The sequence below is a fragment of the Agelaius tricolor genome, unplaced genomic scaffold (assembly GCF_023055355.1).
Source record: "Agelaius tricolor isolate 1412-34295 unplaced genomic scaffold, bAgeTri1.0.p SCAF_10, whole genome shotgun sequence".
NCBI lineage: Eukaryota > Metazoa > Chordata > Aves > Passeriformes > Icteridae > Agelaius > Agelaius tricolor.
The window spans coordinates 592,432-731,880 of NW_027269270.1; the positions used below are offsets into that span (position 1 = coordinate 592,432).

At 45.3% G+C, this 139,449-nt stretch overlaps 2 protein-coding genes across 7 annotated transcripts; one reads left to right on the top strand and one right to left on the bottom strand.

Moving 5' to 3' along the window:
• Nucleotides 1-39,445: 39,445 nt before the first annotated feature.
• Nucleotides 39,446-92,004, top strand: FN1 (fibronectin 1). Of its 6 annotated transcripts, XM_071434321.1 has the most exons (47): nucleotides 39,447-39,656; nucleotides 39,880-40,008; nucleotides 41,477-41,614; nucleotides 43,473-43,604; nucleotides 43,723-43,860; nucleotides 46,221-46,379; nucleotides 47,797-47,997; nucleotides 48,626-48,805; nucleotides 50,265-50,441; nucleotides 51,265-51,417; nucleotides 53,223-53,351; nucleotides 54,875-55,018; nucleotides 56,799-56,920; nucleotides 58,131-58,308; nucleotides 58,434-58,610; nucleotides 60,147-60,275; nucleotides 60,392-60,481; nucleotides 61,007-61,201; nucleotides 62,523-62,795; nucleotides 65,651-65,917; nucleotides 67,483-67,577; nucleotides 67,899-68,067; nucleotides 68,331-68,417; nucleotides 69,216-69,407; nucleotides 71,694-71,966; nucleotides 73,014-73,196; nucleotides 74,457-74,546; nucleotides 74,679-74,948; nucleotides 75,320-75,436; nucleotides 75,795-75,959; nucleotides 76,542-76,697; nucleotides 77,437-77,550; nucleotides 79,208-79,477; nucleotides 81,234-81,421; nucleotides 82,482-82,569; nucleotides 82,736-82,912; nucleotides 83,139-83,228; nucleotides 83,424-83,603; nucleotides 84,155-84,244; nucleotides 84,977-85,076; nucleotides 85,212-85,425; nucleotides 86,554-86,692; nucleotides 87,403-87,567; nucleotides 88,623-88,748; nucleotides 89,332-89,438; nucleotides 89,939-90,049; nucleotides 90,376-91,256. In XM_071434321.1, exons 1-47 carry the CDS (start codon nucleotides 39,500-39,502, stop codon nucleotides 90,448-90,450), a joined length of 7,299 nt encoding a protein of 2,432 aa, XP_071290422.1. In that variant the 5' UTR covers nucleotides 39,447-39,499; the 3' UTR covers nucleotides 90,451-91,256. The 6 variants fall into 6 exon arrangements, with proteins under 6 accessions (XP_071290421.1, XP_071290422.1, XP_071290420.1 ...); XM_071434320.1 differs by lacking the exon at nucleotides 90,376-91,256 and adding an exon at nucleotides 91,294-92,004 and having other exon boundaries at nucleotides 39,446-39,656; nucleotides 84,977-85,425; XM_071434319.1 differs by having other exon boundaries at nucleotides 84,977-85,425.
• Nucleotides 92,005-94,820: 2,816 nt separating this feature from the next.
• Nucleotides 94,821-115,415, bottom strand: ATIC (5-aminoimidazole-4-carboxamide ribonucleotide formyltransferase/IMP cyclohydrolase). The gene is made up of 16 exons (XM_071434325.1): nucleotides 115,267-115,415; nucleotides 114,682-114,808; nucleotides 113,467-113,543; nucleotides 112,411-112,477; nucleotides 110,022-110,110; nucleotides 108,620-108,771; nucleotides 108,341-108,497; nucleotides 107,044-107,169; nucleotides 106,842-106,949; nucleotides 105,584-105,669; nucleotides 104,382-104,471; nucleotides 103,230-103,358; nucleotides 101,872-101,964; nucleotides 97,136-97,318; nucleotides 95,637-95,792; nucleotides 94,821-95,110 (listed from the first exon to the last, which is right to left on the bottom strand). Exons 1-16 carry the CDS (start codon nucleotides 115,286-115,288, stop codon nucleotides 94,991-94,993), a joined length of 1,782 nt encoding a protein of 593 aa, XP_071290426.1. The 5' UTR covers nucleotides 115,289-115,415; the 3' UTR covers nucleotides 94,821-94,990.
• Nucleotides 115,416-139,449: the final 24,034 nt, after the last annotated feature.

Sequence of the window (139,449 nt, forward strand, 5' to 3'; positions counted from 1 at the left end):
GGGCTCCAGACACACATGCAACTGGAAACAGAATGTCATCACAGGGAAGAGATGTAGGCTGAGAATATCCAGCCAAAAGATTTGAGCTCATTTCACCCTAAGTTCTGAATCCTTTGGTGCCTTTCAAAGCTTTTACAATACCAATGTTTTTGGTACTGATTTGGGTTCTGGTTTTACTTTGTTTTTTCAGCACCTGAATTCAGTTCCAGTTCGAGTATTACAGCTCTAAAAATTCCCCTTCAAGATACCACTAAACGTTGTCTCAAAAAAAAAGCTGACCTCTCAAAAAAATACAATAATAATAATAAAAATAGAGGTTTCATTAGCTATGTGGGTACCTTAGCACTGCAACAGAGAGGGGCATTTGCCTTTCTATAGTTCCAAGCAACACTTCCTTCCCCCTCTGTACTTGGTGGGACAGATCTCCCTTTCCTCCCTTTCAAGCACAGATTTGCTGCCATAGGAATTAATCACCAGAGTCTCATAGTGGTTATCAAGTTTATATATAAGTGATGATGGAACATGGACAGTTTCTAACACCTGCTATTCATTGTGTATTATTCTCCACCTTCTGATTTAATGAGCGTTTGTGACAGCTCAGTCAGCTCCTGCTGAGACACTTGCACTGCCCCTCACTTTATCTATCAGCTCCTGTGAGGCAGCAAAGCAGCTGGACACAGAAAAATATCCACTTGTCAGTCCTTGCATTTCTCAAGTGTTATGTGAGGCTTCATTATAAACCTTGGAGGTAATTAGAGATTTGATTAATCTGTCAAATATGAGCTACATAAGCAGTTCATACTCTCTCTCTTGAAAATTAACCATAAGTTCTTATTTTTCTATCAAGAAATATTTGGGAAGGAAAAGTAGGGCAATCTATTCTGCTGGAATGATGAGATTAAAAAAGTTTTATTTGTCCCTAAGATAGAAGAAAGAGCTATTAAAATAAACCAAATATTATTAAGGGCTAAGATTTTTACTGCTAAGTACGTTTGTTCTTATCCCAGTTGTGGAAAACAACAACTTGCCTCTTCTAGCAAGCAGTGAAATTCCAGCAATAGAAGCCAAAAGAAGTGAATGAATTCAGCTAAACCTGGCTCCCCAAAGCTGGTTTTGTTCCACATCTGTCTGGATTTCTCAAGGAAGCCTCTGACCCCACAGTACATCCAATACCATGCAATAGCTTCCTTCCCATTTGAAATTGGGAGCACTCATATTTGGACATAGGGTAACCAAGGTGAGATTGAATTCCTCAATTCAGAGTTAAGCTACCCGATGGCACCATTATGTATTTTTTTTTTTTCAGTTTCAAAATACTGCCTGCATCATCTACCACATAAGAAAATCACTTTCTCCTGCTACAGCAGTTTTTACCCCTGAGAAGCAGCCTTCTATTTACAATACAGATAGAACTGAGCACTAAATAAATTTATTTTTGTACTGTTCTCTTGGATAACTGGGCTTTTTTTTAGAATTTTGTTGGTTTGTTTTGTTGTTACATGAAGTACACCTGCTCTGGAGAGATGTGTCAGGAAGTTTCACCCTGCTGAAGTCCTTTATTCTGACATTTGAACTGGAGATATCAAGATCTCCCAAGTAAGTTTTATTTCAAATCCATCTTACCTAGCAATCAAAGTTTGGAGGTTTTCACTGTTTGTCTGCTTTTTCTGAAAGAGTAGAATTCAGCCCAAAACCAGAAAAATAAGAAGAGCTAAAATCCCAAGCTCATCTTTAGGCTGGCACTGCAGTCTGAGACATCTGACATTACTAAGAACAGCCAAGCTGAACTCCAACCTCTCAGCCACATCTTACCAAAACTGAAATCAAAAGTATTGAGAGGTGATGCCTCTCTGGAAACTTCTCCCAAAAAAAATGATCTGGTTTCAGAGACTCTAGCTCTGTCTTTAAAGTATTTTATTAATTTTTTCCTATTAATGCTTTGACATATATGATCCCAATTCACATCTTGGGCACTCTGCAGTTGAGTTTTTTTGGGGTTTTTTGGATAATTCTCAACCTAAGGGCTTTGCAAGCAGATGGGTAGAAAGAAACATGTTCCTGACAGCCAGATGAGATCATCCTGTGTCATGTGTGATCTCTCACCCTCCCAGATTCAGACAATACCCTATAGACTTTGAATGTATCCATGTGGTGCAAGTGTGTATCACAACAGTTCTCAGAAATGGGGGAATCTGGAACATCTCCTCTTTTCTTGCACTCAAACTGTTCATATCTTGTTGAAAAAGGACATTGTGAGGAGAGACATGCTGCTCTGCAAGACAAGGGGGTAGGCAACAGCTGCATGGTATCCCTGCAAATCCAAACATTTAGGAACAGCTTAACCCAAAGTAAGTCATGGCTGTCAGTGCATTTTGAGATGCCAGACTGGAGCAAAGTCTCTGCCATCCTTCCTCAGCCTGTTTTATCAACACCTGGTACAATTTGCTGTCAAAGATGAAGCTGCCAGTGCCAGGATGGTGTGGGAGGGGTACAACCCAGCACTGCTCCTTTTCCATGCCCCAGGGCTATCCAGCCCACCCTGGCACTGCCACAGCTTTCTCTGCATGAAGCACAGCTCAGCAGCCACTCTGCCAGCATCCACTGAAAAGGAATGCTAATTTCCTCCTTAATTCAGAGCTAAGCATCACCCAGGGATTTATTGGTACAGAAGTGCTGTAAATAAAGACTACATGCTCCAAATATGGCAATAATTTTTCTACCATGAGTGCTGCAGAAAAAGGAGTCTTGCCTGTAATATATTGGTTAAATACATATAAACACCACAAATATTAATACAAGAAGTGTAGTGCAGAAGAGGACTTAGAGCCAGCTCAGAAGCACAGGGAGAGAACCCAGGGGTGTAGAGCCACCAAGCCACCCTCTTGAAGTTTGATTATTTAGTTATTAGTTAGGTGGATGCTGCTTTGGACATGACCCCAGGATGGAACTGACCTTCATATTTAAGAGAAGTCAAGTGTTTTTAAGAGCATTCAAAAAATAATAAAAGCAGATGAGCATCCAGCATGAAACATTTCAACTGTCCCCAGGTATGCACAGAAGCATCTTCATGTCTGATTAGCCTGGAAATCTAAAAATCTGATCTTCAGCTTCAACTGCAGCTTTTCCTCAGCTTGGACCATTTACAAAAACTCTCCCTAGTGGGGAATTCCCAGGTATCCTTTAAGCAGGAGATTACAGTTCACAGCTAAGTTGCTCCACATATGTTGAGTAATATTCAAAACTCACATTTAAAGAGTGATCAGGTATCAGCAATTTGATTATTTGATAATTATACAGAGTTCTAGAACAGAGCTTGCTTTTGGGATTTAAGCACCTGATAAAAGAGACAGTCTATCATATCTAAAGAGAAACATTTGGAGATTGGGGAAGAAAAACAACAAGTTTAGGAATGGGACAAGGATGGCTTTCTGCAGAAAATCCAAGTGTTCAAGAGAAACACTGGCAGGCAGAAAGCAAGCAGAAATGTGTGGAACAGATGAAACTACGTGTGGATTTACCAGTCTCCTAAGATCATCCCTACTGGAAATTCACTGCTCATCTGCAAGAACAAGGGATTATTTGACCATAGCTGGATAGAAATCAAAACCCTCAGGAACATGGTCTAAAAAGCAGGACAACATCACTCTTGATATTTTTCTATTTTGCTCCTTACATAACAACAGTAGGAAGACTGGACCCACTGTGTCTTTGGACTTCTTATGGAATACACAGATTATTGTGCAAGTGTTTGGAGCTGGAGAAAAGCCTGTAACAGCTGGAATCCTATTGAATGACAATGGAAGGAACAGCCTGATCTATGAAATAAAGATGAGAAACAGCACAAGGTCTCAGAGAAGGGCACTGAAAGCTTGTGAGACACCACAAAAGCGATCTCAGGAGAGGTGCCCAGGTGAAGGTGCAGCCCTGGAAGCAGCAGGGTGGCAGGAGCTGGCTGGGTTTGAACAGGCAGCTCTAGGAGAGGCTGCCAGTGGTGTGGGGTTTGCCTTCCACCAGCAACTTTCTCACAGCTGTACGGGAAAATAAGAAAAACCCCAAATTTCACTTAAAATGTCTCTAGCTCTTTATGAGAATCGTGCTTTTTTCCTAACAAAGACAAGCAGAATTTATGTACTTTTCTTCATAGCAAAGCAATAGTACAAGGCTTTACATAAGTGTTTAGATAAATGTTTGTTAGTCTTACAGTCATAAGTGATGACTAAACCCAGATGAGAAGTCTTGGCAGAGAGCAGCAGCCAGGATTGAAGGACTGTTTTACCAAAAAGACAATAATAAGCATTTTTGTTTGCTTTAGTTCAGTGGATAAGGCATTCAGGGACATTTGAAATCTTAGTTCAGATCCCTGCTCTACTTTGCTGTGCCCAACACATTAGGCTCATCTGGAGGATTGTCAATTCTGATATTGATCTTGTTATAAGCTTCTAAAGGAGGACCTTAACTGAGGTGGTTTGGGATAAGCTTTTCATCAAAATATAGATGTTTGTGGTGAAGTTTTGTGCTGGGGAGGCTTTGCTCCAAAAATATCGTTTATCCCTCAGAAAAGAAAAAGAGTTGCCACATTGATCACCCAGGGGCTAGAAAACAAATCTGTGTAAAGGGTAAATTATCCAAGAAATCAAATTATCTTCTAGATCATACAAATAGATACCCCCTTTTCTATTTAAATCATTGGTTAAAGGTAGAAAATTATGGATATTTGACACACAGAGAAGTAACAAGAATAGCTGAGACCTGCATGGTTATGGATGCTGTGCCATAGTGCAGCAAGTCACAACAGTTATTTTGATTTCTACTTTTCCAAAGTGTTCTTTTCAGGCAGGAAATCAATGGTTTTCATAAGTGAAAAGCTGAAAAAAAGTTCTTCAAATGCTTCATTTTAGTTACAAAACTGCATCCTACCTGATCTGAACAAAAACCAGGTGAATCCAGATTCCTGATTTGGAATGAATATTGTCATAAATCCATAGTGTCCATCACAGCATGTTTGGGAGAAAATTTACTGCTCTTACACATAGTTTTGACAATGATCTTACAGCATTTTCTTGAAGATGCCCTCTCAGACCAAGTTTTTGGGGTTTTGTGTTTTTAAGGCTTTTGTTTTTTAAAATTCCAGGAATTTCAAAGCAGCAGGTATTTCCACATGAAAAATCCTCACTGTTGACTGCCAAAATCAAACACTGAATCCCACAAACGCCAGATAAAACCATGGATGCCACAACATTCCCTCCAAGCCTTTCCCACTGTCTAGCTGAAAAACCACAGCTTGCAGAGAAACTAAACTCAGTGAGGTGGGTGTCTTATTTTAAGCCTCAAATGCACAGTAAAAAAACCCCTTTTACTTATGTTTATTTATAATGACATTGATCAGACCAGCATTGGGGATATGTATAAATTCCACACTATCATAGGTAAAATAGCATCCAAGATCAAATAATAAAACCTGGGATATGGTTTTGAACATAGAGAGTTGATTTAAAGCTGCACAACCCCACAGCCACACCATTTTCTGAGGCACATATTAAATTCTACAAACCCAATTTGTCTTTGTCTTAAAGTGCATGCTCTTAATTATGCTCCCGTTCAAAAAATCTCATTAGTGCTTTGTGAAATGTGTGCATTGCAAATGGAAAAATTAGGGGAAAGAGACATTAAATGTAAGACCAAAGAAAAGGTTTTCTCATGAATAGTTAAACTGACTGCATTTAGTTTGCTTTTCTGTTTGTGTGTTTTTCACTTAGCAACAAGGGGAAAAACAGCCTTTTAACCATAAGAAACCATAACTGTAAGAGCATAAAAATTGACATAGAAAATAGGTTACCTGAAACTACCTACAACAAATCACTTACACTGTTTAGGCTATAATTGAAGATATTCCTCTAACTTTGAAAGAACTCAGATTTGTGTAATGACAAACAAACATTTAGAATTGTATTTTAAAGACATTCTTCCCAGAAAGCTTTACATGTGGAACCCATTCAAATCCTAGGAAAACCCTGAGGACTTTTATTCAGTCTATTTCCAACTCAGTGAGATTATTCATTTATTTAAAATTAGTCACCAGTTTATGTATTTGCAGAAGTGAGTGTGCATGAAAGATTTCTTACATCCCACTGAAATGCAGACATCTCTGCAGCAAGACAAAGCTGTTCACAAGCTCTACACCACAGAAGAAATAAAGCCATCAGCTTCAAGGAAGGCAGAACACAACAGCCTAAATTAAAACTTCACCAGGACTAGACTTTACATCATTTCTCCAGGCAAAAAGCACAACACAAGCTATTCAGCAATATGTTCACAAGTCAAAACTTTGCCTCTGCATCTCAGATGTGGTTTATCTTAATTTAGCAAACCCCAGAGGAGAGTGCCACTGATTCGACTGCTATTAGCATCACCTGTATGGGATGAGATAGTGCACTGCAAACCTGGGAGGGGAAGGTGCTCAAACATTTCCCAACCCAGGGGCTGCAGAATTTCTGAGCAGCTGGAGGAGATAAGTTTTACTAAAGTACTAGCATACAGGGGACAGAAAAAAATACCCCTCTGAACCTGCTATCATGCTGTAAATCTCAGGCTGGGAATGATTGCCATGGCCTGTTAGGCAGGTCTCACACAGCCCTAAAGTCTCCCAACACCTCATCACAGACTGGTGTGATGAAAAGCTCCAAGGCAGTCCTGGGCTCTGCTTTCCACAAACATATTCCAAACAAATATTTGTTGGCAGTAAACCACCATGGAAAACATGCACACCTTTGCACCTTCCAGCATGGCCTGGAAATTAATGACCCATGAGTTGGCAGCACACCTTCTTCCTTGAGGTTGGAAGAACTCAAGTAAACCACGATAGCAAAGTGCAAAACAGGGTTTTAACAAGAGACTTCCCAGAGCATGGAGATCTCCAGCAAATCCCTTTTTCTTAATCTCCTTTACTGTGTAACCAGCTGCTGTTTGGGAGCTTTCTGAGGAAGCTCTTATCAGGTGTGGGAAATCAAGGGTCAGAAAAAGAGCTGGGCCCTGCTTGAGCCTCTCCCAGGTTTTCTTTCCTCCATCACCGTGCTAATCTCAGCCTGAACATTGCCCACAGGTAAGAGCCAAGCCCCCCTGCAGTTAGGAGAACAAAAAGGCAAAGAGGATTATGATCTTGAAGCAAGGTGGAATTTGCTGCAGTGGCTTGAAGAGTCAGTATGGCTTTACAGGACCAGCCATATGATTTAGCTGACATAGGGATGGGGTTGTCCCTGCCCTTTTTGCTGTACAAACTTCAGCAGCTCTGGGAACCTTGCAGCATCACCAGGACTTTGGCTGCTCTTAAAAACCTTGACTGAGCAACACTTCAGGCTGCAAGCAAGTTGTGTACACCCAGCATTAAGCAGGTTCTCCAGCATTTAAGACATACCTGCAGGAGCTGTTTGTAGAGTCAGAAGAGACTAGCAGGTGCAGCTGTACTGTCCCTGCTCCTGGGCAGCATCTTATCAACAAAGCACCTTTTTTGCAGGATTTGTGGAACAATAATTTCCTCCCACAGCCTATGGCAGCTTTGTGTAAGCAGTTCTGCACACTGAGCTACACTATCAGTCTTGGAGGAGATGCATTACCACAGAAATATGTTTCCTTTTAGCAAACTCAGTGTCTCTTGTCCAATTTCAGAGTGGAAATAGCTGCTTTCATTCTGTATTTTCAGTTTGACTCCAGCCCACAATTAAACTGCGTGTAGATTTGAGCTGTACATGTTTATTGGAAGTGGCAGGCTCTGAAGGACTGGTGTGCCTCCAAATTTGGGAAATAACCACACCCACTGCATCCTGCCACATCCCGGGGCACCTTGGAACCAAGTGTCACCAGCCCCTCTAACCTAGAGCAGCCTCACACTGTTTGGGCAAGCCTACAACCATCAGTGGTACCTGTGAGGATCAAGGGGACATCAGCAGACAGGATCAGCTGATCCAGAATGCTGGAGTTCACATTTCCTGGAGGGTTCTTGCTCAAAAAGCTGACTGCATCTTTGGCTTAGGTCAAACAACAGCCTGATCCCTACTGATGTCCTGCTGCCTGTGGTACACACACAGAGCACTGCTTTCAGTCCTTTTGGAAGCTACATCCATCTCATTCCCTCTACTGCACACTGGAAACAATCCCATCAAGGAGGAATTCAGGACAGGGAGGTAAAGAGGTAACAGCATGAGCACAGGGTCTGCAGGCTTCAGCCACAGTCTCTTTGGGGTTAATTTGTGACCTAGAGAACAGAAGGAATGGGATGAGTTGCAGACATCTTTTATGAAAAATCCTTTCTTTAGGATTTTTCCTCTTGAGAAGCTGAGAGACCTCAAGAACAAAATATAAACATTGATTATTTGCTGCTGTGGAATGCAACAGGTGGATCTGTGATTGGCCCATCTTGGATGTTTGTAATTAATAGCCAATCACAGTCCAGCTGGCTCAGACAGAGAGCCAAGCCACAAACCTTTGTTATCATTCTATTTTTAGCTAGCTTTCTGATGAAACCTTTTCTTCTATTCTTTTAGTATAGTTTTAATGTAATACATATCATAAAATAATAAATCAAGCCTTCTGAAACATGGAGTCAGATCTTCATCTCTTCCCTCATCCTAAGACCCCTGTGAACACCATCACAGGGATGTAAATCCTGGATGTCCTATGAAGGCATCAGCACTCGATGCAATGGAAAATGATACAAGGCTGCTTCATGAGTGCTTGGGCTTCCAGCAGTCAGAGGTAGAGGCAAGCCTCAGATGCATTTAAATAAAGCCTTTTATGTTCTAAGTTTTAGAACAGATAAGTGTAGAACATTTACTTCTTAAATGTTCTAAATCCTGTGTTTAATTCTAAGCTTTGGTTTACAGGCCCAAAGGTCTGAGAATTCCTTGCATTTTGAATTCCAACATCTCCCCCTTCTTTTTGCACCAAGAACACTCCTTTGGTGGCTTTGTCAATCATCTTTTTATGCATTGGAGCAGGCAAGGCACAGCCATAAGTACAACTATGATGACAAAGCTTCGCCTGCAGTAGGACTGAACAATTTATTTCAATGGGAATATAACTAAATTCATCCGTAAATTAGCTATAGTCTGAGGTTCTCACATAGCCACAAAGCCACAAGCAGTTTAAGAACAAGGCCTGAGCAGAAAGTATCTTGTTTGGACAGACAGACAGAGCACCAATATGACCCTACTGCTGCTGACTAAACCTTTTCATTACAAAACACAGGCTCAAGTACATGCAGGAGCAGGTTTTTAGCATGAAACATGGAACTCAAAAATCAACTGTGCACATGTATAGGAGATATTGGAGAGAGAACTGGCAGGATGACTCAGAGGTGGTTTGAAAAACACTTCCAGGACTTGCTTTTAACAAGGCTGACAACCTTCTGGTTTCTTAAATGATTGCATAGAGAGCTTTGAAGAAACAAAGAACACTGTAAAAACACATCACAGAGCTAAGTAAACACTCCACCCTAATAGGAAGTCTCTCCCCCCGCTCTGATCAGACATTTTTGTGTGTTTTCAAGGCTGAATTTCAGATCCAACCTCAGAAGTTCCATTCTAATGGCTATTGGACAAATCCCCAGTACCATGCAGTGAGGAACCTTATTCCAAGCAGTGTCGTCACAACAAAAATAAATTCAGTTCTCTGGCTTTATGTTGGGTTTCCTGAGTGACATATCTTGGTTGTAAGGTACACAGGAAAATTCAACTCAAGCTAGTTACAAACAACAACTTAAAAGCCATTAAAAACTCCAAACTGAAAACAAAGCTTCAAAAGTCAGCATCAGACTTACACTGATTTTAATCCTCAGGGGTTTGTGACAAACTCAGACCAACACCATACATGAGCAGCTGCTTCTAAAGTCTGGTGCAAAATACATCAGTCTTAGAACAACTAAAGCATTCAACCCCCTCTTTATTTTGTATTAAAAGAAACATAGGCATGATGTGCCATGCTTTTCTTCACTGAGATCCTCCTGGAATGCCAGTGAAGATTTTGGCCTTCATACCGTTGAACATTTCTTAGTGCTGCTCAAGCCCTTCTGCACATTTCTGCCTGGGATTGTGCCTACCACTCAATTCCACTGCCAGGCTTGCACCAGGTCTCAGGGCTCAATTCATGTCCAAACCCAGAGTTAACTGCTCTAAAGTGAGAGGGGAGGATCCACTTATAACTAAAATAGCCAGAGATATTTTTCCCCCAAAAAAGTGGCTAAGAGAAGATACTTTAGTACAATTAAGAGAAGATATTTTGGTACAATTACTACAGGGATAAGGAGCCATAGTCCCATAGCAGTCCTCAGATAACTTCCTCACCTCAAATATTTAGCCATGTCCAGAGCAGAATGTGAACCAAAACATTTGGACATCAAAAGAGTGCTGGATTGGAATGTTTTCTCCATTTGTGCATTTGGAATAGGCAAGATTACTTTTGGCTTGTTGAGTATGAGAAAGTTCCTTTTCAACACTTTTCCAAGAGAAAATAGGAGCAAAACACACCTTCATGCAAGAAATATTTGCTTCCAGAACATTATGGCAGTTGTTGGTAGAGGCTGTGAAAAACTGGATGACCATTAGTTCTCCTAAAAGCAAGATCAAACTTCAAATTTTCTGAAAAGGTCCATCCTCAATAATTGGTGCAATTGTTTTTTGTTCAATTGTTTTTCAGTTATTGTATGATCTCAGTACACATGCTTGAAAGTACAACCCTGAAGGCTTCAAAGACTGAAAAATTAGGAAGTGACTTTCCACTGGTTTAGCCAGTGGACCAGTATGAGCTGTCTGAACATTACCATAACAAACCACCATTACACCACTTAAAAATAATATTTGTCTACTGAAGTTGTCTGTTACAAAGTCATCAACTTTGAGCAGTTTAAAAAAAGGCACTAAATTATAGGGTGGAAGTGCCTAAACACAGTTTTATTTGCAGGGAATTTGCAGGACAGCTTTGCTCTTTTATCAGGAGCTGGCAGACAAGGATTTCACATGTTTTTAAGATCCTGGCCTGATCCAAACACTACCAAACTTTGCCATTTACTGACATTCAGTGCACTCAGACATTTACCTCTAATCTTGCAGGAGTAGTCCCATCAGCCCTGGTCCCAGTGGGACTGGTTTGTTTTGGTGACCCAAACACTCAGAGCCAGCCAAGTGCCATTAGTCTGGATGTGGGGAAACATCTTATTGCAGGACTGGCATCAGCACCTACTCCACCCTCCTGACAGCACCCAGAGCCAGGGCAAAATGAGGTAGGAAATGCTGTTTCTAGGCAAGTATCACTAGGAATGCATCCAATCTTATTTTCTCAGCCCAAACCCAAAGTTTTAGGGATGATTGGATAGGCACTGACTTACAAAGCAAGAATTCTCAAGCGTGTTCCGGGGCCACCACATACCTTGTGATCTAGGACAAATTATCTTTGCTCCCTCTGCCTCAGAAGATTTCTTATCTACTTTGAGCTCCTTTGGAGAAGCCAAGGACAGGGAAGGAAGGATACAGCTCCTGGTTTATTCATAATGACCCAGAGGTACAGGATTCTTCTCACATTGTGACTAACACCAGTAAGATGTATCAGTATTCCCCCCCCCCCCCCCCCCCCCATTAAATCTGCAAAGCCCAACATCATCAAGAAAGCTTTAAGTGAAAAATGTAAAGTAAATTTCACTCCTCTCAGCATGTGCCAATCCCTGTGCATCACAGAACTCTCACATTAACTTGCCCAAAGAGGAAGAAGCCTTTCAGTGAAGAGAAGCAGAGAGCAGAGCTGGCCAAGGAGACAGACACATAGTACAGAATATTTTAAGTCAGGGAATTAACTCCTCAGTGCTGACTGCAGTATTTTGAGGGCAGCAGGAGGCTGGTTTGCAAGGCCAGGCTCTCACCTCTCCTGCCATGCTCCAGTGATGTGTCAGCAGGCTGATTTTTAGTCAACACAGCTGAAATGTTTCTTTTTTGCTGTCCACACTCATGATGCTCTGGAGCAGAGTCACAGTCAGCTGCTCTGGGATGAGGCAACAGCCTCCAGCTCATCCTACAGCTGGAGAAGGGAGCAGTCACAGCTTCCCCTGGGGCATTCCCAACAGGTTGGAGAGCACAGCTCCTGGGACACAAATGGCACATGTGGATGTGCTCAGCAATCATGGACAGCAACGCCTGCTCAGCCTGGAGGTTTCTCTTCAAGTGCCTTCCCTTTCTGCTCACCTTTGTGGCTTCCCTCACAGGCAGACTTGACTAAAAAAGCCCCCATGGGACCTCCTCCCTCCATAACCCCACTGGAGCAGCAACTTAAATCAATTCCTTCTATAGATGTGTTCTTCACCCAACTCTTAAACACACCCTCCCAACTTCAGACACACAGGAGCTCAGCTGATTCCTGACCCTAGCATTGACACTTGGAATTGGCACACAGTCATTGATCCAGGAATTAATTCCTGGAAGTCACATTCTTGGAAGCAGATGTTTAACACAGGCTCGGCATTTCCCCTACCCTGCCATTCAAAGTTTCCTTCTGTGTGTTGAGCATGGTCAAAACTCCCAACTGGAGATTTCAATTTTACTGGAAACCTCCAAGTTAATTTTCGTCCCAAATTAGAGTAGTTTTCTGTTTCAACAATTAAATGACCAACTCAGGAAAATGTCTGCTGGAGAAAAAAAAAAAATCATTCTATTTCAATAAAATTGAGGAGGTTTGTTCAAACAATGGTGTTTTGAAGCTTGATAATACAGTAACTCAACATATTCCCAGTGAAAGCATTATTGTGAAAGGAAATCCTTCATCTTTGTTTGCTTACATGACAGAGCTACACCGATGCCAGCATTTTACCATCAAAGTTTTGGATTTGTTAAAATAAATTTGTTTTGTGTGGAAGCTTTCTGTCAGAAGGCGTCCTACCACGTGTGCTCTCCTGAGCTGTCAGCACAAGGCTCTGTGGGGCAGTGGGCTCTGGGAAGGGGAGTCAGGAGGTTTGCAGACAGGACTCCCAAAAATCAGCACCTCCCCACTGCTGAGAGACCATTGTTTGTGTGTCAATAAATGTTCAGCAGCACAAGCTTTGTATTCCTCACACTGACCCCAGCTCCCCACTTAGTACTTCAGCTCTGTTTTTGCATGGTTTCCTCACCTCGGTGATTTCTGATCAATAACCAAGCAGAAAAAAATAACTCAAAGTTTATAAATACATCATTTATAAAGCTTCTCATCTCAAGTTTCTCCTAGCCATGCCTCAGGGTGGTAATTATCCAGGCAACATCTCTACTGAAGACACCAACTTGCTGCCCTGCAGGCTTCAGCCAGGTAAGAAGAATGCTCTACGTATCCATAAATCATATTTCTATCCAGGCTTTTGAGAGAGATACATAACATTTAATAAATGGTTGCCTTTTGGTAACTTAGGACTAGAACCTTAAAATATTTATGTTCAAAGTGATGGCAGATACTGCTCTTCTATACTTGTATTTATCATTAAATACTTCAAAGAGGTAGATCTCAGATGTATGCAAAGGAATTAACTGCACTGATAACTTTCCAATGAGTGGAAATTGTGTTTGTTCAAAAGTAGCCTTCATATTCCAGCTGCAGAATCAGCAAGTAAGCCAGAAAAAAAAAAAAAATCAAAGCAAAAAACTAAAGAGATAGCCAAGAAAGGAGAAATAGATATAGGAGCAGTAATGTTGAGATTGGGAGGATTCAGCTAGTGGAGGAAAATGAGGAGTATTGGGTCACAGTCTGCAGCTTTTCTGCCTCTGCCATGGGTGTGGTGCAAGGACAATGCATTTCAGCCACAGTTTGGAAAATGAGAAATATTCTGCCTGGCTGTAAAGCCAGAGGCAGCTGTAGGGAGCAGGGATAATGTGTGGATGACCATGGCCCAATCTCCCAATGATCTCCTGATAGGGAGATTTTAGTTTGCCATCACTGCAGAAATAGCACAAGCTCCAATTCTGTTGTTCCAGCTACTGCCTGCACTCACAGCACTCCAAAACTGACTCTCAACACAGACTGGGCTCCCAGCTAGTTAAAAAAAGGAATAATACTGAATTCTACCAAGCTTGTAACCTCCCCAAGGTTCTAAACACCCCAAGGTGAGCTGAACACTGCTTTCAAAAGCTTGAAGCTGATAACCCACCCCACCACCTGGCAGCAGGTCAAAGAATGCATTTCACCATGGGTGAAGCCCAAAGACACTGATGGCTGCAGCTGAGTGCTGCACAAGCATCCAGAATTGCCTGGGCTGGAATAAAAGTACCAATATGGCATTTCAGCTTAAATGGGTGAAACTCAGCATGACAATGTCTCACACTTCACTTCCTGTTGAGCCCTTAAGATCCAGCCTTGCCAGAGCTGTAGAAGTCAGGATCAAGGCAGGGTGAGGCCATAAATCTCCATGAGGGATCCTAGAACTTCACAATACATAGAAGGTATTAGAATTGGTGATTTGGTTTATTTCTTGCCCAAAATCTATCAGTCCTGGGATAAATTTCCCACCAGCTTGTATGACAACAACCACAGAAAAACACAACATCATAAACAGTCAGGAACTTGGACAAGACTGCAGCACAGCTCCTTGTTCACAGATAACCCAGATGGGAATTACCCAGCTCATCTCTAAGAAATTATTTACAAATACTGCCCATCATTTATTTAATTTTACCAGATATAGCTCCCCAAAATGCAATGAACAACAAGAATGAGAAGAAAGAGTGGTTTGCACTGGGACTTCACTCTGTCTGTTCCTCAGGCACCAAAAGCATACAAGATAGGTGGGCCTGTGAGTGGAAGACAGAAGAAATAGAGGATTCCTCAAAGCCTTAACTGCTCCTGCTGCTCTCTGTGCCACCCTCCACAAACAAGCCAGTCTTTGTCCCAGCCTGGACTTCTGTGCTTTGCTCAAAAAGGGAAGTATCACTCTGTCTAGACCTCATAACAAAAGCACTTTCAGTGGTTTCTGCTGAAATATTAACACTTCTCCATATAAGAAAACCAGACTTTCACCATTTGCTTACGAGAACAAAGGACGGAGCTTAATTTTTTTTTAACCACTAGAATTGGGATAGTTGACAAAATATGGTAAACTCCTATTTATACTCCACACTTGTGTTTCAAATAAACTTATTTCATTGTCATGAAGGCCACAAACCGAAAAATTTTTTTCATGACAAAGAAATAAACTTCATTTTTCTTATTTAATAACAGCAAGTTTTCAAGCACCATGAGAAATAACTCCATTACCTTGGGAAAAGGCAAGGAAAAACCCCCCAATATTTATAAAGCTCTTTCTCAGGAACATCATGGGCAATGCTTCTGGTGAATCAGTATCTCCATGGTCAATCATTGATCATCCATTTGCTCATTTCCCACACACAAGGACATGCTGTCTTCAGGCTTCTGTACCATGAATGGGCTCAGCTTCTCCACATGAAAACATAGAGAGATGATTCTGAATTCCTGTATTTATACAGCTTTTTTGGCTCTTTTGCACATGAGCACCAAGAATAGCTGTCTTACCTCCAGAACTCATGGAACTACACTGCAAAATCCCATAAAGACTACCCAAAACTTGATGAAAGGCATTACCTGCTAAAAGCTTTGAGGCTGCTCTCTCTGCTCAGTCACAGAGCTGTAGCTGAGCACTTGCTGGTATCAAATCTAAGTTCATGCACAGGAAGGCACTAAAAGAGAGCACAGGAAAAAAAACCCACCATTAAAGCACTTTCATAATTAGCCTTCACAGGGGTTTTTAGCCAGTCTCACACTTCAGAGGTACTTAAAGCAAGCAGGGCAAAAGGAGTCCAAGGGTTTATCCCAGTCCCCCCTGTTAGTACCGGCAGAAAACACAGGCAGCACTAAAGGCACCAAGAGATTCAATATTCTCTATTTAAAACATCCTCCTGGGCATAAAGGAGATTTAAACAGTCAGCTCAGCTCTCTTCAATACTTCTGAGTTTTTAAAGAGAGTGGTGCATAGCCAGAACAAAGCAAAATAGACAGCATCTAAAAACCCCCTTTCACACACAGACACAGCAGATTCTACAACACAAGTTGTTCTCCAGAAAAAGCTCACTGTAGGAAATTTTTACACTTTTGAGCCTGGAGGAAGCTTCCTGAGAGTTTGATGAAGCAATAGAGAGCCCGGGAAAAGGGACACCATAGCCTATTTCAGGAATACCTTTTCCAAACCAGGACCTACAAAGAATTTTGCACCAACAAGGAGAGCACCTAGAGGAGATTCTCCCTTATAAAACAGCAGCTATATGGCTTCTCCTCCATTTAAAGGTTGTGAACAACAGCTACGTGGTGCTTACCGTGGAATCCACCTGGCGTCCTCCCCTCATCCCGTCCGGTTCCCACCCCAGTAATGAGCTTGCTAATGAGCTCGCTAATGAGCTAACTAGCGTCAGCTTTCTGCTGCAGCTGGGCACGAGCGCCGGGCTCCAGGCTGACAGGAGCTGAGGTTAATTCATTTCTCCCTTCCTTTTCAAACAACGGAAATGGCCCAGTAAATTCAAAGCTTAATTTGGTTCAAATTTTGTTCAGTACACGCTAAAATTTTGTATTTCAGAGGCAAAGATTTAGGGCCTCTTGCACTGCTCTCCCTTTGGCTCTGCTGTCTAAGCTTCCTATTATGCACAGGGGTTTGTCCACCTAAGCCATGCCATGACAAAGATCAACATTTTCCATCAAAACTCTGCTTTGACCACATATTTCCAACCAGTTTTCCTTTACCCCAAACATATTAGAGGCAGCAGGAAGGGACTCACTGTTTCAAATCACACTCCTCACCCGATTTATTTCTAATTACACCCTTTAGAACCAGCAGTGTTCCTCTTATTAATATTACATTGGATTTTAATTATCCCTTATTTACAGGAAGGGCGTGGCCAAATAGAATTGTAATTTGTGAACTGACAACTCTCATTTGCAAAAGAAAACAGCTGTACAGCCAGATTTTTCACCATCCCCCTCACTAAGAAAAGCTGGAAAAGAGAAATCCAGCAAGGAAAATGTATGACAAGGAGCTTTATAAATTCTCCTGGACACTGCTATCACCCTTTGAGCAGCATATCCAGCTCCCAGAGGGATGAGCAGCAAAACTCTCCCTGTTTCAGTGGCACCAAGGTTGATTGGAAGGGAGCCACAGATGATATTTCCAGGTCAGTGCTCCAGGAGCATCCCACATCATCTGCTACACAGATGTGTCCAGATGTGGGGGTGGCAGCCTCCTGGAATGAGGCAGGCACATGTCAGAGGAAGGCATCTCCCAGGCAGGGCAGGGTATGGCAGCAGACCCTCTGAGCTTGGGAATGCCAAGGAGCACCCTCACCTCCATCAGCAGCTTTATCATGAACCTTTTACATGTAGAGCATATGTAAATTTTCTAGAATGTAAATTTATTAGGGTCAATAGATCATGGGAGATATAGAAAGGGATTTTTGTTAATCTGCAGACAAAAAAACCAAAATGTGCCAAAGGAAGGCTGCACAGGGGCCCATCCCATGGCTGCACAGACAAAAGGGCTTTGAGAGGAAAATATATCCACAGAGCTGCAGGAATGATTGCTTCCAGAAGAACGTAGGAAATCCTCACCCGAGGGAGGTCTGAGGCCACTGACTCATCTGGTGCAGGGCAAAATTACTACTTCACAGTCATAAACCATTTAGGTTGGAAAAGACCTTGAAGATCATCAAGTCCAACCACTAACCCAGCAGCACTTCACATCAGTGAAATTATGCTGATTTGCAGAAGCAGATAGTCTGTGTCTACTGAAGTTGCACAGACAACAGCATTTTCCCCCACAGTCTCCAAGAACTTGTGTGTCCCCCTCAGATTGGTTGGTGGGTTTATTATTTTAGTAACACTCCCCACCACTCCATGGAGGAGAGTTGAAAGTTATCTTGGAAATATGCATTTACTCTCAGTTAGAATCAAAACATCAGAGGCTCTGCATCAGACAAACAGACACTCTGGAACCAAATTTGTCACATTTCTCACAGACAGTCCTTGCCAGTAATGCTATCAAAAAATGTTACCATTTCTTGCTATTTTAATGGTTCTTTCAACATCTGGTTATTTTCCTAAACACCCCAACTTCTGCACAGCATGGTAAAAGACTGGTCCTGTTGTCAAATTCCTCTTTCTTTTTTAAAGATACATAATAAAGCTGGAATCTAATCTAACATCTTTAAAGATATCAGTTGGTAGGGAGGAAGAACAGGATTTTCTGAGCCAGCAATGTCCCAAGAGCAGGAGCATCAGGCTCAGAGGAGCATCAAGCTCAGGCTGATGTGAATCAGAGGGGATTTCTGGAAGTCAACCTGCCTCCCCTTCCATGGAGGGACAGCTTTGCTCAGGTTCTTAGAAGCCTCTTCTAGGCAGGGTTTAACATCTCTAAAGCCACTTCAGCTGTTGGAGGAAGCACAGAGACACCTCAGAGTAAATGCAGGGAGGCAGGAGAATAAGTCCATTGATGGGAAGGTATAGGGAAATGGATGGAATTATATCTAAAAAGCATTATTTTTTTCTATCAAAATCCTACCTAGAATAATGGCCATGAAATTGTTTTCTGAGAGTTCATAGATTCATGGAGCTCCTGTGGCACGTCACCTCTGGATCTCCATACCATTATAACCCAGGATTCTCCAAAGACCTCTTCTGTGCCGTCAACACCTTTAATTTTACCATTCATCTCAATTTGTTTGGCATTTTTCTTAACAGCTCAGCTTCTAAAGACACAGAGTGCTAGAACAATGTCGACTTTCATGGTGAAAAACCCCTGCTAGATTGTGGAGGAAAGCAGAACAGAGAACTTTACAGATTCCAAGGCCACAAGTCAAAAGCAGCCCCAATTAATTTTATTAGTTCAACACGCAGTGAAAGCTGGTTTGCTACCGAGCCACGTCGGATATGGGGATTCTCAATCATTTCCACATTAGTGCAGCTTTCATAACTTCTCTCTTGGGCACATTCAGGCTTACTCACACCTGAGCTCACACTTCAATCTTTCCTTTCAGTCACAAGATCTCTCTCCTACTCAACAATTTATTGCTGACTCTTACAGTGACAGAATTATCCTTGACATTTCTGCCCTTCTGGTGCAATGGGTTGGCTTTAGTCAGCGGGTTCAGAAGTTGAGGGAGAGGAGGATGATGATCACCTAAGGAAACAAAGTGTGGGTGACAGCTAAAAAGATCTCACAATCTGTAATCCAACCTCATCTTTTCTAGGGATGTGACTCCCTCTTGAAATGACTGCTTGCAAATAGCAAGACTCAAAGCAAGGCTGAGGCTGAGAGCAGAATTTATCACAAGGAGGCTCAAATGGGAAATTTGAGAGTTATTTTTTAGCATTATTGTATGGGTGCATAGACAGATAATTTAATGTTTCATCTTAGGAAGTGGGAGGCATGGGAAACATCTGCTGAGAGCATGACCACTTCTTTAATGTGTTAAATACAGGCATGCTATAAAGGCAGATCATCCCATGTACTATTGAATTAAAAAATAAATATTGCAAAGCTTTATATCCTGGTTTCCTGTTGCTCAAGAGACATTTGTGATGAGGTTTCCAAGGAAGAAGTGTTTCACAAGCAGCTATCTAATTCTAGCTGCTGTGTCATGTTATAGAACAAGACTTTCTTCAGAGTGTTGGACTCACCACCCATTTGTCTCAACGAAATTTCCTACAAATCTTCCTCCTTTTTTTTTCCTCTCTGCTACCAATTCTGCACTTCATGTCTGGGTGAAGTTCCTCTACAAAGAATGAGGAGCCCTGTCTTTTTTATGATCACTCTTTTTCTAATAAACACCTACTGCTATTAATCACTAGCTACCTAATTAAGCACTCTGCCTAATGTCCTATGGTTGGAAAGCAAAATGTTATTGCCTGGGTTTCTTTCCCTTCCACTGTGGAAAGTGTTTTGCTCTTTGCAATTATTTTTGCCATATGAAAGGCAAATTCCCAAATCCTTGTTCTCAGAAACTTCTAAGGGTCCAAAGCAATGAACAGAACACCTTGCTGTAGGAATTGGGGTAAATCTCCCCCATTTTCAGACATATTGACTGGTTTTATACTTCTATCAATTCATCCATCATTTAATCCAATAAAGAGTCACTCCCTGGAGTTTTAAGATCTCCACTGTACTCATCTCCTCCTACCTCTCTGATCTTATGTTATCTTGATCCACCAGAGACTCAGTGTATTGCTTTCACTTGTAATTCTGCTCTGCATAATTCACCCCAGTGGAGGATTGTTATTTCATTTGTGTGGGTCCATCTCTTCAGGATCCTTCCTCCTCAATCACTTCCTCTACAACAAATTCTTTTTTTTAAATCAGGCTATGTAAGAGCTGATGGTAAAGCATTTTCCAACATGCTCTTAGAAAGACTCAAACAGCTGGGGGGAAAACAATTGTATGACAGTATTTCTGAGTGCAAGTTGCTTGTCAACAAGGACTCCACTTAAAAATCATGTTAATGGACCCACCCAACTTCATAAAGCCAGCTTTGGAGGCATTAAGGAGACCTTTGGTGGTCAAGACCAGCTGAATGTATTCCAGCCCCAGAACACTGAGTAGGCTGTGTAAATGGCCTCTGAACTGCTAAATTACATGGCATTGTTTTTACTGAATGATTAAAACACTCCAACACCCACAAAGAACTTCCAAAACAGCTGAGCAAATGCTTTCAGAGGGTGTCACACTTTTTCCTTTCCATTTTTCAGACATGCTCTTTTCCACTTTTGTAACTGTTGTAGATAAAAAGTGGTCGGACAGATGTTTGGAGAAAGCAAAGAAAAGGGGTCACAGGCTGATTTTGCTTTAATTTTGCCAATTAAAGCAAAATCAGCCTGTTTGGAGCTGAAGATATGCTCCCAGTTTCTCTTCAAAAATAAATACAGATTCATGTGTCTTTATTTCAGTGAGCACAACCCAAGCTCATTTTATAATGTCTTCTGAGCAGAATGAAGAGCAACGAGGCATCACCCAGAGAAGGAAAAGCAGAGAGGAAAGAATAATAGTGGAGTAGAAAGGCCAGAAATCCTTCTAAAAACAAAGCACATCATTAAAGGAGAAAAAAGCTCCATTAAACATAATATCTGAGACAGTAGTGGTTTTTTACATCTTACGCTAGCGCCACGAGGCGTAAAATGATGATCGAGAATTCTAAAGCATGATGTTTTGTAAAACAAACTACAAGGCAGTCCTTGCCTTGAAGTATTTACTGCTTCAGCATGGAAGGCAGGAGGCAGAGGAAAAGAAAATCCAGGCCTCAAAGAGTTGTAGGAGAGGGAATGGGAACAGCACACTTATTCCCCTGACACCAGTTAAATGTTCAGTGCAACAACTCCCTAGTCTGTTATTTTCCTTCAGGAAGAATAGATCTCAGCCACTTAAGAAGTGTTTTTAATTTTAAACTATTTTTACTTCAAAGCCCGAAGTGGTATTTTGTAAACCCATTAGGCTGGTCTCTCACCAGTGACATTTTCCTATCAATAAGGAAAATAAGAAAGGCAGCAGGAAGGAATTCACAAGAGGCTACCCCAGGACACAGGGGCGGCCCAAGAAAGCTGCACTCCTGTGGTCACAGAGAGCAAGGTTTTCCAAAACCAGGAGGTGCACAGACAGGATTGCCAGCTGGGCTATCCTGAGGTGGGAATCAGTGTCATGGTGACACGACCTTGGTCATGCCACAACACAGTCACAGTTCTCAGCTGTCTTTCATCACCATTTACAAGCAGCCATCAGGGCAGGGTTTTCCATACTGGCATGTTCCTGGAAACCCTTGGCATTCCCACAGCACTGAAAACAGGGCTATGGAGGACACAGAGGACATTTTGGGAAAAAACTTTCTGGTCTTCATCAACTCCAACTGGTGCCCACCAGGACAGAGCTGAAAGTGAACTGGCACCAGCTGAACCTCTTGACACTGAATAGCAGACTTTGAAGAAATAGAAGTGAAGAGAATTTTGGTATCCACATGGCAAGCATGAAAATAACCCCTCTTTGTACCTAAAAGCAGCAACAATGCCCCGCTCTAACAACTGGGACCAACACTGAGTTGTGTCAACATATGACTCAGAAGAGGAGGAGGAGGAGGAGAAGATGGAAAAACAGGCCAAAGGAAGGCAAGGCTGCTGGAAGAAAAGCAAACAAAAAGCAGCAGAGAAAGCAGCTGTGTTCTGAAGGGAGCGTGTCTGACTGGGAAATCAGTTAAATTATGGGGAAATTCACCTTCCATACTTCCTAATGCTCCCAACAAGCCTGCCTCACATTCTCAGAGGGGGCAGGGGAATGAAAAACATACTTGGGGTAATTAAGCAAACATGGGATGATTAAGAAGGTAAAGCCGCTCTCCCTTCGATCCAAGCCACCATTCCCAGCACCCCAGCTCAGAGCACATTCCATCCTTATTTTTCAAATCAGCCCACTCCTGAACTGCCAGCTGCTTCCCTAAGCAGGGAATACAGCAGGTTGTGCAAGCAAGAAGAACAGAAGCCCAACCATGCAGGAAATCAATCAGGAGCTGATAAACCCCATACAGGTATGGGATTTCAAGGGAAGCAGGCCCATTCCTACATGTTACAACTCCTGTTTAATAGAGCAGGGCAACAAATGCCAGAGATCTCACGTTTCCACCATTTGAAAGACCCTGAAAAAATAGAGACAGTTGCTTTTTTATGGTGGCCTTCCCAGAAGCAGCATTTAACAGATCCAGGGACATACCTGTGCAGAAAGTTAGCCCCAAGACATTGGAATTTCTTACGTGTCACCGAGGCTCAGTACAGACCTGTGTTTGAGGTAATAAACCAGCAATCTGACTTTCCAATCAGACAGACTCACATCCAAGGCATTTCAAAAGCCCTGTAATTTCAGCATTTATTTTCATTCCAAATCAAATGGGAATATTGCTTTTCAAGATCAAAACAAAAGCGATCTGATTTTCATACCAGGTTTTAAAAGAAAATTTTCTTTAAAATTTTTTAATTAGTATAAATTTTTAAATCAGATTTTCTGCCTTTTTTGGGGTATTTGATATTATTAAAATGCTGGATCTGATTGTCTGGGAATTTTGTGGACATTTTGCTTACATTTCCAAAGTTCTGACTTTGAGGATACAGTACCTTCCAACAGCAAAATATTTCATAATGGCATTTGAGTCCCACAGATTCTCACCCAGGAGTGCACTCAACACCTTGGGTCATGAAAGAATTAGAAGTAGTAGCTATTAAGTTAAGCAAAAAGAATACAGATTCCTAAGAGACACACAGGGCATTGCCCAGCAGTTTTGATGTCACCTAATGACAAAGGCATAGGATAAAATCCACTAAGGAGGCAGGAAAAGTCAATTTAAGGGGATCTTCCTGCTTCTCCCAGGAGGCACCACTCTACATCAACAGTATCTCATCATTAAAAACCCCATCCCATTTGCCACAATCGTAGGAGTGAAAGCCCACAGCCCTGGCTTAGTTTCAAATGGGATTTCTCCTGCTTCTAATTTCACTTGTGGTTTCAACCAGAAAAAGTTGCTGTTCCCCTCTTGTTCCTGTAAATGTTGCTCCACAGAGATGGATATGGTGGATATGCTGCTTCATTCCTCCTGATCCTACTTTCTCCTGAGTGATTATTTCCTTTGAATAAATGTTTCCACTTAATAATTATTCTAGTGAATAATCAACCTCATGAATACATAAAGCACTTCAGGACCTTACAGGGAGGGACTGTGGAGCACTTTTCCCATCCCAACTGTGGAACAGCTGGAAGAGATGTACCCTTGGCCTCTCTGCTGACCCCTTCATTTCCAGCCTCTTTCAGAGTTGCTTATGATAAGAACAAAGCTCTGTAAGAGACATCTCATGAACAGTGAGGTCCTTGGTGCAAGCCTTTCTGAAGATTTCCACCCACTCTGTTTCAGGGAGAGTGGCTCCTCTGGAATCAATTAAATGACTCCCAACTGCACCAGCTAAAGACCTGCTCAGGTTATTCTCATTCCTGCCTCTTGCCCCAGCTCTGCGGCAGAGGAGCTCATGCCTCCACAAACACCCTTGATCATTGTCTCTGTGAAATCTGTCTCTGGCTGGTTTGCCCTGCTTTGTCTACACAACACGCTGGCTGCTGAAACATCAAGGTATTTGCATTACCAGGAAAGTCTTGGGTGTGAAAGGAAATTTTAATTTCCTCCTTAGCTGAGCACTTTACAATATGTGTTTTAATAAAACAGAGAGAGTCAAATTATTGCTTGTAAATGCCAATGTGCAGGAGAATTAATTAGGGCAGCAGCAGTCTGGCTGTGGAGCCTCTCTTGAGGGGTTCAGGACAGCCAGAGCATGGATTCCCTGAATAAATATCTCCAAAAATAAAATTGCAAGCTATGCATTTAATCTTGATGCAAAAAATCACTGCTTTTGAAATCACACTCATGATACACCAAGGGCCAAGTTTATCTCTGTTCCTGCAGTATCATCCATCAGCCCTGAAGGAAATGGTGATCCTGATATGAGGGAGGTGTGTCTGCCAATGTGTCTGTAACCTGGAGGAGATTACAAAATATTTTTTATAGCTTCCAGTGAGAATAAATCTTGAGAGGTATTAGGCAAGATGGCATAATAGTCCTGCTAATCTTCTCCTCCAGAGATTGGGTTTCGGCCAGTACATAATAGTTTAGTCAAAATAACCCCCAAAAATGTAGAGGACAATCATCTTCTATGAGCTTAGATCCAATAAATACCCAGGGTGTTTAATTGTGCATCGTTTTACATGCTGTAATCCCTCCACCAACACCTCAGTGCAGCTCAAAATGCTGTCAGTCATCTTAAGCTTTTGCAAATCCTTCAGCTGACTGTAGGAGTGAGACACACTTTTTCTGTCTCTCAGAGGTCTGTAGAAATTCTGGCCCACCTGCCATAATTAAAAGTCGGGATACAAAATTAGGTGGAAGTGCAGGACGGTGTGACAGGCAGGATGAGTGCGGCTCCAGAGAAGGGAGTAGGAGTGAGCAGGATCTCATGCCCAAAGGTGGCTGGGGTGGGTCAGAGGATGGAGGATGCACCCCTGGAGGCATTTTGGGTGCATGAGAAGAGGCTGAGAGTGCCCAACAGGAGAAGAATCACCATATGGGACTCTAAAGTGAAGGGAAAACAACCCCCTCCTGATTCCTGCAAGTGAGTAAACAATTGCTGTCCCTACCTGCCTGCAGGCAAGGGGTTTTGGTGTGAGTCTGCTGTTCCAGGGACACAGCCTGTGAAGCTGTTCCAATGTGATTCAGCCCAGTTTGTTTTGAAAAGCCCCACAAATACACAGACACATGTACGGGAGGCACGTAAACTGCAGCTTGTGTTGGGAGCACAGTCGCTGGGTTCATACACTTCAGCCAGGAAGAAAGGAATTCTTGTTGAAACTTGTTCTGTCTGTTGCTCTGGATGTAAACTTCACATATTTTGTGGGATGCTACATCCACAGAGAGTAATCAGAATGCATGGGGGGAAAAAAGGAAACATTTGCACATGTCCAATTTCCATTTCTGCTTTGCTGCTGCACATTATTAGCACGTGTAACAGAACTGCTAGTGCTCACTTACTGTGAATTATTCACTCCTTTGATCTCTTTCAAAAATCAGGAGAAAGAAGAGATAGGGTAGGATAAGGATTGCATTAAGTATGAGAGTGTTCAGAATTTCTTCACTCTTGAACGGTCTTTTTTCAGGGACAGACATATTAAAAAATTTAAATTATTCCCATTAAAACATGGTTCCCTGGTACAGCTGTCAAGAATAAATAGAACATAACTAGGACATTTGTGTCTGGCCCAGAGTCACCAAAATTTCCAAGAATTCTCAAGGAGAACTCTCAAGGAGAGTGTCAGAATCCCAAATGACCTTGACATCACCTCTGAATCAATAACTTGACATCTGATAGAGACAAGTGCAGAGTGCTCAGTGATAGAGGGAGCTTATGTGCTTCAGCAGCAGAACTCAGGCAAAGAATTAAGGGATAAGGAAAACTTCAGACTATAGAAATCATTGAGATGCTGCTGCCAAAAATTAGAATTCTCACTGTAGGAAGGGAGAAAAATGATAGAACAGTGTAGGCAAGACTCAGAGGCTGATTCCCATTCTCTGCCTGGGACGCCACTCCTGTTATTCTGAAGCCTTTCAACAAGATGTCTAGGGACAAATTGTAGAGTCTACAAGGGAGCAGTAGGAAAGGAATAAAAGATGATCAGATCTGAACATGAGTTTTATCTGGGGAAAGAAGGAAGGAAAGAAGGAAATAAAGGGAAGGGAAGATAATAAAAGAGAAAACAGGAAGAGAAAGAGAAAGAGAGAAAAAGAGAGAGACAGAAAGAGAGAACGAAAGAAAGAGGAAGGAAGGAAGGAAGGAAGGAAGGAAGGAAGGAAGGAAGGAAGGAAGGAAGGAAGGAAGGAAGGAAGGAAGGAAGGAAGGAAGGAAGGAAGGAAGGAAGGAAGGAAGGAAGGAAGGAAGGAAGGAAGGAAGGAAGGAAGGAAATCAAGATCTGTCACTCTGAGGCTGTGGGGGAACATCCACAGGGAGGATAATTTAGCACAATTTTTATCTTTAGTGGTTTAGGAAGAATTTTCTGCAGTTCCAAAGTGCAGCCCTGGTTACAGAAGCAATCTCCTCCACAGGAGGTGCTCAAATCCAGGTTAGACCAACATCTTCTGGAAAACTTTACACCTCTGGTGTGTTCAAACCCCAGACTGGAGCATGGGAGTTTTTGGATGCTCTAACCTTACTTTCCAAGGAGTACAAGTACCTGCAGTAACCAGGTCTATGTGCAATTCCTCTCTGCAGTCCAGATTAATAGCTGAAGTCTTGAACTTTTAAGAAGAGAAGGAGTTCTGCACCAGGCATGAAAGTAGTCCAGATCTCAAACTTTGAGTCCCAACATGTTTGCTGTGAAAGTGAAGGTCAAAACCCAGTGAAATTCGTGGGTTCAAGTTTTGTCTGTTGCAAAGGACTCACATCCATCCTTTCACCAGTGAAGCTGAACATATATAAAACTGGAGACAGAAATTATTGTTCTTGGAAAATAGTATGTTGTTTTTTGAAATGCAGAGCGCTTATTTTGGAGACTCATTTTTTCTTCTGTATTTGTTCCCAAGGGTGAGTTTTTATAAATCTAAATATACCTGAGACACTGAATGTTCTTTCTACCTTGAAAACAAACCAGTGTGAATTTTCATATACACAGATCCATTAGCAGAGATCTGCATCTTTTCTTTCATTTGTTGTACATTATGTTACTTCCACTTCCAACATCCAAAATAGGTGTATTTGTAGCCCTTTGCAGAAAACAATCCTTGCATTGACATCTTTCCTCCCTGAGTCCCCTCAGTATTGTTTTCCAAGTGAGTATCAGGATACCTAGAAATTGTGATAGATATCAAACTGTTATAATATTTTTCATTTATTGCTAAAATTAGCTATCACTGAAGTTGAAGCATTTCTCTATTTTCTTCACATAAATGATACATTTAGTTTGTTCAACAGTAAGACTTTTTTCTCTACAAAGATGGACCTGAAAACTGGTTTTCTCCCTGTTAACTTTCAGTTTTTCAAAGCAGAGAGCTGCCAAATTTTGCTGACTTGAAAAGGACTTAAAATTGAATTTGAAAAGAATTTCAAAACTTGAAAAGAACATAGTTAGCATCATGTTATTCCATGTAGCACCTGACCCTAGAGGAAAGTGACCTGTGATTTTCAGAGATGCATTTACTTCAGAAAGGGCAGAGGCTTCCAGAAGTATCTGGCCACAAGTGAATTCCTGTGGAACACAGGGGGAACAGTTCTTGCAATCCAAGTACTTCAGTTCTTTAAAAAAAGGAACCATATTTCTTAATGCTGCAAGCTGGATAAGGGAATATCTGCACAATAATGGAGGTGTGCTCAATGGAGGATTCCTGCAAGAATGGGACAGGGATGGCTGAAAATACAAAACACACAAGGAGTCAAGGTATTTCACCGTGGTGGTAGGAGAGATAATTAAGACAGAGGTGTGTAAGCCAAGGTTTGCCCATAAAAGCATTTGGTCTTTTAAACAAAATGAAAACAGGCTGTCACACCAGCATAAAAGATGGTTATTACTGTAGACATAATAGACCCTCTATAAATTCACTTTTTGTCTGGCTTGGCCCTCTGCCACAAATGTGTTGCAAACCACTAGAAGGATGCCTCATAGCCTTCCTTGACACAGCATCCTAAATTTCTTCCTTAGAAAGTGTGCCTCCAAATTTCCATGTGCATACTGCTGCTTTAATTCCTCTGGCCATTGAGACAGAAAACAATATTTTTCAGATGTTGTGTAGGTGCAGAGAGGTAAGTATACACTAGATTAGGAGAAATCCCACTTGTTCTCAGCAAAGTTTCTCCAAGATCTTGGATATTAGATCCAGGCCATATTAGAACCTGTCCACCAAAGCACCACAGAGCAATAACACCACAGTTAGCTGATAAAATTAACACCTTCTGCCTGTGTTACTGCCTCCTGCTCTGAGCCCACTGCAGCAAAAGGGAACATTTACTAAAAACGTCACAACCTTAATTTTAAAAGAAGTTTTGTGGTCCAATGTAGCAACAGTTTTATTTCAAGAAGCATCTGGACTTTATTAGATGCAAACACAGTTGGTAGACGTTGAGGAGGGGGAGAGATAAAAAATGTTCTCCCTGGAATATTTGAAACCAGAAGCATTCATCATGCACAGCATACCCTTATAATCTAACACAGGGCTTTAGGGTGATGGTGCAGTTCACTGCAAAGCTCTTGCTACTGCAGTGAGTTATTGTATTTATACTTCCATTGCCTCTGGCAACTTGCAAATGGTGACAGGTGAAAAGTTTCCTTTCTTCTTTGCAGGATTCAGCAGTTGCATGCAGCCTCATTCAGATTCCTTTGCAGCAGGAAAGACTGAAGAATGATTTCTGGTCCTTTCCAGACAGTTATGGACATTTGCTAAGCCTTTTCCCTACAAAAAACCCCTTTATATTTGGAAAGGTATCACTCACAGATAATGTTCGTGATGCTGTCCCTGGTGGTGGCTCCTCTGGCACCAGTTTAACAAGGCCATGTCTTCTAGTTCCCACTCAATAAACATTATGTAATTTGTTCATTTAGACTGGATTTATATTTAGTAGACACATCAATACAAAATTAAGTATGAATCTAAATTTAAAATTCCCAGGTCACAACACCCCGAAGTTATGCTTGGACTTAAAATCAATATCAAAAATCAATTTTGTAAAGGAAGTTTCTTCTTTCAATAAGGCAAAACAAATCAGTGACTGATACCTAGTGTGGCATATGAACACCAGAAAGTGTTACCTTCCATGGAGGTGAATCTGGTTCAGTTTATTTATATTCTACCATTTAGGAGAGAATTTCACCTGAAAGGAGTTAAAGATATAAGCAGTCACCCTTAGCTGAGGCATGTCTGCAGTGTTCCTGTGCACTCATAGAAACAAATGGTGTGCACAGCACTGAACACACTGTGGGGCATAGTTTTAAAATGAATTTTATCTCTGTATGACCCCTGATTTAAAGTGCTGTGACTTGCAAAATTTTTCCAAGTGTGCACCCCACCAGCAAGGCATTAAATGTGCCTGGGATGCTGTGGCATATTCTGCCATCCCTAAAAAAAGGCAGTAATGTATGCAGCACCAATAAATAAACAGATCTCTGGAACAACTCAGTAGCACTAAAACCTGCTGTGTGGCACTCAGGACAGCCACAAATTAATCACTTTAAGATTGTCCTGAGGATGGATTAAGCTCAGGCCATTTCCTCTTTCCTCCTGCAGCTTGGCTGGAACCAGCAGTGTTGGAAGGCACATTTTGTGTATCTGAGAACCGGATCTAAAAAGCCATTTAGCACCACTCATGAAAGCTAACTAAGAGCATAAGCACACAAATATTAACTCATGAGGTCTCACTGATTCATGGGATCAACCTACACAGCTCTCCAGGGAGGGGCTTTGGCCAATATGCTTAAATCATGGGAGGGATTTCTAGATGCCAAAAGGATTAGGATGCTCCATTTTCATTAATAACTAGGCACTGTGCAAGGACCCACAATGTCTTTGAAAATTCTTCTCTATGTGTTTCTTCAGTATGAAATCATCTGGTGGGCTGCATCCTCCAGTGGGTGCATATCTGTTTGTTTCTTTTAAAAAGCTTGACTGCTTCCAAGAGCAGGAATAAACTCTTAGAAATACCTAATCAGTGTATTCAGATCATAACCCATACAGCATTATGGGGTTTTATTTCCTGTTCTGTGTTGATTTTTAATTAACGTTGACATTTATATATAAAATACTTGGTTTTCAAAAGGCCAACTGGAAACCCTCTTGTGGATTACCTCATCCAAGCACAGATTTTTTTGGTGTGCATATTTGTAATTGTTTGAAGGTTTTCCAAGCATATCTTAAAGTCACACCACAGTTTTCCAACACACTTATGAGAACATTATAAGTGTATGAAACTTCAAAGAAAAAAAATTAATTTTATCCAGTAATGGTGCTTAGAGTTTGTGATGGACACTGGATGTGGCAGGAATATTTAGGCCCACATCCTATGAAGGCTGACACACAAATTTAGGGATATAGCTGCAGTCCATGGATTTGGTGATGGGCATGGACTGTATGTATTGAGAGCAGTTTTGTGAGATTACTCTGACCTGCTTCAAAATCAGTGCCACTTTATGGTTTTGAGTTTGGCTTTTCTATAAAGAAGGAAGAATTTCTAATGGTCTTAAAACATCAATCCTTCCCTGAGAGTTGAAACAAAAAGAAAAACATTAAACAGAAATTAGGAGACTGAGCCTGCTCCCAAAGAAACCAAGTTCAGAAAAGGTCTCATTTCAGTGGAACAAAGTCTAGTAGTAAAATTTCTGCCTTCCTCTTAAATATTAGTCTTCCTTTGCTTCTCTCCTCATGTGTCTGCCACAGCTCTCATCTCTCCAGTAGCTGTGATCTGCTGCCAAGATTTGCTCTACTCTCCCTGTAATTTATGACCCTGTCATGCAGTTTATTCATGCACACTTTCCCAGTGGCAAGGCTGAGGATACCAATGTACCTAAATGCTGCTCACAGAGTGCAGGGAGCAGACAGACAAAGCACATGCCTGCCTTTATTCAGGTGAGGTAAATCAAATAGTGGAATAACTGCAGCAGGTAAAGCTCCACACTTTAATAGGTCTTTGCATGGTCAGAATGTGAGCCTTTCAGCTGCAAACCCTCGCAGATCTCCAAGCTGAGAGCCAACAACAGCAAGGAATTCAGTGCCTTGAGCTGCCCCTGGCCTGACAGTGCTCCCCCCAGCTGATCTGCCTCCTACTGGCAAAGTTTCCACCAGACACTGTTTCTGCAGAGCCAGGGGCATAAAGGACATGGCTGTATGGACTCAGGCACTGGGCCACCAAAATTTACTGTCTTTCAGTGAGACTCAGGCTCACAAGTCTCTGGGAGCTGGCCTGTCAGACAATCTTAGGTCATAAACACACGGGAGGTAGATGTCCTTAGGCTGGCCTGAGCCCCCTGCATTTCAGAGGGGCTTAAACAGCAGCATCCAGAGCCCAAAGCTCTGCCACAGAGCCGTCTTACAGCAATGTTGGTAAAACACTACTGCTTTTTCTGTGATCCTTAGGATTCTGTTGTCTTAAAGATCTCTTTCCCATGCACAGATGCTCCATCTTGCATAAAAAATCCTATCAAAGGTATGTGTTTCTCTTCCCCACTTTGACTTCCCTAAAAGAAATGTCTCAGTCTGTTTTATTTGATAGAGGAAAAAGAGTAATTTTTCAAATTTATATTTCAAGAGAATTTTTTTTAAAGAAATGAGACTTATACAAGCCCTTTGCAGCCGTCCGTTTCTATGTCCCTGTGCACCACTGAAACAAATTTTTTAAAAAAGGGAGAAGGAAGAGTTCATCAGGAGATAAATTCTTTGTGTAGCACTAATTTTCAATACTACACATGACATTTTTAACTGTAAATTAATTGAAGAGACCTTCTGTCAAAACTTTCCCTTCATTTTCTGAGCACCTAATCTTCACTTTATACTAATGCACTCTGTGGAAAATGTGAATGTTGTTCCTGGAAAGTGAGCTACAACCTCTTTCCACATTGTATATAAATCTGGAGACTATAATCAGCTGCAGAAGCAATGTATATCTCCAGACTCTAAAGCTTCCACCTTCTCTTATAAATCTTTCAGACGTGGAATGGACAGCAAGTGGGTTTACACTAATCCTGCCAGATTAATACCCCAATCTGATGATATGTATTTAGGTAATGTTTACTTCAATTTCTGCATGACCTGGCTAAGCAAAAATGTGCCTCCAATAAATATAGCTGGCCTGGGACATATTCAATCAGTACAAACACCAGATGCATCCATCATCAAGAGCTTTGGGATATTTGTTTTTAGCATATGACCAAGATATGATGCATCTTTGAAACACTTCCTACTTCACTTAATAATAATCAGCTTTTTTGGTCTTGTCAGAAGCTATCCTGGACAACATAAAGAGAAAATTTCCTCTTCAGACAGTGTCAAACTTTTCAGGCTTTTTTTTTCCCTTTTAAAACAGCATTTTTGCCCCCTCTGTTTCCATACCTATGGAAATGATAATGATTATTTTAGATCATCCTACTAACAGGCTGAAATTCTGCACCTTTTGAGAAAAATGTGAATTTTTTTGCTCAGTTCAAGGGGCTGGACTGGCAACTACCTTATTATAAGATAAGAGCTTTAGCTTTTCCATTCATTACATGCCTAACTACCTGCCTGGCCACTGTTCCCATGCCATTACAGGAAAAGCATAGCCAAGAAAGTGTAGGCCAAACTATGAAGCCATCCCTCTGCCCAGCACTCAGAGGTGCTGGCTGGGCTTGAGAGGAGAATTCTGCAAGAGAAGAGATGTGTCTGAATCACCAGCTTTCCTGCAAAACACTTTGAAGCTTTAAATCAGTGTGTAAGTGTTTGGAAGTAGTAAAACAGATTCCTGGAATATGGGCATGGCTCCTTGTTCCAGGCAAACTGACTTGTTTTCACTTGTGATGTCCCAGTGGAAAACCTCTTGCAGCATCTCTAGCTGAGCCAATCCCTCACAAGGCAAGGCTGAATCCTATCAGTGATAAAGGTTCAATTTCCACACAAACTCCTTTAGTGGGGCTGTATCAGGGTAGATGGCAAAAAGAATCATGTAAAATGGCCCATGAAAACCATGTATATTTATTGTTACTACAGTCATTCATCATCTCAAGAGTGAGGACACTGCAAGCTCTATGAATGCTGTCAGAAAGGCAAATGAAGTGAGTGACAGCTGTTGAAAAGCTCCAAATCTGCATGATTTCATGAATAGGGGGCTCACTACAAACTGAAAATACGAGCTCCAAGCCAGTCCAAGATGCAAAGAAGCCCCAAAACCAGAACCAAAAATCCAGGCCAGAATCAAAAAACATATGCAGACTATTGAGTGCCAGAAAAAAAATGTCTAACTCACTATAATCAGCAGTTGAAAGTAAAGAAGGAAGTCAAGGGATTAATGACAGAGCAGAAATTTTCTGAATCAGTATAGGAAGTCCTTTGCCATGAGGCCCAGCTTTCAACCAAAATAAATCCAAGCACAGCTGGAAGGTGACAGGAAGCCACCCCAGAAGCAGTTAGGCAACGAGACATTAGGACTAAGGTAGCTCCTTTTCCCAGCTTGAGTCCCATTTAGAGGTTTCCAATGGGAAAAAAATCATTTCAATACTGATGTCTATAAAGAACCAAAACTGTCCCTTGGCAAAGCTCCCCAGAGAAGAATCATACCTGTAAGAAGCCCTGGCTTCAGACTAATTGTGAGTTAACAGATTGACACAGAATGAAACTCTAGCCTGCTTTATTACAATTTCTTGCTAGAAGCTCAGCCTCCACAGAGGGTTTGAATAAGTCAGAAGCAGCCATTCTGCCTTACTCTGGGCCTCTCTGGGCTGGATTCCCATCCACAGAAGAGAAAGAGTTGTGAAAGTCCCACAGGAGAAGTGACACTATTGCTGGGCCATAGAAACAGCCAAGTTAAAATAAATACATCAGAAACCAAGGAACATCTTGCTGGCCTGGACTACCGGAAGGCAGAGGGTGGAAAAGCAAGAAGAAGAAAGTGAGAATGAAGACAGGGAGAAGACTCAAGTTCTACCCCAGAAGCTGGAAAGTATCGAGTAGGAGGCCAATGAGAACTTCTGGGCAGGGCTGAAAAACAAGTGAAAGTGAGAGCTTCTCTCATCTCTGAGAATGCAGCCAAAAATTAGATTATTTACAGTAAAAGAAGAAGAAGGAAACAAAAAAATTAAAGAAAAACCCCTCAAAACTGGCACCAAAGAACTATCCACACTCTTGGCTCCATATAATGCTGGGTGGAAGGGGTAAGAAAGAAACAGGGGACAAACTGCAGCTTGGTGCCAAAACATTTCCCTTCTGCATGCTCCTGGCTTGGTTCAGCCCTTTGTGACTCTCAATTTCAACCCCTTATGCACTCCCCTATCATCATCATAATATGTGGCTGTTTGCTTGCTCAGTGTATTCAACTTCCTCACAGCAAGCCAAGCTCAACCCAGCACTAGCATTTATTTCTGGATTTTAACCAGGCCTGCCTAAAACCAAACAAGACTCAGTGTGGTTTGCCATATTCACTGGGAGAGAATAAAAGGAATTGCACTCAAACACCAGGGTTTGTGGCCAAGTTCACCTCATGCTGCTGGTGGTGATATCACCGTTATTTCACTTTGCTTTAGTATTTTTAAAAGTGCTGTGGAAAAAGGGAGGGTTTCAGCTCTGTTTCAGCTTTGAGGGAGATGCAAGTGATCCTAACAAAATGGACATAACTGACTGTTGCCCTTTCATTAAAAGAAAAAACCTTTTATTAGTCAAAAGTCAAATTATTGTTAGAAACCCGTAATGACTAAATAAAAACAGCCAACAGAATGTGAGCAGGGCAGACATCAACTGGGAGATGGAACAGCCCTTGAGACAAAATAGTTCCAACTCTGCCTAAAATAACATTTTTCAAGAGCTGGCTCCACTGTGCTTGGTGTGGAACATCAAGCCAGGTCCCACAGTCCCAATCAGCGATGCTCGTGACGCATCCTGAAACAGCAACTCAGAGTTCCAGAGCTGTCCTGAGAGTTCCCAGAGCTGCTGCAGAGCTCCTGAAACAGCAACTCAGAGTTCCAGAGCTGTCCTGAGAGTTCCCAGAGGTGCTGCAGAGCTCCTGAAACAGCAACTCAGAGTTCCAGAGCTGTCCTGAGAGTTCCCAGAGCTGCTGCAGAGCTCCCTGTAGGGGCATCAGGATGGGGTATCCAAAGTATTTAGGGCAGCACAGGTAGGATTCAGGCATCTGAGAAAGTCTCTGCCAAACATTTCAAATGTGATGAAGAACAGGTTTTCAGCTTTTTGAAGCTGGTGCTACCCATCTGGAAACTTCACCAGGGAATGAGGGACTGTCCCATGCCACTTGCCTGCAAATTCCCATTGTCGTGAGTCTAATGAGAGTTCTGATTTTTGTTGATGTTTTGGCAACAGGAAGCATGTCAGGATCTCAGGTTCTGTTCTTAAATCTCTAGTATGTGATGTAAACACCTCATTGAAAGTGGGGAAAACAAACAAACAACCTGAAAGCCCCAGGAGAACTCCTCCACCAGGGAAAGAATGGAAATCTCTTCCCCCTTGCCCTCCAAAGCTACTCCCCTGATTTTGCAGGGAGTGGTTTACAAGGGTTAAAAGTCTGGGGCTGACAGTGCTGCAGACTCTAATGCAAAACAAGAGCTGTGGCTGCAAACTTCTCATCACTGGCAAACTACAACAATTTGGGTAGACCAAGCTAAATCTCCTAATCCACGGACAGCTAGAGAAAGGAAATGCATTTTTCTGTGTTGATGACACCAAACAATTCATTGGGAAGGACTAGGGAGGAGGGAGAAGAGAAGGAATTTCCATTGATAGTGCCAGAGATGCAGTTAATGTCCTGTCAGAGAGCATTTATACGCGATGAAATTCATTCCTGTGCTGAGTCCCTGAAGCTGCAGCTAACGGGCAGAAGGAATGGATTTCATTTCAAGAGCCCTGTTCCGGATTCCTGGACGAGACACTCAGCAGTGAATGAAGCACTGTGCAGCACAGCCTCAGCAGCCTTGAAGTGAATTTTGCTGTGACCTAACAAAAACCACAGACTTGAAATTGTGATGATTCAGAAATTTTCAGCTCGCAACAGGGGTTCTTGCAAAATATTTGGGAACTGCAGGAAGCGTTTAATGGTCTCCCTGTGTCAAGGAGAGGAATCCTGACCTTTTCTCTTCATGGTTCCTGTTCCTTATAAGCAATAATTTTAGAAGGATATAATTAAGCCCAAGTGGCCTTTTTTTCTAAGGTTGCTTATACAATAACAAATGACTTGGATTGGTCCTTTATGTACTGATTCATCCTCTCTTTGCTGTTGGAATGTGCTGAAGAATGGCTACAGGGACAGACCATGCTCCCAGTCACATGTGTGGCTCCCCACACACAAGTGTGTGCAGTAAAGGAAATCAAGTGGAGAGGTTTATCTGCAGAGCAATACAATGGAGCAACAAAAGTCAGGAGAACCTTATAAGGGTATGTGCCTTTCCTAGCCAAGAGTCAAAAAGGTAGGATTTCAGTAGGGAAAAAAAATTTGCATAGACCAAGAACATGAATCAGAATACCAATGGCTAAAGCAGAGGTTTGGGACATTCCTAATCCTTATTTGGATGCAGAACCCATGAACGGTTGGTTTATAAATTCAAACTGATGTCATCTGAAGGAAGACTTCAGGTGAATTTTCCTTTCATTTCCTGTTAGCTTGAGGGACAAACTGACAGAGGGACGGACAAAGGAGCTACATTCCTTTCCTGAAATAAATAAGAGACATCTCACAAAGTTTAACAGCATGCAGTATAATAATTACTACATGCTTGTATTGTAATTACTGTCAGAGATTCCTTTAAAAAAGAAACCAGGCTGTTCCAAGTAATTTTGAAATACTGCTTGTAAGACTATTTCTGCTGGCTTGTAAATGATGGCTATGCAAGAAACTAATTTGAGCATCACTAGAAATTATAATTTTGTTTTATGTGCTTCCAGTAATGTTTTCTCAAACAAGGATCTTATATTTGTCCCTGTATTTGTGTAACTAATTCTGTGGAAAGCATTAGCACAGTCACACGCTTGCTGACACTGTCTTTTCTCATTCAAATTTCAGACAAACAATTTTCAGTTTGTGTAAGTACTTATACTGCCCTTGAAGACCTAAGTGCAGTGCAAATTTACATGAACTGGACTTAAAGTAGACAGAAATGAGATCAATGTCAATAATTCAACCTTCATGGGAACTATACCTGATACATGAACCTTTTATTGCCACTTGCAAATTGCTAAAAGCAGATATTTCTTCCTCATGTTTGCTTATTGCACTACATCCTGTTCCTTAGGTACTTAGTTCTTACATTTAGCAGATTTCCCTGAGCAAATTTTATATATCATAACCCTGCTGTCCTTGAAGGCTTCTCATAACCCTTTCCTTTTCCATGCCAATTGAACTCAATTAGCAGCTTGTATAGCAGCAGGGTCTGTTCACACATTCATTGGCTCTATACTCAGTAACTGGAAAAATGATCTCAAATTGCCTCCTTATTGCATGTATGGATGGAAACTCCTCTTTTCCACTGATTTCCACTCAGTAATTCTTCCTTTGGAGCAAGCTAGGTAAAGTACATCCAACGCTCAAACAGCAGCAATTTCTGACTATGTGCTTTTCACCTGGCTTTGATCAGAGAATTCCAGATATAAGGTGGAATGTGAGATGGAATTTGAGGATGACACATCATATCTTAGGTCTCGGAAAAGCAGGAACACTTTCTGAGAGCAGGTTCTCATTTCAAGAAACTGGATATTTGCTGGTTTATCATGCTGTGTCCTGCTTCAAAGCTAATACTCTCCCTTGCTGTAGCCACCTTAGTTCTGTGAATATTATGTGGGATAATGTGTGTCTGGTGACTCAAAAAAATAGATAAATTTTAAAAAGGCAGTGCAGTGGATCTAAAAATAAAAATTAGGAAAGGTGGGAATTAGCTCACCACAGCTCACCTCAATTGCCAGGTCAGATTTCAATTTCCAGTAAGTTTTCAGCAGAGTAGCTTGTGTAAAGGTATCTGTGGGCAATCCTCACACAGGGGAAAGGAAATTTCCTTGAAAACAGATACCTGACATCACAAGTACGTGTTTTCCTGGAAGGGGGCATGCACTGGATCAGTACTCTGCCTGCTGCCATAGCCTTCATCCCAGCAGTGATGTTACTGCTGGCACGTCAAGTAAAGAGAACACAGTGGGCTTGCAGGAAGTGGAACCAGAGCGTGGGGCTCAACATGCTGAAGAACTCTTATGGAAAACTGTGGATGTGCACCTTAAAGATGTCTGGAAACACTGTAGGCTTCTTCACACTCAGCTTTGTCTGAAGAGTTGCTTTTATACATTGGGAACTGCAGCAGACTTTTTAGATTAACAATCCCTTTGCCAAGACAAAATAAGTGTGAGAAGCATGAAACACAACCTTCCTGTATGGTCTGAGCTTGGGTGCTGGTCCAGGCACTGTACCAGAATGGGGCATGCACTGTGCTTTGTTCACTGGCAGCCTGAGAGCCACACTTACTGTACACACTCTCTGCTTTGCAGTGTTCCTTCAAACCAGGGAAAAGAACCCCTCCCCAGAGCAGCAGAGATGCCCATGGGAAGAAGACAGATGGAAGAGGTTGACAAAATTCATGTACATCAAGGTTACATTAGGACATCACATTGAAGAACTCTTCTATTTAATAAAGGCTCAACACCTAGTATTTCTTTCTTTTTTTCTTTTTTTTTTTTCTCAGAGTTGATTTTCGACAGCAAGAAATAAAGTCAGACAAAGAGGGTGTTAAATTTATTTTGAATGGCATGCAATGACACCGATTTTTCCAAGCGAGGTGTGAAAGCTTTTAACCTTGAGTTCCCAGCAGTAGATAAAACATCACTGAGTTGCTATTTCCAACCCGTATGTTACACCTCACCTTCTCCCCTGTGCAGAACATTACTCCTCCTGAACGGAGCAGTATCCGCTTACAGGCAGCGCTGCTCCACGGGAAAAAAAAAAGAAAAGTTTGCCTCTCCCTTCAAAAAAAGCCATTTTGTTCAGCCAGATGTTCTACAAAATGGCACGGCCGCTGTGCTTGAGGGGGGCCGGGCCTCCCACCCCGGCGGGGCTCGGCGGGGCGGTGGCGGCCCCCGCCCGGCCCCCGGCGGCGCCGAGGCCAATGGGCGCTGGGGCGGCGGCGGCCGCCTCCTCCCGCCCAGCCCGCCCTATATAGCGCCCGGCAGCGGCGCCGTGCCGTCCGTCGGGCTGTCCGTGCCGAGCCGTGCCGAGCCCAGCCCAGCCCAGCCGTGCCAGGATGCCGGGCCGCACCGTGTGGCGGCTGGCGCTGCTCGCCCTCTGCCTAGGGGCCGCGGCGGCGGGGGGACATCGCCGCGGGGCCGGCGGCAAGAGCCGGCGGCAGGCGCAGACCCAAACCACCTCGCTGCCGCAGGGCACCGCCGCGCAGGGAAAGCGTGAGTACCGCCCGCGGGCAGGGCAGGGGCAGGGCACGGCAGCGCCGGTGGCCCCGGGGCGCTTTGTCTGATTCCCCGAGCTCGCCCGTAGCCGCCCCTCGGCTCGGCGGACCCGCACACGTGTGCGCCCCGCGCCCTTTCCCTCCCGGCTGCTGCCCTCGGTAACGCCGAACTTTGCTTTCTCTACCCCCTCTGCGCCCCGTTCCTCCTCCTCTCCCCCCAGAGACCTGCTATGACAATGGACGGTACTATCAGATAAACCAGCAGTGGGAGCGCACTTACCTGGGGAACACTCTGGTCTGTACCTGCTACGGTGGGAGCCGAGGGTTCAACTGCGAGAGCAAGCCCGAACGTAAGTTTGGTGGCCCCTTTTGTCTGCGTCGAGACCCCAGCGCGGCTTTTGGTGCCGAGTAAGCCAAGCCTTGTACGAGTTAGGGCTGGCAGCCCAGGCTTTCCACTGAAGTTTGGTACTTAGGGTCAGTAATGGGATCTACACTCAATTACACTGAAGATCTGGCTTGGGATTTTTAAGAAATGCTTTTCATTAGCGATGGGCCTGCCACCAGAACCCTGAGCCAAACATCACTCATCTCTCTGGAGGATTGGATCTAAACATTAATTTTGGAGCCAACCTCTTCTTTATAATGAACTGAACTGACTCCTGGACTCGCATTGGGAAGTTCAAATCTGGAGTCACTTTGCAGCTCTGGCTCTGCTCTGTTTGATTGCTTCACCCCAACTTTTCATAGCTGTGCAGTGTCGTCAGCTTGTTTAAAAATATTTCAACTTAGAACTTTCCACAGCCTCCCGGCCGTGCTGTGAGCTTTCTATAATTGAGTGTAAAATGAGATTGTTTAGTCTGTGCAGAAAAAGTTTAGGGAACAGAAAGAAGTTTAAATGTGAGGTCTGCTGGAGGATGAGTCTCTCCAGGATTCGGTGTAGTTCAGTTTATCAGATGCAATCTATCTGTATTTATTGGTCTGAAGCCACTGGTTAGCCATAATTCCTTTATGTTGCTCTGGAGATAGGAGAGATGAAAAGCTGGTTCCTGGCTGATAGTGTTCATGTAAGACAGATGTGAGCATCTCAGCCATCTGTTCTGCATGGTTTGTGTGCTGTCTGCCTCACGACTGGAGTATTTTAAGGGGTACTCTGTCCCCTTACTCCATAAAAGAGGCTTCAATCTACTTTTTCTTCCCCTGCAGAGATTCCCAAGTTTTAAGTTTTGAAGTCCAGTAGGAAGTTTTCCTTATGCCACAATGAACTTTATCTGCCCAGCAGTGTAGAAAGTTGTTCTGCTTCACATCTTGAGTCTGGTGGCAGCACTGATGTTCTGTAATCACTCACCTGTGCATCAGTGTGAACAATACAAAATGAGTGAACTTTGCTGTTGACTTTGGTGGGACTGCTGCAGAATTTGGGATTAATCTACTCAGTTTTTGCTAAGTCAGAGCGAGGAGGATTAACATGACAAAGCACACAGTTTCCAGGGGTTGTTTGCTCCCTCCTGTTGGCTTCAAACAGCTGGGATTGATGCTTTCAGGCATGCCTGCCATGTGCAACTTTTGGTTCCCTGAGGGAGGGAAAAAGAGGTTATTGAGGTTGTTGAGCATCATGGGGGCCTTGAGGGGGCAAATTTCACCCAACTTCCTCTCTGCTCTTTCATCCCATGAGGAAAGAGGAGACTGATAGGCATTCTTCCCCAGGATAAAAGGAGTATCCGTGTGAGGAGGCAAGGAATGTGTTTCTGTTGACTGTGCATGTTACTGGTGTGGTTACATGAAGCTGAATATTTTATTATATTTTTTTCTCCCTCATAGCTGAAGAGACCTGCTTTGACAAATACACTGGATCCACTTACCGGGTTGGGGAGACCTATGAGCGCCCCAAGGACTCCATGATCTGGGACTGTACTTGCATTGGAGCTGGACGTGGGAGAATCAGCTGCACCATTGCCAGTATGTAACTAAGAGCCTCTTCCTAGAGCTATTGTTCCTTAGAGTCATATTTTCCAGAGCAATTTACACACTATTCCCAGTGCCTGTTAGCTACAGTTGCATGGGGTTTAATCCAAAGCCCACTAAAGCTTTAAAATTAAAAGTCCTTGTCCCGTGTACATTTGCACAACCAAACTCCTCTTTTATTTAAGAGGTCAAGTGCTATGTGAGAAGGCATCGGCCAAAAATTACTGTTAGTGTCCAGCCATACAGGCTAGTAACTTATTATGTACTAGAGTGTGTTACATCTTCAGAGGTGCAAGTATAAAAGTAGTTTTTTGACTGGAGAAAAAGTCTGCTTTGCAGCTGGTGGGTCAAAATAACACAGTCAGCATTAATGGGACTACTCAGAATAAATGATAATAAATGAATGCTACCTGAGAGCCAGTCCTTCATCCTCCAGAAATGTCATCAACACTTGTCTCTAAGGGAACTGGGATTTGATATCCAGACAGCAGCTTAACATGTTTCTGCAACTCCTTTTTCACTAGCCTGACCCATACTTTCCTCTTGCTCTTCCCTCTCTTCCCTTGGTCCTTTCTCCCCAGCTCCTGTTTCACATCTCTGTCTGGAAATCCTTTCCTTATTGAGTCACTGAATTGTTCACAATTTCCCCTTAGTTCATAATTGGACTTTCTGTGAGCCCAGAGGAAGATTGCTGTGTGTCAGGATTTTTAGACTGAGATTTCAAAGTCTCTGAGGTACCTTTTGAGAAAAGTCTTGCTGTTAAAAGTATCCAGTTTCTTGTTTAAGACAAACATGCAGACCCTAGTAGTGTTGCCACAGAGGACTCGGAAACCAGCCATCATTGTAGCATGGGAAAAAAATAATGCATTAAATCTAACAAGTAAAGCTGGAACCCTTCTGAATTTAATGGCACTTTATTGGGCAGGGATGATAAGTGTTGTAAGAAAAAGAGTCAGTAAGGAAATTGCGAGTGTAAGAGCAGCCTTGTTTCCTCATCATCAGCCTGGTTTAGAGCTCACTGGAGAGTCTCACTGACTGCAACTGGCTTTGAATCAATCTTCAGAGCTCTGAGATTCCCTGCTTTCACAAATGAGCCCACAAAACATTTTACTGGCTCTTAATAAATGATGGGATGTGAGTGTTTTTTTCTTTTTTTTTTCTTTTTTCTTGGATTCTTCCAAAGAAACAAACCCAGTGTTTGCAAACTGCCCTGCACCGTGCTGCCCTCCCTCAGCCTAGGCTGCCTCAGAGCTGTGGGGCACTGCTGGGTGGGAATCTGCCTTTCCAGGGCAGGCTTTCCAAACCTCAAAAGGGGTTTGATTTCCCACTAGGCTGTCACAAAAGAGGTCTGATTTCCCACTGGGCTGTCACACCAAGCACCACATGCTGTCCTGGCCACCATGTCCCTCATGAATGGCCACAGAGAAGCCCAAGTGGCGCTGCCTCAAACAAGATGGAGGCAAACCCTCTCTCGCCAGCCCTCAGCCTGAGGGCAGGGCCTGAGGGAGAAACAGGGCCTGAGGGAGAAACAGGGCCTCATCACTCCCTGGCATTCCCTTTTCACCAGCCAGGCTTTGGCTGGGGTTTGGAACATGGAGAAGTTACCTGAGGGAAGAGGACAGGGCATGGGAAGTGCAGAAAATAGTGGGCTCCCTCAGAAAATGGTGGGAAATGTGGAGCGCCATTTTACAGGCCGAGGTTCCCCCTCATTCTCCTCCGGGTCCCTCCTCCTTCTTGCTGCCCCTTACCCCAGCTGACCCCCCTTTGCCCCTGGCCAGATGGCCCTTACCTTGTCACCACCATGCTGTCCCTGGCGTGTCCCTCACCTCATCTTCCCCTTGTGCCACCACAGATCGCTGCCATGAGGGCGGCCAGTCCTACAAGATCGGCGATACATGGCGCCGGCCCCACGAAACGGGCGGCTACATGCTGGAGTGTGTGTGCCTGGGCAACGGCAAGGGCGAGTGGACCTGCAAGCCTGTGGGTGAGTGGCTGCTCCTTCCTTCTCCCTCAGGCCGTGTGGGCCCTTTCTCCTCATCCTCCCTGAGGTGTCCCCGTGTGGGAATGCCCTGGGTGGGCTCTGATCTGCTTTCCCCTCACAGCTGAGCGATGCTACGACAACACCGCCGGGACATCCTATGTGGTGGGAGAGACCTGGGAGAAGCCTTACCAGGGCTGGATGATGGTGGACTGCACCTGCCTCGGTGAGGGCAGCGGCCGCATCACCTGCACCTCCAGAAGTAAGTGCCAGCCTACACTTTATTTAACTTACTTATTTTTTTATTTTCCTGCTTATTTTCCTGGGAAAGGAAAGTTATTCCTTCGCCTGCCCTGTGCAAGTACCAGTAGTTTGAGAGGGACGGGCGTCCCCTGAGGAATGGCGGGAAGTAGATGAGGGGAGAGAGGCCTGTGGTGGTGCCTTGGTCACCATTTGCAGTCTGGGAACACTCCCCAGAGCTGGTCATTGGTGCTGGGACAAGGGTGCCTGGATTATTTGGGGATTTAATCTCATGGAGAGAGAAAGGTGTAAGGAATCTTTATGTCAGCTGAGCCACAGCCAGGCATCTCCCAGGAAATCAGGGAAATGGCTTGGCCTGCAAAATGGCAGAGCATTTAGCCCAGGATGTCCATTTCTGTGCTTTCAAGGAGCCTTCTGAGGGACAATTGAGTGGTTTTTAAGTAAAATACCCTTTCCAACAGCAGGATCTGCAAGATTAAAATATTTTCTTACTTCTTTCTCTCTATTACTATTTAATTTATTTGTTAGCTAAACCAGGATTTGTTTTGCCTTCTCTATCATCTCACCTATCACTTTTCCCACCCCATTTCCTGCTCCAGCAGCACAGGTGATTTTTTAGAAAAAGTTTTTGCATCATTATGGGAGATTACCGTAAAGACTCTATTTTATTTGTATTTGCAGAGCAAACAGGACTTTTAAAACCCAAAATCTTGCTTGTTTATTGACCTTCTGTTCCAGTCCTGTTAGCTCTACCAAAGACATTACTTCTGTCTCGGGTTTACACCAGTTGCCTCAAGAAAATTTAACTTTGTACCTTACACCTTGGTTATGCAAGGTTTGAGAAACTCTTCTGTAGCCTTTCAATTGCCTCATATTCAGTTGCCTTAGGGCACACAAATAATGGATTTTTGCTGATATAAACAGCAGCCTTGATGATATAAGCAGCAGTAAAGTATAAGACATTAAGGAGGGTTGAGATGAAAATGGAAGATCTGGAGAGAGCTGGTCAAGAAATAAGCTATAAAAATCAACCCAGCCTTGACAATATTAAGTCTGTTAAAGACATGTGGGGGAAAATCATTAGCTGTCAAATGGGAATGAATAAAACAGAATGTGTTGTTTGTGAATTTTGGAGGACTTATTACTACTAATAAAATGCATTTGGCAGTAGCTTTCTTTCCATCACTCAGGTCTGTGCAGTTGTATGATGGGGGAAATTGCAGTATAAGGAGCTGTTCATTTTTCATTTTGTTTTCCAATTACATTTGAATAGAGAAATTCAAATTTATGTCTATAAAATGATACCTCTAGCCCACAAAATGGCATTACTCTTCAAGTGTGTGCTGCTGTTATATATCTTTTATGGCCAGCATTTTCCAGAATCACAGCTGGTTGCTTCCATCACATTTCAGCTTTTCATTGAGAAGTGTGTCCATTAGACACATTTTTTTCACATTTGCAAAATTGCATGAAGAATACCTCACCAATTTACCATACTTCTGGCAAATGCCCAATTTCTGGTCATTCTAGCAGTGTGAATCTACATTCACAGTGTTTTCTACATTCACATTCTGTCCCATGTGCTCTCTCAGTGGCAATCTGGCTTAATGCGTCTGTCCTTCCACAGTTCTTCATAAATCCATGTTCATTGATCCATGATTATATTTGAGCCACTGTATCAAGTTTCCCTTGAATAGGAAGGTAAAATGTTGTAATGGAAGAAGAACTAGTTAATCCATGTGGATCTGGCATCCAGACAAAAGTAGTTTGTTGTGCTGTCCTTTGAACCCATTTGCTCAATTCACTGGGGGCTGTGGGTTATTAAAGAGATTTAGAAAGTCTGGTACTCCTGGTATTACTTGAGCAGCTTGTATTAACTCCTCTGCAGCTTCATGCAGGCTTCTTTTGAAAGAAATGGGATTTTACATGTTGACCTCAAACAGGTTTTAGTCCCTTCCAGATGAGAGAGAACCCTGAACTTGAAATGTACCGTCTGTGTATAGTATGAAATGACCAAGCTGTAAAGACTCCTGTTTTTTTCTAAAAAGACAAAAAAGGGTCATTAAAACAAGATAAGCTTTAAAGGTGTGTGCTGGACAGGATGAGTTTAGAATGGCTTTAAAAAGTTGCTCATTTTGACAATGGCTGCAATGTGAAAGCACAGTTCTGGAAGTGAATGGAAATCTTTCAGGATTTTGGGATGCTCTCAGCCTGTGCAGTTTAGTGCATGCAGGAATTGCAGTAGTGGGCTTTAGAAAGTGATGTGGACCTTTAATTCAGGCTTTAGTGGATGAGCTTGTTTGGTGGAGTGCTGGAAGCTGCCCAGTGCAGGCCCAGCTGAGAGTCCTGTTCCTCACACAGATCGCTGCAATGACCACGACACCAAGACTTCCTACAGAATTGGAGACACCTGGAGCAAGAAGGACAACCGTGGCAACTTGCTGCAATGTGTCTGCACTGGGAATGGCAGGGGAGAATGGAAGTGTGAGAGGCACACGGCCCTGCACACCACCAGCACTGGTAAGTGGCACATCATGTCATGGAGCATAGGGAAGGGGAAGAGGAATGGCTTGTTTTGACATGTCAGGGCTTGGTGTTGAGTTGTTCCATCCTAATTCAAGTATTTTGGAGTCTTGTCTGGGAAAGATCAGCAGCAAAGAGGGCCAAAGTTCAGAAGATGCTCCTTGTTAGTGCGTGTGGAGATAAGATTAATTGGTACCTTGTTTCCATGCAGAAGTGGGGCTGGCACATACAGATGGGATTGCCTGCACAATCACAGGGCAGTAAATCACATCCAGGGCCCTGCATCCACAGGAACTATCTTTGTCTTGGGAGCATGGCACTCCAAGTTAATGTTTGAACTTTATGTATTCCCCTCAGGGTAACTTTCTTGAAATGTCCTTTATTTAAACCTCACTGAGACCATCTGGTTTCTTTGACATGATAAATACACCTACTAATGGCTGAGCTTTAAAAACCCAAAAATGTCAAGGAATGTATACAATGCTGTTTAGTATCTGTACATGAGATAGCTTGTAATTTTGGTATGAAATATTGCCTAGTTTACGGGTAGCATATTTTTTCTGCCCAAGGTTTACCTCTTCAGCTCCTAAATTCTTTTTTCTGTCATTTTAAGGATCTAGGTTTCTTATCAGTGAGTGCAATGTAGAACTTCTGTTTTCCTGCAGTGCCTGCACTAAATTTTTCTTGGTAAATGACCTTTAACAGTTTGGTACCATCAGGTTAACTTAAAACTCTCAGAAGGTCTAAACTTCAAAATGAGTAACGCTTCAAGGATGACAGTATTTTCAAGGGTTTCCATTATTACTTCCCCTATTTCAACAGAGCTGAATTTTTGGGGGTTCCTGTGGGAATCATTAGGAAAAATTCATATGATGTACACAAAACCAAGCCTCTTTGTCTCTCAGTATTATTTCAAATGGTAATGTGCTAAAAACTTTGATTCAAAGTTTAAAAATTGCTGAGTAAAAGAATACATTTTGAATTTATTCTTCTTGTTTCTCAATGAAAAATTCAAAATTAATCTTTTTTGCCTTATCTCCCTACTCCCTTGGTAATTTTTATTCTCTTGTCACTGATCTTGATTTTTCTATTCTACATTTCCTTCAACTAATTTTTTTTCCCTAAAAAAATTGTTTTCTAAACAATTCTACGAAAAAAGACTTTCTAAATGCTTTCTAAAGCCACTCTACAGGGTTGGCAGCCAGAGGCTGTCATTAGCAGAGAGGGGGAGTCGTTCTTCTAATTTTGAAATTTGCAAAGTGGAATAATTAAGCCGCGTCTCGGGAAGCTTAAGAGTGTCGTGCCTTCCATCTGCTGGAGTGCCTGAGGTTTTATTATCTCAGCACTTAATGGCAGCCTTCTGTTGCTGAGCTTTGAGTGCCACATGTCCCTTCTGTGCCCCGTTGTGCTGCAGGCTCTGGCTCCCCCAGCATCACGAACGTGCAGACGGCGCTGTACCAGCCCCAGCCGCAGCAGCCCCAGCCCCAGCCCTACGGGCAGTGCATCACCGACAACGGCGTCGTCTACTCCGTGGGCATGCAGTGGCTCAAGACACAGGGCAGCCAGCAGATGCTGTGCACCTGCCTGGGCAATGGAGTCAGCTGCCAGGAGATAGGTATGAGCTGATGTGAGGTCTCTAGGACTGTCCTGTGGCTTAATTTCCAAGTAGAACCCTTGGTGTGCATGTCAGAAGTATCCTCTGACAAAGATGTACTGGAGAAAGGTGCAAGGTGGCAAAGAAAACGTTTGGTTGTTTGAAGCCTGGTTGTTTAGGGCAGCAATGTTTCCCAGTGAGCTGTATATAACCTTCTGAGGAGGAAACAGAGCCCTTGGGGAGCAGCATTGTTCATGTGTGTGTCAGAAATATCCTCTCAAGAAAACATGCTGCAGAAAGGTGCAAGGTGGGGATGAAATGTTTTGGTTATTTGAAGCCTTGTTGTTTAGGGCAGGAATGTTTCCCAGTGAGCTATTTATAACTTGGTGCGGGGAAACAGCGCCCTTGGGGAGCAGCATTAATAACTTCATTCAAATGGAGCTGCAATAATATATGTTTGGAAAAGAATGTGGAGCAATGCCACAGCTATGGAGCTGTCTCTTGGTGTGTATTGGCTCGGCTCCTTGGCAGTCAGTGTGGGTTCCCAGCAGCCAACAGCTTGGCCTGGAGGGACTGTTGCTGTTTTAGAGCCCTGAAATTTGTGAATTGCTTTACACTGCAGTCTAATGCTGTGATTGTCTTTCTGAAGCCGTGACCCAAACGTACGGTGGCAATTCTGATGGAGAGCCCTGTGTGCTGCCCTTCACCTACGATGGAAGGACCTTCTATTCCTGCACCACCGAAGGGCGCACGGACGGGCACTTCTGGTGCAGCACTACTTCCAACTTCGAGCAGGACAGGAGATACTCCTTCTGTACCGAGCAGAATGGTGAGCTCAATTCACAGGGCCTGCACATGCATGTCACCCTGGTGGAGGGATGGAGGAGGGAGCAGAGGACACAGGAACAGGCTGCCTGACCAATTCCAGCAGTCTGGAAGGACTCAAGGCAGCAAGGCAGTGCTGTGAATGGAGGGCTGCCTGGTGACAGAGTGCTTGTATGCTCTTGGTGTTTTTGGAGGGTGCTGCAGATGCCCCTTGGAGTCCTGTTCTCTGAGCTGACCTTAGAATGGGAGTACCTGGTCATGGAGCTTTGGCCCAAAGGATGCTTATCTTTGGCTTTGCTTGGGTGAATTGCTTCAAGAAATGTCCATATTAGGCTGCAGAGAGGAGGATGTCCATGGAGTACAGTTTGTGCAGTCCTGTCACTCCCTCCATCCTGGCTGTCTAGCCAGGCTGCCATATATAGCAGTGCTCTTCATGTGATTTGTGGTCACTGATCAGGAGCTGGGGCATGACTAAGGCAGCAGCATTGCCTCTTGTCTGTGGATGGTGAGTGTTCACAGCACAGATCTGTCTACCTGTGTCATTGCACTTCCTGGAGCGCCTGTCAGACATCCATGGAGCAGTGTCCAGGCAGCTTCTTGAGATCTGACCTTGGAAAGAATATTTCATGTTCCCACATGAAAATACTGCTTCTTACACTGCATAGACACTTTCTTTAAAATTCTGTTCTACTTTGGTTGTTTTTTCCTGATAAAAGTCAAACCTTTTTCTGCAGCACTTATGATACTTTATTTTTACAAAAAGAAACTAACACCCAAAAAAACCACCCAAACACTGTCCCTGTTCATGTACATGTTCATGTTTTAGAGAGGCTTCTTGTGGTACACTGTGGAAAAGAGAAATGTGATATAGAAAAATCTCAGTAGATGTCTTGTTGTTCTCTAATATTTGTAAAGCAGAGTTGCTCAAGAGGTGATTAGTTCAGGTAGATTATTACAGCCCTCTTTCCACTGCTGCTTGCAAAACATGAAGCTTCCAGCCTGCAGAGGGGTTTTGACTTGTCCTGTTGTACATAACTGAGCTGTAACCCTTTCCTGAGGGTGAAGGCTTCCTTAGAGCTGAGGGGCACCACTGGGAAATGGCTTCAGAGATAATGCAGGTATGCTGAGAGCTGTGAGTTTATTTCATTCCCTAGGCCTTGGGAGAAGGCATTTACAAAGCTACTTCCCAAGCACAGTAAGCTTTGGTTTTCCCTGTTTCCTGGGAATTCCCATGGCTGGCTCTGCAGCTCATTCCAGAGCAAAGCTTGAACTGAGCTGACCTCATGCAAAGCTTATGTTTCCACATCTGAATTAATTAAAGCCAAGAAAAGAGGCCTGTGGACTATATACAGGGCACACATGGGAAAAAGTAGTGCGAGAGCTTTGTTTTCCAAGCTCTTCCATGCATGCTAAGAGAGAGTGCAGGCTGAATTTGCATCTGTTCCCTTCATTTTTTTGTACAGTTTTGGTCCAGACACGGGGTGGCAATTCCAATGGTGCTCTGTGCCACTTCCCCTTCCTGTACAACAACCGCAACTACACCGACTGCACTTCCGAGGGACGGAGGGACAACATGAAGTGGTGTGGAACCACAGAGAACTACGATGCTGACCAGAAGTTTGGCTTCTGCCCCATGGCTGGTAAGGCTGAGAGCCATAAAGGGCTCATGGAGCACCTGGTTCTTTGAGCTGGAAAGTGAAGATCTCTGTTGTTGGTCAGATATTGATGACTTCTAATGAGTCTCAGCCCAAAGCCCTTTAAGGCATTTCTGAAGTTTTCTTTTGTCCTTTTTTTCCCCACTGACCACCTCTAGCAGAGATTTAGCAGTGCCAGGAGAAGGCAATTTTCATTACTTCTTTGCTACAAGCCAGTGGTAGGCATGCTCTTCAGCTGGTGTGAGTCCCTGATACTCCATGATACTAGTTAGTTTATTTTTCTTTTTTTAAATTAAACTATTTCTTTACTCCTCCATACTCTGTCACAAGTAATAGTTGTCAGTAGAAGTTATTTTTGTCAAATCTTTTGGTGAATTTAACTTACTTTTTTGTTGTGAGACTTGCTGGAGTTTACTGTTAATTTTTTTCTTGTCTTTCATCCACTTCTTCAGATAATGTTGGGTGCTTGGAGTTTTTCCTATAAGTTTCTCTGATACTCCTTGTAATTCTGATTTTGAGTCCTTCTACAAAGTTAAGAATAGAACCAGTTCATAAACTAATCCAACTAATTTTGCACAGGATTTTGCAACAGTAGATACTTCTACAGCTGAAAACTTCAGAATTTTATACCATCAGATCTGCTGGTGTAGATCTGCTGGAGAACCTAAATTTGAGTGTGTGCCTAAAATTTCCTTGTTAAGATGCAGAAACTACTACCTGGTATGAAGGGGCATTGCAAATGGTCTCAGTCCTCAAAATCTTGTAAATTCTGGCCTCATGAATATCCTCTTGCTTTCTTCTCACCCAGCCCATGAAGAAATCTGCACAACCAACGATGGTGTCATGTACCGTGTTGGGGACCAGTGGGATAAGCAGCATGACATGGGCCACATGATGAGATGTACTTGTGTAGGAAATGGCCGTGGAGAATGGACCTGCATCGCCTATTCACAGCTCAGAGGTACTGAATTTCATGTTGGCATCACCACCTCAGTCAAAGTGGGAGGTGGGAGAACTTGGTATTCTTTTCTGTCATTTTGGGCTCAAGCCCAGACTCAAGAACTGTTGTTTACTCCTTGGAGTAGTAAGGGGATTAGAGGAGCTGTGAAGTTCTTGTCTTGTTTATGTGCTGGAAAAGTATATTCCAGCCTTTACAGGCTCTGAAGCAGAAGCAAACGTTGATTGTCTTGATTGTGGTATCCCTCCCTCCTTTTGTCTGGTTTTAGGAGTTGGCAGCACTGTGATTTTACATGGAGCTCAGTATAGGCACCTCCCCACCTCAAGAACAGACAAAACTCCAGACTACTCTGAAGTTTGAAAGCAGAGCTGTTGTGTTTTATTGTTCTGCAGTGAAATTTTCAATTCCTTTGTGCTGGATTAGCCTTTTGCTGGCTAATCTATATGAAAGGCTGGCAGGAAAGCATGGAGATTACTCTTATTTATTTACTCATTTGTGTGAGTGGTCCAAGTGGAGAAGTACTTAAGCAATACCAAAAAAAGAAGACTTAAAAGGACAGACATTTGATCATCCTACAGCTAGCTCACAGCATTGGCTTCATGTCTGGAAAAGGCAGGGGGGTTGCTGTCAAGAGGCCAAGAAAGGACTCTTTTAACACCACTGCTGAAGTGGGATATAATTTATAGGGAAAGGCTTGCTCAAGGGCCTTGGAAGGGGTTTTTTAAACGTGTTCCCTTCAGCCTGAAAGGCACTGCTCAAAATTCTGGGCTGTGCATGTCCTGTTTCCACTTACACAGCTAGTTCTCTGCAGTTCTGTTCTGGAGTTGAAGTGGTCTTTCTTGCTGAGGAGAGGGTAGAGATACTTTGCTTTTTCAAAAGGCAAAGGTTATCTGAGTAGAGCTGTTTAAACCCAGCAGCCAGACTTTGGTGCCTGCAGGAGAGTCTGAGCACTCCTTGGTTTATCCAGATGCTGTGCCCATGGTGTGGGAAAATATGGAGAATAAAATCATGGGAATCATGGACTCACTTCCCCAAGGACAGCTGGTCCAGGATTGACTCCAGACCTGAACTTGGGTCTCTTGGGTCCCACTTAACAAAACAACTTGCTTCTGGGCTTGTTTTCATGTTTGTTTTGTCTTTCTGCTCCTTGCTGTGATTAGACTGGCTTTAGGAATTCTGGGCCAGATCCCAGATGGACATTGGACCTAACAGTGATACCATTGTACTACAGCATGGGGTCTGGTTACTGTCTTATGAGGGAAGAGTAAGCACCAGCAGCATCTTCTGTGTGTAAAAGATCAGCCTCTACCTTCAAATTACTACAGAGGGTAGCAGAGATACCCAGCAGAATATCACCATGAGGATGGCTGTACTTCTTCATTGTATCTTCATAAATTTGGAACAGCCCTTTTCTCCTTGTGTAGTTGCAGTGGTTTGAGGCTGAGGAGTTTCAGCTGAGATGTTCCTCAGAGGAGATGGTCGGAGTGTGGTGGCTTAGAGTTTTGTTCACACGTGGAATATGTCTAAATGAACAAAGAGGCAGTTCTGTAGCTGGATTGTGTCCTACAGACCTCTTTTCTGCAACTGTTTCTTATTTGTACAGTGCTGACAGGTGAACTTGGGAGCAGGGCTGTGTGTGCAGCACTGTGGAGGTCACAGAGTACAGAAAGGAGGGCTCCTCTCTGCCTTGGATGGAGCTGGTCATGGTCAGTCTGTGTGCTGATCCAGCAAGGGAATGATGTTCCAGGCAGAAGGGTTCTGTCTCAATGCTTAGACCCATTGCTGATGATCTCTCCTCTCTCCCCCAGACCAGTGCATTGTGGATGGCATCACCTACGACGTGAACCAGACCTTCCACAAGCGCCACGATGAGGGGCACATGCTGAACTGCACCTGCTTTGGCCAGGGCCGGGGCAGATGGAAGTGTGATCCTGTTGGTGAGTCACTGGCTGTCCCCCCTTGCCAGACACACTTTGTGCCTCTGTACAAACTGGCTGTGGTATGGACAAACTGGTGTGGGAGTTTGGGCCCAGTCTTTGTCCACTTTCTGTCCTGAATTGTACAAAAGCAAAACTAGAAGCTACACTGCATTTGCTGGAGGGTAAGTGAGAGGACATTGGTTAATTTAAGGACATATGCTTGGGTTATCACACCTGCCACAGGAGAACCACGACTGTGGCAAGCATATGGTGTAAAATGTAGCAGCTGGTGGTAGCAGGGCAGTTAGCCTCAGGCTGGGGTCATTTGGCTGGATTCTGGTACCTCAGCTGTCAGCTTAGCAGGGCTCTCAGCCTGAACACTGATAAAACATGCAGCTGGGCCCTGATGCTAGGATCAGTTTTCTTGCCTTTCTCTATCCTAAAATCTTTCAAAGTTTTCTCCCTGAACTGAGGAAGGGGCACCAGATATATATTAACTTACCTTGGACTGAATTGATTTTTTGGCTGCCCTTTGTTCTAGCAAAGAGAGAAAGCTCAGGATGAGAACACATGTTAATAGTGCTCTGGAGGTTACCTAAAACCATCATGGTTCTCTGCAGGAAGGAGATTTCATGTCTTCTTCCTCCCTCCCCTTCTCTAGCAAACCTTGATTGGAAGATAAGACCTGGCTGTTTGGTTTGCAGTTGCTAAGTCCAAGAGAGCTTCAAACTATTGCCAAGAAAATCTATTGAAAATTGCGATTTGTGAAGCTCTGCTTTATTAAGAGTAGTATCTGTACGTGTTTACTCAAGGAACATAGATTGTAAAGCTCCTGAAAATTACTAGTTTGAAGAAGGGGGTGGGGGGATGATTTCAGCTATCTGTATAAGTGAAATTAAATTTTAATTTTGTTGTCTCTCTCTAAACAAAGCTCTTATTTATCCAAGCAAACATAATGCTGGTTCTCACTGAAAATTTCTGTGGAGCCAGGCATACATGCAGTTGTCAGGGTAGAAAGTGTGCTGAAGTGCTGTACTGTGCTGTATTTACACTAATTCAGCTGATTTCAGGATCTGATCTGTTCCCCTTTGGTTTATACAATGGTAAATCTGGAAAGATTCTACTGAAAATAAAAACATTCTGGGGACTAGTAAAGCGTAAATGAATTCTGAAGGCAGGAGGAATTTTTGGCTTTGATCTCCTTGAGAGCAGCATGGTTTAGCTTTGGATGAGAGATGAAGTCAATTGGCCAGGGCAGAATTGAGCTCCAGAGTGGATGAAATTCTTTCTAGAAGGAACACTCCATTGAAATGCATCACAGCTGAATTAGCCCCCTAATACCCAACTTAAGACATGCAGTGCTATATTAAGAACCTTGATTTGAGACTCTAATTCTATTGCCACTTTATGTGCCTATATTTTCAGTGCTGCATTTCTTTGTGCAAAAAGGGGGGACTTTCTTTGCTTTTGGGACTATTTTGTAGATAACCCACTGTGGTTTCAGTAACACCCAGTGTGAACTGTCCCTCTTGTGCCTCCAGACCAGTGCCAGGACTCAGAAACCCGCACATTCTACCAGATTGGAGACTCCTGGGAGAAGTATGTGCATGGGGTCAGATACCAGTGCTACTGCTATGGGCGTGGGATTGGAGAGTGGCATTGCCAACCTCTGCAGACCTACCCAGGTAAGAAACACAACAGAGAATGATCTCACCTGCTGAGTGAGACCTGAGGAAGAGCAGCTTCGCACCCCTCACCTGTTCAGGTTTCTGTACTGAATGCATTTTGGTTTCCTTTTAAAGCAGAACAGGTTCTCCCTGTCCCTTGGCAGACACAAGCAGTCATCAGGGGTTGATAAAGAGGGGCTCAGGCTGTTTGCAGCTATTCCTAAGGCCAGGGTTAGTTCAGAGAATGACCCTCAGTGCACACAACAGCTTGGGTTTACATTGCCTCCTGGTATTTAGTGATATCACACGTGTGATCTTCAGCTTATATTTCCTGAAACTCACATGTGTGATTCTTCCTTTTCCACTTATTGCAGAAGCAAAATCCATCATGGAAGAAAATGTTTTTCCCGTTCAGTGCCCCAAAGACATTAAATATTTGAACTCTTGTTTGTCCAGGCAATTCCAGGAACTCTATAGGAATGGGCAATGCCTGTTTGTTGGTTGTTCAGCTTCAGTTCCCTGAACAGAACATGAGGGGAACTTCTGTACTTTCCTGTTCAAGGTTGCAACTGCCACTGTCTTAATCTGAATAAGATGAAATATTAAGGCTTGCTGAGCTTCATTTACTCCTGTTGGACTGCTTAAACAAACATCTCCCTGAGCTATGTGAAATATGCATGCCTCCAGCCTGGAGACTAGGCTTGGGGCTGCTTTAGACACAAGAGTGACTGAAAATGTGTAAATAAACCAAATCTAATGTTTCTGAATGTAGGTTTGGGGTTAGGTGAGCTTTGAAATTTTCTGCCTGTGGGCACAAGTTTGTTTTTCTAGAAATCCTGTTAAATGGGGAACACGTATATATGTTACATGGTTGTCCAAATAAATTATTATTAGAAATGTTGGGAATGGGGTGAGGGTGCAGCTATTTAATGGCTTAAACACTTTTCTGCAAATTCCAGGGATCTCTTTGCTGAGATTTTCTGAGAACTAACATGAGGACAGTGCTGCTGAGTGTTCAGTGACACCTCCCCAGTGAGCCCAGGTTCTCTGAAAAGACAACCACAGGATCATAAAACGTGTCCTCCTCAATCGGAGAGCTTGTTGGAGGAAATAGGCCTGAGCTGACCTAGCTGCATGCATTCAATAGTCCTAAGCATTAGAGCACTGCAGAACTTGTATTTTCATTGGTTCATGGACCTCTTTTGTCTCAGGACTTCCACCTACCCTTCTGGTGCGGTTTGTGTCCAGAAGAAATGTCTCACTTATCTGTGGAGTCCTCTGCAGAGTCAGGAAAATTCAGTGTTTCAAATGAACTGATTGAGAAATTTAGTAAAATAGTAGAAGATTAGTGTCTATTTTCATGGTATATTCAGTGGCAGACCAGAAATTTTCCCTCACCATGCTGCGTGATTAGACCTGGATTTGGCAGATGGTTTTTATCAGCTTCCCTGCTCCATTTCAGAAGATATTAGTAAAGAAAACAGTTATTTGCTGAGAAGTTCCCCCTGTCTCTTTGAACAGCAAGGCTTTGCTTTGCAGACTTTTTTTGTACTAGACCTCTCCCATTTTCCATTTGATTGGTAGCTTACAGGAAATGGACCTAGAGGAGTGCACATTAGCTTCCCCACAGAATTTATTCTTACTCACTGGTTTTCTAGGTAGCAATGAAGGATAGAAAGACAATAGAACTGATTTCCCATGTATAGAAATACCATGCCAGCCATGCAGCTTTCTTGCTTTTTGATGACTCCATAACATCCTCAGCAAGTTAAAACCAGCAACTCTTTTTTTTTTTCAGGCTCAACTGGACCTGTTCAGGTGATCATCACAGAGAGTACCAATCAGCCAAACTCCCACCCCATCCAGTGGAATGCTCCTGAACGATCTCACATCACCCAGTACATCCTGCGCTGGAGACCTGTGAGTGCCACATCTGTCATAATTTGTTCCTCAAGAGAACTTTATTTGGCTTTTTCTGGTGTCTGAAAGAAGTGGCTGACACAACTTCAGCAAACTTGAGTTGCTTATTCAGTGTCTTTGGCCTCTTGAGGTCAACAGCTACTCTTGAGCATCAAGGAGAGCCAATGCTATATAAACACTTAATGTTTTCTTGCCCAAATTTCACTGGTTGCTGTGTTTATAAAGTATTTTATTAAACAAAGCACTAGTACAGCAAGCAGACAAGTTTATATCCTTAGGAATGTAAATCCTTGTGGAAGCTTCTTCATCCAAAGAAATGCTGTTTTAGTAATATGTGCATATCCAGAGACTACCGGGATACATTTTACTCTGTTAATGTGGAGGTAAAAATGACTAGGATATGAAGTCATAAACAGCTTGTGTAGGATTAAATAAACAGTCACTCCCATCTTCTCCAACATCTAAACCAAAACTGGTTAACCACAGCTCATTGGCTGGTTCCTCTGTGAGGAATGATTTGGTTTAACCAATGCAGATGAGCTGTCTTCCAGCTCCCCTGAGTACAGCTTCACAAAAGACCACTTAATGATTAAGAGCATTAGTACCTCAATGCTGCCTGTTATTAAGAGAACAATAAAGGCCCTGATCCAAAGGCACTCAAGTCTTTTTACTGATTTCAGTGTATCTTGGATGAAGGCCTGAATGAAATGGACTTTAAAGCATTGGAGTACAAACCTCAGAGGATGGAGCATTATTTTAAAGCTTCCCATAGAGTTCAAACACAGGGTAGAAGGAAAGAACCTCTCTGTATATTGTTTTCAGATGATGGCTTAGAGTGTTATTATGAACAGGCTTCAAAAGTATCTTTTCCAGCCACTACTTCATGCTTTGCTGTGCTTTTGGTGAAGGAATGAGTTGAATTTATAACAAGTAATGCTCCTTTTAAAGGGTAAAGTTCACAGCTAGGTTGTTTTTAGTTTACCCCTGTAAAACCTAATAACTCAATGCCATTGGTCCTGCTTCTTGGCATACTTTTTTCATCTCCTTTGACTTGATTCTGTCTGTGCACTAAAGCCATTCAAGTCACACCTGTGTTTGAATATCACAGTGAGTAGTAACCACACAGCAGGTTAGGACAGTAGATTGCCCTGCCTGCAGCCTAGGGAGTCTCTCACTATCTGAGTGTCCTTTTGTGTCCTTTTTCTTGCAGAAAAACTCAGGCAGGCAGTGGAAGGAAGCCACCATCCCTGGCCACAGGAACTCGTACACCATCTCAGGCCTGAAGCCTGGTGTGATTTATGAGGGACAGCTCATCAGTGTCCAGCAGTATGGCCACAAAGAAGTCACCCGCTTTGATTTCACCACAACTAGCACCACAGCAGTGACAAGTGAGCTGAGCAGGGGGCATCCAGGAAAACCTGATCTCCTTCACCCACATCTTGGCTTTGTGCATCCCACTTAACACAAAAGTGTAGTGATGTTTAATGCAGCCTCTCTCTCCTCTCTCTGGTAGGCAACACTGTTTCAGGAGAGACAACTCTTCTTCCTCCCGTGGTTGCTACTTCCGAATCCGTCACTGAAATCACATCCAACAGCTTTGTTGTCTCCTGGGTTTCTGCTTCTGACACCGTTTCTGGATTCCGTGTTGAGTACGAGCTGAGCGAGGAGGGTGACGAGCCCCAGTACCTTGGTGAGACAATGCTGTGTGTGCCAGGGCAAAGCACTGCTCACAGTCAGGGCACCACTGCTCTGTGGCACTCAGTAGAGCTGGTGTGAACATCACAGTGAGCACCTCCCTGTCTTTCAGCAGGATTCAGTTAGGATGTGAGAGTGGCAAGAGCAGCTTGGATTAAAAACTCAGTTCCTTGTCTTTTCTCCATTAATAGCTGTAAGAGAACAAGGCAAGCAAATAGCAATATCCCCGCAGAATACTGTCCCAGAATTCTGCAGAGGAAAACTGCCTGAGCCAGGAGTGGTGGATAAGTAATAACTCTGAGTAGATATAATTATTCTTTTCATTTCTTTTGCTCAGGGTTTTTTTTTTTTTCCATTTTGCAATCATGTAAAGTTACTGGCTTCCACAGCATCCTAAAATGAGCAGCAGTTCAGATGAGAAGAGAACCAAATCTGTTTTTTTGAACCTGCCTCCTGGCTAATTTCCTTTGGCATACCTTTGTCCTTCCATCAGAATGGACAGAGAGAACTCCTTCCCAAATGCCCTCTCTTGGCTTCTTGTTACCTCATGGATATCTCATGTTCCAGTCTGCTCTGTCAGTTATTTTGTTTGGATCAGATCTTCCTCGTCTTTGATAATGTGGCAATTTAGCTGAGCTGGGAAGCTGGTTAAAGGCACTGGACTCAGACACAGGAATTGAAACTGGTTTTCTAACATTTACTGTAGAGCCCATGGCACCACTACATGTAATTTCATTTTAATTTCTTTTTCCTGTCTAAACAGTGGTAATAGCAATACCTCACCCTCAAGCATTTGAAGTTATAATAGTTATTGGGACATGAGTATGGTAGAAGAACATGACAAAAAGAGCAGCAATCTCCTGACCTAATAATTCTCCCTGGGCTGTTGCTCCCCTGAACTCACAGGCTTGGACGCTGAGCAGAAGTGGCTCTTGTGGGGACTGCCAGGACTGTCACCACCTTTCTTTCTGCTCAGACAGCTGAGCTGAGCTGTGAAGCAGCTCCTGAGCCTGTCAGACAAGAGGTTTACAGGCAGATTGAAAGGCAATTCCTAGTTTCCCCTAAGATGCTTGGCTTCAGTCTGGTCAGCAAGGAGCTGCTTCTTGGGGAGTTTTCTACATCTGGCACGTAGGTGGACATCTGGGAGAAGGGAAAGAAGTTCACCAGCCCTCATAATGTCATTCTTCTCACTCATGAGTCAGTGTTTCCACATAACCTACTCATGTGAAAGTTTTTCCATATATTTCTGTACTGAAAGTTCAACAGTCAGGGTATGAAGTGAGTGTTCAGCTGAGATGGTTGTGCAGGGGGCTGCTGCTCAAGGTGCCCTGCAATATCCCTTGGTTGCTGGTCCCAACTGTCCACACAACTCTTCTGAGGTGAACCAAACACAGTGCAGAGAAACTGCTGTTTTATTGCTGGAAGACTGTGCTTCAGCCCAGATTAGAACAGGCTTCTCAATTATTGAATTTGGAGAGAAAGCAAGAAGATGGAATTGCTAAACCAAACTCTTCTCTCCTGCCTTCCTCAGATCTTCCAAGCACAGCCACTTCTGTCAACATCCCTGACTTGCTTCCTGGTCGCAAGTACATTGTTAATGTCTACCAGATCTCTGAAGAGGGAGAGCAGAATCTCATCCTGTCTACTTCACAGACTACAGGTATGTGTGGTTGGCTGTTGCTGCACTTTGAAAGCTGTTGTTACTGTTTGCTCAAGATTTTTTGTTACCTCTGACCCTCACACTTGCTGTCCTCCTGTGTTCATTGTCTTAAACAGCTCCTGATGCACCACCTGACCACACAGTGGAAAGTGTGGATGACACATCCATTGTCATCAGCTGGAGCAGACCACAGGCTCCAATCACAGGTTTGTCCTGTTGGAGTGCCCTTATTCTGCATTATTGGTAGAACCTAAAATGTAGGTGAAAAGGAAAATATAACTCTGGGACAAAGGTAGTGGAAGATTCTGCCTGGTCAGAGAGAGACCAGCTGGAAAGCACATGGGTAGTTCAGCATTTCCTTGGCTTCAGTGGCTGAACCAAGCAATGCAGAAGGCTGGATGTAAAACAATTCCTTCTGGATTTGTGTTAAATAAAAACAAGCCCTTATATTTGTATCTGCCATCCAGACCCATCCATAGTGAGCATGAGAACAGTTCAGGCCTAAATCCACATGTCAGACCTCAGAGAGGTCCTAACCCAGGTCAGACTGTGCTTTGGAAGGTGGTGTGAGTGTGTGGTCTGTAGGTGAGACGTGAGCACAGGCCACAGGTCCTGCTGAAGTTCAGGACTATTTTTATCAAAGCTTAGGAGGGAGATCAGTTCAGCCTTCATTTCTAGCATTCTTTGTGCTTACTGCTTGTGCTGAGGATTACATATTTCTTTTGCTTCAGGCTACAGGATTGTCTACGTTCCCTCTGTGGAAGGCAGCAGCACAGAGCTCAACCTGCCTGACACTGCCACCTCTGTGACACTCAGTGACCTGATGCCAGGGGTTCAGTACAACATCAGCATCTATGCTGTGGAAGAAAACCAGGAGAGCACTCCTGTCTTCATCCAGCAGGAAACCACTGGGGTCCCACGCACAGGTAATGCTCATCTTCTGGGGTTCAGTCACTGAGGTTTCTGCTGCTAGCTAAGGGAGTGCTTAAATGAACTCCATTATGGTTTTGTGGGCTCGAATTGTGAGTTTCACTGGTATTGAAGTTCAGTAGTAAAATCATACTGACACAGTCAAAACACCACTCTGCATCAACAGGGTTGTAATTCCCAGAGATGGGGCTGCAGGCAGGTCTTGCATTGTCTGCAGAAGGGACCTCAGTTTCCCAAGTTATTTTAGGGGGATTCTGCTAAGAAATCCGCTGAAGTGCCTGGTGTATCATTTTGACCGAGCACTTGGCTTGTGATGTTCAGGGTTATGTATCAGACACCACAACACAGTGTTCAAACTGTTCACCTGACTTTTCCCTCTGCCTTCCAGTCCTACCCATTATTTTCCTTTGCAATCAGTGGGGATGGGAGATTGCTCAGCATTGACTGATGTGCCAAAACACCATAAGATCTAAATTTGAGGCACTCAGTATTTAAAAAACTTCTGGTTTTGGGGTTCTTTGTATCCAGTTGGACTGAATTACCAAATCAAAAGAAGGGATAGTGAAAGAATTGGGATTTGATGTGGTAAGCAGTGGAATTTCACCGTCCTGCAAGTTGCAAGCATGTGTTTGCAAATGGGAATTTACCAGGAATGAACTCAGCTCAATGACTTTATGGTTTGGCTTCTTCATCTTCCAAAAATGTGCACTGGTTAACCTTAGGACAGTATCACTCCTAGTCTCAAGAAACTTAATTTAAACACAGGAATTCAAGGGTGCAGTACTGTGGCCCAGCACTGAGGGAACTGCATTTTGCATTTGACTGCAGTAAGGCCAGATCAGCCCCTGTACTTGTTTAATTATAAAAGATGGATTTCAAGTTAATCACAGACATTCAGAACATGCTGTGGGTTTTGAAAACCCCCCTTTTAATTTTAGAAGGAGGTTACTGTTTCCAACCCCTGGAGTACTTTGTTTCCCCTCAGGCTTTGGTTCTGCATATACTTGAAGTTCTGTAGCATATTGCATCTGGTCTTTCAGTTCTTTCTGTCACAGCAAGGTACCTTCTGAAGACATAGTATACTTTAAAGTAGATAATGATGTTTAGAATTGTAGTCTGCTTGAATATTGTCTGGGAATGTGTGTAGGCATGTTTACAGTGAGGTTACCCTGACTTTTTAATTTGGTAAATATTCTTGGGCTAGGTAATATTCATCGTTCAAGGAAAATTCACTTTTATTTTCCTTCCATGGAAACCAATAACTTCTCCTCCTGCTAAAGACTCCCTCTGACAGCTATTGTACCCCTGTACTTTCAGATGAAGTGCCTTCCCCCAGAGACCTGCAGTTTGTGGAGGTTTCTGACATCAAGATCACCATCATGTGGACCCCTCCCCAGAGCCAAGTGTCCGGCTATCGGGTGGAGGTGATCCCTGTCAACCGGCCCGGCCAGCACGGCCAGAGGCTGCCCATCACCAGGAGCTCCTTTGCTGAAGTCATTGACCTGATCCCAGGAACAACCTATCTCTTCAAGATCTTTGCTGTAAACCAGGGCAGGGAGAGCAAACCTTTGACTGGAGAGCAAACCACCAGTAAGTGTCTTTTCTCTGTGCTCTTTTTCAGCCTTTTGAAGCGTGGATTTTTCTGTCACTTGGAGAAATGTATAAACAGAGCACTTGAAGTGCAACAGTTCTAGCCCAGGAGGTATCCCATCAGTAGGATGACAGGGCTGGGAATTCATTCATTCTAACAATGATCTCTTCAGCAGATTTATCCTCCTCCAGGGCTTTCCAATGGGAGTTCAAGTCTCATGGCACTTTAAAACAATTTTGTATGGCTGGAATTCAACTTTTTTATTACTGACTGAGAATTGATGGACCCTGCAGTTCTTTTACAGCACAGATCACAGGCTGTGACTTTTATAATTTTTTTTTTTCTTTTGCTGGTACCTTAGGGCAGATTTCAGTATGACTTAGAAGGCTTGCTGAGGTTCCTCTGAAAATCCCCATCTCCCTTCTGACAGCTCCATACCTACCTGGCTCCCCTGGCAGCAGTAGCAGTTGTGCCTGCTCATGCAGAATCCCTCAGAACCTGATTGCTAATGATATAGTGGCAGTGCAGCACCTCACCAGTGTGAGGGGAAATGCACTGTCAGGCACTTTTTTTGCTTTGCAGCAGTGCAGAGAAGAGAGAGGAGCAGTGGCTGGGCAATATGTAGGTTTTCAGATGGAAGAGTAAGAGTTTTATCTGGGTGGTTATCTCTGTTTTTGACTCAAGAGGAGGAGATCAGACAGAACATGGGAGATAGTTGGTTTGATCAGGTCCTGTTTATTGGGCAATAGAAGGGTGAGTGGGTATTTGTGTGCATCTGCTGCTCTTCTAATACTTTTCAGTAAATAAGAGCAATTTCTGAGAACCCAGCCTGACTCTTAGTAATATGAGAGGGAAGGAAAGGAAATGGGATAATCTGTGAATATAACCATGCTCTTTGAGGAATATCCTTACTTCCATCCATAAAGTTATGAGCAATGAATAGTGCCTGTCCCTTGACTGTGCAGGGAGAATGGGATCCTTATGTCCATCCTTTGCCATAGGTGTCTAATTTGAGCCCAGCACAGATGGTGTGAGCACCCTCCCTCCTCTTTCAAGTGAGGCTTTCAAAGGCAAGGATGCGACTTAGGAATCTGAGCCCTCTTGGAAGCATTTAGAACAAGAAGGGCTCAGTTCGCAGCCAGATCTGTAATTTTCTGTGGTTGTTTTGAGGAGCCTGGGCTAGGTGTAGGGTTCCTCTGAAACTGCACAGAGAGGTGTACATAGGAGTATAGACATTTAATTCAGACAGCACAGTCACAAATGTCTGGAATCGTTTTCCATAGGCTGTGATCATCTGCTTAACTGCTTGGCCTAAACCACATTGCAGAAACTATTCACATAAATTGCATCCTGTAATCGAAAGTCCTGGGAAACAGAAATCATTCAGGGTTCCCAAGGAAAACCCTGCAGCAAAAGTCTCTTCCCACGGTGTAAATGTGATTCTCTTTTTGGCCTTCCGTTAAAAAGCAGTCTACAAATAAACTCTGAGTATGTGTGTGGCTTTTTAATCTTTCCCTTTTTCCTCTGCTATGGGGAGAGGAAGTGATAGAAGCCTAATAGAGCTGGCAAATTAAATTGTGCAGAAAGGAACTGACTTTAGGCTACACATTTTAGGAAGATAGAGTCTTTATCAGATGAGACTTGGCCCAGATCTAAGTAGCAGCAAGGGATAAAGTTGACTTTCAGCCTGTGGGTTGGAGATGGGCTTAAGCCAGGTTACACTCATCCTTTTTGAGTTCTCCCCAGTTGTTTCCAGTGGTGGAAGAAGGAAGACCTCACTTCCTTTTTCCTCCCTCCTCAAAAATGGAGAAAACAACTGGGGAGAAAACAAAAAGGCGAAAAGCATCTTCCTGCTGAATCACTGGGAGAGTGATGAAAACATTAAATTTTTTTGCCAAAATATTACTTCTCCAGGAGGAGAAAAAAACATTTGCCAGCAAAAAAGAGCATTGATGAAACCTCACTGCTCTTAAGTTCAATATATGGTTAGAATATAGAAAAAGTGGGGAGACTTGCCATGTGAACACTGTGAACTCCTTGCTGCAGCCAGTGCTACCCTGCCTGCTCTGGGGGCAAATTCCCCTGCAGAGCCTCACCTTGCCTCAGCTCAAGGCAGTGACATCTCTACCAGTCACTGTGGCTCCAGTGAAGGAGCTGTGCTGCCTCAGCCTCTTGTTTATGGAGTTATCTGGGTTATCAGCTTCAGCAGATTCCCAGGGGCACTGATAAAAAGGGGAGGAAGCCTGCTAAGAGCTGTTCCCTGAGTCCCAGGGGAGAGATGAGCATGCTTGGAATTGTTGGATGGTCGGCTCCATGGTGTGAATATTTTTAAGTAGATCTAGGAACTGGTTTTCTGCAGAAAGTCGCTGACTACTACTTATTTTGACATTCAAATGACAAAGTAGGGGTGGTTTATTTTGGGAAGGGACTTTGAGAGGACTGGGCAAGGATTTAAAAGAATAAATCTTTTTCATGGAAAAGGGCTAAAATTAGGTTTCCGTGCTTACACTGACAAGTCTAAACCAAGCTGGTTTTTAAAAAATGCTCAGTGCTCATGAGAAACTGTTGAAATTCCTGAGTGTGTTGGGGTCAACCTTTAGGCTGCCTTCCCCGTGGGATGCAGAGATGGCAGCGACCCAAATCAGTGCAGCCTGGAGCGCTCAGGTCTGCCTGTCTCAGTGTATTAATGGATGGCGCTGGGGCGTGGATGCAGAAGTGAAATAACTTCCCACCTTCTGTCCTCCCTTCTGTTGCCCTCCCACAATAGATCAGGAATACAGGCCATGGTTTGGAAGTGGGGGTGAGGTGGAGATTCAGCTGGGAAGCTGATGGGTGTTCTGCTTTACCTCCCCAGAGCTCGACGCCCCCACCAACCTGCGGTTCGTCAACACCACGGAGCACTCGGTGCTGGTGCTGTGGACGCGGCCCCGCGCCATCATCACAGGCTACAGGCTGACAGCAGGGCCCACCAGGGGAGGGCAGCCCCGCACCTACAACGTGGGACCCTCTGCCACCAAGTACCTCCTGAGGAACCTGCAGCCTGGCACCGAGTACACCGTGTACCTGGTGGCCGTGAAAGGCGACCAGCAGAGCAACAGAGAGACCGGCGTCTTCACCACTTGTGAGTGAGACACACACACACGTGTCACATACTCCTCTTGTACCCTGCCCTTCTTCAAAACTTGTGCTGAAAGTGCCTATTGTGAGTTGATTTACAGGGGCAGCCTTTTGAAGTAGCATTCCAGCAGAACAGCTTGGGGAAAATGTTCCTTGTTGTTCTTTCTGAACTCATTGGCAGGAAAAAGCCTATTTGCATCAAAAAGCTTTTAGTAAAATATATTTCAGCTTTTCCTGATGATTAAAAACAAGAGGGAGAACTTTACTACTGCTACCTCACTTTTTGCTTAGCTGGATGTCAGAGAAATTAAATTTTACTTGATCTTCCTAATTGCTTGGTTTTGGCATGACAAATGAAGGAAAGAATACAAACCCCTTTAAAATGGGCAAGGAATAATTAGTCTGGTACTTACATAAAGCTGAAAGCAGTCATTTCTCAATCTCAGCCATACCATCTAAGGCAGCTCAACTGCAGTTACCCAAACTGACATAAACATTGTATTCTGTGGTTTTTTTTTTAACGTTTCAGTCATCTCTCTTTGTGATGCTGGTTTGGAAGAAATACTAAGCAGATTTTGGAAGGAAAGGGAGTTCTGTAACAACCCCCACACACTTCTAAAAAGAGCAAATAGATCCAGTATTTAAATAATGATGATGCCATCATATAAACTAGCAAAAGTCAAAGCCACCCAAGCCCAGAACCACATCCTCTTTTCAGAAGAGAATGTGGTTTCTTTTAGAACAATGTGAAACTAAAATAAGAGCTCAAACTTTCAATCAGAGTACCATTGTTGACATTGGCAAGGTGCTTTTTGCTGACAGCCTTATCTATAAATATTCCTCAAGTAGAATGTGATTTGATATCTTAGATTTAATATTGCCTTCAAGTTCTGGCTTGTCTGAATGTAACCAGTCCAGTTTGAGACTGTAGATTTGATTAACCAAGCCTCTTCATTAATGACATTACTAACAAGGCCATTTCAGATTAAACTCAGTGTTGTTATTTAGGCTGATTCTGACATGCACAAAGGCTTTGGCTTCTGTGTGATGCTTCTGACAGATGTCAGTGAGACCACAGATGCCTCAGACTGATGTTGGCTCCTTTCTGCTGACTTCACAAGATCTTGGTGAGGGATGAGATGGTCCTTGCTGGGACAGCTGGGTGACAGACAGGGGTGTGGTATTCTGCTGGTTGGAAGGCATATGGTGGGTGAATTAAAAAAAAACAGCTGAGTTTTGAGGAACACTTTAGATATGCAAAAAAACAGGATTCCCCAGATTCTTGGAGGTGGATGCATAGAGGATCATGCATCCACTTGAGTATTTTTGTTTGCCTCAGGAATAAAAGCTCTGGCTGTGATTAGACCACTTGCATACTGTGTCTGTCAAGCCCAGCAGCAGACAAAAATCATCTGTCAGATCCCTCCCAAATAACTGGATTTTTAGAATTGATCTAGTTCAGCACTCATTTCATACCTCTGGCTATTTGTGCTGCTGTAGGTCAGGTTTTCAAACTCTTTGGAGCCATCACAGCAGGTAGACTTGAACTCTGGTCAATTCACTCCACAGATCAGCCTGCTGGCTCTGTTCCTCCTTTTAACACAGAAGTGACTGAGACCTCTATTGTCATCACCTGGACACCTGCCCCAAGGATTGGTTTCAAGGTAGGAGGAGCAAAGTCCTCTGTTGGTTTTTCTTCTTGCTTCACTGTGGTGGGGAGGGCAGATGGAAGCCATTTCCTATGGACTGTGGTGAAGATGGCAGCACAAAGGGGAGAGGTGCAAAGGGCCTGTTGCTCACAGGGAGCAGGCTTAGGTGACAGAGGTCAGTGCAGACATGGGGTTTCGTGTCAAGTGGGACATCTAGACCACAAGTTACAGGAGTAACAGCTGGAGTTCAGCATGAGGGCCCCTAGTGCTGCTGTTGGATGGTCAGTCAGGGTACTGACAGCTTGTGACTGAAAAGTAAACCCCTGTGCCCTGCAGCTGGGAGTGCGCCCGAGCCAGGGCGGGGAGGCTCCCCGCGAGGTGATCTCCGACTCCGGCAGCATCGTCATCTCCGGGCTCACCCCCGGCGTGGAGTACACCTACAGCCTGACAGTGCTGATGGATGGCCAGGAGAGAGAGACCCCCATCATCAGGAGAGTCACTACACGTATGGCACCTGCTCTTCCTCCATCATTCCTTCTTCCACTCCTTTCTGGGAGGCAGTTCTGGTCTTTTCCTCCCTATCGTGAGCTGGTTTTTCTTTTTGGTGCATAGGTGACAGCAGCACTGGCTCATGCAATGCAGGGTCACAGCTTTAGGGGAATATTTCTGGCTAATTCAAAGGTTGAGGATATTGTGGGGAGAGGGGTGCTGAGGCAGCCAGCATGATTCTCAGTGCCATCAGTGACCCATTTGTCTGAACACTTGCAGCACTGGCCCCACCGACCAGACTGCGCCTGAGATCCAATCCCGACACTGGCATCCTGATAGTCTCTTGGGAGAGAAGCACATCTCCAGGTAACCATGCGACCTCCCTCTGTGCTCAAACCTCCCCTTGGAGCAGAATGCTAACTAACACTTCTTCTGTGGTGCCTTGCAGTTTGGTGGGAAATTAGCTGTTGATTAACTTAAAGGAAAATGTACACGTTTCTAGATATATTTAAAGATATAATTCACAGCTGTGAATTATTGCCGTAGGACTCTTAATGATTTACATTCTGTATAAAATGCTGTTTTAGAGCATGAATGTGTTAGAATATTTCAGCTGTTTTAAGGATTTGAAGGGTTTCTTTAAGTAATCTCCAGTGGTTGAAAAATGGCCTGAGGGAAGGAAAGCAGAATGGGCCCCGAAGATTTGTGGAAATGACAAACAGAAAGTGAAAGTTCTGACCATGTTCAGGATGAACTCTTCTCCCACAATAGCTGATGGGAGCTGCACAATTGACTCCCTTAAAAAGTGGACTGAAAGTTTACAAAAACCTGTATTGGTAGCTGAATCTTTTCCTGACAGAGTCCTGAGAGAAGTTCCTCTCAAAACTCCTGAGATTTTCAAGAGTTTGGTGAGGTCTCAAAGGGAGAGACCTCAGTTTGGTGAGGTCTCAAAGGGAACAGAAATGCCATGAGGGTGGCATGGCTAGGTCCTGGGAAGCTCAATTAGGGGTGCTTGACAAAGCAGCTTCTTTCTTTCCTGCTGGGCCCAGGGTGGCAAAATCACTTATAAAATGTCACATGTTTGCTTCAGCTGTCACACTGAGGACTGATGTAAGCAGTCCAGGATCCATGAGGAGACTCCTGACACTGGTCTTTGTATTTCAGGCATCACTGGGTACCGTGTGACCACTGCTCCCACAGATGGGCAGCAGGGCTCTACCCTGGAGGAGGTGGTGGGTGCAGATCAGACCACCTGCACCTTTGAGAACCTCAACCCTGGTGTGGAGTACAACGTCAGTGTCTACTCTGTCAAGGATGACCAGGAGAGTGTGCCCATCTCAGAAACCATCACACCAGGTAACCAAAGCATGAGCAGCAATTTCAGCTGCCCAAGCTCAAATGGCTGAGCCTGAGAGCTCTATAGTGCAGAACTTGTATTAGTCTGCTGGTAGAGGGCTTAGACTTCACATTTAGTCTCAAGAAGCAGAATAGCCACGTTCCAACTGGTGACAGAGCTTCTTACACCCATGTACTTCTCTGCATGGGGAGCCTGTGTTGTGCTTCACAGGCTGGTGGTCAGCACATGGATCTGCTGTGTCAGTACTGAGCTGAGCATCAGCAGCAGCAGGGATTTAATTTAGCCCTGAAGTGCTGGTGGCAACAGGAAGTAGGTGAACAGAGGTATGAGTGGAAAGCAAGCACAGGAGAAATTCTGGCAGCACAGGTGGCAGAAGATCGCTTGAGCACAATGGAGAGGAAAGCCAAGATGGAATGGTCCATCACTGTAGCACTTGAGGCACAGTGTGGAGTGTGCCACCTCACATGACATCTGTGGGGACTGCAGAAACTGCCTTTGTAGCCACAGTAGCAAAATTAATATGCATTTCCCCAAATGGTTGCATTTAGTTTTCCTTTGTGAAGGCTTTGTTTGTTTTTGTTTCTGCTCTGAGATGATGCCAGCTACTGTGTTTGCTTGCTCTTGTAACACTGCTTTAAAATTTCTGTGCTTCACTGAAGTGCTGTGTGCTCCCTGGGGTGAACTAATACTGTGATGCTGCATAGTTATGCAGGAATAGCTTTAGCCCTTCACCATCTTCTGGTGAGGGAAAGCTAAGAATGTATGTGTCTGGCTTTTACAACTCTTTAAAGGTGATATGGTACATGCATTCCATGTGGGTAAACAATTATTTTACAGAAAACTAGCCCCTTTTTTGGCACCTATTCTGTAAAATAAGTGTCTTCCAAGAAGGATATCAAAATAGAACAAAACCACTATTATTAAAACAATATCTCTGTCCCTTAATTTCTTTTCAAACTAACTTGTAATGAACAGAATGGACACAGAGTCCTGAATCTTTGACTCACTGATGTCTGATCCTGAGTGAGGAAGAGCATCCATTAGTTCCCACTGGTTTCAGGATCACCCTGATAAAGTTACACAGCCAAATCTTGTGGCTTAAGTCAATACCAGTTTATTGACTTGAACAACGGAAGGTTTGGCCACTGTCAATTAAACATGCATCTAAAGTTCCCCATTCCCTGCCCAATTCTGCTGGTCCTAACATGCAGGAAATGAGCTCCTTTGCTAATGGAATAATATCAGTAGGGAAAACAGTCACAGCTGGGCTTATTTTCCCTACAAAAATTTAGGCAGCATCTTAAAGGTCATTAAAGGGCATTCTCATGCAGGGGCTAAAACTTGAGATTTTGAACAATTTTAGCCACGTGTGTCAGGCTCTTGGGCACATCATATGCTGGGCATAACCTCTGGATTCGGGCTTGTTGTCACTGACAAAATTAGTACCATCTAAATGTCATTTTTAACCATTTCCATGTTTCCAAGGGAGTGTTCTGTTACTTACTGTTTCACATCATCTGTTTTTAGCACATACATTGCAGCAGTTAGTTGGTAAGTAGAACTTGAGGAATTCTGGGCCAGGTCCTCAAGCCATTGCAGAGATTTGAGGCTTTTTTCCAAGTGCAGTGTAAGTAGTTCAGACAGTGGATGATCTACCCTGGAACTTTGTGGAGGTTCTCAGCAGCTTGAGGGTCTGATTTAACCTCTTCAAGTGAGTTGATATTTTTATGATCCCAGTGATAAAAGATCCACCATTTGAGCAAAGCAAGAGTTGTAGAGGGTCAATCAACAGAGTTGTTGTTTTATTTAAACTTTGCTCTCTTGTCATTTACCTGTAGAAAGAAAAAAGGGCTGTGTTTTTTCTGCTTCTGTTTTTGTCAGAAAATGATGGGTCTTTGTGGCTCATCATTGCTCAAAGTAAATTTGTTGCAAGTTAAGTGCCTCTTGTTGAGCTCTTTGAAAATTTTATGTCTAAAGAGAACTGGGGTTTCAGCTTCTGAGGGAATTGGGGTTTCAGCTTCTGTCTGCCCAGGGAAGCAGCTGGAGACTGCACTGAAGGGTAAATCCAAGAAAACAAACGGAAAACAACAATAGCAAAAACACAACAAAAACCACCCCACCAAAATCCATCCTTTTCCCCCAAACCCCAGCAGAAATTGTGCATATCACCGCAATTGCTTCAAGTTCTGTCGATGTTAATAGTGATGAACACTGCTTTTTTCTCCCTTGTCTTTCTTTTGCCTCCGTGTGTCTCTGCCTCTCCCATTTGCTCTTTACCTCATTAGAGGTGCCCCAGCTCACTGACCTAAGCTTTGTTGACATAACTGACTCGAGCATCGGCCTGAGGTGGACCCCGTTAAATGCCTCCGCCATTATTGGGTACCGCATCACAGTAGTTGCAGCAGGAGAAAGTGTCCCTATTTTTGAAGATTTTGTGGACTCCTCAGTAGGATACTACACAGTGACAGGCTTGGAGCCCGGCATTGATTACGACATCAGTGTAATCACACTCATTAATGGCGGAGAGAGCGCCCCTACCACTCTGACACAGCAAACGGGTGAATTTTGAAAACTTCTGTGTTTTGTGACATGGACGGTGTCACCGGCTGTCACTGGCTGTCGGGGTGCTGGGGCTTTGTCCAAAGAGGAATTGAGCCCCTTGCTGCAGGGAAGCCAGGCAGACCCAGCTGGCTCCTTTCCCCATGTGGCAGCTGGGGATGGATATGGTGCTGCTCCTTTTTGAATTGGAGGCATTTTAATACCATGAATGACTGCAGACTTGCCAGGCTCATTCACCTTCTGCTGTTCAGATTTCCAGGATCCAGTTGGAATCAAGAGCCTGAAACATGAGCTGTGTGTTTGCCAGACTTTAAAACTGTGATTCCTCAAAATAGGAGTGCTGGAGGGTGGAGCAGATCAGTAGACACCCTCCAGCCTTGACAGCTGTTTGAGCTTCCAGCAGCCCATTTCCATGGTGGCCCCACTCTTTCCACAATGCCCCAAAGGATGCAGATGGACGCCACTCCCTGAGTACATGCCAGTGACAGCCATGCCACACCGTCAAGGGTTTCTATAGTGCATGAGCTGAAGGAGAGCTGGAAACTGGTTCTTGCATGAAATCCTGTTGGGTTTGAAAGTCCTGAGGCTGTAAATCCTTCGACATGAGTAGAAGTAGAGTCATAGGAAATTAGTGATATACCCTCTCCTTTCCTGTGTGTGCATGTATGGATTCTAGATGAGATTACTTTTCCATCTGTAGCTGCTGTATGGCAACTTTAAACCTCTCTTGGCACCACATCTGTAATACAAAATCCAGCTGCTAAAAGCACATTGGTGAAACTTGCTACCTTGTTTTTAAATTAGCCCCACGGGGTACATTTAACATATCAGGAATTGCCAAGAGGTTAAAGCAGCCTGACAGCAGTGCAGACACATTTTTCTCTTAACTGTAGTAGAACCAAATGTAGTTTAGAAGTCTGTTTGCATGAGTCTGATGCCGTAGTCAGTTGTGCATGAGATACTTTCTCTGGTGGTTGATTCCCTGAACAGACCCCTTGATCAATATGAGTCTGAGAGCTGAGGTGGGTTTGTTCTTTGCTGTGTAGCTGTGCCTCCTCCCACTGACCTGCGCTTCACTAACGTGGGGCCTGATACCATGAGGGTGACTTGGACTGCCCCGACCTCCATCGTGCTGAGCGGATTCCTGGTGCGCTACTCCCCTGCCAAGAAGGAGGAAGATGTTGCAGAGGTGACAGTCTCACCCTCAGACAACATGGTCATCCTAACAAGTAAGTGGGTTACCTGCATAAATCAAACCAACATGAGAAGCCTTCCTCATAAAATCATAAGATTACTAAGAGAAAAGACCTCCAAGGTCTTTGAGTCATCAACCCTGCACCTCCATGTTCATCACCAAGTGCCAATCCACACACACCACCTGAACACTTCCAGAGATGGTGACTCCACTCCTGACCAACATTTCAGGGAAGAATTTTTTCCTGATATCCAACTTCAGTCTCCCCTAGTGCAGCTTGAGGTCTTGTTTTTTCTTGTTACCTGGGAGAAAAGACTGACCCCCACCTTGCTACAGGTTGTAGAGGGTGAGAAGGTCCACGTAGCACAAGATGAAGCAAAAAAAATGTTTGAGTGTGGCTGGCCAAATTCTCAGCTGATGTAAAGTGATGTTGCAAGCAGCCTCATAGAAGCTCACACCAAAGGGGATTTGGCCTCTAGCTTTACCCAAGTTAAAGCCAAACCACAGGCAAGTTTTTTCCTATCAATCCAAGGACAGTGATGAATCAGGCTGTGAGGCAATTGCATTGATTTGCAGCCTGGTTAGGTATTAACAGTAAATATGTGTTGTTCGCCTGGTTTGCCAGTAATGTCAAGGACTTGCAGTGCAGAGGTTCAGGAGAGGATCAGAATATGCAAAAAGGCCATTGCTCCTTTGACACTTTGTATGCTCAGACCAGAAGGCACATCCTGTTTTGGAACCTTACAGGACATGACAGCAAAATTTGGGCATTTTCCAAAAGCTGATATTAATTTTGGGGTAAAAGCTGTGTTATATTTATAGTTGGGGTTGTGTTTTCTTTTTAATCTAAGAATCCAGTTGATTGAGAGACAAGACCTGTTTTCAGAATAAAAAACTAAATCTAGAGCTTGTCTGAGTTAGAGCAGCTGTGTTGGAAATCTTTGGCCCTATTTCAGCTTATATCAGCTAAAGCTTTGGCCTGGTGCATAGATAAACTAGTAGATGACTAGAATGGACCCTGTAGAAAGGTAATTGCTTCTAGTCAATCTCCACAAACTGATGATGCAATGAGATAGGATATCATGCTCGTTGAGGCTAAAGCACTGCAAGGAACCATGATGCCACAAAAATAACTGATTTAAACTTTTGATTGTCCTGGAGGCCCAGATTTTCCATCAAGCAAAACTTGATTGTCTCCTAAGAAACACAGTTAAAATTGTGTAGTGTAGGTTGATTAACTTCTTGATGTTAGCAAAGAAACATTAGCCCAAATTCCTGTTCTTCAACTCCACAGACCTGCTCCCTGGCACTGAATATTTGGTGAGAGTCTACAGCGTTTCTGAGCAGCATGAGAGCGCACCTTTGTACGGCGTCCAGAAAACAGGTACTTGGATGCACGTGTGGTTAATGCCAGCCTTTAAGAATTCATTGGTGGGACTTAATTACATTTTTTTTTTCCTGTGATGATGCCAAGCAGTTTGGTTGACCTCACCCTTGTGTCTCTTGAAACACCCAGGCCTGGATTCCCCCACTGGCCTGGACTTCTCGGATATAACGGCGAACTCCTTCACGGTGCACTGGATCGCTCCCCGTGCCACCATCACGGGCTACAGGATCCGCTACCAGCCCGAGCAGGGCGGGGGCCGGCCCAAGGAGGAGAGGGTGCCCCCCTCCAGGAACTCCATCACCCTCACCAACCTGCTGCCAGGCACCGAGTACGTGGTCAGCATCATCGCTGTCAACGGCAGGGAGGAGAGCCTGCCCTTGGTTGGCCAGCAGACAACAGGTGAGGCTGCAGGGAGTGCTGCATTTGGGGTGTCCTCTAGCAAAGTCATTGCTGTTCATCCACATCTCCCCTGCTAGCTTCACTCATGAGGAAATGCCTGTGTTCTGAGGTAGGGTTTGATTTAGGACAAGGTGGGAGGACCCATGCTGCTTTCAGATGTTTCTAGGGCCAGCAGAATTGTTTTCATTAAATCCAGTCCAATGCCATATGGTTTTAACCAGATACATCTCTTTGGAGAGGAGTGTGCCCTGAGCCAAAGGACAGACAGCTGAGTAGCAGAGGAGCACGGTATAAGTAGAGTATGTAGCTGATGTACAACTGTGTTTAAATTCCTTCTCTTTAAATTCCTTCTCAATTGTCTGTTTTTCTAGTGTCTGATGTTCCAAGGGACCTGGAAGTCACCCCTACCAGCCCAACCAGCCTCAAGATTTCCTGGGATGCTCCTGCAGTGACAGTCAGATACTACAGGATCACTTATGGTGAAACAGGTGAGGGTGACTGCTACAGCTGGTCACAGCCCAGAAACTCTGTTCTGAGGCCATTAGAAAGCAAACAGCAAAGGCACCTTGGGCTGTAGCAGACACATAGGTGCCTTTAAAAAAAAAAAACAAACAAATCATATTTTGTCTGCCTAAAAGAAAGAGTATCTAGAGTATTCCAGTAATTTTAGAAGTGGTTCTATGTATGTGTTTCATTCTTTTCCTCAAAACAATTCTGACCTGACAACCACTGAAATCAACAGGGTCCTGTCTTCAGCTTGATGCATGTAGGACTGTCCTGGTTTTTGTAGAGATATTAAATGTATGCTTTACAGGTTCATCACATTTCTTAACCTACTCTTGCTAGGTGGAAGCAGCCCAGTACAGGAGTTCACAGTGCCTGGCACAGTGTCCACTGCCACCATCACTGGCATCAAGCCTGGTGTTGAATACACCATCACTGTGTATGCTGTGACTGGCCGTGGAGACAGCCCTGCCAGCAGCAAGCCAGTCACTGTCACCTACAGGACAGGTGAGACCTGATTAAACCAAACAAGGCAAAAAACCCACAGCTTTGTGTTGGCTTTTCCCCATAAATGTGTATTGCTGATTCCTGGGGTTTTTTTAGAAGCCATGAGCTGTAGGGCCATCAGTTTGTGGAGCTGTGTAGCTTGGTGGTACAGAAGGGGTCTGTGGCCCTGGAGAAGGATAACCCTATGAAGTCCAGATGGGGATAAAAGCAGTGCTCAACTGCTCACTGCAGAGTGGAAATCCTGTTGGGCTCTCATAATGTGGGGTCACTGCTGGCTTAACTCCAGTGCTTCACTGTCAGATTGTGATCCTGAGGAGTCTTGCCATTTTTTTCTAATGCCAAGACTGTTGTCTCACTCCTGATTTGGATATAGCTGAATCCTACTCCTGCTGTAGCTGCAGATAAAGGCATTAAGTAGCCTTTAAAACAACAAAAATCCTCAGCTAACATTGATATGAAATATACTCACCCACACATCATGGTTCGGGTTTTTTTGCTCTGGATAAAATTCAGCCAGGACACAAAAGTGGAGGGAGGGTTTACTCTACCAACATACTGAGAAAAATTATTTTTGTTGCCCAGAAATAGACACACCATCCCAGATGCAAGTCACTGATGTGCAGGACAACAGTATCAGCGTCAGATGGCTCCCTTCAACATCCCCAGTCACAGGGTATCGGGTGACTGCTAATCCCAAGAATGGACATGGGCCCTCAAAAACAAAAAATGTCCCTGCAGGTAAGAGTCATGTCATCCTTCACTGGATCTGTAAAGAGTGCAAGATGTGACCACTAAAATCCTGCTGCTGGTTGTACCTTTGCTTTTTTTTTTTTCCATCGTGCTGATTTTCAGCTCTGTCTCATCCAGGACAGATGACCTCAGGCAGGTTTTTGTCCCAAAAGCTTCATATTTCTTTGACACCATTGTACTGCAGAAGTTTTTTCTTGGCAGTGTGCATAAAAAGCACCTGCATTTCAAAGAAATACCATTGGATTTTCTAGCATCCAGCAAAACTTGCTCTGAAATCCTTCTGGAAGTCACATAATGTGACCCTTGGCCACAGCATGGGTTCAGTCACGTACACTACAGGTTTGTAGTGTAGTACCCATGGAACCTGCCATGTCAGCTCTCAGGAAAACTGCATGTTGTGGGATCAGCAGAGCACTTGGGGATGTTGTGATGCAGCTGAGGTGGTGGTCAGTCTTATCCTAAAAAATGATGAAAGCTGGTCTCCCTGTATCTTCTACCCACTGTGCTAACCTGTCCTTTCAGCTGTGGAGTCTTGGAGCAGGTACAAATGGCAGTTGTGCTCTGCCAGAGAAGCATGATGCAATTTAAAGGCAAATTTAATTTGTCAGTCCCACCTTGTTTTAATAACATTTATTCATGGTATGGCTTAGACAGGCCATTCATTCAAGGCTACTTTGAGGCCAGCTTTGTGCTGTTCTTTCTGACTGATGGTGTTCTTTCCTGCCAGATCAAACTCAAGTCACTATTGAAGGTCTGCAGCCCACAGTGGAGTACTTGGTCAGTGTCTATGCTCAGAATCAGAACGGGGAGAGCCAGCCCTTGGTTCAGACAGCTGTCACCAGTACGTATTTCACTTCATGGCAACAAACACGTGTTTTCTATTGATCTCTGAACCTACCACCACATTCCCAGGGGAAGCAAAAGCCAGGGGCTTGGTCTCCAGGAGAGAGTGAGGTGGTCTGCCCTGTGAGAAGTACCATGCACCTAAGCTGCAGATGCTGGCAAAAATGCAGTCCCTCTGCCTCAAACACTGCCAAAATGCAATTTCCCACCCCCTCAAAGTGCTGCGCTTCTTATTTTCTTTCACTAAAGCTACAAAAGCCTTTTGGGGTTTCCATCAACCAATTGGGTTTACCATCAACCAATCAGTGGATAAAATGTGCCAAGATCTCCTTTGTGTGGAGCTAGGTGGCAAAGGTGATTGCTGTTAAGGGATTGGACTGGGCTTGGGAGCACTTGCCCTGTGTAAGGGAGTAAGGAAAACCACATGGGTTATACTTGGGATGAAGCACTGCAAAAAAAATAAAATTCCAGGACTGAGGTGCTGTGTAGAAAGCAGCAGTCCTGCTCAGGTCACAGGGGGGACAGAAGACCTTGTAATTCAGGGCTATGTTTGAGCTAAAGTGCTCCCTATCCCTCTGGGGTAGGGATTTGTGTGATTCTTACTTCCCTCCTCAAACTTGTATTCAAAACCATGACTCAGCCCCAAACACTGCAGACAGCAGGAGCTTCTCCAGAGCTTTGCAGAGATGAGTGAAGAATCCACATTCAAACTAACAAAATCCTGGACAAAAATCACCTTTGCCAACTAGAAAATGCAGAAAAATGAGGACTAATACAACATGGCAAATTAAAAAGATGGAGCTTTCTAGAAAAGCATGGGTTTGATCCAATATAAAAATCACATGCTAGATCCTCCCATTTTGTGTAGCAGATGGGTGTATTTCTGTGATAGCCACTCCAGGAGGAGCAAGGCTCACTTCCCCTGCTCTGAGCTCCCACCTTGCCAGGAAATCCTGTGAATTGGTTTAATTGGGAGGTGTGCATATCATCCACCATCCACCTGTGGACATTCCCTGTGCACTCAATACAAAGCTGAAAAGTTTGTTTCTAACTGATTCTACAATATAATATGCTGAGTAATTTTGCTTTCTTGATGAGTATGTTAATTGGATATTAATTTATGAAAGAAAATAGTGGGATGGATTCTCCTTGGACTGGCACTTAGCACAGCAGCTCCCAGTAGTGAACAGCAAGTGCAGCATGAACCCAAACTTACAGAGCCAGGTGGGTTCTCTGGCTGCCTTTGGCACCAGCAACCATTTACATGGCAGAAATGGGTCTTAGCACTCCCATTTCTTTTTTTCCCTTGTCCCCTTTTAAGGTAGCTTAATGCTGCTGGAGTTGTGTGAGAGGGGTTTTGGTGCCAAGGGGACTCAAAAATAGGTGAGAATTGGTGTCCTGGCTGCTTTGAAGGTGGCAATGCAGGTCCTTTTGGTTTCAGCAAAGCCAAGATCGCTTTCCTGCTGCCTGGCACCTGCAAACTTGGGCTTAGGGGTGTAAGCATGTGTGCAAGGTGCAGCACAGAGGAGAATCCAGTGCCCCCCTTGCCACACCAGACTGAAAACCGCTTTGCATGTAATCGAAATGCTTTTTATTTTCCTCACCCACAACCTGCTTTTTATCACTTAACCTCTTACCGTTAATTTGCCTAACAGACATTGACCGCCCTAAAGGACTAACATTCACTGAGGTGGATGTTGATTCCATCAAAATTGCTTGGGAAAGCCCTCAGGGGCAAGTCACCAGGTACAGGGTGACCTACTCAAGCCCTGAGGATGGAATCCATGAGCTATTGCCGGCCCCAGGGGGCGAAGAAGACACTGCTGAGCTGCATGGCCTCAGGCCAGGTTCTGAGTACACTATCAATATCGTTGCCATTTACGATGACATGGAGAGCCTGCCCCTCACTGGGACCCAGTCCACAGGTACAGCTCCCACCACCCCCAGCAGGCCATGGCAGCAGTGGGTTCTGCCCCAAGGGGTAAAGTGTGCTTCCATGTGCAACTGGTGCTCCAAGTGGGGCAGCCCAGGGGATGGGATCGCTCCTGAGGGATGGCTTAGCTGGGGCCAGAGAGCTGACTGGAGCACAGTCAGCCTGCATACACATCAGGGAAGGCAGGCAAGAGAGCAGGATTGCACAAGCAGACCCTAGAGAAAGGAGGGAGGGGTGTCAAGTGGTTTTGTGTCCCTGGTCACAGAGCCTGATCCATGGTGAGTGCTTTCACAATGCTCTTGTCTTGCCTTCAAGGTATGTGACACCTCAAAGCACAGATAGTAACCAACAAGAGAGATGAGGGCAGCTTTCATGGCCCAGGGACTTTGCTGTTGGAGCCAAAGATCAGCAGGAAGGGCTGGCAGATTGCTGAACCCTCAGGTGTCATAGAGCCTGCAGATCCCTCACTGGCACTGCCCTAGGAACCACAGCCCACTGCATGCCCACACCCTGCACCTCATCACCTCCACAGGAGCCTTCTGTGCCAGGCTGATCCAGCTGCAGTTCCATGCATTGAAAATTCCTTGATGGGAAAGGAAAATTACTGCAAGGAATTAGCTTAACATTGCTTCCAGCAATATGGAATCCATTGCAAGCTTCCAGCACTACCAGATGTGACTTTATTACAAAGACAGGTAGCACCTGTGTAATAAAGGTCTCCCCTTCATTTGTGGCTGAAAAGTTGGCACTTAATTCCAGAGGTAGAATGAATTCTGTGGGTCCTAGTGTATGGATTTGCTGTGCTAAACTGAGGCAAAGTGATGTAATGATGGAACAGCTGGCTGACTACCTGCCAGAAATGCAAATATAATACTTTTTCAAACCCACCCTCCGTGGTTTACCTTTTGAGAGCTGTTCAAAAGTGGTTCTGAAGTCATTCAAGACTTTCCATTGACTCTCATGGTGTTTAGATTGAGCTCTGAGCTAAGCCAGAAGGAAGAATTATCCTGTATTTCCACTTTGTAAAACTGGAAAGCATTGATAGCAATGTGCCATAGTGGGCACTATGCTAAGGTGTATCTTTGCTCTGTTTACAGCCCCAGGCTTACCAACAGTAAGGCAAGAGACTGTTTCAATGGACATTCCTTTTTTTAGGCAGGAATTTGTTTGTAAGGATAGTGGATGTGTTAGCTCCTGAACAGGCTCTTGTGTGATGAGCCTCATGGCCACCACAGCTCTGCTTTTCCATTGCCTTGCTCGCTGTGTAAGTGGCTGTAAAATGCTTCCCCTCTCCATTTGCAGTATTTTTATATCTTCTCTGCAATTCCTGAGCCTGCTTCCTACTTACTTTTGTAAATCATCCATGGTATTTTGGAAATGAACAGACTGGGGCAAGTGGAGCAGGACGAAACCGTGAGCTGTGTGATGAAAAGCAGAGACTGGTAGAATAATTAAAACAGGCTGGCCTGCTAGAGATTTAATCACCTTCCCAAGCCTTTACCTTACATCACAGCAAGTGTCATTGCTCACTTAACTTCAGGATTGAAGCATTGATATCTCCTTATTTCTGCTGAAAAGTGTTTCTGTAGATTTGAACAACACATCCTCTCCCACGGTGTTTTATTGCCTGTGTTTGCACAAGGCTCTCCACTTTTCTGGCCTAAACCTGGCTCATGTTCAGGAGACAATACTGTCTTACCCAACTGTCTTTTTTTAAAGTAACCACGTGCCTGTCTGGATTTTTGCAGCAATTCCACCTCCAACAAACCTGAGGTTTACTCAGGTAACTCCCACCAGTCTCACCATCAACTGGAATGCGCCCAACGTTCGCCTCACTGGCTACAGAGTCAGAGTGACCCCCAAAGAAAAGACTGGTCCTATGAAAGAAATCAACCTTTCTCCAGACAGCACATCTGCAGTCGTGTCTGGCTTGATGGTAATTTTTTTCTTTGTGTTGTGGGAAGGAGATTTTTTGAAGAAATTTCTGATTCCTGTGTCAGGAGCTTCAGTTGGAGTAGATCATTTCAGCTCCTGAGGGTCTGGCTCTGGAGCTCATGGCGAGTCAGCCTGCAGCTACTCAGCACTGTAGTTTTTTTAAAAGGCAATTAATTGGCTTGCTGAAGCTGCATTCTACCCCCTTCCTCATCTAGCACAGAGAGACTGGATGCCTAATCAAATGCAAATTACCAGGTTCACAATCAAAAGTAACCCAGCAAAGTGCTTTTACTCATCTTTCACAAAAGAGGTCAGAAAGTGATCTGATGCAGAGATTTCAAGCTGTGATATAGGAGCTCTGGCAGTCTATTGCCTATTTTTAAGACATCTGCAAAATATACATTAAAAATACAAGTCTTTTGTGACTTAGGCTTAAATTTGCTTTATAGCCATCTTCTCCACTGGAAGCATTTCAGGAGTTCCTGAACTGGAGAAGGCTGAAAATAACTGCTTTTATGGTTCCTGTGATCTTAAAAAGCTACTGATCTGTTTTTAAGGAGTTTTATGAATCATTTTCAAAAATGAGCCTTAAAAAACATTCTAATCTAAGTGGACCCATAGTCTGATGCACCCAAGGACAAAACCCCCCCATGCTGTTACATTCACAGTTATCTTTTATTCACATTATTTTATTCTTTATCATAGCAAATGGCATCCATTAACCCTGGGAAAAATAGGAGGGAAATTAGAGTTCCTCTGAAGAATCAGCCTTAAAGCACAGATTCTAAAATGAGGGGTGATAAATAAGCTTCTTGCAGGATTTCTTGTGCTCCTGAGTGTGCACATGTGCACAGTGTGTCCGGGTCCATGCCTACTCTTTTATTCCAGCTGGGAATAATTAGAATTATCCCATCAGTCCTTCCCCAATTTATTTTAAGGTTTCATATTTCAGTGAGTGGTGACTGTGAAATGTGGCTCCACCAAACACTGACTGAGGGCTGGAACATTTCCCCCCTGTGCTGGGTCCTTCTCTTAACATGGCACAACTCTGTCCATTCTAGGTAGCAACCAAGTATGAAGTGAGTGTGTATGCCCTGAAGGACTCCCTGACCAGCAGACCAGCCCAGGGGGTGGTCACAACCCTTGAAAGTAAGTGATGACCCTCCCCAGATGACCACTTAGTGCTGTGTGGGTGCAGAGGAGCTGTGCCCAAAGCTGGGGCTCTGTCCAAAGTTCCATCCCAGGCTGCACCAACCCTTGCCTGGTAAGATTGCCAGTCCCCCCTGTACTGACAGGACCCTTGCCTTGTGTGCAGATGTGAGTCCCCCTCGCAGGCCCCGGGTGACAGATGTCACCGAGACCACCATCACCATTACCTGGAGGACCAAGACCGAGACCATCACCGGCTTCCTGGTGGAAGCTGTCCCTGCAGGTGGCCAGAACCCCATTCAGAGGACCATCAGCCCTGAGCTCAGGAGTTACACCATCACTGGTAAGTGAGGGCTTCTGCAGCTCCTGGCTAGTATCAGAAAGTACACTGGGTTCTTGTTTTGGAATTGAATATCCTCGGTGAGAAATACTACAGGAACAAAAGGTGGGAAAAAGTACCTGAACCATCAAGACTAGGCTCCAAGAAGAGGTTATTGAAAGACCTTCTGATGGCCATCTTAGGTGGCTTCCTCTCCTTAGCTAGCATTTGTGTTTTATCTTCATTTTAGGCTTGCAGCCTGGCACTGACTACAAGATCTACCTGTACACTCTGAACGAGAACGCACGCAGCTCCCCGGTGGTACTGGATGCCTCCACTGGTAATGACCTTTCTGCTCATCTTAACACACAGCAATCACATATGGCCAATTAGGAGTTGTCTGTATCTGATCTTATCTAAAATAACATTTAATATTCCCTGGCAGTGGGTTTGAGAAGGGTGTCAAGCAGCTCAGGTGAAGAATATGCTGGTCTTTTCTGTACTTGATGATTTAAACCCTTTTGTTTCCACCCAGCTATCGATGCTCCTTCTAACCTGCGCTTCCTCACAACCACGAGCACCTCCCTGCTGGCCACCTGGCAGCCCCCCCGAGCCAAGATCACGGGCTACATCATCAAATATGAGAAACCTGGCTCACCTGTCAAGGAGGTGCTGCCTCAGCCCCGGCCCGGCACCACCGAGGCAACCATTACTGGTAACTCTGTTCTGTCTGGGAGCTCTTCACCTGAAACACTTGAATTTTGAGAGAGGGAGGGGGAAGGCCTAATTATAAAATGCAATTATGATTGGTGATTAGCTAATAGGTAGAAAATTGTGTTCCTTTATTGTGGTTTCCAGTACTAGAGAGTGGTCCTGTAAGCACACCTGTCCTACAAACACATTGCACCTCACTGATCAGAACAACCTCACATTTGAACAGTCTTGTTCCACTTGTTTCCACTGTTTCCACTGTCCGCACAATTGTTGTCCTTCCAAGGAAGAAAAGCCCCTGATTCTGGCACCCACCAGTCACATGTGCTAAAGATTCCTTCTGTTTGGGTCCATGATCCCAGCTGACGTGGTCAGACTGCAAACTTGCTCTGAGGAACAGGAGGCTGAACTCTGCTCTGTCCTGAAAACCTCGGGTGTGAAATGCACATACCCAATACTGTAGCCATACCCACCTCCCATCCTGCCTTAGTTCTCACACATAATCATAAAGAAAAGCAACTCAGAAGTCTAAAATTGTCCTTCCTTCCTCCCTAGGTTTGGAACCTGGCACTGAATACATCATCTACATCATTGCTGTGAAGAACAGTCAGAAGAGTGAACCACTGGTTGGCAGAAAAAGGACAGGTAAAACAAAGCTCTGGATTGTTGTGTGCCAACAGGAGAGAGCTTTCACAGTGTGAAAGACATTGAAGGACACTTGTGGAGGACTGAAATAATAATGTTTTTAAAAACATCCTGTTCACACACACCTTTTCTTTGAATCACATAGGCTTTGTAAGGAGGTTTTCTTTTCTAAGGATACAGGAGGTACACTTCTAAATTTATATTAATAACACTTACCTGTGTTTGAACACTAGCAACAGAACAGTGTGCTTGATGCTGAATTCTTGCTTGGGTACCTAATGGATAATTAAATCAGTGTCTAACACTTGATTGCGTCAAATGCAGAATCCACTCAATTTGTTCCTTGTTGCATTCCTCTTACTTTGCAACTTTCACAGTACAAGACTGACCTATAGCAAGCAAAATACCGGCTGGACATCCAAGTACGATCAAGGAGGCAGTTTCTTCCTGCTCACCAGTGATTCCTCTTAAAATGATAACCTGGAACTATCTCTTGCAATCATTCCTTCTCAGGTTGAGCAGTGGTGGTGGGTTGCAGTGTTCAGAAGTGTTGCTCAGCTGTATGAAAATTTCACGCCAACACACTTAGATGTGAAAGATGCAGAGAGGGAAATTACCTTTATTATCAGGGCAGGGTCATAAAAAGTGTAATGGCTAATATTTGATGCTTGGAGTGGTGTAATGCAGCTTTTTTGTTGCTTTGCTTGATGGTCTCCAACCTTTCTTTGCCAGATGAGCTCCCCACGCTGATCAGCAGACCACACCCCAACCAGCCCGACATCCTGGACGTGCCTTCCATTGACGAGGGGACTCCTTACCTCACCAACAACAGGTACGACAATGGCAATGGGATCCAGCTTCCAGGCTCCTCTGGGCACCCTCAGACGGTGGGACACCAGGGCCAGCAAATCTTCTTTGAGGAGCACGGCTACCGGCGGCCTGGGCCCACCACAGCCACTCCCCTCAGGCCGGGCTCCAGGCTGCCCAGCGTGGACGAGGCCATCGAGGTGCCCGGCTACCAGGTGCCCATCGTGGTGGAGCCCTCGTACCCGCACGGGCCCCGGCGCAACGACAGCCAGGAGGCCCTGTCCCACACCACCATCTCCTGGAGGCCCCTGCTGGAGAGCTCCGAGTACATCATCTCCTGCCAGCCCGTCAGCCAGGATGAGGACACGCTGCAGGTAACGGGCTGTCTCAGAGCAGAGGTGGTGACACTTCACTTGGGGCTCTTGGGGCAACAGTGCCTTTGCTGTGCTAAGGGGTGTCAGAACCCAAAAAATTCCTCTGACTGCCCTGGAGGACTTAAGACCCTGCCAGGAGACCTTGGCCCAAGACCCCCCCCTGTGCCTTTGATCTTGACCCATGGAAAAAATTACTGACCTTATATGAGGATTTACAAGCCATGAAAGTTTAAGTAGAATGATAGTGAATTTATCACAAGGTGAAAAATAGATTTTTTTGGGGTTTTTAGAATGGGGGTTCAGGAGGCAAGACAGACTGGACATGCCCAGATTCCTCCTTCTCCTCCTTCTTGGCCTTAATCTTCTGCTGTGATGGTGGCACTTTTGGATTGGTTTAAGGCAGAAGCTCACTGTCTGACATAGGTGATAGGTATTGGGAAATTATGGTAAATAATGTAGTTTTTAGTATAAAAACATAACTCCAGTGTGCCTCAACCTGACCTGCCAGACAGACCTGGAGAAAAGAACTTTATAGATAAGAAACAATAAACAACCTTGAGAAGGAGAACAGAAGAATTCTGACTCCTCCTTCGACTGCCAGGCTGGGAAAAGAGGCTTGTATGGATCTCAGAGTCACTCTGACCAGCAGAGATTCTGAGAAAGTGAGTGGCAGGAATTAGCCTAAAGAATCTGTCTAACATGTAGCTGAGACCAGAGTGGATGAAAGCCTCCTCATCTCCTTTATAGAAAAGGCTACAGGATAAAACTGCAAAACCAGAAAACTTGGAAATGCTGACAGCAGTGATGTTTCACCAGGGAAGGGGGCAACAAGCTGAGTGGGAGTTTCAGAGATTGAGGTGCTGTTTCTCCAAGCTACAGCACTTTTCCTAGAAGTCTCCCTTGGTTTCCTTGAAATGGCAAACTAACCCCTCATGATCCATAGTCCAGAGTAGCCCTGCCTAACTTGGTATTATCTGAAGTTCTCAGAGTATCTAAGGGGAGTGGTCTGGCTCCATCATGGTACAGAGCATAGGGGTCATCCTAAACACCCTGCCTTTCCTGTGAGAGAGGTAACACCTACAGGGTGTTACCATCTTTCTGGTGACCTGGCATTGTCTCTTGTTGCAGTTCAGGGTTCCTGGCACTTCCTCTAGTGCCACGCTCAAGGGTCTCACAAGAGGGGCCACCTACAACATCATAGTGGAAGCTCTGAAGGACCACCGGAGACAGAAGGTGCTGGAGGAGATGGTCACAGTTGGCAATACTGGTAAGGAACAGCCTTAGGGAGCCTGGCTGGACCTGTGCAGCCCCTGCCTCATTCCCCTTACTCAAGGTCACCTGCCTGGTGCCCAAGCTTGACAACATTCAGAAAGGAAACTTCTGACAAGGACAGTTCATAGCAGGACACTGGGACAAGTGATTTGTGAGGTTCTGGACCATCAGCTCCTGACCCTGCTCATCACCCCCTGAACTGGTGGCTGTAAAGCACCCACCAGCCAAGGCACACTCCTAAGGTGACCAATCACTCTGCCCAGCTACAGGGTCTGCTCTTCTTCTCCCATCCCCTGCCATGACACAGAACCTGCAGCACCCCAAAAAGGTGCACATGCAGCTACCAACCCCCTGCTGTTCCTCAGCATCTTACAGCACATTTTCTCCTGAAGACAGGCAAGAATCAAGTTGTTCCTCACCAGCAGCAAATGCAGAAACTCACACTTGCTTGAAACTTGGCAAATCAAAATGAAAATAGCCTTCATGTCAGGTTTTTTATCATTCAACTGCTCTGACACATGCAAATGGAAAATAAATCACAGGGAGCTGGGCTGCTGACAGCCATCAAGTATATGTCCATGGGGTAACTCCATTACTGCCAGGATATTACAAGAAGAAAAACGTGTGTGTTCACTGAAAATCAGTCTGTCTGTCAGCAGCTCCCATTGCTGTGTGTGATGCCTGTTTCTCCTCTTTCTGTTGCAGTGTCTGAAGGATTAAACCAGCCAGCTGAGGACACCTGCTTTGATACTTACACTGGCTCCTTCTATTCCATTGGCGAGGAATGGGAGCGCTTATCTGAAACTGGCTTTAAGCTCTGGTGCCAGTGTTTGGGCTTTGGCAGTGGCCATTTCAGATGTGACTCTTCTAGTGAGTAGCTTGCTGTTAACCATCCCCATCCCCACTCTCCCCCAGCAGCAGTGCCATGTTTGACAGACTCAGCCTGGTCCAAACATGAAGCAAATGAAGGCAGGATCTTAAACCAAAGCGATGTTTTGCATCGTGAGAAGTGATGGAAAACTTTGGTTACCTCTGAGCTTTGCAGCTAATCTAAAATTGCCATCAGCAACAATCAGTATTGTATTGATAAGAGATGTTTTACCTTGTCAGACATGTCTAGCTAATATGGGAAAGTGTGGATTTCAGTGGGTATTATAGCCAGTGCTGGTATTACAATAAATCTGGTTTGCGTTGCAGGCAGCCTTTGCAAAGCAGCTTGCAAAACCAGTTTTCTAACTAATTTTTCTAACACTTCTGCCCAGGGCATTAAGTTTTACTCTTTGCAGAACTGTGTGGTTTACATGGAAAAAAAAAATCCATCTTGACACAAGGGAATGGAACAAAAGTCTGTCATTGAGCAGTTTAACACAACACATACCCAGCTAATTGAAATTAGGCTTTTAAATTGTGGAATAAGCTCAGCAGAGAGAGTATTTCTGCAATTTGCATAGATTCAGAGGAATCTATGTAGAGACACTTAATTTTACAGGAAAAGATGCTTATTTTACCGGATTAATATTTATATTTCAGTATTTGATACACATGGCTTATCCATGCTGTCTTGTAAGATTGTGGTAAATTTTATGCTGGGTATTTGCACAAAAAAGAGCATTTAAATATTTTTCTCTCCTTTCCTACCCCACATCTATTAAATTCCTTTTCATTTCTTTTCATCTCCTGTGAACCAAACCTCCTCTCTCCACTCTTTGTCACATCCTACTTTTTCCCCAAGAGCCTCTACACATTTTCCAGAGCTGAAGCAGCCTTCAGCAGTTAAAAACTGCAGGAGCTGAACCCATTTCCTCCTTGGGACTTAGATGAGCTGAGAAGATTCTTTCTCCTGCCTTTCCTGAGACAATGCCACGCTCTTTTCCTCCTGCTGCCTGTGGGATAACTCCTGATTCTTGTTCCCCTGCCTTCTCCAGAGTGGTGCCATGACAATGGAGTTAACTACAAGATTGGGGAGAAGTGGGACAGGCAAGGGGAGAATGGCCAGATGATGAGCTGCACCTGCCTTGGGAATGGAAAAGGAGAATTCAAGTGTGAACCTCGTAAGTGTCTTTGTGCTGTTAGTCTGAGCTCTCCTTCAGCAGGTCTCAGCATCCCAGCTCTGCATCCCCCCCTGCCAGGGGGACAAGCAGACTGTCAGTGTCTGGTTCAGGCTGAACTGGTGACAGCTTCAGTCTGTTCTCACAGGAGATGGAGGCATAAATCTCACATTCCTGAGCTTGAAAAGAAGAAAACCTTTAGTTAGCTCAGGTCACAGCACACTGAGCACCTGTGTGCCTCTGGCCCTGGAGCTGCACACCAGGGACATGTCACTGTCTCAGAGGGGTGGATTGCCCCAGCTGGACATTCCTGCTGGGCCTGCTGCTTCAAGCTCCTCTGGCCTTCACACTGTCACTCAAACTGCATTGCTCATGTCAGGAGAATACCCCCTGCTGTAGGTTAAGTGTCTGGAGAGCTGTGAACATGTCTGATGTTCCCCTGCCAGGTAGGGAGCCTCTACTCAGACAAGGGGAGCACACTTCCCCAGGGGCTCCCTGCTGATCACCAAGCTGCTTTGGGAATGCTTTGGGAATGCTTAAAGCCCAGCCCAGGCCCTGCAGCTGAGCTCTGCCTGTGCCCTCACAGATGAGACCACGTGCTATGACGATGGGAAGATGTACCACGTTGGGGAGCAGTGGCAGAAGGAATACTTTGGGGCCATCTGCTCCTGCACTTGCTATGGAGGACAGCAGGTAAGCAGCAGGGAGGTGTGATGTTGGACACAGGGGAGGCTGTGCTGGGCTGCACTTACCAGACTGCTGGGTTTCAGGTCATGAAAGGGCCCAAACAAGGAGAAAAGTAATTAGGAGAGCTGCAGTACTTGCACTGGTGCCTGTCTGGTGTAACACAGGAGCAGCCTCACTGGTGCTGCTGGCTCTAGCCTCATGTATGAATGATCATGGATTAATGGCTTTAAGCTGAAGGAGAGTAGATGTAGATTGGATGTCAGGAAGAAATTCTTCCCTCTGGGGGTGCTGGGGCCCTGGCACAGGGTGCCCAGAGAAGCTGTGGCTGCCCCTGAATCCCTGGAAGTGTCCAGGGCCAGGTTAGATGGGGCTTGGAGCAGCCTGGGCTAGTGGAAGGTGTCCCTGCTCTCAGCTGGGGAGTGGAATGGGATGAGCTTTAGGGACTGGATTCTGAGCCCTGGCAGCTCCTTGGCCAGGCCACTGACGGTCTCGTTGTGTCCCCACAGGGCTGGCGCTGTGACAACTGCCGCAGGCCCAGCGTGGAGGTGGCTCCCGAGGGCTCTGCTGGCCACACCTACACCCAGTTCACACAGAGGTACCACCAGGCCACCAACACTGTGAGTACAGCTTTCCTTCTCTGCCCCTTCATGCTGCTGTGAGGCTGGCACCGGTGGCGGGGTGGCTGCAGGGCTGCAGCAGCTGCGGGTTGGTGCTCCCTTGGTAGTGCATGGCAGCCCCCAGGACACACACACCTGCTTGAGCTCATCCCCCACACACACATGGGCAGTGCCACAGTCCCACAGGGCCTCGATGCATGCTCTGAGGCAGTAGTGCATGGAGTGGTTTCCAGCTGTGTGCTTTGTGCTGGGGAATGGCCCCAGCAGCTCCCAGCACAAAGCACACCCAGGACAGAGCTCTAACTGATTTCCTTCCCTCCCGACAGAACGTCAACTGCCCCATTGAGTGTTTCATGCCCCTAGATGTACAGGCAGACACACAACATCCACGGGGAAAGTAACATCCAGCGAGACTGCTTGCGGCCATGGCAACAGACAAACCAAAGTGTAAACCCCTATGTGCCACGAGTACCATCCAAACTGGAGTGATGCTAGCAAAAAAGTGCATCTAGTGACAATGGCTCCCTGCTCTGGAGCCATTTTCCCAGCTTAAGCTCAACTCACAGCTTCTCCAAGCGCCACTCTTGGAGTGTTTCAGACTTTTCTCATGATTGGTAGCGATTGTCTTGGTTTTGCTCAAAGGGTTGAATTCCAGTCAATATTTTCAAATTTAAAGAGGGCAAGGAAAAAAAAAAAGCAGGGGAGGAGGGGGAGAGGTTCTAAATCACAAATTTGATGGGGGATCAAAATACTGATGGGGAGGGTGGGTGTAGAAATTCAAGGTTCCCGTGCTATGCAAGAACATTTGAGTACAGCAATACTGAGGTTTAGGGATAGGAAAGTCCACCAAACACTTCTGCTTTCACATAAGCGTGCAGCCAGCAATAAGATAGGAACAGCAAATCCAATCACTGTGATATTTAAAATATGCACAGTCCTAATTCTTTCTTGATGATCCTAGTATTTTTCTAGCTGTATCTTTGTATCTCATACTGTTATTTATCAGTTTTGTTCCCCTGACCTTCCAAGTGTTTTTATATGGGAATAAAATGTATGGAAGACACTTAGTATGCAGTTGACAAAAGAGGAATTTGGTGTAATTATGATCAGTGATTATTTTTATACTGTAAGTGCCAAAGCTTTACTACTGTGGAAGAGGAAAAAAAAATCCAACTCTTTTAATAAAAAGATTTACAAACCAGACAAATAGTTTAAGTGATTCTCTTTGCTGCCGTGGAATTTAGGATGAAGATGATTATTCTCTGCTGGATTATTCTGAGGTGGATAATTCTGAGCGGGATGATTCAGAGCTGGAGTAACACAAGATGGAGCAAACATCCCCAAGAAGAGTGGAGTAAACCTGGAGAGAATATTGCTAGAGCAGTTTGTTAAAGAAAGGCTTCCAGCTGCACCCCTGCCCCCGTAGAGCACAGACAGTGGTAGGTATGGCATGGGCAGGAGGCACAGGCTTGCTTTGGGGCAACAGGGGAAGGGAGGGAAAGGCAAACAGACCCTGCTTTGCACATGAACTGAGCTAGAGCTGGTTCCATAGCTAGCATTCAATAAGCTTCCAGTGGCTGAGGTGGTAGAATTAGTCAGATGGTCCAAACCTGTGAATTTCAATGTGTCCAAAGCTTCAAAACCCAGCAGGAGCCAGGCACCAGCTGTGGGTCTAAGCCTGGCTGTTACAGGCACAGGCCCCTTTCTTGTCTCCTGTGCTTCTACCTCATGGCGGGGAGGGAGGTAACAAAATGCTCCTCACAACCCTTTGGATGAGAGTGAGCCAAGCCAGCAGTGAGTCCCTTTGCTTGCTCTGCCAGGACCTGTCCAGCCTTTGCAAATGCCAGGCCAGGTCCTGTCAGGATTGCTGAGCCCCCTCCCCTGGGCTGCACACGCACTGTACTGCTCCAGGCACTGGCATTCTCTGCACCCAATAAAGCATCACATGAAAACTCCATTTGGCTTCTTGGCATGTGGCAGCTGCCAGCAGGGATTGCTACCTACAGAGCTCCCCAAACCTCTGTAAAGAGCAGGATGATTGCAGCAGCAGTCAGTTCTACCCCACCAGTGCTCCAAAGCCAAACACGTCCCTAAAAATCCTGAGAACTAAAACTGGCCTAGACAGAGACACAGAGGAGTCATTTCCTATTAAACCAGATTGGTTTTCCCAAGTGAGGGCTACAGCTTTTGGACCAGAGAACAACTCTGCAATGATCCTTTCACTTTGTCACCAAATAATTCACCAACACACTGAAGGGAGTCAAAGCCCACCTCCTCTCCTCTGCCACATCTCTTGTAGCAGCAGCAAACACCTCCCCTGCCCACAGGGAGCATTTCAAGATAAAATCATTTAAACAGCACTTTCCCCCAAGCCCCCTGTAGAGGTTTGTCTGTGCCTTAAAGCACATGGTGCTCACAGCTATGCCAAGCCCTGCAGAATTTAAGCTCTTGGCAGTTCATTTCCAAAACAGGAGGCACATCTCCACAGGGCTTGTCTGCTCAGCTTTGGGTAGAGCCCAGGAACAACCAGAGTCAGGGCTCTCTACTCCAGGGCAAAGTGCCTTGGTGGCTGCAGAAGAAAATAAAACCCCTGTTACTGGCTGCCAGGGCCCAGAATGATTCCTCTCTGCTCACATCCACATTTTGGGAGCCACTGTCACCTGTGGCACCTTGTCCTGCCAGGGGCAAGGTGCCACAGGTGACAGTGCAAATCCCAGCCTGGCAGCAGCTGCTCCTCAGGACACAGCAGCTGAAGGGACATTCCCTACATTCCCTTCCCTCTGGGAAATGACACCAAGCAGAGCTCACAGTGTGCTGTTAATCCCTGCCAACATCCAAGGCAGAAGCAGATCAGGAGGGACACCTTGAGACCACCACAGCCCTTTCCTACAACCACTCCCACAGCTTCAGGGGAAGCTTCCTTCAGGGGGAAGGTGCCAGGCTGGTTGGAGCTGTCACTGCAGCCCAGGGGACCAGCCATCCCCAGAAACATTCCTGTGAAGTCACCTCACACCTGGAACCAGACCAGAGATTTTTATCTACCTGTATCCACTCACCTGAGGCAGGATCGTCAAGAGCTCTGGTTTGGGACATTAAACAATCCAGTTTCCCCCCTCTGACAACTCCTGCCTGTCCTTTAACCTTATCACAGGCGCAGCAGGAGCCAAACCATCCCTCTGCAGGTGCTGAGATGTTGTGTACAAGTCATGCAGCACAAGTAAGGCAGCAGGCAGGTCCTACAGAGCTATCAGCTGAGGCAGACATTTCCTATCTCCTGCAGATCTCAGCTGAAGATCAGTACCTATTAACTGCCCTCAGTAAAACAAACAGTGCCCCAAGGACAGCAAACAAGGATCAGGGGAATCCACAGAACAGGAGCTGCCAGGTTCTCACTGCCAGCCTCTGTTTCAGCCAATGCTGCAGAAGATGCAGGTAAAGAGTGGATAGAGGGATTCCCTGGAGAACCTCACAGCAGGGTCTGTGCCAGCTGCAGCCACAACAGCAGGACACAGAAGACATGTAAGGAACATTGTGGACTCGCCTCTGTGGAAGAGTCCCCAACCCCAACTTTTATAGTAAAACTCCAAGCAATGATAATTTACAGGAAGCAACAGCACAGAAAACAGTCAGAGGCCAGGGTTGGGGTTAGCACAGCAAAAGGGACAGCCAGGAAGAAATGGACATTTTTTAATTTGGATTGCAGTCTTAATCCGTGCCAAAAAAATAGAATGCTCTCTACCCTGTCCTGTCTCATCCAGTCACTTGGCAATGATCCATTGTAGAGATCAGAAATGACAAAATGATCCATTGCAGAGATCAGAAGAGAGGACTCTGCTCCCTTTCAGGCTGGAGCAAGGGCAGATGGAGTAACAGTGTTAAACAGTGTGTAGATTATGGTACCTTAAATAACTCACCTGGGAAGTGTCTCTGCTTTGCTCCATTTGAACCAGTCTGGTTCAGACAATCAGGTAAAACAAAAGCCATGATCACAGTCACAGCCAGTGAGCAGCACATCCCCAGATTTCCCCTCTCCCAGGTCCATCTCCCACTTGGACAGCCCTGCTTGAGCCAAGGGCACACGTGCACACTCCCTGCTCTGCACCAGCTGAGAGCTGAGCCCACAGAAGTGTTCATTGAAAATCTCTGGGCTGCTCCTGGGGAAAACTGAACAGATTTTATGGAATGGAACCAAAAAGAGAAAATCCCTTTGGAACAGGTGCAGTGATTGCCAGCAAAAATGTGTCTGGGCTCATCCTGCATTTCTCTCACTGTGCTCCACATTTTCACTCTGCTTTTTCCCAGAGTTAAGTTCAAATCTGCTTAATGCAAACTGCAGGCAGCAGAGAAAGGAAGTGGCTCCAGACACTTCACTGCTTCCAGCCTGTGAACTCTGCTTCCAGTATGGGGACAGGCCTGTCAATGGGTCTGCCTTGGAGAAAGCACTGCCAAAGCACAGAGTGCAGGGCAGGATTCAGAGCACCAAATCCCAGAGTGCCTCGTGCAAAGGAGCTGCTCCCTCTCCTCCCAGGGAAGAGGATAATGGATTAGAAGTACCTGCTGACCCAAAAACTAACCCCACCAACCCAACTTAGGTCAGGACAATGTAGATCTTGATCAGTTCCATGAGAAGCTGAGCAGAAGCCAGGCTTTCACACCATTCCCCAGGCCATCTGTTGAATTTGTAGAGTCTGGACCATAAAACCTACCTCAAAAATAAACCTTTTTCCTGAGGACACAGAACTTGGGTGACAGGGACCACACAGACAGCAGGTAGCTAACAACTGCATGTTTATTTGCAAAAGACACTGATTTTCTACACTGGAAGCCAACTTGTACCTCTTCCTTCTCCCTGAACATGGGGAAAGGCTTCTTCCCAGGCTGCAGGAGCCTCCCAGTGACAGCAGTGCCACATGGCTGCTGGTGAGGCTGTGCCCAGAGGGCTCAGTGGTGGAACAGACGGAGGTTGGTGTGGATGAGGGTGATCCCCAGCTCGTTGCAGGCCTCGATCACGACGTCGTCGGCAGCCGAGCCCGACGGGGCGGCGATGAACTGCACTCCACTCTGCACACACAGGGAGCAGGGCAAAGATCAGAGGGTGGAAACACAAAATCCCCCTCAGGAGGAGCTGGCAGTCCCAATCCTTCATCCACATCCCACTGAACAAAGACTTCCAGTCCCAAAGATGCTCCTTAAGGGAGCAGGAAGTTCTCTCTGCTGCTCCGAGAGAACCTAAAATGGTTCCTCTGGAAGCAACAGGCCTTGGCTTGATATTCCTAAACAGTTTAATAAACTTTAATCCTCTATTCATTCCAATCAACAAATTGAGCAATGACTGGATAATTACTGTCCATGTGACAGCTGTGACCACCAGGAACATCCTTCCCAGGATCTGCTATCCTAGTGCAGGGATTTTGCTCAGCAGTGCACACAGAATGAAAAGGACAAGCTCGGGCTGCACAGCCATTCCCCTGGAGCCAACCCCAGCCCCCTGGAGCCAACCCCAGCCCCCTGGAGCCACCCCAGCCCCCTGGAGCCACCCCAGCCCCCTGGAGCCAACCCCAGCCTCCTGGCCCTGGTACAGCCTTACCCGCTTGGCTCTGTCGACGTTATCCCTAAAAGGGAAGAAGGCATCGGAGCTGAGGGACACAGCAGAGAGCTTGGCAATCCACTGCTTCTTCTCTGCTTCTGTCAGCTGCTTGGGGACCTCTTCAAACAGGGCCTGCCACTTCACCAGGTCCTCATCCTGCAGGCACGAGAAGCCAGCTCAGCCCCAGAGCACACAGCTCCCCCCCTGTTCCCTGCCAGGGGGATGAGTGATGGCCTCCCTCTGATCCCAGGATTTCTGCTCCATGACTCTGCTGCTGGGAACTTCATACCAGAGGGTTTAAACACATCACCACCATCAGTTATTTCTGCATCCTTTTAACTCCTTCCCTCTCCTCACCACAGGACCTGAGGGATTCCTTCTCTCCCTCCTGAATTCCAAGATGCTCTGCCTGCAGTGTGCTGCTCCATGAATGCCAGCAGGCATCTGGTAGATGACTTAACAGCAGCTCAGTTTATGATTCACCTTCTGAAACAGCAACTGATCCAGTTCTTACCCCTTTAAACAAGCAACTGCTCACAAGGTGATTCACAAGGTCCCTAATCCAGCTCTTGGCTTTTGATACTTAAAAAGGACATACTATTTTGTTGTATCACTATGGCCCGTAACGGGAAGGTCAGAATCTGGATTCTGAGAATCCAAAGTGCCACACAAACAAACAGCTCTGTGTGAGGAGGAGCCACTGACAGGCCAGGGAGAACTGGAACATCAGCTGGAGCTATAACCCATCCTCACTGCTGGGAAGAAGCAGGAGGTGAAGCCAAGGTGCTCAGTGAGGCACAGGGCAGGCTGTGGGTGCAGTAAATGACCTTGGGGCATGGATCACCACCCTGGGCCCAGGATGCATTAAATGACCTTGGGGTATAGATCACCACCCTGGGCCCAGGATGCAGTAAATGACCTTGGGGGATGGATCACCACCCTGGGCCCAGGATGCAGTAAATGACCTTGGGGGATGGATCACCACCCTGGGCCCAGGATGCATTAAATGACCTTGGGGTATAGATCACCACCCTGGGCCCAGGATGCAGTAAATGACCTTGGGGGATGGATCACCACCCTGTGCCTGGGATGCAGTAAATGACCTTGGGGTATAGATCACCACCCTGGGCCCAGGATGCAGTAAATGACCTTGGGGGATGGATCACCACCCTGTGCCTGGGATGCAGTAAATGACCTTGGGGTATAGATCACCACCCTGGGCCCAGGATGCAGTAAATGACCTTGGGGGATGGATCACCACCCTGTGCCTGGGATGCAGTAAATGACCTTGGGGTATAGATCACCACCCTGGGCCCAGGATGCAGTAAATGACCTTGGGGGATGGATCACCACCCTGGGCCCAGGATGCAGTAACTGACCTTGGAGGATGGATCACCACCCTGTGCCCGGGATGGCCCAGCCCTGGAGTCACCCATTCCAACCCACAGCAGGTACAACCCGCACAAGGGCTGGCGTGGCAGGAGCTGTGCTGCCCTCACCTCTCCGATGGTGTCGGTGACGTACTGGTCGATGGCGTTGGAGATCTCGGCCCTCTTGACGCCGGCCTTGAACCTCATGGCCAGCACGCGCGGGTGGTGCCGCAGCCACCAGTTGTTGGCCTTGTCCCCGGCCAGGCGCGTGCAGTGGATGCGGGACTGCTGCCCCGCGCCGATCCCGATCACCTGCAGCACAGCACGCACAGGTCAGAGCCACAGCTGCAGCTGCCCCAAGCAGGGAAGGTGTAGGTGATGAGTGGGGGAATGCCTGCGTTCCTGATCCTGTGAACTGGTTACAGGGCCAGCTGTCGGCACCGCTAACTTCTCCAGCTCTTTGGAGCTGACAGTCACGCTCACGTTCATCACAAACACTGATGTGCTTTCACCCTTCTAAATAACACAGCCCCAGCCATCAGAGTCAAAGCTTTAACCTCAGGAAAGTGACACAATTATGGCTTCCTGCCTCTTCTGGTCAGAGTGTTAATGCCTGAGCCCAGGTCACACAAACACCATCATCTCTCTGCTGAGTTAGGCACACACAGCTTAACCACATCAGCTGAGAGGTGCAGTTTGTGTGGCAAGGCTGCTAAGGAAGTAAACCCACTGCTCACTCAGGAATGCTGGTCAGTGGCACTGTTACATCCACGGATTCTCAAGGCCCTGGAGGTACCACACTTCTCCTGTGCTGCCATCTGCCAGAATCCAGGCTTTTTGAAATGGCTGCTGCTAACCCTATTTAACAGCACTTGTGCTTGATCTCTGACAGACAAGCAAAATCTACACAGTGGTTTTATCTCAAGGAAGCTGCTATGAAAATACAGCACTGGCTCAACTCCTGCAGCCAGACATCCCCACCAGGGATGTCAGACCTTCTGTCCATCCTGCGGGTCCTGCTTCCTATGGAGAACTCCTGCCATTCCACTCTGGAGATCTGACAGGAAACAAGTCTCTCCCATCATTTCCTGCTCAGCCACAGCTGAGCTGTTCCCCAGACTCTTCTCCAGGGACAGTGCTGAGGCTTGAGGTGCTGGCCAGTGCCTCAGAGTTCCCAGCTCAGCCTGGGACAGATGGTAAAGCCATAAGCTGCAGGCTGCCCTCAAAGGAATGACTCATTTGTCTTCCCATTCATCAAGACACAGTGACTTCACCTCTTACCAGAACCATAAAACATTCTGCTGGATCCTGTTCCCCCAAGGAGCAAATGAAAGGCTTGGGAGGCTTGGGCTGCTATCAGATATATCTGCTCAGCCATAACTGAAGTCACCAGTGTGTAATAAACCCACAGGGACATTGGTGGTACCACAAACACTGAACAGACACAAAGTTTCTTACAGTTCAGTGGCACCTTGCCCCTGACAAACGCTGCTGATGTCCAACCTCTGCTCTCAACCCACCCACTTGCACTTCCAAGGGACCCAGGAGCCAAAGGAGCTCGAGAGCAGCTGCACACGGGTGTGTTATCACTTCCACAGAGGTTCATCCTCCCTCCCTGCCCCAAGGAGAGAGCTGGCCCTGTCCCACAGCCCACCAGGAACTGCTGCTCAGCCCTGCAGAGTGGGACTAGCAAGGCCAGCCTAAGGCAGGCGTTTTTAGTTGGGGCTGCAGATGCTGGAGAGTAGCCCAGACTGACTGCTGCTAGCAGGGGCAAAAATACCATGAAACATCCCCAGGTTTCTAATGCTTGGGATGTCCTGTGTCCTTTCCCAGCCAGAACTGTGTGTCTCAGTCTTCAGCAGGTCCTTGTGAGCTGTGCCTGGCACTGCTGTGATGGAATGAGCAGGAATAACTCCTGCTACCTGTCAGCATCCCAGAACCTTTCTAAAAGAGCATTTTCCTTTCCTCTGTGAACCACTCAAAGCATTTCACTTTTTTGTGACCTAAATTTTATCAAGAGATCAGTAACTAAATTTTGGCTTGTATTCAACAACTCCAAAATGGCAGGGACTTTGTACTTCAATTGATCAAAGGGATGCAGCCTGTAAATTCCTCACAAGCATCCCCACATCTGCAGAGGTTTATCTGTAACACTGGTTCAAGCCATTGTTTTGCCTTTTTTAAAAGCACAGGTTTTGATGGAAAACTGCTGGGGAAGATTTCCTCAATTCCAGCCAGGAATTTCTGGTCTAAAGAAGAGAAATCAGTAGGTTTTAGCTTTTCTGCTTAATAACACAACCTCTGTACTTGTACCTGCATCTCCCCTCACAGTGGCCTGTACCTATTCCCTGCCTTTCTCACTTTATAAAATCCTTCTTCCTACACCTCATCACTCCCTGCCCCACATGGTGCCCTTCCCCCTCACAAAAGCACAGCCAACACCTCAAAATCCACCACCAAGGAGCCATTCCCCCCTTTCCTACACAAAAATTAATTATGTTTCTTTCAGAGCCTAATCTCCTGGGAATCCAAAAGTGCTTAAGCAGAGCCTATTAAGTGTGAGCAGTGAAAGGAGACAGCAGCACAGGGTGAGTAGAAAAAAAATAAATCTATCACTTAATAGAAAAAAGATTGGGTGAAAATTAAGAATTACTTGACTAGAAACACTTTGGTTCACAGGAGAGTCAAACACACTCCATAGCTGGAATGCTGTGCAACAGCACAGAGTGGATGAGATAGATAATGCCCAAAGGATTCTTGCAAAATGATCCAGGCTGGTCTGGGTTTACTCAGACTTACCCTGGATAATGAATGAAAACAAAAACCCTAAAGACACTTGGAAATATAAAAATCTAATAAAGGACTTGACCATTGGGAAGACAAACAAAACAGGGAAGTCACTGGGAAAGCATAAGGTAAATTACCAGGTTTGTTTAATGCTAGTGTACAGAGAATAAAGGAAGAATAACTTTAAATTGCTAATTTAAAACATGATGGTGTCATCAAAGCAAGTGTAAATCAATGTGGTACCAGCTGAAAGGCAGCCAGAACAAGTGCAAGTGTTTATTGCAATTAGTGGCAGCTGGCTTCCTGCACATGAAGTGACACTCATGTCCAGAAATGCTTCCCACTCCACACTTGGCTGCAATGTACTAACACAGCTACCTTGCTGGAGGGGCTGATGTCTCATAGACCAGAGTTTTCCAAGGCATCCCCATTTCTTAGGGATGCTGTGAGGCTGAAATAACTCCTGGAAAACCAAAAGCAATGGGACTGAAAGCAAGCTGGACCTGCCAGGCTTGGCTCATGTAGCCCAAACCAGGCCCTGGAGGAGCAGATGAAGAGCAGCAATGTGGAAGGTGGTTTCCACTTGAAAATCTGCAAGCCCCCTCTGCAGCCCAGCCAGCTGAACCTGCCTGCCCAGGGGTTCCCTGTCCCTGCTCCCTTCCATATGGTACATCCATTACCACACATCCTCTGGTGCAGCTGCAGCACCAGACTTGCAAAAGCACTGGGGAAATTGGAAATTGCTGCTGTGATGAGGGGAAATGAGCAAAGACAGGGACACCTTTGTTCTGGGGCTATGAGATCTAACACTGCTGAGTGCAGAGAATCATTTGAAAGTGAAAAAGAAGAAACCCAGCATAAAGCAAAATAAAAGACAAATGCTGGATCTCCAGAGACATCTTCTGAGGAACCACAGAGCACAGGACCCCAGGAAGTCCTGTGAACCAGCACTGCAGCCTTTTCAGGCTGTACCAACAGCCTGACAAACACACATCAGTGCCAGTGCAGGGAGAGCACTGCAGCTCAGTCTCAGTCTCTACCTGTAGGCTTCACTCTTTGATCCATTGTGCTGATTTATGATGTACCAAAGCTCAAAAAGATTCTGTCTATTTTTCTTCTACACTAATCCAGGCCTACTGAAAAACTTCCATGGAGAGCAAAGAGCCAGCTAAACAGCACCATTACAAGAATGATCTGCTGGGTAACAATACAACTTTCAATACCTTTACACCAATTTTTAGAGAAATTATTTAGGCTGAGCACCTGGTGATGACTTGGAAAGAACTGACTTTTTTTAAAATTCAAGATTCAAACTGAAAGAGGAGAAGTTTAGGTTAGGTATTAGAAAGAAATTCTTCACTGTGAGGGTGGGGAGGCTCTGGCACGGGCTGACCAGAGAAGCTGTGGCTGCCCCATCCCTGGAATTGTTCCAGGCCAGGCTGGATGGGGCTTGGAGCAACCTGGGACAGTGGAAGGTGTCCATGCCTGTGGCAGGGGGTGGAATGGGATGAGCTTTAAGGTCCTTTCTAGCCCAAAACCACTGTGTGGTTCATAATCTCAATTACAAATTTGTATGATTCATAATCTCAATTACAAATTTGATAATGCCCCTATAAATTCCAACATCCATCATCAGCTTTTTAAAAAAATACAATCAGGGAGAACAGAAGACTTTTATTACCCCAGAGGGATGAAAAGAAGAAAGCACATACCATCTTTCTAAGGAAAAAGTGAAAACAAAGAAGCATTTGGGCAGTCAGAACCCAGCTGAGAAACCTACTGAGAAACCTACATAGACTACAACACTCCCTGAGAAAAATTATGTGAAAGAACAGAGTAGCCAGAAAGAAATCACTCAAGGCCATAGTGTAGAAGCCCTTAAGAGTTTTTCCAACCCCACCAACAAAAGAGCCAGCCCTGCCATGACCATGAAAAAACAGCAGCAAGGTTTTGAAGCAGCTTCTTGAGAAGCAACTGTTCTGCACAGGGCAGCTGCTCTGGCCCTGCTCAGCAGCTCCCCAGGTGCAGGAGGGTTTTCCTGTGGGCAGGGGGTGGGGAAGCCCTGCTACAGCTCCTACCTGGCCATCCTTGGCGTAGCAGACCGAGTTGGACTGGGTGTACTTGACAGCGATGCTGGCCACGATCAGGTCCCGCACAGCGGCCTCGGGCAGCTGGAACAGAGCACCCCTGTCAGCAAGCCCTGACAGCACAGCCACTGAACCACACCCAGGGAAAACAAGGCAGCTAGGAACACCCTGATTTGGTCAATTACCAGCTAATTTTGTTTGGATTAAAACTCATCAGTGATTGGTCTTCCAATTCTCAGGGTAAGACTCAATCTCAGTGGGTTCCATCACTTTCACGGACATATTTTATGAAAAATCTTTTCATTAAGATCTTTTCTCTTGAGAAACTGAGAAGCTTCAGCTTCTCCATGTTTTGCTGCTTTGGAATGTGATTTAGAGAACTGTTTACCCAGCATGTGAATGGTTTTTACTTGATGACCATGATAGCCACCTGTGTTGAGGCTGTGAGCAGTCACAAGATTTTATTATCATTCTATTCTTTCTATTCTTTTCAAGCCTTCTGATGAAATTCTTTCTTCTATCTCTTTAGTACAGTTTTAATATATAATTTTCTTTTTTTAATATGTATCATAAAAAAATAATCAGCCTTCTGAAACATGGAGTCAAGATTCTCATCTCTTCCCTCATCCTGAGACCCCTGTGAACACCACCACACATCACTGGCCTTCAGCCTGAAAACTACTCTGCATGTATTGTCATCAGATGTGCTCACAGGCAGAAAACAGGACCACAACAATTAGAACAGCTCTCAAAATCTGTATTATTTTTAAGTTCCATTCCTAATTTAGGAAAGCGATTTTTATTACCTCAATATCTGAACTTGCTTCTGAGCCCATGACTAATTGTGTGCTCATTAATGTCTGATCTCATTCTCATTAAAAAAACAGAGACAAAAAAATCACTGAGAACTTTCTGGTGATGTGGGCTCTAACTGCTGAGCAATAGCAGCCAGGCCAGAGTTTATACAACACCATGCACACAAAAGGGTGAGGTAAACAATGAGTCAGGAGCTGTGACGGATCCTTAGCACATGGCTGTCTCACCATAAAAAATTGCACATGGTAGCTTCTTGTTTACAAAGAGTATTTACAAATATTGTGGTAGCCTGAGATAATGGGAAAAGTCCAGCTCCTCTTATTTATCCAAGGAATCAAAACAAAGGAAAGCTATCTTGATTTACTCAAGTATATTAAGTCCAGAAAGTCTGCTGCATTGTTTACTAAGAGCCAGTTAAACCTCATTAAAATAATTTAGGAGCTCTTGAAATTGCCCAATGGTAAATTCCTGATGAAGGCACAGCAGCTCATTCACTGCACGTGTCTTTAAGCTCATTTGTCCCCCTCACTCACATTTTTGTTCTTGGTGACAATGTTCTTGAACAGCGAGCGGTCGATGACCGCGTTGTTCCTCTTCTGCATCAGGTTCAGGCCATAGAGGGTCCGGACCTCCAGGTCATCGGGCTCGTAGTGGGGATCCATCTGAAGGCCAAAGGCAGCCCAATAAAGCACTTTTACACCAAAACCTACACTCTCCCAGTCTTCACACAAAGGGGAAAAACATGCACATGCACACAGAGCCTTCCAGAGGAGGGCAGGAGTATTTGGAGCTGCTTCCTACATGCCTCAAGCTACAACTCCCAGCCCCCTGTGGCATCCAAGAATAGTGAATTTGGAGCTGCTTCCTACATGCCTCAAGGTACAACTCCCAGCCCCCTGTGGCATCCAAGAACAGTGAATGTGATTCTTTCCAGAGCTGCACTCCTGGGGCACATCTCCATCCCAGCTGGAAGCACAATTATTAATTTACACCAGCCCAGGGATCAGGTTAACTGGAGCTGTGACACTGCACTCAGGTGCACCCATGCATGGCCTTACTCAGAATTTTGGGAGCCCTAGCTGAGGTTTCAGACAGGAAACAACCCAGACTAAGGTGACCAGCTCTAAATAGGAGGGTGCACATGCTTTATGTGGTTTTCCTAATCCACTGAAATGTTTCAGACCAACTTTCCTTAGCATTGCTCTGCCTTCAGCCCTGAAGATACAGGCTTCACCAACATGAACTCATCCTTGAGAAGTTAATTGAATTCCAGGAGGTCATCAGCTGCCAAGACTGTGTGCAATTCCATTCCTTCTTGCCTGAAGCTCCTGAGCCATCTTCTCCAACTCCCCCGACAGCTATGCTACAATTGCAACCTCAGCTAAGCCTTGGATTTTGTTTTTGTGATGCTATAGTGAAGTTCTCTGCTCATTTGTCTCTCAGAGGCAGCAGAAATAGGACCTGACAGCAATCTGTGATCCATGAGTCATGTTCACCAAAAGTGGGTGATTTTGGAGTCCCAACAATCACTGCAGGAACCGGGAAGGCAACCTGACACTGACTTGAGCACAGAATATTAATACTGCTTGACAAGCATGCTGGCTGCAGCATGTGAAGGTGCATCATCTAAGGTCCAAAGTGTCTGTGCTTCCAGCTTCATCCCTGGCTGGAGCAGGGGTACAAACCTGGAGGACACAGTAAGCACCATTCTTCTTTTTGGAAAGGATTTTGAGAGCTTCTTCCTCATAGCCAGGAGCCACCACACCATCAGACACCTGCAACACAGAGATTTCAGCTTCCACAGGAGAAAAATCAAACAGGGGCTAAGCTAAAGCTGCACCAGCCATTTCCTGTACTGAAGACACACCTCTCTTGGGGTCTGTGTGCATCCTACAACAGCAAAAGCACTGTTACAGTATGGGCTTAGGTGCTGGAAACACAAAGCAGCAGAGCATTGTGAGCTCTTGGCAGAAGTTAGTAAAAAACACCTCACATCCCTCTAATCAGAATGGAGCTAATAATTAATATCCTCCTCCAGGGAGACAGCTTGACCATGACATTCCACTTCTCAGCCCTAACAGTAAATATGGCTTAAAATCCAATAAATCCTTATTTCAACGGTGTCACTCCTGAGGAGGCAAAAACCCTGGAAAAAGAGCTGTTAAGAGCATGGAAACCGAGAGTTTACATTCATCAGTGTCATGAAGCAACATACAACTTCCACACTTGTGCCTTACAGTGTGGGTGAGGTTTTTTTCATTTTCAGCAGCACTGTACCAAAAATTCCCCTCACAAACCAGCTGAATATGCTCTTTCATTTGTTTGGCATCATAAAATCACAGAATGGTTTGGTTTAGAAAAGGCCACCTCACTCCATCCTCCTGTTGTGGACAAGGACTAGGGCAGGCTGCTCCAAACCTAAAAGATTCTGTGATTCTAAGGAAAAAGCACAGCCTGGGAAGTGGCTGAGCTGCACGTAAGTGGCAGGTAGCAACCTATTTCCAAATTCCTGCCTTGGGCAAGGGGCTGGCCATCAGCATTCCAGCCCTTCTTTTCTCCCCTGACAGCTGCTCAGCCAGACATTTGTGACAGCTTAAGCAGGGCTCCTTTCCAGAGGTTTGCAATCATCTCCTGGAAAGCAGCATTGCCAGCTCTGCTGTTTCACAGGCTCCAGCACACAGCCAGGTGATAATTGGTAGGGAAAAAAGCAAACATCAAAAGACTGGTGTAAATTCTGCACTCCAGATCAGAGGATGACACAAATGGCCCAGTAAAATTCCTCCTGGTAAAATGGGTCAATTTCCAGCAAAAAGGCTGTCACAAAGCAATGGCTGCATCTGAAATGATCCTCCTGGATAGCCTGGAATGATGTGCTGCTGTCACTGACCTCTCTGGAGATGATCTTGGCAGTAGCCACATCACAGACATCAGACAGGGCAATGAAGTCACCAAAGGAGGACATCCGATCAGCACCTGAAAAATCCTCATTTTACTCATTTGTCAAACTTCAGCAACTGACAAAGAAAACTCTCCACTCCTACAGTCCAGTCAATTGCTGTGAGAGCTAAGAATTTAATCCCACAGCAAAAATAACCAAAAAAAGAGGCCATAAAAGCAACAAGGATGAAAAATCCTACCTCAAACACATGGACCTTTATATATTCCCATAGTTCAGATATTCTTCCTTCTTCACTGCCTCTGTCAAAGCTCTAACTCTGTAATGACTACCTCCAGCTGTACCCTTGGTGGCAGGAGGACAAGGAGAGGCAAGGATCACACAGAAAGATTTTAGATGGGAGACAGTTGGAAAAAGAGGAAAGCTTTTAGATGGCTATGCTCCCACCTGGCTTTTCCTGCAAGAAAGCAGATCCAGAAATGTGGCAAATTTTTTCTTCTTCTGTTTTAAAATAAGTATTTTCTATTTAATGGCATAGCTAAGGTGAAATCAACTCCCATCACAAATGCTCCACTACTCAGCAAGGTCACTTCTTCTGTCCCTGCCATTCTAAGGGTTTATTTTTCTAGCAATCATGCAATGGTTTTGTGAGAGCAACATTCAAAGGTGGTCTGTGAAAAATGAACCCAAGCCAACGTGCTCCTTATCAAGTCTGCCTTGTTTTTTGTAATCTCTGCAGATTTTCTAGGAATGCCATGGAAAATGAGAGACATAGCAAAGTATCTCAGCTAAGCAGAGGAAGCTGGTTTTGTTTACTTTTTTAGCTTTTTATGGTGAGCTCTGCAGTACAAAAGCATTTTAAAAAACCCATCAAATACCAGACAGAAACATCTCTACTCAAGTTAAATATTCCTGAGCAGCCCAATGTTGAGTGTGCTACCAGTACTGCTGTTTACCCAGGTCCTTTAGCCAAAGCCCCATATATTTACATACATATGTGTGTGTATGTACAAACTCAAATTTAAAAATATATCATCTTACAGGTCTTTTATCTTTACCAAGGAACAGAATCTAAAGTGCTTTGAAACTGTATACAAGGGCTGCTCTCTTGGAAAGCAACTTCTGATAGGCAGTCAGGAAGACCCTTATGGAGAAAGCCCCTCTGGAGAAGGAGTGTGGTGCACAGGGAGGAGCAGGGCAAGAGCTGAGGACGCTGCTCAGGTTTGCTGTGCTTCTTTGGAGCCCTCACCTCTGCTGCGGGCATAGGCAGAGGCCAGGGGCGTCAGGCTCTTGTGCAAGTCGTGCACCATGCACACTTGGGCCTCCTCCTCGCTGAGCGGAACTCCAACAGCAGCACCTAGTGGGAAACACGAGCCAGGGCACTCGGGCTGCCCGTGCCTGCCCCAGGGCCTGCCCACACGGCCGGGGGCGGGGAGCGGGGCCCAGCCTACCTGCGGGGCTGACGTGCTTGAAGGAGGCCGCGGCCGGGATGCCCAGCGCCTGCTTGAGCTCCTTCACCAGCTGCCAGGCGTTGAGGGCATCGCAGAGGTTGATGAAGCCCGGGGAGCCATTCACCACTGCAAACACAGCACATGGACACGTGTTAGAGCAGGCAAAGGCCTCTCCCCAGAGCCTGGAGAGCCAGCACAAAGGGTTTCCCCAGAGAGCACTCAAATCACTACAAACTGTTCTTGTTCAATGACCCTGGCTCCTCAGCAACTGGTGGAGTGCCCAGAAATCCACACCAAGAGTAAAGGCCATTTAAAAGTCTGCTCTCAAAACGTTTTGCTCTGGCCCTGAGAGAAGAACTGCTTGTACTGACATGGCAGCACTGTGAGCATTTCAGGAGACTGGAGGACAAAAGATCATCTCAACAATAATCCAGATTCAGGAGGAGTGAGCATAGCATTGCCCTGCTGCCATACCAGGAGGCAGGCTTGCAAGCAAATCAACCTCTCCAGTGCAGGAATGGAAAAGCTTCCTAAGAGGTCTCAGAGCTGAAATGGGGAAAATGCTGCAACACAAATCTTCCCTGCTTTTTCAGCAGGACAATCCTGCACACATTGAAAGCAGTTTCAAGAACAAAAGTAGCCAGACTTTCCTTCCAAAACAGGGTTTTCCCTCACTACAACAATGCTGTGGCAAGTGGCACATCCTTGTAAAATGGCACAGAGATACACCAGACCTGTCCCAAATTTTCAAGTGGAACGAGTATTCTACAAACCCAAGGTAATAACCCCTCTGCTCAAATCCATCAAAGAAAGACAGACCAAAAAAAGAACAAAACCAATTCAAACCAGAGAAAAACAGCTTGGTTTCTAGGCAGAGTAAATACTGACACCAAAAAAAAAAAATTGGGGAAGATAATAAACAAAGAAATTTGCAAGTAGAAAAGCATCTTAAAAGGATAACAAGGTTTTCCTTTGCAAAATCTGGATCTAATGTCATGTAGAAAGTACACTACCATAAATCTGTTCAAAGCATCTTGGACACACAATCCTAAGCAAAAGAGAACAGGGAGCTACAATTGATCTTGTGGGGCTCAACAAAGCAGCTTTCCTGTCCCATACAGCTCAACTTTGAACTGCCAAGTTAGTGCCACTCAGTAATAAAGCAGCTGTGATGACACTGCTGGCCATCCCCTGGACTAAGGTACAAGATGGTGTTCCAGTTTCCAAGGCCTGTCCAAGCACCTCCATTCCCAGCTCTCCCAGAGCTCCCTCCAGGCCAGCAGAGGCCAGGCCTCACCTGTCAGGGGCAGTTTGGGGCTCGTGGTGTAGAGCTGTGCAGGACTCTGGTGAGGATTCATGCCGTACCTCAGGGGCAGCTGCGACACCCCCTTGCTGTACTCCTTCCTGAAGTAGTCAGAGATGGCTGCATCGTACTGAGCAGTGTGGGTGAAGGCCTGGGGACACAAATGGGGACACCTGTCAACTCAGAAACATCACCTTACAGAGGATTTGGTGTTTAAAGGGGTAAAGAATCTCTTTGTACATGAGCCCTTCAGGGCAGGAAAGCGTGACCAACCTTGAGTGCCAGCAGCCGCCGGGTTTCCATGGCAGTGTCTTTGTCCCTGGAGGCTGCCATCTCTTTAGCGACAGCAGCATAGTCTGCAGGGTCACACAGGACTGTCACACGGGCGTGGTTCTTGGCAGCTGCCCGAAGCAAGGCCACTCCCCCTGCAAGAGAGGGGCACGGCATGGAGCACTTCTCTCCTGGACACAGCACCATCAGCAGGTGAGGCCAGGCAGGGACAGGAAGGGACGTGCACCATGGCTCCTCTGTGCCAGATGAATGTGTCCCCTCCCTCCAGCACAGAGAGGGGTGAGAGTGCTCTTCAGAATGCTCAAAGCTGGTGGGGTTGACTCAACACTGACTGGGCTTGGCAGACCCAGGAACAGAATGTGGGCTGTGATGAGCAACTGGGGCAAGAAAAAGAAGATGGCTGTCCCCACACATGGCTTAACCACCCTCCTCTGCACACTGGGTCTGCAGAAAGATTTGCTTCCACGCTGCCACACAACAGAGGCTCCCAAATGTCTCTGCAAATAATAATGAATCTTGCCCAGGTCCTCTGTGTGAGATAAAATGCCACGCTTCTCCCTGCGGTCTGAGTGCACTGCTATTGCAACTCTTTAAATCATACCAGATACTAGGCTGCTGCAAAGGAAAAGTAGAGGCTGGCATTGCTTCATGCAGAGCAAGTATTACTCCATAAAACATTTAATAGAGAGCTCTGCTGGGCATCATTTGGACTAAACTACTGCAAGAAAATCCAATCCCAACCCCAGCACAAGGCACAGAACTGTGCCTGTGCTGTTCACAGGCTGCCAAGCAGAGATGCTGCAGTGAAGGCACAGCAAGCCTTTGGGGTTAATAACTAGCAGCAGGAGAAAACATGCTAATGTCCAAAGCAGGTGTCCATGCTTCCCAGCTCAGGTCCTGAGCACTCTCCCACATACTCAGACCAACCCCTTCCCTTCTAATGGCTTCCTGCAGTAAAGTTCTCACTCATCCTCAGAGCACTTCCAGTGGCTCAGCTCTGCTCTCCAAAGCTCATGTTTTTTTAAATTTCTATTGCACTGTCAGGCTGTAAAAGAGGTTTAGTCTGCTCCCCATGTTTCAGCAGGAAGCATGGTCCACCTGGCCTTTCCTAGCACAGCCCTCAGGCTCCCCCTTCAGGGCAGTGCATGGCTTGCCCCCCATGCAGCATGCCTTGCCAGCCTGTTATGGACACTTTAATTGCTTAAAAGCAACGAGGCTTACCCAGCTATGCCTTCAGCCTGCTCCTTGCAGCTCCTGAGCAGACTCCCTTTACAGGTATGCAAAAACACCAAACAAAAAGACAAGAGCTGAGACCACTCAGAGTTCAGAAGCATAGTCTGTCTGGAAAGCAGACTTTCCCTTCTTTACTGTCCCTTCAACTTACCAATATCAATCTTTTCCACTGCATCCTGTACAGTCACACCAGGAGAAGACACGGTCTTCACAAAGGGGTACAGGTTGCACACAACAACTCTGAGAATTGAGGGGGGAAAACTGGGTTACTCAGCAAGAAATAAAAGTGCCAAACTGGGCTTGGCAAGCACAAGATATCACCAGTGATTTCATGGTCTTGTCTCTCAGATCAGGGACCAGCATAAAATGCTGTGGCCAAGAGTGATGCTCAGCCCAAGGGCAAGTGATGGTACAGTGCATTGTAACATTCAACTGAATTCTGTGTATCAAACAATGTCAGAGCCACAGCTTGCAGCAACCAGATTGAAGGAGGAGCTTTTTTAAATACATGTGCCTGAATATAAACATTTAGTTATTCTGGTGCCCAACCTGAGCCATTTCCAAGGACTTCAAAATGGGCTCTCAGCAATACTGAAAATGGGCATCCACCAATTCTCCAAAGAGTGTAAGCACCCAAGAAAGATCCACTGCAAACAAAGTACAATCTAATTTTCCACAACTTTTCCAAGAGCAGAAAATGACCTACATGTCACCTTCTGGACTTTTAAAATACCAACAATATATGAAACCTGAGTGTGCAGCCCAAATGCCATAAAGCTTCTGTAGCACATGAAAGCGGGGGAGAAAATCGACTTTTCCCTCTCAAGCTAAGACTGGACCTTACTGGAATTAGTTTTTCCATCTGATCTAGAAGCAGGTCTGTATTCCAGCAAGCATGATGTAATAACTTGCCTGTCCCATCCTACCAGAGCCACAGGAACTGCACTGAGACGAGGGATTTGTTCTGACCTTCACAAGCAGGGTTTTTAAGCCAAGAGAATTAATTTACTCTCTTGATCTGAGCACATGAAGGTACAGAACTCCAAGGCATGCTCAGCATGGCACAGAACTGCTTTGATGAGCACCCTTGTGTCCAACTCATAATATTCCTTTGTTCCCACTCCCTGTGAACTCCAGCAGAAGGGATGATAAGTTTCCAGTATGGCTTTCAGAACCCCCCGTGTCTCTAAATTTCCTACAATGTCTGTTATTGCCTCTTGTGTTTCTGATGCCCCCTTCCCCGTGTTCCATCTGTGCTCCTGACCTGTTGCAAACCATCAGGAACCTGTGGACTTGAACACTGCTAACGCTTTTATTTGTGCAAACCAAGACAATCAATATCAGGCTTTCCTTCACTGACTTGGATATGCAAATTTTATGCAACTATGCAAAGGCAGTCCTGCTGAGGATCAGCTACTTCTGCTTTTTGCAAGAGAACCTGAATCCAAATTACCAGTCTGGATGCAAGTGCACCATAAGTCACTGATGTAAGGGCACGTTATTCCCCCTGTAATTCAGCAGAGCCTGCTTTAATATGCAGCATGCTCTGAAGAGCCACCACTGCTGAGCCCTCTAAGAGGATTCCTGCAGTTTTAAATTTCAGGTTTTCCAATTCAGCCCAGAAATTCATCCATCAGTTTCTGAAAGTAATTTTAAAACTCCAGATGCATTCTGGCCCACAGTTGTACTGTACCTCCCACCCTGGCTACACCTACAATTTGCTATGTCCAACTCAGCCATTTGCTTCTGAACCAGGAGCTACTCCCTGATGTACAACTGGTTATTCACAAGCAGTAGTTGGATGGTAACACCACTTAGTTACATACAGCCCCCAGCTGCTCTGTGTGACTGAACTAAGTAAACACATTCTAACAAAAACTGAAAAAAAAACCCCTAAACTTTGCTACATTAGTGCACAAACTTTGTTACTTCAGCTTCTGGATGCAGTTCACTTGCTCCCAAGATGGCTCTCAAAGTTGAAGTTTTCTGTCTCTTATCTGTGTGTTTTCTGTCTGAACAAACACAGTGTTCCTGACCCATTTTCCGTGTCTATTCTTTATTTATGTGTTGAAACTCAGTAAACATTATGCAAATATCAAAGGGTATATTTACTAAGCAAGCATTTCAAAATCAGGAATTGCCATCTGATCAGACACGTGGAACCAACCTGAGGGAAGATGAGCCAGCTTCAGAAGTACTGAACTCAACTCTGCAGCACGTGTAACATGGCCCTACACTGACTGAGTGTAACGTGTCAGATTTCCCAGGGAACCAGCAGGAATTCAGACCTCTGAGTTCCCTGTGGACCACAAGATAACTTTCTTGTTTCAGCTTTCTCTTACTACAAGTGGAGAAGATGATCCTGTAGAAAATTATGTTTTTAAATACACAGTACATCCTGCCAGGGCAAAGAAAGGAGACTGCAGATCTGCTGGTGTGCAGAGGTCACAATTCCTACTGCTCCCCTTCCTTGGTGTTGACTGGGCTCTGCTGTTGGTTTTTGATTACTGATGGATTGCATCACATCCCCCAACATTTACCTTACAAGGCTGAAATCCTGTTTCTTCATATCAGCATTATCCTCTGGAATATTGCGAGCCAAGATGCCTGGTTGCAAAAAACAATGCATCTTCATTAAAAAAACCACTAAATAATAACCACCAGGTTTTTAATGCAACATCTCCCTTCACACTGTGCTTTTGTCCTGAGCCTTTCTAGCTTAACTTTTTCATTTTAGTTCAGACAGCACCCTCAGCCCCTGCTCCTTTATTCCACTTTACAGTCTTTGGCTGTTCAAATTCCATGCTAACAGGTGGAATGATAAATCCTAGACTACTCCAAATACTGAGCAGCAACCTCAACAATGTACTTCTAAGCACTCAGTTGCTACCCTTCAAACACTGAAACCATCATGAATGACTTCAGGGGAGAGAAAAAGGGCACCTGCCCCATGAGACAAGGGAAGCAAGAGAGGATGAGCAGTGCAGGTGGCTGATGGGGTCTAGAACTCAGAGAAACATGAGGGTGACAGGCTGGCACAGTGTGAGGAGCAGTAGTCCTGTGTTCAGGGTCACAGGAGATTGTCTCCAGCCCTCAGTACAATGGGCAACAGGTTCCACTTGAGGTACCTCAAGCACAGCAACAGGAGAGGGAAGAGCAGATGGATTAATGTGCAGGCAGAGCAGATATCAGAGATCCTCCCTGCTGAAGAGGAGTCAGAGAACATCAGAGCATGCAGGAATCACCCCTAAAGCTCACACTGCTGTGTTCCTTGTGCTGCACACCAGACCCACACACAGTTAAACTCTGTGCAGCTGACTCTGCAGAGGCATTTACAGAGAAGCTCTGTTATGTATAGCCCCAGGGAGAGAGCTCTGCTAACTGCAGAGATGCCAGCATTGCAACAAGGAGCTAATTCAGCCTCTCACCCTGCACCTCTCCACCCCGTGGCTTTTCACCTCTTCTTCTGCTCCTGGAGCAAATCTGTTCCTGTTACTTGGTTCTTCCACACAACCCTTAAAAAAGGCATCTGTCACCTCCTCTTCCCACCCTCCCTGCCCTCTTTTAGAGTGAAAGATGCATTAGCAGAAACTTACCAGCATGGACTGCAGGATGAAGGGTTTTCACACGCCCACCCAGCATCTCAGGGAAGCCTGTCAGGTCCGAGACATCTCTGCCCAAGTAGAAAACAGCACATGTGCCATTCTGACTTTATCTGGAGGCTGAATGACCCAAACCAAAGAAAATGTATGGATTTCACTACAAAACCCCCCTATGGCAAAGGGTCAACAACTGCTTTTCCCATGGATGGAAATGGAGTTCATGGGTCACACCCAACTAAGCAGTACAGCTATTTCTTGAACACACTGGAATCACCAAGATAAGCAAACCCCAAATCAGAATGGTTTGCAGAGAAAATGGAAGGCCATGTGGAGGTGCTCTTCCTTCCAGCTGAGTTTCACCACTCCTTGTGAATGTTTAGGGTGGTAATAACAATAATGAGGGAAGGGGAAATGTCAGCATCCTTTGCTTCAGGCGTCACTGACAGCACAGCCAAGGAAATAAGTTGGAGAGACACAACCAAGGGCTGGGTAACTGTGAGCTCTGGAGGTGATGTAGATTTGTGCTGATGTGTCCCAGGGGCCAACCACTGCGTTCACAGGGAGCAAAAACACAGGGAGCCAAATAATTGACTTTTTTTTCATCACTGCACTAAACCCTATTTTTATTTGGCCAAAACTGTGGGGTTTTTTTGTTTGTTTTTTTTTTTTTTAATCACAGCATGGAAGAAACCAGAACAAATTTCCCCAGAATCATGGGCTAAAACAGCCAATGACTGTACGTGACCTTTTTCCAAGGGTGGATGTGCAACACAGAGCCTTTAGGCTCCGTCTACATTAAGTGAATTGTGCTGGGAAAATTATTTGTGACCAGTGAACTCCAGTGAGCTTCAACATGTTCTTAACACATCAGTGCTGTCCCAGGACCAGCTTTCACCTGGCTGTGAGGAGCAGCACTCAGGGCAGATCATGAACATCAAAGTAACTGATTGTCCCACGGAAATAAAGTTGGTTCAAGGCACACAAGGAATCCCAACAAAAAGCTCTTCACAGTAATCTGCCTCAGCCAACAGATATGTAGATAAAAAGGTTCTGAAGCTTGCTTTGGGACAGGGTTTTCTTTTTTTGTTGTTTTGGAAGACTTCTTTCAAACCAGTTTTCACTCATCTTTGTTCACAGAGAAAACAATTTAAGCAGCCTCAGGGCCTAAAAGAGCATTTTTGGCGGTGATGTACAGGGGAGTGTGTGTACCTGACCGGCAAGCCAGCATCCCTCAGGGACTTGGCCGTTCCTCCGGAGGCAATTAAACCCAGGCCGAGCGCGTTCAGGCTCTTCGCAAACTCCACCAGGTTGGTCTTGTCAGAGACGCTGAGTAAAGCTGGCAGGCGGGAAGAGCACGAGTGGTTGAGTTTTAACGGCGGAACAGAGAAAACTCCAGGATTAAGCCAGTAAAGCTTTTACAAGTTGCGTAGTTTAGATGTTTGCGCGGTGCCAGGTCTGGGGAGGGGAAGGGGAGCAGCACCAGAGCCTCGCGGTTCCCCTCAGGGAAAGAAGCCGCCCCTCAGGGAGGCCACGGCTGCAGAGTGCGGGCCCGATGGCCTCAGCGCCTTCCCTTCGGCGAGCCGTGCACCGGGAACGAGGGACGGCCGGCCCGGGGACACCAACAAACACCGCCTGCCCGCCCTCGGCACCCCAGCGCGCGGGAAGCAGCGCTGAGGCGCCTTCCGGGGCCGCGCTGCCGAGCCCAGCCGAGCCGGCGGCCATTGCGGCGGCGGCAGGGCACCCCCCACACCCCTCAGGGACACCCTCCCGCGGCCATCGCCCGCCCCGCGTTACCGAGCTGCTGCCGCGCGGCCATGGCGCCGTCGGTGGGTGCAGGAGGGCGCGGAGGAAAGGAAAGGACGAGCGGCGGCGGCCCGGCGGGATTTGGGCTCACGGGGGCGGGAGGCGGAGGGGGCGGCCCGGGCGGGGCGGGGAATGGAGGGAGGCGGCGGTGGCGGGCGTGTGTGTTTTGGGACACACGCGTGTCCTGGGGGTGAGGTGCCCTGGAGGGTGAGGATGTCCCGTGGTCTTGTGTGGGCCACGTGTGGGCAAGCGGGTGTTCCCGCTGCACATGTGCTCACGGCGTGTGTGCAAGACATGAGACACACAGACACTCGTATATCTGCGTGCATTGACACGGGTGCACCGCACCCACACAGAGGTACTTGTATCTATGTGCACACACACACACATATACAGAATGTTCGGTGCTGGGAAACCCAGCTTGGTACACAGGTGAAAAGTGAGGGGCAGGTGAGGCAATCCCTCTTCACAGTGGAAGGTGGTGCAGTAAGGACCCATTAATATTTTCCAGGAGCGCTGACAGGAGTTTCATCTGTGGAAAGTCCTCTCGCAGAGCTTCCACACGGGCAGAGGCAAAACACTCGTTTGCCAAGTCTGAGGTAAAAAATCATTTGCAAATAGCAAAATGATGCTTTTCTGTCTTTATTTTCTATTTGTCTCCCTAAGGGGAGCTTTTTTTTCCCCTCAGTGGGCCTCCAAATTTCCTGATACTCCTTGCAAAGGAGCTTTGTTTGTTTACCCTGTGGTTCACAGGTGACACTGACTGAACACGTTGGCTTTATCTGGTTGAAATCTCTGCTGTGCCCTGTACACTCCAGCAGGGTTTAGCTGAAGCACTGGGACAGCACTGCTCTGCACATAGAGAGCTCTGCAGTTAATTTGCAGCATAAGCCCTGGCCCCACCTGGTAATATTGAATGGGGAATTATGTCAGCACAGGCAGGCCCCCGAGGCATCCCTGCCTACTTCTGTCACATTTTCATCCGCCACAGAGGGGTTCACTGCACACCTGCAGCTCCCAGAGCACTCAGGCTGCATTAGGCTCTCCACTCACATTACAAAAGAAGGAATAAATGGGAATTTTTAGCTCTTGCAGGCAAAAAAGTGGGAGGCAAGGCAAAGTGCAGCTGGAAGGCCCAGACACTTGGCTGTTGTGATTTGTGAGTCTCTGGGCTTGGGCAGTATTGTCTGTGTGAGGAAGAGTCAAGCCAGAAATACCAAATATACTGAATAAACCCAGTGTGTGTATTACTCTCAGTAGCAGCTAGTGACAAGCAGCAATAAATTACTGCTCGGAGGGTGGCTGGGGCCAAATGAAAATATACTGTTAAGTAAAATATACTGTTAAGAGCACTATCATTATGAAAATACACACCTTGGAGAGCATAAAAGTTGTGCACAGAGTACAGCTGAGGCGGGCTTTGGTGATGATAAATCTATGGGCAAATGAACAATCTGACAGAGCACTGCATTTTTATCCAACATTGGAGAGTGACTGAATTCCAGCAGGGTGCCTGGTGGCCCTGTCAGCCTGTGCACGAGGACAGGGACACTGCTGCCTTCAGACAAACAGTGGGAGGGACATTATCAGGGTCAATAATGGCATTGGCTCCATTGCCTGTCCAGCAGTTCGTTGTCCCTTGGCACCTGAGATGAGGTTTCTGTTTGTGCAGGAGTGGCAGGGGGTGGTTTGGGCTTAATCCCTGTCCCAGCACAGGAAGGACATGGAGCTGTTGGAGCCAGTTCAGAGAAGGTCACCAACATGATTGGAGCACCTCTGCTGTGAGGAAAGGCTGGGAGAATTGGGATTGTTCATCCTGGAGAAGAGAAAGATTTGGGATGACCTGATTGTGGCCTTCCAGTGCCTGAGGAGCTGACAAGAAATGTGGAGAGAGACTCTTTACAAGGGCTAGGATAACAGGAGATGGGGTCAAAGTGAAAGAGAGCAGGGTTAGATGGACATTGGGAAAAAATTCTTCCCTGTGAGGGTGGTGAGGCCCTGGCACAGGTTTCCCACAGAAGCTGTGGCTGCCCCTGGATCCCTGGAAGTGTCCAAGGCCAGGTTGGATGCAAGCTGGAATAGTGGAAGATGTCCCTGCCCGTGGCAGGGAGTTGGACTGGATGATCTTTAAGGTCCCTTCCAACCCAAACCATTCTGTGATTCTGCATCTAAGAAGGGTCATTCTGGCTGTGTGCTGAAGGGGTGTCTGGATTTGGATGTGATTGATATCTCCTGGTTTGGGGATGACTTTGCAGGGAAATCAGACAGTCTGCCTCCCCAGAGGTTTAGTTTTACTTTATAGAGCTTAATTTTAATTGGTTTTGGTGATGTTTAAAAGATATTCAAATATCCTGTGCTCTGCTCATGTCCTATCATTTATTCAATAGGAATGAGGTCTCATTGGAGCTTTTTCCTGGTGTTTAAAAGCATTAAAGAAGCTCATCCCGAGCCAAGAATGCAGTAACATCATATTGGAAATAATGGCAAGAGGTAAATGCTAGAATTACAAATACCACATTAAGGTTATTTCTAAATCATACTAGGGCCTACATCCAAGAAAGAAAAATTAGCCTTAATAAGCACTGTGCTCTGCTGTGTTAGTAAGGAGAAGTAAAAAGAGGTTGAAGCTGAATAGAGGCATACAAAAGGAATGGTGTTGCTGGTGTTGGGACAATACCCTAGATTCCCTTCTCTTTAGGCTGTAGGGAGCAAGTGATGCTTTTTAGCTTGGCTCTGAGTTTCTGTTTTCTATTGTTGTTTTTTTTTTTCATGTAGCAGACCAAGAAGGGTGTATATAAACAGGTCAGTTTGGCTGTTGGTTAGTTTGTTAGGGCAGGAAGCAAAGCAGAGTTCTGCAGCTGCCTGCAGCTGCCTGTGGGCCAGCAGAGGGTGGGCTGGGCCTGCCAGTGGACAAGGAAAACCCAGCCAAAAAGGAGCACTCCATTCAAAGTGCATTTCTGTGGCTGGCCTGGCTTGGGGCTTCAGAGGTGAAGTGTCATGAGTGGTGAGCATTACACCAGTGGTCTGATCTGGATCTGTCCTAGCCCAGGGAAGGTCTCTCAGCATCACAAGGCTGCTTTGGAAAAACATGTTATTGTGGGCATCTGTGCCTGTGTGAACACAGTCCTCAGCTTTGAAATTCCCATCCTGCCAAGCTTAACTTCCTTAACCAGGCCCTGCTTTCATTTACATCCCTCCCCACGCCTTTCCTCAACAACCTCTAGCCTGTGCTGTGCTCTGTGATGCCCTCAAACAAAGGCTGTGCTATTCAGCAGGATGTAAGACAAACACACCTCTGTGCTGCTCAAAATCCTCTTTTCTTCCCTTGCAACAAGGGGAAGCAAGGAATTGTTCTGATATCTGTTATCTCCCTTGAGGATGCTGTTTGCCAGGCACTGGGCCTCAGTTTCTCCCATCTCCCAGAGACCACAATCTTGCAAGCACTTATCTATGCCCCTTACTGAGTATTATGGGATTGCTTACTGCTAAAGTCTCCTGGAGGCTTCACTGTCCTGTGTCGGATACTGCACAACAGTAGAGGTGAGAGTGGAATTGAATCCAGGCTGCTTCTCAAGGGTTACTGCTGCATGCAGACTTTTGGTTTGTCTGCCTTTTGCTCTCAGGATTCATGAGAACTTCAGGGTAAAATCTTCTTGGTGTATTCCAGGAGAAGAAGAGCTGCTAAGTATTGCTCTGCTGAGCCTTGTTCAAGAGCTGCATCACACAGCCCGTGCCTCTCGCTGTGGGTTAACTCTGGGGTAGCTCCAGCACTGAGCTGACAAACAGGCTGGCCAGGAGTGTTCCACAATAACAGAGAGGCTCAAGAGCCCTGATGCATTTGGAGTTTCTTTTTCAGCCCTTATCAGCTCGGAGCAGCTTTTGTTTCACTGTGCTCCTCGGAGGTCCCGGTTAAATCACATCCGCGCCGTGCCGGCTGTCGGCTGTCGTTGTAAATCCCTGCTCAGGGTCCCATGGAGCTGCTGAGGTGACAGGAGCCTTTAGCTGAAGTTCAGACACACCAAAGAGCTCTGCACATTCAGTTTGACCTGGGCTGTGAAGGGTACATCCCCTCTTCACTCACCAACACCAGTGGTTGCTTTTCCCAAACCTGTGATATCAATGCCTGATGCTTTTCCTGCAAAAGAACCATTTCATTTTCCTTGTAATAGAATAAATATTGCAGATTTCAGCCTGAGTTATTCTCCTAATGCTGTGGGTTATGAATGAGACCCAAAGGTGCATAAACTGAAGGACGATTTATTTTCTGAACACTTCCATTCCTTTTCTCCCAGAGGCTGGTTCCTATCCAAGCATAGAAGGAAAAATAATACCAAAAAAAAAAAAAGAAAAAAGAAATAGTTTCTCTTGTTGGCAATTCAGTGCCTTCTCTATGATCTGAACCCCACATACAGGCTGTCAGGCTGTGGGTGAACAGGTCTGTTTGCAATTGCAAATATGGGGTTTGCAGCATAAAAAAAATCCCATCCACTTTGAGGTTCCTTGCCTTGTCAGGCTGTTTGTCTGAAAGGAAGAATTCCCAGAGGAAAGGAAAGAAGAGGAAATATTTTATTTGGGTGCTTTTGCTGTAGGTGCAAAGAAATAACTTTATCCACAAATAACAGGCTGCTTTACCTTTTCACAGCACCGTGGAATCCCAGAATGGTTTGGGTTGGAAGGGACCTCAAACTCATCTCATTCCACCCCCTGCCCTGTGCAGGGACACCTTCCATTATCCCAGGCTGCTCCAAGCCCTGTCCAGCCTGGCCTTGGACACTTCCAGGGATGCAGCCACAGCTTCTGTGGGAAATTGAAGTCACTGATTCATCGGTGTCTCCCTTGCCCCCAGCTCTTTGGACACCAGTGTTTGTGTCCCTGGGTGAGAGGGCTGCTGCCGGGAGAGCTGTCCTGTCGGGAGATCTGTCCTGCTTGATCCCGCCGGGATGCTGCCAAATGTGCAGGGAACCGGCTCCCACTAGAGCGCGCTAGGACAGTTAAAATGGAGCTGGTTTTCCGCTGGCATCGAGGTGGAACCATCAAAGATCCTATGTAAGGAACGGCACTTCTGGTTTTCAGCAGGGATTTTGGCCGAGTTCCCCATCTTTTGAGTACATTTCCCTGGATGAGTGTGCAGCAAAGCCAGCTGTGTAGCTGCCTTAGAGCACTGAGGTATGGGCTGGGACAAGTGCTGGCAAAAACCTGTTGGAAAGCCCTGGCCTGGACAGAGGGCAGGGAGAAGCTTTGTCCTCAAGGCTGTCTCATGCCACAGTCCCTTTGTTTGCTGCTCTGTAAGGCAGAGGAAGTGGAAATCTGTGCAGTACTTGGACATGGACAGGAGTCCACCTCAAAGTCCCCTTGTTCTGCTGTTGTCATTTGTGCATTTTGAAGCTACCCCTAACAAACTCGCCCATCTTCACAGGAGAATTTCCTGCCTCCACCCAGGCCCTTGGACCCCTGTCTGCTGCCCTGGTTTGCTTCATGTTTACTTAATTAGCCAGCTGGAGCATAATTCCTTTCATGATCCACGGTCTAATACATAAAGATGACAGTGACACGAATCTTGGCTTAGGTTTCAATTTGCATGTTAATTCACTGTGGTTCCCCAGATAGCTGGAATTTGCTCCAACAGGATCTGGGAGATGATGAAATGGTCGGGTGTGCTCTCCTGGGAGAGCCTGGAGCAATAGGTGACATAGTTTTACTGTCCACCAGGCACCATCTCTGCTAGATCTCCAGCAAAAAACTAAGCAAAAATCCTCAATGAGGAACTTTCTTAGTACAGAATGCAAACAGAGTCATGGCTCTGGTAGTTGAGAAGCATCTGGAAATCGGTGAAGCTGGTTAGGAAGGAACAGAGTGATTTTACATAGCAACCCAGCCCCAGTCATCACTTATCTAGAGAAGAGGGAGACTCCAGGCAGGGAGAAAACAGTGATTTCCCTGAGTGGCAGACAAGCCTGTGTTGGCTGTGAAGGGTTTAGGCACAAACCCCATCACTCCATGGGACTCATCTTTCTGTGTGACATCCAGGAGCTGGCTTGCAGGGAAGGAAATGCTGCGAGCCTGTGCTCAGTTCCAGCACTCTGGGGCACCACAGGAGTCTGACAGCAAACACAGGCAGAGCTGCCATTTTCCTGAAATGCCTGAAAAAGCAGCACCTTGCCAAAAGTGGCACGAGCTCTCTGGGAAAGACAGCCATAGGTGGTTATTTATCTGTTCCATTAGAGCTGACTGAGATCCAGGCCCTGGAGAGCCGGGATCCAGGATGAAAACAGGGCTTGCCGCAAGACCCTGTGAGCTGAATAGAAATCATGGCTAAACAGGAGGATGGGAAGAGAGACAGGGCTGTGGGAAGAGGCATGGGCAGCATCACACAGCAGGCAGTGCCACAGCCAGCGAGGCTTGGAGCAGTCTCTAGCTGGCAGATGGATTTAGTTGCAGCAAATCATCCATTTTCAGATTTTGCTGATTTTACACAGCCTAATTTTAATAACAGAAGAAAAGAGTGAGACATTTTTTCAGAAATCACTTGTTCCCTTCCTTTCCTTTGTTTTTCCTCCCAGGTAACTGCACCAGGTATTTGTATTTTGGCCTTAGAAACATGAATAACATTTTAATGAAGAATTGTGGGGACAAAAAATTGAAAAGAAATGTTGTCTCTTCTCTGTGTTCAAAACCCAATGGCTTTGGATTCTCCAGGAGTCTCTTGTGTTTTCTGAAAACTCTGTTATCTTGTATGCCCTGCATTCATAATCTGTTGTGCTTCCTTCTTTCTGTTCTGACCTTCCTTGCTCAGAGTCTCAAGTCACAACAGGACAAATTCTGGCTTTTCAAAATCATCTTCCTGATGCTTTATGGCTAGAAAAAGAAGGGTTTTTTTCCCCCCAGAAAACATTGTTAAATCAAGCCTTTTCATTTTTCACCTCAAACAAAGCCAAGTTTCTCAGCTTTTCATTAAAACCAAGTATCTGAAGTTGTTCAGGAGGCCTTAAAATGAACATTTCCAGGTTCTAGAATAAACACTGTCATTTTCCAGATACTGCTTTTCAGGAAAGCAGGATTTAATCATGTAGCTTCTGTTCCATTAACTAGGTTCCATTAATATTTTGAGCTAGCTTAGTACAGCTGTTTGGGAATTGGAAAATGCAAGGTTATGATAAACCAGTGCAAATTCAGTGAGGGGTGTTGGTGTTTGCCTGCATGAAACAGTGTCTGGGGGAAAAGCCTGTTCACAGCTGAAATGTCTTGGTGCAAAGCCCTGGGCAGGACTGAGTTCCATCAATCCTGGGCACAGAGCACCCGTGTTCATGTGGCAAATCCACCTGGAAGCAGCAGGGAGCCTTCAGGATGGGGAGGACAAACACCACCCCTCATTAGGCAGAGCTGAGGCAGGTACTAATTATCCTAATTAACCTGGAGCTGCAGTGGTGCTGCTCATGCCTCGTGTCCTGATGGTTCCTGACTCTCTTGGGGCAAGGGCAGGATCAGCCTTGTCTCTGCTTGTGGTGCAGCTTTCCTCCACCTTTTCCACACATTTCAGGCATGGAAACTGTGTCCCTGTGCCCATCTGTGCTCAGTGGCTCTGGAGCCACTGGAGCTTTAATTGAGTGGAGCTGTTTTCCTGAGCTAAATTAGCAGACACATGGGGGTGACAATTTGGGCCCTGTATGAGTTTGGTGGTAAAAACTGAGCCTGGGACTCAGGCCAAGGCAGCAGGGCCAGAGGGAATTGAATGGGTCTTCCTGCAAAACACAGCTACACACTTTCAATTGACTCTCTTCAATTTGTCTAACTAATGTCTTCTCCAGCACTGCTTTTTAATTTGTGATACTATCATCAATCACATAATTATGACCTCATCTCATTCTCTGTTAAGACTTGGGTGACAAATAAGGACAGGGTCACACTTCAGTTTGTGTTGCTGTGTTTTATTGCCTAGATGAAAAGAAGCAAACATGCTGGGGACAGAATTCCCAAAACATAAAATTCTGCTGACAATATGCAACATTTAGCTATTTATGGAGAGCTGGAAAGCAGGACTTGTTGGTTGGTTGGTTTTATTTACACTGTTTTCCACATAAATACACACCTTGCCAGACCTGGGAACAGACTCCTTTTAACTCATCTCAGGAGCACACATCAGCATCATAACAAACACATGGGGAGAAGAACTATTTCTCCAGGAAAGAGGCAGCTTAATCCAGTGGGTCAGATAAAAATCCTTCAAATAGAATATGGGAAGTTGTTTAATAGATTACCCACTGCAAGGGACTGAAACCCCAGTGTTAGGCAGCCTCAAATTCCACTGATGCCATAAACCATGGCAAGGAGCACACTGAGAGTAGGAATTAAGGAATTTGAAGGAATTAAAAATCCTTCAAATAGAATATGGGAAGTTCTTTTATAGATTAACCACTGCAAGGGACTGAAATCTCAGTGTTAGGCAGCCTCAAATTCCACTGATGCTATAAGCCATGGCAAGGAGCACACTGAGAGTAGGAATTAATTAATTAATCACATGATTGAATCATGTAAAAGGGTTTTTACTCCTGAATTAATGTTAGTGATTTGGGTCTAAAGTTATGGTTAATTCTTCACATCCTGTATTTTTGTTCAGCTTTGACATTTCCCTGCCAAAACCTCCCTTTGCTGACCCACTGTTCATAATTTTACTTGGTTATCAGCATCATCCCATCTGGAAAGAGGCTGGTTCTGTTCTTCACAGACATTTTAGCCTAAAGAGATCCTCTTCTAAGCATCTTGGGAAACCCCTGAATGCTGAATTCCATGGGGTTCCTTGGATTCCCAAGGAGGGATAAACCACAAGGCTGTGGGAAGTCTGGTCTTTGAAGTCTGATCTGTGGCTCTGTTGCAGACACTTGGAGCAGACTCTACCCTTGCACAACAGAAGTAAACCATGAAGGTTGAAAGCTAGAAGAGAAACATTTACAATGTATGGAGTGTTTTTATAAACCCATCCATTTTCAAGCCACCTTCACAGTTTCCTGAGCCTAACTTGAAAGTTAGGAGTGTTTGGGGTAGGCAGTACCACACAAACAATATCCACTTCCAACACCTGTGCATTCACAAGCTTCTCACTGTTTCTCCTGCAGATAATGCCATGCAATACTCTTCATAATGGTTTGATGGCATAATGCTCAGCCAGTTTGAGCTGTGCCATGCCATGCAGCAGTTTTACTGCTCACCTCTTGTATTCACACTTGGTAGCTGAAATACTGCAGCCCTCTGAACTTGCTTTCCTGTTTCCCCCTGATTTTCACTCATGCTCAGATTAGCACTTAGTCATCTTTACAGTCCTTGCCTTTGCTTGTGTTCTCTACAGCATGACCAAAATTTCTTAGCACAGGATTTTTATGAGCTCCTGCCCTCACTAAAAAAGGGCCAACTTGTCTTAGGAAGTTTCCCCCATCAGTTTTGACATCTCCTGCAGCTTGCCATTCCTTAGCATTAATTTCTATCGCTTCCCCCTATTTCCCTGGAAGAAATTCTGATTAGGCAATAAGTGCTGGGCTATCCATCATCTCCTGCCAGTCACAAGTCACAGGGTTCTTCTCAGCCTGATCGTTCTTAATCAAGCCGAGAGTGCCACGGGTAACAGAGCTAAAGACCCGATTTCCGTGGCCATCCCCTGGGATCCTGTGTGAGCGTGGCTGTAAGGCAGAGCCATTGTCAGAGCCCTGTAACACAGCCCTGCAGCACAGCCGATTAAACCCCTGCAGAGCTCGGAGGGCTTCACAAAAGTCCTGTCAGTCAGCTTGCATTTGATTTCAGGTCTGATTTTCATTTGTTTACAGGATCGCCCATTATGTGTAGAGTGTTTGCTAAACACTGAAGAATAATGGTCCTGTCCCAGGTAGCTGACAGCAGAAGGGCTGACAAAGGGAAGGAAGGCAGTAAAAGAGGTAATTTATGTATGAGTCATTCTTCGCAGCCAGCTGTGCTGATAAAAAATGGCCACTTTTATGGGAAGGCTGGAAAAGAGCAACGAAATTACCTTTCTGAAAGAAAACCAACCCAAACCAAACAAAATATTTGGACCGGCAGTTTGATTAAAGGTGACTTATTGCCAACAGCAGAGGGAAGGGAGTCCTGGGGAGGGTTTATCAGGGAAAGATGTTTCTGGCACAGACACCTGCACCTAAAACAATATGGAGACAGCAGAGGAGGTCCTGCCTAGGGCACAGAAAAACCTGATTAGGAGGCAGGAAAACAGAGGATACCAAGTGTGAGAGATGAGAATTGATACACAGGGGTGGAGTCGGGAGGTGGGAGCAGTCGCTGAGGCAGGGGAGGAAATCATTGGATGTGGTGTTTGTGAGGTCCCCAGGACCAGGTGAGAGATGAGAATTTGACTCCATGTTCTCTGAAGGCTGATTTATTATTTTATGATATTATATTAAAATAAATGCTATACTAAAACTATACTAAAGAAAAAGAAAGGAGACATCAGAAGGCCAAACAAGAATGATAATGAAAACTCGTGACTGACTCCTCAGAGTCTGACCCAGCTGATGGTGATTGCTCATTAATTAATAACAATTCACATGGAACCAATCAAAGATGCACCTGTTGGTAAATGATCTCCAGACCACATTCCCAAGCAATCAGATAATTATTGCTTTCATTCTTTTCTGAGGCTTCCCAGGAGAAAAAATCCTGGCAAAGGGATTTTTCATAAAATATCATGGTGACAATTGGAGGCACTTTTTCAGCAAATTGCTGAACTGTCCTGTATCCACCTAATGCACAGAGCTCTGCAGGAAGATTTGTGTTGTCATCCAGCCATGTGACTGGGGCCCTGACTTTGCTCCACTTAGAGGCAATGACAGACTCCTATTGATTCATGGGAACCATAGAAATCAAAGCAAACTTGCTGTGGCAACTGGCTAATTCAATAAAAGCATTGATTTTTCCAACTGGACAATTAGAGAGCATGAATGCAGTGTAGCTGATTTCTATCTCTGAATTAATGTAACAAATGATCATTGATTCAAGTGAGAGGAAACTGTACCCCAAAGGAAAGGAGCTTCCATAGTAAAAATCCCCCAGCCTATGTGGGCTGGTCTTTAATGTGCCAGAGACAGAGCTGGTTATGATTCTGTGTCTCTCTTGGTTAGCACACTTAGGAGTGAGTTGACTGTCACCTCACAGAGCAGCCAAGGTAAAGGCAGACCTTGGAGAGCCCTGGAAAGGTGATGCAGGAGACCGTGGAGTTCCAAACAGGTAGTGGGAACACCTCATAGCATCACTTCAGATGAATGGCTCTAGTTTTGCCCTGGGTTTGAGATAGAGTCATGACATGGTTTGAGTTGGAAGGGACCTTAAAGATCATCCAGTTGCACCCGCTGCCATGGGCAGGGACATCTTCCACTCTCCCAGGCTGCTCCAAGCCCTGTCCAACCTGGCCTTGGACAGGGATGAGGCAGCCACAGCTTCTCTGGGCAACCCTCACCACCCTCACAGGGGAGAATTTCTTCCTAACATCTGATCTAAACCTACTCTCTGTCAGTGGGAAGCCATTCCTCCTTGCCCAGTCACTCCAGGCCCTTGTAAATAATCTCTTCATTTTTGTTGTCAGCTCCTTCAGGCACTGGAAGGCTCCAATTAAGTCACCCCAAAGCCTTCTCCTCTCCAGGATGAACAATCCCAATTCTCCCAGCCTTTCCCCACAGCAGAGGTTCTCCATCCCTCAGTCATGTTGGTGTTTCCTCTGGACTGGCTCAAACATCTCCACATCCTTCCTGTGCTGGGCCCCCAGGGCTGGAGGCAGCTCTAGAGGTGAGGTCTCACCACATTGGAGCTCACAGCTCTCTCTTCCTCCACAGTGGAGAAGATACTTTGAGCACCCCCTCAAAGCCTTAAAAGAGGAACTTTACTTAAACCACATGCAGTAGCTGTGAACTGGCCCCGAGATTTTCGGGGCTGCTGGGTATTTGCAAACCTAAATTATGGCTCATAGATTATGGTTACTTTAGCTTATGGCTTAGGATATTGCTGCCCTGGCTCAGGAGTCAGTGTTCCAGGCAGTGTGAGGGTTTCTATAGGAAACTGGTGTGTGCCATGTGTCCATTGTCAGAACCCAGGACATTCCCTTGGCTGCCCTGGAGGACTCGAGACCCTGGCAGAGGGTTCAGAGACTTTGGCATGGAGTCAAAGACACCTGTGCCTTCAATTTTAACCCATAGAAACAATTACCAGCTTTGTGTGAGGATTTACAAGCCACAAGAGTTTGAGTAAAATATTAGTGAATTTATCACAGGGTGAAAATGTAGAATTTTGAAGATTTAGAATGAAAGTTCAAAAGGCAAAATAGAAAAATCTAAGCATGTCCTGTCTTTCTTCTTCTTCTTCTTCTTCTTCTTCTTCTTCCTCTTCTTCTTCTTCTTCTTCTTGTTCGCCATCCTCTGCTGTGATGGTGACACTTCTAAATTGGTTTAAGGTGGAGACAAACTGTCTAACATAAATGATAGGTATTGGAAAATTATTGTAAATAAAGTACATGTAGCTTTTAGTATAAAAAGGTAACACCTCCCTGAGGGCGGTCAGTGTGCCTGGACAGACCTCAGCAGGTCCAAAAAAGAATATATTAAATAAGAGAAAATAAACAACTCTTGAGAACCAAAGCCAAAGAATCCCAACTTCTTCTTCCAGTGCAGGGCTGGGAAAAAAGACTTTTTAATACCTCAAAAGGCATTTCAGCAACAACAAACCCAAGAGTCCATTTGCAAACCCCCTTTGCTGTTGAGATTCGTTCTAATGGTGTTGAAGCATCTTGAACTCGCTGCACCATGGAAACCCCCCAGCCTGGGCTGAGCAGCCCCAGCTGCTGCCCAGGCCTCCCCCAGGGCTGACCCTGGTTGCAGCAGGGCACACACCCCAGTGTGCCCAGCCCCTGGCTGCTGGCTGTGTGCGAGGTGCCACGGGTGCGCTGCAGCGCTGGCACGGGGCTGTTCCCTGCCGGGTGGCACCGGGGCGGGACAGGCAGTGACATTTTAACAGCTGCCGTGTTTGCGTCAGTGCCTGTGAGTCAGGGCCCTGACCTGGGGGATGTTTCACCTTGGTCCCTGGGCTTTGACGTGGATGGGCCATCCCAGCAGCCCTGACCTGCCAGAGACACCTCCTCTGTGGTGGTGTTTGTAGGGGTTTTAGGATGAGGGAAGGGATGAGGATCTGACTCCATGTTTCAGAAGGCTGATTTATTGTTTTATGATATATGTTATATTAAAACTATACTAAAAGAATAGTAGAAAGGAAGGCTGGCTAAGAATAGAAAAGAATGATAACAAAGGCTTGTGACTGACCGAGACAGTCCGGACAGCTGGACTGTGACTGGCCATTAATTAGAAACATCCACATGAGACCAATCACAGATCCACCTGCTGCATTCCACAGCAGCAGATAACCATTGGTTACATTTTGTTCCTGAGGCCTCTCAGCTTCTCAGGAGAAAAAATCCCAAGGAAAGGATTTTTCATAAAACATGTCTGTGACACTGACCTGCCAGAGACAACACCTCCTCTCCTCTCCCCACTGCTTCTGCTCTGGGTGCTTTTTTTGTTCCATTTCCAATAGCCTGTACCTGCAATAGAGATGTTCTGAGAGGGCCCAGCAGACACAGTGCACCTCCTGCCCTTCATCACAGCAGCAGCAGTGAGGAGGTGTGATAAGAGTTGTGGAGCATTAATGGAGCAGGATGTTCAGGGCTGGAGGGGAGGAGGGATATTTCCATCAAAGCTAAGCTGCTTTACAGCACAGCCTGCTAGGAAGTGCTGGTTAGAAAAATGTGTCTATTAAAAGGTCAGGTGTGGTCCTGAGTTCTGGGCTGACACTTGCACAAGCTGGTAAATGATACATAATGAATGCCTTATTAGATTAATTTTGTCTATTTGGGGTCGCTCTGAACAGCCCAGTAGAAAATAGTAGGTTTCTCAGAGGCTGCCAAATGCTGGTTGTTATTATTTCTGCAGATAATACTGAATCTGTAACTTGTTTGAGAGCAGCTTATGCAATATTTGGTGATCAGATTTGGAGCATTAACTGGATAGCTCAACTACTTTGTGTGCTTCTCTTCACTGACCACGGGAGTGTAACTCTTAGAATCAGATTTCCCATGTGCAACAATCAGAGGGACAGCCACAATTAAAGTTTCACTACCCCAAACCACTCAAAAATTGAGGTGGCCTCTCTGATTACCATGTCTTTTTAGAGTCTATGGTTTTCAGCTTTTCTTTTGAGTTGTGAGAGCTGAAAATTAATCTTTTGCTTCAAGTAAGGGAGTACTCTCACTTATATCCCAGATGCCAGCACCAGAAACACCAGGGAGAAAAATGAAATACCTGAGAGCATAAAACTGCAAATGTACTTTCAGAATACAGCACAGGATTTGCTCCCAGTAAACTGTCAGAGCTCCTGCTGGTAGTGGAGAGTGCTTGCTGAAAAACAACGTGAAAGGTGCCAGACTTATTTAAAAATTCACAGACACATTTTCATACTCAGAATTCTCTCCCAGTGTAGTAAGAGAGCTGCACTCCTGGAATGGCTGGTAGCTGTCATGGAAGCTTTTTGTTTCCTAGCAAAAGGTACAGAGGCAACAGTAGCACAGGCAAGAGAGCTTTGATGCAGAATGTTCAAAAGCCTGATTTCTATTTCCTCTCCAAAGACAGGCCCTCCAGAAACCTTCCTTAACCTCTTCCAGGTATGAAATAGTCCAGGATGGGCTTTGGTGCTCTTCTATGTAAGATTCTTCCATGTCCTCCCTACAGGCATCTTGCCAAACAGCCAAGGAAGAGCTGCTAGCACTGCTTTCTTCTGTGGATGGATTTTGATTATTAATAACTTGGTCAGGATGACTGGAACTAGTTCACATCTTGTCAAAGCAGCACAAGCAGGATGCTGCTTTTATGAGACTTGCCACTGCCACTGCCCCTTCCTCCTCCAGATGATCCCTTTCATGTGCCTGAGCAGCACTGAGGTGACTGCCTGCTTCATTAAGAGCTGCTGCAGCACAGGAACCAGCTCAGGAAGTGGTTTACAAACAGCAAAGAGAAAACTCAGAGGCAGAGTGAAAAACAGGGGAAGAAAGAGATGACTGCAGTTTTAAGTTGAATTTCCACGACCTTCAAGCAGGCATTCCAGTATGAGTACATTAAATTCATGTATTTCTCAACAGCAAGGGCTGTTTAGCAATAAAGACCTTTAGCACTGAAAGAGGCTCAAAACAAATCTTTGCAGCCAGCAATAAAACACAAGGAGTGCCATGCTGAACATCACTGGGTCGCATAGCTTGTTAAGGCAAGAGGCTGGAGGCTTATTTGTGCAATCCCTGCAAGAAATGTTGTCCTGTGACACACTCACTGTCAGAGATAACTGCCTTGGAGATTAAAAAAGAAAAAAATTTAATGTAGCCCTTCCAATGCAGTGCTGTATCCACACTAAAGGAAAATGTGCACACCCACAGACAGAACATGAAAGCTTTTTGAAACTTGAACCAAACTGCATTTGGAATTGGGTTCAGAGCTGTTGGTTGTTGTCTGTGGAAAAAAAAAATAACTGCAAGAGATGCTTGCTGTGCATCCTCTGAACAACCTGATCTAGGGAAGTGGGGAAGTGGTCCCCACCCTTGGCAGGGGCTTAAACTGAAGGATCTTTAAGATTCCTTCCAACCCAGGCCATTCTATGATTCTGTGATTCTAGAAATTGAGAAAAAAAAAGTCTCAAAGCCAATGCATAATACAGGGTCTTGTCTGGAAGTTCCAAGCATATAGTCCAGGAAAAAGGCAGTGTGGGATTTTCACATTTTCTCCTGTAAAAAAGGAGACGTTTGACTCCCCAGCTTTCCTGAGACCTGAATAATGAAATAGTTCTAAGCAGTGTTTATAGGAAGGTTTGACTTTGGTGGTGCTTTGCATTGCACCTGCAGCATGCCAAGAGCCTTCCTGCCATCCAGGAGAGGCCTCTGGCTCCCACAGCCTGATGCCCCATCCTGCAGGGATTTTTTCCACAGGCTTTTCTTCCTGTTTGTGGGGAGCTGTTCCACTTTTCAGTTGTCTGTGGAGATAAGCATGTGTATAAATGATTGTACGAGTGGGTTATTCAAACTTTGGGCTATGTAAGGGCTATACATTTTAAGATGGTTTCTACCAGGTATTTTGCAGGCAGATTTGAGTTTGCTCTGCTCATACTCCAAGGAAAACTGAGGAAATGTGGAAATTTGTCTGTGGTTAGCTGACACACCATTCCAGCTCAGCTCATAGTGAACTCCAAGCACTGCAGCCCCAGCTACTGTATGCCTTTAAGAATCAAAGCAAATATAGAAATTCTTCAAGACTCAAGGCAAGGTGATGCTGAAACCCTCTGTGCTCTCACACCACAGTGTGTAGATATGTGTGTGTGTATGGGAGTTACTCCATCTTCTTACGTGCAGGAGAGTTTTTTTCCCCAAATCTCTTTTGTTTCCCCAAATCTCTCTCCCTTCCCACACCCACTGTTTAACCAATGCTTGATAAGGATGTTTTAAATTATTGTTTTCATCAGCTTTCCCATGGAATTTAAGATAATTTCACTGTCACAAAATAACCAGTTGTATCCAAGTGGCATTAACATAGGGGACTGGGGGAGATTCCATAAATACCAGTGGTGTAGGAACCCAGTGTTTTACATTGGTGGGGCTCCTGCCTGTCTCCAAGTGATGAGCTCCTGGGCAGCCTTTGTGCCCAAAATAATCTGAAAATAGTCCTGCAGCACAGAATTGTTTGCAGTATTTTGTCCCATTGCTAGCCCACCCTTGTTTCAAATTAATCTGTGTCTAATTTTCCTCATGTAAATGCAGGGGATAAATTGTTGATTCTACAATAGCTGGATTAGTCAAATGAAGATCGTGTCTGGGTATCATGGAGTCCCCAATTTTCTGTTCATGGGCTGAGAGGAAAAATGTTTCCAAAAGGAGACAATCATCTGTTTGCTGATTTCTGCTATTACTTGTTATGTTATTTGTGCACCTCAGGTCTCTTCACCCAAGTCAAACAGCCTGAACTGGTGAGGAGGTTCATGCCTTGCTGTGTCATCTGCCTGATGTGGATATTACATCCACATTTATCCTTTGGTTTAGCTTCTAGGAAGAAGTTATATCCCAGATAAATACACAATCCCATCAGCAGTTCTTAATATTGTCTTTCAGCTGTCAGGATGGCAGAACTGAGCCTTGCTCAGCCACTCCTAGTGAGATACAGGCATACAACTATCACAGTCTGTCCTGGAATTAGTTTTGGAAAGGCAGGCATCAGTGAGCTCCTTCCCAGGGGTTTACATGGATTAGTGTCTACAGAGGGCACCCTCTTCCATGGCATCTTTTTCCTCAAGCACACATCTGATGCTGCTTCTGTTTTCTTGGAGGCAATGAATGTTGCTTCCAGTGCATCATCAAGTGTCTCATTATTAAATAATTAGAAAAGGTTTTTTAGAAGCATTTTGACTGTAAAGAGCACCAATTACTGCTGTTACCACTACCTTCTGGCAATGCAGAGGAAGACACTGGTGAATCTTCCTTTGATCTTTGTTGAAACAAGCTGGAGAAAATGGGCAGACCTTTGGACTCTAAATAATGATGCTATCCATAAATAATAAAGCTCTTTGAGGCCCTTTGAAAACAGACTGTAACTTCCTGCCCAAAGGTGCTCATCTTCACCCACAGGCACAGTGTCCGTCCTGTGCTGTCTTATCAGTGGTCCTGCTGCTTACCTTTCTGATTGTGGTAGTTGTAATGGCATCCAAAAGGACACTCATCCTTTGGCATGGGTTTGAGGAGTAATTTATAAGGGGTTTTTATAAAGTAAAAGTTTTTCTGGACGGAAAATTTTGGGGGGCAAGGAAAAGAAACCAAAAGGTTACAAACAATGTCACTTCTTGGAGATTTTCAGACATCCAGATTGGCCGTGAGGGGAACTCTGGCCAGAAGCTGCAAAACCCAGGAAGATATTTGGGATATCTTGGACTGCAGACCAAGGAGTCCAGAATACAGTGACCAAAGAACCTTGCTAATAATCAGAGGGATCTGCCAGGCCTGCCAGACAGGCAGAGGTCCTGGAGTTGTGGCTGTAGACAACTTGCCTTTCAGCTTTCCAGTGCACATGGAGTGGGACCAGCACAAAGAGGACCTGTCTGACCTGCTGAGGAGGTCCTGCATGGTGCATCACTCTGTGCCCACCAAGCATGGCTTGGTTTGGGTGTGATTGACCATCTGTGGCTATCCAGAAGCTGCTGGACTGGCTGTGCAAATCCATCCAGCAGTACTGGAGTTTAATTTCTCCTCTTTCTCTGTTCTATGCCCAGGATAACTTCCATGTGACAGCAAAGTCCCAATATCAACTCAAGATTTCATTTCTGTTTGAAAAATGAAACTACAGCATGAATCAACTCTCTGAGGTGTAAATCTAGAGTGGGCTCTGTCTGCTTGGGCATCCAGGGATGTGCATCTCCCAGGACACCTCCCAAGGTAAGGAGACATCATGGAAGCCCCAGTGAGGGCGTGCAGGTGGCAGGGTGTGCAAGGGAGGCCCAGGTGGGTGGCAGCACATCTTCCAGCCCATCCTCCAGCCCCTCCCAAGGTTCTGCCTCTCCCAGCACGAGTCCCACACCTGCTCCCCAGCTCTCCAGGGATCAGCCTGTGTGCCCTGTGCTCAGGCACACATGGGCTTTGACATGCAGGCCACAAGCTCAGGGCATGCCTTATAACGAGCCTTTCTCTGTGCACTGCACTTCCTGAAGGACCTGGCTGATTCCTCCCAGGAAAGGTGCCTGCTGCTACAGTCATTAGGGAAAGGAGGGGTGAGCACTCTCTCCCAGGCTGATTGCAGGGCCACCTTCCTTCCTTGCCCATCCAGTGAAGATTGCCCATCTCCACCCTGGGAATGAGAGAATCAAACCCTCTTTTGGGACAGCTGCCTTTTATCAATGACCTAAGAGATCTTTAACCTTTCCTTTGCTGGGAGTGAAGGAGCTCTCAGAAATATTCTGTGTGTAAGCAGCCCTTCTGTGCTCCTCCATCACTGTGGTGCTTGTGAGGGATTATTACAACACCTATTTTTCTCTACAGCAAGCAAGTTCCCAGCTCCAGGAGGCTGACAGGCCTTGTGTAACTTGTCATTACTCATCAGCACTCCCTATGCTCGTTTAGATCCCAGGGTGTGGTTTTAATTAGCTGATTTTGTAATAACACCCAGGTGACTTGGTGATGGATAGTCACCCTAGAAACCTATTAAGCAGGAGTGTGGTGGCTGCATATCCTTAGAGTATGCTCTCAGATTGCTGTTTGCTTCTAGATTTTGAGCTTGTGGGGTTGCCTGTCAGCCCTTCCCCGTAGCTTCCAAGGCTGTTGGTGGATAAATCCCACAGAAATGATCTGTAGGTTCTTCACTGCAAAATGTGCAGCCTTCACTGAAATGTGCAACCAGGTAGTAGAGAAAGAATATGGTAAGTGCCTGGGCAGAAAGTCCTGTGCTTGTTTTAGAGAGTCCATGTGAGAAGGAACATGTGTAAATGCACTCCAGCTATGGGGGGAATAAATATTGCTCACAACTCAGTTGCTAAATCTGAGCAAGCCTTTAAGTAGGTGTTTTATTATCCCATAATATAATAAAAAATATTTTTTCCTGTATTTTGCATGATTATGTATATATTGGGTCAAATAACTGCATTATGGAATGTAGAAAAAAGCCTTTACTAAATCCACATGGCTAAGGATTTAACTTCCTTTGATGTGCAAATATTGTTAATTTTTAATTTGATACTATTTTAATGTTTCAGGAAATATGGTTCCCTTGCATACAGAACAGCCCACCCATGATACAGCTGTTGTCCCAAGTACATCCTCCTGCCTCTGTTTCCTTATCCTTACAGTCTGTTCCTAGGCCTCTTAACTTGGAAGCTGTTTTGTGGGAGTTTTTTTGGGCAGCTTTGCTGACACTTTGGCTTGGAAAGCACAAGTTGTGCCCAGCCTTGGAAATACCAATTGTTCTTTACAAAGTCAAATCTATTTTTCACTGTGACCTTGCTTTGACCTTGTTATCAGCCTTGCCATGTGATGCCTAATTAGTCCATCTGTCAGCTGTCCAGGCCCACGTGATGGGACAGGACCATTGCTGGCAGATTGGAAACCAGCTGAAAGCACAAAGAATGATAAATGAGAAATGTCAGGATTTGGGCACTGGCATCAGATCTGGGTTTAACATTGTTAAAGATCTGAAGGAAGGGTTAAAGGACATCCTAATAAAACTCCCATATCACCCACTTGCTCCAGCCTTGGGATTCAGTGGGTTTGTGCAGACTGGGAGTTGGGCCCTGGCCCCAAGAATAAGGCTTTTGAGAAAGAGTTTTAATGAATCAGGCCCACCCATAACTGTGTGAGCACAACAAACCCCAAGTTAGTGGCTTCACTGCATACTCTGGAGAGCTGTACATTGCTGAGCAGGAATAGAGTGGGGGGTGGCTCTATTCCTGTACCAGGGAGAGACTAAACTGGGGTTGTTGGTGCCTGCCAGGATCTCCCAGCAGCTGCTGCCTTTCACTGCCCATGTTGTGCCCACAAGTCTTTGCTGACTAACTTCTGATCCTGATCCAGGCTTGCGTGTCGATGGGATCACAGGAGTTTGTAACCACTGGAAAAGGGGCAGTGTGGAGCCTGTAAGCAGCCCTGTGGCAAGGTAGGTGTGTGTGTGGGAGCCTCACAAATCCAGCCCTCAGTGCTGGGTGTGGTGGGAAATGATTCATGCACCTGTAGGTTTGCTAGGACCAGATGTGGCTGAAGGTGACCTTGGGAGCAAAGGAGTAGGGTGAGAGACTGGCTGGGAACAGGGCACCATGGCTTTAAAACCAAAAGTTGCATTTTCCTGCCTTTTCCTAAATCTGCTCCAGCAGAACATTGTTGACCTAAGAGGAAAAACCCCAATGGTGAGCTCTTCTGCAAATCCTGTCCCAAATGTTTCAGCTTGTCATGCCTCTAATTCCTTTGCAGGAAGCTTGGACTTAGGCTAAAATAAAATTTATTTTTGTGCTTATCTGCTCTGCTATCAGAATATCTCAAAGCTCTACTTGGTCTGGGGGCTTGTTCCTGGAAACAAGGCTGCCTTGCAGGAATAAGGAGTTAATATCCAAGAACTTTGAGCCAAAAATCAGCTGCACACTTCTCCTTGACCTCTTTAGAGCAGGCCCTGTGTGATACAATCCTTGTATTGATGACAGTGACAGACCATTTGAGGGAAAAGTGCTTCCAGGAGGGGCTGCTTTGCAAATACATTTTAATAGGGGGGAAAAAATCACCAATAAATAGTGGGAATGTGTTTGGTGGCAGAGTGGTACCATGGTGGTGCCATATCATCTGCAGTTTCATAGGGACTAAAAACAGTGCTGCCCATTGAATTTTTGGAGTGTTCTGAATGTTTTTTAAAAATGCTGAGTGAGCATCTCTCTCAAAACCATGTCTTGTGCCTGAATTTAGGTATCCAGGAAATGTGTTGGAATTTGCATTTCCAGGCTCCTGCCATGCCATTGGAAGGAATTAGGAGCAATTCCCAAAGAGTGTGTGCAGCCTGTCCTGGGGAATGCCATGGGCTGCTCAACAAAATCCTTTTTTTACCATTTCTCAAGGGATGTTCCAGTTTTGTCTTACACCACTGCAGCATCATCCAGTGCTGTGCACTGTGTTGCCTAATCCTGGCAAATCCTCAGGCAACTGCTGCTCCACCTGTGAGGGAGGCAGGGCTTTAAATTGGTTATAGACTTTTAAATGTTACCTTCCTTGGTGTGCTGCAAGGGCATGTGATGTTAGAATCGTGGAGTTGGTGAGGTTGCAAAAGACTTCAAAATCCAAACATCCATGCAGCCACCACTGTGTTCACCTCAGAACCACATCCCAGGGATAGAGGCTGGCACTGACTTCAAGGGGCACTGTCAGGTTTGGTCCCCTTGTATTTCACAGCCAAGCCAGGAGTGTTCATGAGCACACTGCTGCATTTTGTGGTGCTGCTGTGTGGACCTGTCATTTTGGCCAAGAAACCAGTGAAATATGAATGATAAGTGTGGCCATTTTTCTCATTCCCCCGCTGTGTTAGGGCTGGAGAGAGCCCCCAGCACCCCCTGAGTGACCCTGTGCAGCAGCTCCTCCACAGCACTTTGCTCTCTGTTCATGGATCCCTGCCTTGCTGCTGCCTGTGGCACTCTCAGCAGCCGGCCCTGGCACGTTGCACCTGTAAAGACATGTCCTGCAAAAATGTTTCCAGCATCTGGCAGATCACTCACTCATGGGCTTTATTCTGTCTTGCATCACTTTCCTCAGTTTCCATTTCTCATAGAAGTAACTGGGCACACTTGGGAAGCACAAATGCGTTCATTGCTGCTGAAATAAAAACTCCTCTATTTGAAAAAGCATCCCAAGGAAAGATCTGCTGGTGAGTTCTGGCTCTGTGGGGTGATTCTTCCTGCCCTGGAAGCTTCAGCCCCCTGCAGGGTGATGTGAGCTGCAGTACAGGGGATGAATCATGGATCTAATCATTTGCATTGGATCAAAATCACAGTTCAGAGCTCCCCTGAGAGCTTCCTCAGCTCCATGGGCACAGAAACAGATGCTGCTTTTCTTCTCAGTGATCTGAACCACCCCTCAGTGGGTTTGCCCTTCAGCCCAGAAGAGTCCTGATTGTTCAACCAGAGGAATAAACCAATTGAGGATGTATTAGGAGAGGGAAGAATTTGGCTTTTCCCTCCTTTCCCCCCTTTGCACATTGGCACACTGGGACATGTTCCTGCTCTGGTCACTTTGTCCACAGCCTCCTTTGCCATCTGCAGGAATTATTAAGTACAGGAATTAAAAAGCAGAAGAGTATAATGGTTTAATAAAGTCCTCATCCTGTCTTCTGGAATGGGAATGCTGTGGTGTTTGGGGAGATGAATGCAGGTGCTCTGAGAGCCAACTGACATTGAGTTATTCTGATTTTACAGTGATGATCTTGAACAAATTATCCTTTGGGTACTTCCCAAGGGGAATGTTTGTTGACTCAGTTCACAAAGGAAGTAAGGATGTGCATTTGCTTGGGAAAATTATTATCCAAATCATAGTGCTCTTTTGAAACAGTTGTTTGACTGAATACCAAAAAGAAGCAATCAGCCACTTGCCTTAGAAGACCTTGGCAAGGCAGTGAATGGTGAAATTATAAATTTCTTCTCTCTTACCCCTCAGAGCCGAATTATCTATATTTGGATTTCTTTTTTCAGCCCCAGAGAGGAAGTGAATGAAGTTTGCAATGTGTTTGGACCAAATGCAGTGAATCCAGCTGTGCTTCCTATGTGGAGTTGAACTAAAACAGTGTCCCAAGGAGCAGTGATTGTTCTCAGCTCCCAGACCCAAATGAGATCCCTCTCCCTCCTAAGGATATTTGGTAGAGAAATGAAAAGGAAATGTAGAGCTGGAAGGTTAGACATTTAGGTTTCTTCCCATTGCTATTAAAATTATATCAGGGAAGCCTTTTAGGTTAATTTTAGCTCCAGCTTCACTCCCACTGCTGGAATGTCCAATCTATTTAGGCTGAAGGTATGTGGGGCAGGGACTGTTCTGGATCTGTTGCCATTCCCACCTTTGCAGTGCTTCCTCACCAATCCAGAGAAGCTGTTTCCTTTCACCAACTACCACATCTCTCTCATCCTCTTGGTGCTTTCAGCAACCCTTGGATCAAAATTCCTCTGCTGCCACCTCCACTCCGGTCCCTGGGTGGAGTTTGGCAAGGACTCCTTCAAGATGGCTTTCATTTTTGAGGCCTGAAGTTAGTTTGTGGCTGAGAGAAATGCCATGGACAGGAATGTTTATGGATGTCTTTTGTGGAATATGCTGAGAACAGTGGTATGTGGATATGTGATTTTGTGGATATGTTGAGAACATTGCTTACAAGCTCTTCAAGGATGGTCTCAGTGTTAGCACACACCCAAGGGGGACCACAGTTCTTCCAGCTGACCAGAGCCCATCAGACAAATCCATATTTCAGATTTATGCTGCTCTTTTTGTGCAATGAGCAGTTCCCTGTGCTGTCATTGCTTTCCACTGTACCTGCCTCTTTCCTCTCATCTTTGGCTGTTCTTTTTAGGTACCACTAGGGAAACCATGGCTGTTCTTTTTAG

Excerpts from the sequence above, each read along its gene's own strand:
- FN1 (XM_071434320.1), top strand. The coding sequence starts at position 39,500 with ATGCCGGGCCGCACCGTGTGGCGGCTGGCGCTGCTCGCCCTCTGCCTA. Across the intron at positions 67,578-67,898 it reads CCCCAAGGATTGGTTTCAAG|CTGGGAGTGCGCCCGAGCCA; the intron begins GTAGGAGGAGCA and ends TGTGCCCTGCAG. Across the intron at positions 87,568-88,622 it reads TTTCAGATGTGACTCTTCTA|AGTGGTGCCATGACAATGGA; the intron begins GTGAGTAGCTTG and ends TGCCTTCTCCAG.
- ATIC (XM_071434325.1), bottom strand. The coding sequence starts at position 115,288 with ATGGCCGCGCGGCAGCAGCTCG. Across the intron at positions 110,111-112,410 it reads CAGGATTTCAGCCTTGTAAG|AGTTGTTGTGTGCAACCTGT; the intron begins GTAAATGTTGGG and ends CTCAATTCTCAG. Across the intron at positions 97,319-101,871 it reads GCTACGCCAAGGATGGCCAG|GTGATCGGGATCGGCGCGGG; the intron begins GTAGGAGCTGTA and ends GCTGTGCTGCAG.